We start from the raw sequence: 122,919 nt of genomic DNA on the forward strand, positions 1-122,919 counted from the left end.
TAAGTTTTTATACGTTGTATTGTCATCTTCATTTGTTTCCAGGAATTTTTTGGGTTTTTTTTTTTATTTCTTCTATGACCCACTCTTCATTCAGGAGCATGTTGTTTAGTCTCCATGTGTTTGTACATTTTCTAGAGATTCTTAGGTTGTTCATTTCCAGCTTCATTTCATTGTGGTCAGAAAAGATACATGGTATGGTTTCATTTTTTTTTAATTTTCTGAGACTAGCTTTATAGCCTAGTATATGTTCTATCCTAGAGAAAGTTATATGCACTGATGAGAAGAATGTGTAGGATGAAAGGTTCTGTAGCTATCTATTAGGTCCATTTGGTCCATAGTGTAGATTAGCTTTGTTGTTCTGTTGTTTCTTTGTTGATATTCTGTCTAGTTGATCTATTGATTAACGTGGGGTGTTGAAGTCCCCCATTACTATTGTATTGGAGTCTATATCTCCTTTAGATCCATTAGCATTTCTTTTAAATAGCCAAGATCCCTGGCATTGGGCACATATACGTTTATTATAGTCACATCTTCTGGTTTAATTGATCCCTTAATCATTATATAATACCTTTGTTTGTTCCTTTGAACAGTTCTTGTGTTAAAGTATATTTTGTCTGATATTTGCATGGCTACTCCTGCTTGTTTTTGCTTCTCGTTGGTATGGAATAGCTTTTTCCATCCTTTCACTTACAGTCTGTGAATATTGTTGTTGGGAAGGTGTGCTTACTGTAGGCAGCAAAGAGATGGGTCTTGTTTTTTAATCCATTCAGCCAGTCTGTGTCTTTTGATTGGGGAATTTAGGCCATTTACATTCAAGACAACTATTGATAAGTAATGACTTGGCCCTGCCATTTTTCATAAATATTGTTTGCTTTGGATTTCCTTTGTAGTTTTGCTAGGATATGTTCTGGTTTCACATTCTTTCATATTGATGACTATGCTTCTGTGTGTAGCACATCCATAAACATCATTTGTAATGCTGGACGAATGGTGACAAATTCTTTCAATTTCTGTTTGTTGTGGAAGGTCTTTATCTCACCTTCATTCGTAAGAGAGAACTTTGCAGGGAACAGTATTCTTGGTTGACAGTTTCTTTTTCTTTTAAGCCTTGGTCTATGTTTTTCTGTTCTCCCCTAGCCTGTAGGGTTTCTGAGGAGAAATTAACTGTCAGTCTAATTGGAGATCTTCTGAAAGTAATCTGGTGTCTCTTTCATGCACATTTTAGAATCTTTTATTTATGTTTTTTGTTGAAATTTTGACTACAGGGGCTGGTGCTGTGGTGTAGTAGGATAAGCCTCCACCTGCAGTGCCGGCATCCCATATGGGCACTGGTCCAATTCCTGGCTGCTCCTCTTCCACTATAGCTCTCTTCTAATAGCCTGGCAAAGCAGTGAAAGGTGACCCAAGCACTTGGGCCCCTTCATTCATGTGGGAGACCTGGAAGAAGCTCATGGAGCCTGGCTTTAGATCATCCTAGCTCTGGCCATTGTGGCCATTTCAGGATTGAACCAGTGGAAGGAAAACCTTTCTCTCTGTCTCCTCTCCCTCTCACTGTCTGTAACTCTATCTCTCAAATAAATAAATAAAATATTGAAGAAGAAGAAGAAGAAGAGCAGCAGCAGTGACAGCTGGGACTCAAATTGGTTCCCATATAGGATACTGGCTGGCATTGCAGACAGGGGCCTAACTCATTATACTACAATGCCAGAACCCTTTCTCTTGATTTTTAAGAATCTTTGTATATCAGGAATCTTTATTTTGATATATGTTGCAAGTTTTCTCTCAGTTTGTCACTTGGGATTTTTTAATTGTTCCTGATTCTCCTATTATGTAAAAGTTAATTTTATATTTATGTAGCAAAATTGATGAATATTTATTTTCTTGTATTTGGATTTTGGTTAGAATGCCTTTACTTATCTGTATGTTAATGTAACTTGCATGATTCCTTCTATTACTTACGTGGTATTATATATTGCCAAATATGGAATTAATAAGCTGACATCTAGGTCTGAGGAAATTCATAATGGAGTACAGGGAGACAACAGGATAGAAATATTAAAGTGAGCCTAAAGGACATGGGAGAGAGAGAATGAGCATGTCTGACATAAGAGTAATTAGGAAAAAAGGAAAAAAAGAGCAATTAGGATTCCAGAATAATATTACATAGGAAAAAAGGAAAGGTAGTATTGAGAGAGATAATGGCAGAGAATTTTCCAAAAAATTTCAAAAGTATTGAAAGATAGCATTTATCTTATCAAGTAATCCCAATGTATCCCAAGCAACATAAATTAAAATAAATCTGCACTTCCATATTGAAAGAGAAAATAACCAGAGAAGCTGAAAAGACAAAATAGAATCCTACAATGAAATTGAAATTAAACTACTGACTTCTCAGAAGTAATAATTCAAGTCAAGAGAAAATGAAATATCATTTTCCATGTACTGAGAGGAAACAATTGACAATCTGGAATTTATACACAACTGGTACTACCTTTCTATATTGAGAGTTAAACGGAGACATTTCAAATAAATTGAGAGAAAGTCTATCATCAATAGACTATCAACACAGAAAATTCAAAGTATTTAATCTTAGAAGGAAAGTAATCCCAGATGGAATATCTGAAATGCAAAAACAATGGTGAGCAAAGATATTGGTAAATACGTGAAAAAAATAGATAAAAATAAACATTGGCCATATAAAATAATAATAATAATATCTAGCAAACAACTAAAATACTAGATAAAGTAAAACATAAGTAGGAAATGATCAGAGTTAACATGTTCTAAGATTTTTATTTTGTTCTGGAGGAAGACAAATATATTGGTTAATTTTAGAAATTGTTATGTATTCTTAAATGAATATTCATACAGCTGTGCACAGAGAGATTAATACCTAAACATATAATGATTTATTATAATCTGAAAGTAAGAAGATAGCTGACTTTAACAGCTAGAATTAAGTTCAGCCCCATATAACAGAAAATCCAGCTTACGATTTTTTTAAAGACAGACACTTTTGAGTATTGTAAAATAAAACTCACACTCTCTTTTTTGGAATTTATTTATTTATTTTGAAAGTCTGTGTTAGAGAGAGAAAGAGAGGAAATTTTACATCTGCTGGTTCACTCCTTAGATGATCACAATGGCCAGGACTGGGCCAGGTCGAAGCCAGGAGCCAGGAACTTCAGCCTGGTTTCCTATGTGGGTGACAGGGTCCCAAACATCTTCTGCTGCTCTTCCCAGGCCATTAACAGGAAACTGTATTGGAAGTGTAGCAGCCAGGACATGAACCAGAGCCTATATGGAATGCCAGCCTTGCATGCAGCAGTTTTACCTGCTACATCACAATGTCAGTCCAGACTCTTGCTTAATCATACAAGCATGGGACTTCCATCTTTCAAGTCACTTTATGATCCAAATTGCTGCTGGAACTCCAATCATCATATCTGCCTAAAATTTAGGAAATATTAGGGACAGCAGTAAGGCAGAAGGCAAAAGGGGTAAGTCAGAGAAGCTAGCTTCTTTAAGGGACCTTACCCGAAGTCCCACACAACCCTCCCATTGTGTATTACTGTCCATATTAGTCACTTAACCATAATAAGCTGCAAGAAAGACTAGCTAAAATTTGGGATGCTAAAACAAAGAAAGAAGAGAATATGGATATTTGATAAGCAACTAGTATTCTCTGATACAAAGAAACACTAGAAAATGAACTAAGGCAATTTTCAGTCTTCTGAAAATTTCATTTTCTGCTAAATCATTGCAATCATTTCTGCTAAATGATTGAAAAACTTTGAAAAGATGCACAAGCACACCGACTGTCAGTAAAAATGCAAATTCTTAATGAGGCATTATTTTTGCCACATAAGAAAAATTAATGGGATCAATAATATGATTTTCTGGCATAGTTGTACAGAAAATGATATGTATTGCTGATAGGAATGTAAATTATGACTGTCTTTTGAAAAAAATTTGGAAACATTCATTAAAATTTACATATATATATATACACACACACCTTTATTCATGTACTCCACTCTTGGAAAACTAGCCAATCAAAACATTAGTACAAAATATAAGCATACATATATTTATATCAGCATCATTCACATTGGAAAATTACAAAATTGGAACTAAATGTTTATCAATAGAAGAATGAATGAATTATGATATACTCACCACCATCAAATACTATGTGTCCACATTAAAGAATGAAAAAAATTTCTTATCAGATGACTTGAGAAGGACTTTTAGGAAGTACTGAAAAGAAAGACACAGAAAACTATTTTTAATATTAACCCATTTTACATGAGTCTATGCTCACATACTAGTATATATATATAGCTATTTGCATATTATATAAGCATGAAGAAAGGCATGTAGAAATACACAGTATTGAGGCTGGCGCTGTGGTGCAGCGGGTTAACGCCCTGGCCTGAAGCGCCGGCTTCCCATAAGGGCGCCAGTTCAAGACCCGGATGCTCCACTTCGAATCCAGCTCTCTACTATGGCCTGGGAAAGAAGTCTAAGATGGCCCAAGTCCTTGGGCCCCTGCACCCATGTGGGAGACCTGGAAGAAGTTCCTGGCTCCTGGCTTCAGATCTGCCCAGTTCCAGACGTTGCAGCCAATTGGGGAGTGAACCATCGGATGAAAGACCTCTCTCTCTCTTTCTCTCTCTCTCTCTGCCTCTCCTCTCTCTGTGTAACTCTGACTTTAAAATAAATAAATAAATAAATAAATCTTTAAAAAGAAATACATAGTATTTTGTGACATGGATTCTCAGATGAGGAGCAATGTTGAGAAGAATAGGAGTGTGAAGCCAAAACATGCAAACAAATTTAAAAGATCACACTTGAAAAAGAAAAATTAGTATATTATCACATATAAGAGTACTTCAAGAAGTTTAAGGAAAATGGAATTAAAAGATAAGTTTATTTTGATACAAAAGCATTTTAATTCACATATACTTTTTTATTATATACATTTTCATGAACTTTTTAAAGACACCTCATATGCATGGATTTCAAATTTTTGCACCAAGATGAACTTATCTTTTGATTCCATTTCCTTGAACTTTTTGAAGAAATTTGTATATCTGTTTATTAAATAATAGTAAGTCTCACCATAGAAATCGTATCTTGAGATCAAATCTCCCTCTCCTTTGAGGTGGTTACTTGTTTCTATCTTATTAGGGAGGAAAAGGGGGATGAGTAAGTGTATATTTCCTTCCACCTGATGGCAACAAGTCACAGACTTAAGATAGGAGACCATGTACTACAGGTGGGATTCCAAATTAGAGCAGATTCAGCAAGCAGACTGTTGTAAAGATACACTTGAACTGTTTATTAAACTAGGTCATTATTAAATGAAATCTTCTGAAGAGCTTTTTAACATGAAATTTTTCACAATAATCCCAATTAAACTCTAGTTTGGGGCTTCTTTTGTTTGTTTGTTTGTTTGAAAAGCAGAGAGAGAGAGGAATCTTCCATCCAGTGGTTCACTCTACAAACGGCTGCAATGGTAGGGTGTAGGCCCAGTCCAAAGCCAGGAATCAGGAGCTCCATCCGGGTCTCCCAGATGAGTGCAGGGGCTCAAGGACTTGGGTCATCCTCTATTGCTTTCTCAGGCACACTAGCAGGGAGCTGTATCGGAAGTGGAGCAGCCAGGACTAGAACTGACACCTATATGGGATGCCGGCACAGGAGGCAGAGGCTCAACCCTCTATGCCACAGTGCCAGCCAGTTTGGGGCTTCTTAACTCATTCCTACCTGAGATTAGAATTGAACATACAGAGAAGGTTTCAGCTTTGTGTGTGAATCATGCGTTTTTAAAACAGATGTCTCGCTCCATCCCATTTTTTTTTTAATTTCTCTCTGCCTTCTTCAGGGCTGCTGCTATTTTCCCTCATGGTAGCAAGATGGTTGCAGCTTCCCTTCTCACAGGGAAGCTTCTCAAACAGGAAGAAAGAGGACTGGGGCACAATCTGGGAGGAACAGCTTTCCCAGATACTTCTAGCAGTTCCTCCCCCCATTCCCCCGTACCTCTGCCCCAGGTTTCTAGCCAGAGCTGGGTCACAAGACTGATCACCCAAGGAGGGAATGAAGCTAACTATATACTTGGGCCAGGAGGACATATAAACAAATGAAAACCTGGGAGTTAGCAACAAAGGGAAGGGGAACAGCTCTTAGATGGGCTATCAATAGTGCCTGCCATAAACAGAGGGGATACTTTCAAGAGCAAAAGAACAAGTCTGGTTGTTGTAATCAAGAAGGAATTTTTTGCAAAGAAAGTATAACGTGAGTCTAGAGGAAACAGGCAGGAAAGAAGAGAAAACACAATAATGCTTTTAGCCAGGACAGCCTGGTATGGATTTCTCATCACTGTGGAAGAATTCTGGTGCTTCGTTCAAGACTGTGTCACTCATTCGATTGAACTCTTGGCAGAAGTGCAGTAGTGGCTCCTGCTGGAATTCAGGCCTATGATCTGGATACCTTGAAGAAGCTGGACTGGGGAGGAGTATGGCCAGCAGCTGTTTCTCCCATGGGTCTTCACTGGGTACAGAGAGGCTATTCAGCCACTGGGTACATCTCCAGTGATATGGGCATGGACTGAGTTGGTGAAGCACAAAGGTGGTCTTAGATTGTGCAAGTTCTAATGTAATGAGGCCAAACCCCTGATTGCCCACACCACCATCAGAATCTCCAAGTGTCCAATCCCTCTCTGAACTGATTTACAGAGAGGAGAAGCAACTATTAATGACAGATTCTTTTTTTTCCAAAGAAATCTTTTGTTTAAGGAACACAAACTTCACGCATTTCATAAGTACAACTTTAGGAATATAGTGATTCTTTCAACGTGCTTGCCCTCCCACCCACACTCCCACTCCTCTTCTTCCACCCTCTTCTATTCCCAATCCTATTTGATACTAAGATCTATTTTTAATTAACTTTACACATAGAATATTAAGTCTATAGGAAGTAAAGAGTTCAACAATTTGTATGGAAAAAAAACTTTCTCAACATAAAAGACAAGGGCTTTTCTTCATTTTTAGCTTTTATTTAATGAATATAAATCTCCATAGTACAGCTTACGGATTACATCGGCTTCCCCCTCCCCATAACTTCCCTCCCACCCGCAACCCTCCCCTGTCCCGATCCCTCTCCCCTTCCATTCACATCAAGATTCATTTTCAATTTTCTATATATACAGAAGATCAGTTTAGTATTCATTAAGTAAAGATTTCAACAGTTTTCACCCACATAGAAACAAAAAGTGAAAAATACTATTTGAGTACTCATTATAGCATTAAATCTCAATGTACAGCACCTTAAGGACAGAGATCCTACATGAGGAGTAAGTGCACAGTGACTCCTGTTGTTGACTTAACAAATTGACACTCTTGTTTATGACATCAGTAAACACCCTAGGCTCTAGTCATGAGTTGCCAAAGCTATGGAAGCCTTTTGAGTTCACCGACTCTGATCATATTTAGGCAAGGCCATAGTCAGAGTGGAAGTTCTCTCCTCCCTTCAAAGAAAGGTACCTCCTTCTTTGATGACCTGTTCTTTCCACTGGGATCTCACTCGCGGAGATCTTTCATTTAGGTCATTTTTTTTGCCAGAGTGTCTTGGCTTTACATGCCTAAAATACTCTCATGGGCTCTTCAGCGGGATCTGAATGCCTTAAGGGCTGATTCTGAGGCTAGAGTGCTGTCTAGGACATCTGCCATTCTATGAGCCTGCTGTGTATCTCGCTTCCCATGTTGGATCGTTTTCTCGTTTTTTAGTCTATCAGTTAGTATTTGCAGACACTAGTCTTGTTTATGTGATCCCTTTGGCTCTTAGTCCTATCATTATGATCAATTGTGAACAGAAATTGATCACTAGGACTAGTGAGATGGCATTGGTACATGCCACCTTGATGGGATTGAATTGGAATCCCCTAAACGAGATACACAGCAGACTCATAGAATGGCGGATGTCCTAAACAGCACTCTGGCCTCAGAATCAGCCCTAAAGGCATTCGGATCCGGCTGAAAAGCCCATGAGAGTATTTCAGGCATGGAAACCAAGACACTCTGGGAAAAAAAAAAAAGGACCTAAATGTAAGATCTCCACGAGTGAGATCCCAGTGGAAAGAACAGGTCTTCAAAGAAGGAGGTACCTTTCTCTGAAGGGAGGAGAGAACTTCCACTTTGACCATGGCCTTGTCTAAATATGATCAGAGTCGGTGAACTCAAAAGGCTTCCATAGCCTTGGAAACTCATGACTGGAGCATAGGGAGATTACTGATGCCATAAACAAGAGTGTCAATTTGTTAAGTCAACAACAGGAGTCACTGTGCACTTACTCCTCATGTAGGATCTCTGTCCTTAATGTGCTGTACACTGAGATTTAATGCTATAACGAGTACTCAAACAGTATTTTTCACTTTTTGTTTCTATGTGGGTGAAAACTGTTGAAATCTTTACTTAATGAATACTAAACTGATCTTCTGTATATATAGAAAATTGAAAATGAATCTTGATGTGAATTGAAGGGGAGAGTTAGCGGGAAAGGGGAGGGTTGCAGGTGGGAGGGAAGTCATTGGAGGGGGAAGCCAATGTAATGCATAAGCTGTACTATGGAAATCTATATTCACTAAATAAAACTTAAAAAAAAAGATGCCATCTGGGAGTCCAGCACCATTTTGTAGCCAGTGAAGCTGCTGCCCACGATGCTGGCATCCCATGTAAGAGCGCTAGTTTGAGTCCTGGCTGCTCCACTTCCAATCCAGCTCCCTGCTAACGCTCCTGGGAAGGCAATGGATGATGGCCCAAGTGCTTGGGCCCCTGCACCCACGTGGGAGACCTGGATTAAGCTCCTGGCTCCGTTTCAGTCATTTAGGGAATAAACCTGTAGGTGGAAGATATCCCCCCCACCCCAGCTCTTTCAAATAAATCTTAAAACAAACAAAAAAGCTGCCAATTGGGATGCCAACGACTTGTATCAGAGTACCTGGGTTTGAGTCCTGGCTCTGTTGTTGATTCCAGCTTCCTGTTACTGCATGCCCTGGGGGGCAGCAGGTGACAACACAAGTAATTGATGGCTCAAGTAGTTGGGTCCCTGTCACCCACAAGGAAGACCTAGATTGAGTTTCTGGCTACTGGTTATTTTTTTTTACATTTTTCAATAGAAAACTTTAATAAATACAAATTTCAAAATTAAAAAAAAAATGAATTGGAATCCCCTGGTATGTTTCTAACTCTACCGTTTGGGGCAAGTCAGCTTGAGCATGTCCCAAATTGCACATCTCTTCCCTCTCTTACTCCCACTCTTATATTTAACAGCGATCACTTTTCAGTGAAGTTTCAACACTTATGAATAACTGTGTATTGATTATAGTATTCAACCAAAAGTATTAAGTAGAACAAACAAAAAAAATACTAACAGGGATAACATATTAAGTTGCTCATCAACAGTCAGGGTAAGGGCTGATCAAGTCATCATTTCTCATAGTGTTCATCTCATTTTAACAGGTTTCCTTTTTGCTGCTCATAGTTGTCACCAATCAGGGAAACATATGATATTTGTCCCTTTGGAACCGGCTTATTTCACTCAGCATAATGTTTGCCAAATTCCTAACAGGGATCACTTTTCAGTTAAAATTTAAACACCTAAGAATAATTGTGTGTTAATTACAGAGTTCAGCCAATAGTACTAGAACAACAACAAAAAAAAAACTAAAATGGATAAAGTATTACATTGTACATCAACAGTCAGGACAAGAACTGATCAGTCACTGTTTCTCATAGTGTCCATTTCACTTCAACAAGTTTCCCATTTGGTGCTCAGTTAGTTGTCACCGATCAGGGGGAACATACGATATTTGTCCCTTTGGGACTGGCTTAATTCACTCAGCATGATGTTTTCCAGATTCCTCCATCTTGTTGCAAATGACCAGGTTTCATTGTTTTTGACTGCTGCATAGTATTTTACAGAGTAGATGTCCCATAATTTCTTTATCCAGTCTACTGTTGATGGGCATTTGGGTTGATTCCAGGTCTTAGCTATTGTGAATTGAGCTGCAATAAACATTAATGTGCAGACTGCTTTTCTGTTTGCCAATTTAAATTCCTTTGGGTAAATTCCAAGGAGTGGGATGGCTGGGTCGAACGGCAGGGTTATCTTCAGGTTTCTGAGGAATCTCCAGACTGACTTCCATAGTGGCTGAACCAGTTTGCATTCCCACCAACACTGGATTAGTGTCCCTTTTTCCGCAACATCCTCGCCAGCATCTGTTGTTGGTGGATTTCTGAATGTGAGCCATTCTAACCGGGGTGAGGTGAAACCTCATTGTGGTTTTGATTTGCATTTCCCTGATTGCTAGTGACCTTGAACATTTTTTCATGTGCCTGTTGGCCATTTGGATTTCCTCTTTTGAAAAATGTCTATTAACGTCCTTGGCCCATCTCTTAAGTGGGTTGTTTGTTTTGATGTTGTGGAGTTTCTTGATTTCTTTGTAGATTCTGGTTGTCAACCCTTTATCTGTTGCATAGTTTGCAAATATTTTTTCCCATTCTGTCGGTTGCCTCTTCACTTTCCTGACTGTTTCTTTTGCAGTACAGAAACTTCTCAATTTGATGCAATCCCAATTGTTAATTTTGGCTTTGACTGCCTGTGCTTCTGGGGTGTTTTCCAAGAAGTCTTTGCCAGTACCTATATCTTGCAGGGTTTTTCCAATGCTCTCTAATAATTTGATGGTGTTGGTCATAGATTTAAGTCTTTAATCCATGTTGAGTGAATTTTTGAGTAAGGTGAAAGGTAGGGGTCTTGCTTCATGATTCTGCACGTGGAAATCCAATTTTCCCAGCACCATTTATTGAACAGACTGTCCTTACTCCAGGAATTGGTTTTACATCCTTGTTTAAATATATGTTGGCGGTAGATGTTTGGATTGATTTCTGGTGTTTCTATTCTATTCCATTGGTCTCTCCATCTGTTTATGTACCAGTACCATGCTGTTTTGATAACAACTGCCCTGTAGTATGTCCTGAAATCTGGTATTGTGATGCCTCCAGCTTTGTTTCTGTTGTACAAGATTGCTTTAGCTATACGAGGTCTCCTGTGCCTCCACCTGAATTTCAGCATCATTTTTTCCAGATCTGAGAAGAATGTCTTTGGTATTTTGATTGGTATTGCATTGAATCTATAAATCGCTTTTGGGAGAATGGACATTTTGATGATATTGATACTTCCAATTAATGAGCATGGAAGATTTTTCCATTTCTTGGTATCCTCTTCTATTTCTTTCTTTATGGTTTTGTAATTTTCATCGTAGAGATCTTTAACGTCCTTGGTTAAGTTTATTCCAAGGTATTTGATTGTTTTTGTAGCTATTGTGAATGGGATTGATCTTAGAAGTTCTTCCTCAGCCGTGGCATTGCCTGTGTATACAAAGGCTGTTGATTTTTGTGCATTGATTTTATACCCTGCTACTTTGCCAAAATCTTCTATGAGTTCCAACAGTCTCTTAGTAGAGTTCTTTGGGTCCCCTAAGTAAAGAATCATATCATCTGCAAAGAGGGATAGTTTGAGTTCTTCCTTCCCAATTTGTATCCCTTTAATTTCTTTTTCTTGCCTAATGGCTCTGGCTAAAACTTCCAGAACTATATTGAATAGCAGTGGTGAGAGTGGGCATCTCTGTCTGGTGCCAGATCTCAGTGGAAATGCTTCCAACTTTTCCCCATTCAATAGGATGCTGGCTGTGGGCTTTTCATAAATTGCTTTGATTATATTGAGGAATGTTCCTTTCATACCAAATACAACACCATGAAAGGGTGTTGTATTTTATCAAATGCTTTCTCGGCATCTATTGAGATAATCCTATGGTTTTTCTTCTGCAGTCTGTTAATGTGGTGTATCACATTGATTGATTTGCGAATGTTGAACCATCCCTGCATACCAGGGATAAATCTCACTTGGTCTGGGTGGATGATCTTTCTGATGTGTTGTTGCATTCTATTGGCCAGAATTTTATTGAGGATTTTTGCATCTATGTTCATCAGGGATATTGGTCTGTAATTCTCTTTCAATGCTGCATCTTTCTCTGGCTTAGGAATTAAGGTGATGCTGGCTTCATAGAAAGAATTTGTGAGGATTCCCTCTTTTTCGATTGTTCTGAATAGTTTGAGAAGAATTGGAGTTAGTTCTTCTTTAAATGTCTGGTAGAATTCAGCAGTGAATCCATCTGGTCCTGGGCTTTTCTTTGTTGGGAGGGCCTTTATTACTGTTTCAATTTCTGTCTCAGTTATGGGTCTGTTTAGGTTTTCTATGTCTTCCTGGTTCAATTTAGGTAGGTTGTATGTGTCCAGGAATCTATCCATTTCTGATAGGTTTCCCTGTTTGCTGGCATACAAGTCCTTGTAGTAATTTCTGAAGATTCAATTTATTTCTGTGGTGTCTGTTGTTACGTTTCCTTTTTCATCTCTGATTTTATTGATTTGGGTCTTTTATCCTCTTTTTTTAGTTAGTTGGGCCAATGGGGTGTCAATTTTGTTTATTTTTTCAAAAAACCAGCTCCTCGTTTGGCTGATTTTTTGTAATGTTTTTTTGGATTCAATCCTGTTGATTTCTTCTCTGATTTTAATTATTTCTCTTCTCCTACTAGATTTGGGTCTGGTTTGCTGTAGGTTTTCTAGATGCTTGAGGTGAATTGATAGCTCATCTATTTGGTGCCTTTCCAATTTCTTGATGTAGGCACCTATTGATATAAACTTTCCTCTTAACACTGCTTTTGCTGCGTCCCATAAGTTTTGGTATGTTGTGCTGTTACCCTCACTTACTTCCAGAAAATTTTTGATTTCTCTTTTAATTTCTTCTATGACCCATTGTTCATTCAGGAGCATGTTGTTCAATCTCCATGTGTTTGCGTATGCTCTAGGGATTCCTGAGTTGCTAATTTCCAACTTCATTCCTTTATGGTCTGAGAAGCTGTATGGTATGATTCTAATTCTTTTGAATTTGCTGCAACTTGCTTTATGGCCTAGTATGTGGTCAATCCTAGAGAAGGTTCCATGTACTGCTGAGAAGAATGTAAAATCTTTAGCTGTAGGATGAAAAGTTCTGTAGATATCTGTTAGATCCATTTGGGCTATAGTGTCGTTTAAATCTACTGTCTCCTAGTTGATCTTCTGTCCTGTTGATCTGTCTATTTCTGAGAGTGGAGTATTGAAGTCCCCCAGTACTATTGTATTGGGGTCTAAGTCTCCCTTTAAGTCCCTTAACAAATCTTTTAAATAAACCGGTGCCCTGTAATTACGTGCATATACATTGATAATCATTATATCTTCTTGTTGAATTGATCCCTTAATCATTATATAGTGCCCCTCTTTGTCTCACCTAACAGTTTTTGTGGTAAAGTTTATGTTGTCCGATATTAAGATGGCTATGCCCGCTCTTTTTTCATTTCTGTTGGCATGGTATATCTTTTTCCAGCCTTTCACTTTCAGGCTGTATGGATCTTTGTTGGAAAGATGTGTTTCTTGTAAGCAGCACATAGGTGGGTTTTGTTCCTTAACCCAATCAACCAATCGGTGTCTTTTAACTGGACAGTTCAGGCCATTAACGTTCAATGTGACTATTGATAAGTAGTAACTTTGCCCCGCCATTTGCCAAAGATATTTTCTAATATATGTTTTGAACTTCCTGTGATCTTCTGCTGTGAGGTTTCCTTCGTTTACCTTCTTTCATATTGATGACCGTGTTTTTGTGTTTCTGTGTGTAACATATCTTTAAGCATCTTTTGCAGGGCTGGACGAGTGGCGACAAATTCTTTCAATTTCTGTTTGCTGTGAAAGGTCTTTATTTCACCTTCATTCACAAATGAGAGCTTTGCAGGATATAATATTCTGGGCTGGCAGTTTTTCTCTCTTAGTACCTGGGCTATGTCTCGCCATTCCCTCCTAGCTTGTAGGGTTTCTGATGAGAAGTCAGCTGTGAGTCTGATTGGAGATCCTCTGAGAGTAATCTGATGTTTCTCTCTTGCACATTTTAGGATCTTTTCTTTATGCTTCACTGCGGTGACTTTAATTACAACGTGTCGTGGTGAGGATCTCTTTTGGTCATGTTTATTAGGGGTTCTATGAGCTTCCTGTACTAGGATGTCTCTGTCCTTCTCCAAACCTGGGAAATTTTCTGCTAATATCTCACTAAAAAGGCCTTCTAATCCTTTCTCCTTCTCCATGCCTTCAGGAACTCCTAGAACCCGAATGTTGGTTTTTTTAATAGTATCCTGTAGATTCCCCACAATATTTTTTAGATTTCTAATTTCCTCTTCTTTTCTTTGGTTTGACTGTATCCTTTCCTGTGCTCTATCTTCTAAGTCTGATATTCTCTCTTCTGCTTCACCCATTCTGTTTTTAAAGCTCTCTAATGTGTTTGTCATTTGATCTATTGAGCTCTTCATTTCATTTTGATTTCTCTTCACTATCACAGTTTCCTGTTCTACTAGTTGTTTCATTCCTCCTTAATATTTCATTTTCGCGAAAGAGATTTTCTATCTTGTCCATTAAGGATTTCTGTAGTTCAAGAATTTGTTTTTGAGAACTTCTTAATGTTCTTATCAATTTTTTGAGATCTGCTTCTTGCATTTCTTCTGTCTCATCAGCTTCATGATCTTGAATTGGGGTGTCTTTTTCATTTGGGGGCATCATAGTGTCTTCCTTGTTCTTGTCACCTTGGTTTCTGCATTTGTTGTTTGGCATATTGGAGATATTCTTTGGTTTTTTCAGTGTGGTGTTTTTTCTCGTTATACTGTGACTCTAGATTAAGTGGACTGTCTGCTTTTGATGGATCCTTAGAGGCTGTGATGGGTGTGGCCAGAGAGCTCTGTTTGGTTCTTCAGGGTAAAGGGTGTGCAAAAGGTGACTCACCCAGATTGTTCTCTTGCTCACTCGCTCTCTCTCTCTCTCTCTCTTTTTTTTTTTTTTACTCAATTGGGACTTAATTCCACACAGCTGAGTGTAATTGAGGGTAGTTGATGTATGATATCTGGCTCCTGTGGGTATTCATCTGCTTAACCCTGGGACCACACAAAGAGTTTATGCAGCCCTCAGTGTGGTCTCAAATTTCTCTGCAGTCTCTCACCAGGTTGCCCAGGTTACCGAGTTTGTGTACTTGGTGAGTTCTCTCGCTCCCCCTCAGATTTTCACAGTCTCAGTTCGTTAGCTCCACACTTTCACTAGGTCTTAACCTCCTGTTATTTCTCCCCACTAGAGTCAGGTTTTTCTGCTTGGCTAATGGCGGGCGCTGCTTTACATACGTAAAATGGCGCCTGCTCTTTGTCTTGCTCGGCTTTGTAAGGTGAGTGGAGAGAGAAGCTAATGTCCATGCCGGTTCCCCTTATTTATTCATTTTTTTCTCTCCTCCAGTCAGCCTGGTGAACTTTCCCCAGTGGGGCTTCAGGCCTCGTTCCCTCTAGGCTCTTTCTGCCTTTCTCCACCAATGTCTCGGGTTACCGGGGTTTTTGTCTCACCTCCCCTTCCAGCGCTGGCACGCAGACTCTGTGGCTCCGCTTCTGCGGCGGCTCGGCTCCCGCGGCTCGGCTTCCACACGGTGGGCGACCTTGCTCTCCCCGTAGGTCCTCCGTGTCTCATCCACTAGATCCGGAAGAGTTTCCTCTGCAATTTTTTCCTGAGTCTTTTCCTGAGGCTACAGTAACTCCACTTTTATTAAACTATCTTTTCCCAGACTATCGGTGCGCGCCCTCACTATTCCACCATCTTGGCTCTGCTCCACCAAAATTGTGCTCAAGACAAGGGCTTTTCAAAGTCATTGCATCTCCAGGTTAATTTCACTTCTTTTATTTTGAGAAATGTAATTAACTTTAAAGAATCACCCAAGAATGATACATCTTTTGTAAGCACTTAGACATAACTGTAGTTTATGAAAAACAAAGAATACCCTCCACTTAATACATTAAAAGAAAGTAAGTCTTTGGGAACAAGTTTTACTATTAATTAAAAGAAGCACCTAAGAAAACAAGCAGTGAATTTCGACAATTTGGCATAACTAAAACTTATGAGACATAAAAATTTCCTCCACTTAATACACTAAAATGGAATAAATCTTTGGAAACAGGTTTACTCTAACTCCCCTAGTACAACAGAGGTCCTACATGGTAAGCTAGTGCACAGTGACTCCTGTTGTTAATATTTGAAAAAATGAATTTAACAATTAACACTATTATGCATGATGTCAGTGACCATCCAAGTCTCTTGACATGAGCTGCCTAGGCTATGGAAGCCTTTTGAATCCACAAGCTCCGTCAGTATTTAGACATGGCCATAAGCAAAGTGGAAATTCTCTCCTCCCTTCAGAGAAAAGTACATCCTTCTTTGATGACCACTTCTTTCCACTGGGATCTGACCCATAGAGGCCCTTCATGTAGGACATTTTTTGTCACTATGTCTTGGCTTCAGAATTAATAACCAGGGGCCGGAGCTGTGGCGTAGCAGGTAAAGCCACCACCTGAAGTGCCGGCATCCCATATGGGCACTGGTTCGAGTCCCAGCTGTCCCACTTCTGATCCAGCTCTCTCCTACGGCCTGGGAAAGCAGTGGAAGATGGCCCAAGTCCTTGGGCCCCTGCACCCACGTGGAAGACCCAGAAGAAGCTCCTGGCTCCTGGCTTTAGATCAGCACAGCTCTGGCTGTTTCCACCAACTGGGGAGTGAACCAGTAGATGGAAGACCATTCTCTCTCTCTCTCTCTCTCTCTCCCTCCCCCCCCCCCCGTATAAGTCTGACTTTCAAGTAAATACATAAATCTTTTTTTAAAAAAAGGATTAATAACCAAAATATATAGAGATCAAGAAACTCAACAACAAAACAAACAACCCATTTAAGAGATGGGCCAAGGACCTAAATAGACATTTTTCAAAAGAGGAAGTTCAAATGGCCAACAGACAAATGAAAAAATGCTCAAGATCACTAGCCATCAGGGATATGCAAGTCAAAACCACAATGAGGTTTCACCTCACTCCCATTAAAATGGCTCTCATACAGAAATCAACAAACAACAAATTCTGGCAAAGATGTGGGGGAAAAGGTACTTAATCCACTGTTGGTGGGAATGTAAACTGGTAAATCCAATATGGAAGACAGTATGGAGTACCTCAGAAATCTTAATATAGGCCTACCATATGACCTAGCCATCCCACTCCTTGGAATTTACCCAAAGGAAATGAAATCAGCATATGAAAGAGTTATCTGTACCTCCACATTTATTGCAGCTAAATTCACAATAGCTAAGACATGAAATCAACCCAAATGCCCAAAAACTGAAGACTGGATAAAGAAATTATGGGATATGTAGACCATAGAATACTACAGCAGTAAAAACAAGCAAACAAAAATGAAATCAACTCATTCACAACAAAATGTAAGAAACTGGAAAACATCATACTTAGTGAAATAAGCCAGTCTCAAAGGGACAAATACCATATGTTCTCTGTGACCTGTGCTAACTAATAGAGCACCTAAAAGGCAATTTGTAGAAGTGAAATTGACATGTTGAGAAGCAATGACTCTGAACAACCCTTGTCTTGACTGTTGAGGAACAATTTTTTTCTTACTATTTGTTGAACTCTTTACTTATCATAGAGTTAATCATATGTGTATAAAGTTAATTGAACAAAAGACAGATTCTAGCACTTAAAAAATGTCTTTAGTTCTCAAACACAGTTTTATTCCCTTTATATTATTCTTCCCCTACTTGATAGTGCACTTGATAAGAGTAAATAAAGACTGGGAAAGGACAAGGAACATGACTGTGGCTAACTGTGCACAAATTCATTTATTTATTCAGCAAGTATTTATTAAGGGTCAACTATGGGATAAAAACTGATCTAGGCAGTAGCTGCATTCATCTTACACAATGATGAGAACACATGATAAGAATGCAATCGTAAGAAAGCAAGAGGATCTAGACATCATAAGGTAGTGACGAATGTCACATAACAAAGATTGATTGGAATCAAGACAGATGAATTCCTCAGTGCTTCAGATCTTTTTTCTTGAATATTACCAAAGCTAACCAAATGAAAATTCCAGAGCCTTATTTCCTTTCTCACTTCACAAAATATTTTCCCATAATTGTCACATCAATCTATACCATCTTCCTTCTTGCCACAGTAAAACTTAATTGATAGATTTTTGCATTATCTTATTTAAATTTTTAATTAATGCATAATATTTCTACATTTTTATGTGGTACAGTACAATATTTCAACAATACACAAAATGTAAACCAGTCAAACTAGACAACTAGTGTTTCCATTTCCTTATCTTTTATTTGTGTCTGGAGCCTACTAGCTCCTCACTTCCAGTTCTTTAAAAATATATATACGTTGTGAACTATAATCACCACACTGTGTTATGGAACACTGGAACTTATTATTTCTATCTGTATTTTGGTACCCATTACCCAACTTTCCTCTGTGTCCCTTTCCCAAACTCTAATAATCTATTTTCTAAGTTCAGATTGACTATGTTTTTTAACTTCCACATATGAAAGAGAATATATCATATTTCTGTGTCTGGCTATTTCATTTAATGCTCTTCAATTCCATTCATTTTGCTGCAAATGTCAGGATTTCTTTCTTTCTATGGATCAACATTCCATTGCATATCTATATCACTTTCTTTATTCATTCCTCAATTAATGGTCATCTAGGTTGATCCATATCTTGACTATTATGAATAGTGCTGCAATGAACATCAGAGTGCAAGTAGCTCTTTTATGTGCTGATTTTGTTTCTTTCAGCTATGTACCCAGAAATGGGATAGTTGAGTCATATGGTAAATCTATTTTTAGTTTTTTGAGGAATCTTCATACTGTTCTACATAATGGCTCTGCTAATTTGCATTCCCACCAACAGTGTGTAAGGGTTCCCTTTTCTCCACATCTTTGCCAGCATTTGTTATATTTTGTCTTTTTGATAATAGTCATTTTAACTGGAGTGAGATGATACTTCATTGTAATTTTGAGCTGAATTTCCCTCATGGCTAGTGATATTGAGCATTTTTTAATATATTTGTTGTCATCTGTATTTCTTCTTCTGAGAAATATCTACTAAGATCTTTTGACCATTTCTTAGCTGGACTATCTGCTGTTGTTGAGTTTTTTTGAGTTATTTATATACTCTGGATATTAATCCTTTGTCAGATGCATAGTTTGTAAATATTTTCCATTATTCAATCAGTTATCTCTTCACTCTGTGATCCTTTCCCTTGCTGTGCAAAATCTTAGTTTGATATAATCCTATTTTTCTAGTTCTACTTCTGTTGCCTGTGTTTTGGGGGCCTTATTGAAAAAACCTTGCCAACACCAATATGTTGGAGTATTTATACTGTTTTCTTCCAGAAATTTCATAGTTTCATGTCTTACATTTATATCTTTCATAAGTTTTGAGTTGATTTTTGTATTGATTAAGAGTTAGGGATTAAGCTTCAATCATTTGCATATGAATGTCCAGTTTTCCCAGTACCATTTAGTGAATACTGTCCTATCTCCTGCACGTGTCTTTGGTATCTTTATCAAAGACCAATTAGCTGCAGATGCATGTATTAACTTCTAGTATCTCTATTCCACTAGGCATTTTAGTAAATCCTTTGCTTTTGGAAAAGTTACATATTTATCTTCAAGATGTGATCATTTGAAAAGTCTAGTAGATAAAAATCTTTTTCTTATCAGTACAATTTTTCAGACCAAACAACATAAACTGGTAATGATACAAAATGTTCTGTTGGTGTAGCATTTTTCTCCAGAGAACTCCTAACTTTTTACATATTCTATTTCATTCAGGCTTACCCAAGTCCTTAGAGATGAGTACATTCATTCAAAGCCAATGGTAACTAAAACATTCATTCAAGGTCAATGGTAACTACAATATTTTTAAAATCAAACACTTACTGGATTGTGTTTCATAGCATAACTTCAAAATTGGCTGTCTATTTCTTTAAATGAAATCAATATGCACGTGGAAAATCAGATTGTCCACTTTATGTTCATTATCAAAATATCACAAATTCTCAGGGAAATTTCAAATTGCCTGTTACTCATTCTTAAGTTAATAGAGCTCACACTTACAATACTAAAGGACAGGGATGCTACAGACAGAACTAGGAAAGTTGATTTCAGCTATTTCAACAGGCAAACATTTATTAAGGAGGACAATCAAAAACTCCATAGGAAATGAATACAAGAAATACACACACACAGTACAAGGCCTCCCTCTTGTGGTTCAACAAATCCATTGTTGTACCCCGCCCCCCCCCTTTTTTTTTTGACAGAGTGGATAGTGAGAGAGACAGAGAGAAAGGTCTTCCTTTTGCCATTGGTTCACCCTCCAATGGCCGCCAAGGCTGGCGTGCTGCGGCCGGCGCACCGCGCTGATCCGAAGGCAGGAGCCAGGTGCTTCTCCTGGTCTCCCATGGGGTGCAGGGCCCAAGCACTTGGGCCATCCTCCACTGCCTTCCTGGGCCACAGCAGAGAGCTGGCCTGGAAGAGGGGCAACCGGGACAGAATCCAGCGCCCCGACAGGGACTAGAACCCGGTGTGCCGGCGCCGCTAGGTGGAGGATTAGCCTATTGAACCGTGGCGCCGGCCTGTTTTACCCTTTCACATAAAAAAATATAAAAATAGTATAAAGGGACACCAGAAACAACTGAAAAGCTAGAAATAAAATTCTTGCATTTTTGTTTCTTACATTTATTTGTCCAAGTGTTCCTTCCTCACCCTTTCTTTATTCTCTTCCCTTACCAAACTAATAGAAAAATGCAACATTTCTTCTTTTCTGTCTCAAATATTTTGCTTCTTCCTTTTTGAGTAGTGATGATTTTATTACCAATTTTAGTCATACAAGAAATGCATAAATATTTGTACATTGTAAAAGTAAATCGAAATAAAAATAGTATAAGAAAGTCTTCAGATGACAGAATAGTTCTGTATCTTGGTTATGGTGGCAGTCAAATCTACACATGTGATAAAATTTCATAGAACTACACATGCATAAATTAATATGCATAAAACTAGTGAAAGTTGAATAATCTCTGTGAATGGTACCAGTGTCAATTTCATGGTTTATTATTGTGCTAGAAACTGAGTGAAGGATACACAAGAACTCTTTATACTTTTTGGTAATTCCAACTACATATTTTAAAACTCTTAAAAAGGGACATTGAAAAATACAGAAATATATAGGGGAAAAAGTAAATACCCCTCTTCATCACAACCCAGCATTCAAAATAACTCTCCCTTTTCATAGATAACCACTTTAATGATTTGTCACCTAAGACAGGCATCTCTTCTTTGAGTTTGGGACTTTAAAGTCTTACAATATTTTGAAGGGATAAAGTGTCCATTTTCTGTCTGAAATGAGAAATCTTCATATGAAATATGACAACTTAGCTCAGCACAGTATATTTAAGCAAAATAAAGTACTAATGATAAGTTTAAAAGTAAGAGAGTTGGCATAGTATGGAGATGGAGCAAAAAGAACTGTCCCTCTGTCCTCTGTAGGGATCTGCACTGACCTGCTCTCGTAGACCCTCAAACATTTAGTCAGTTGCTAGCAGGTGGCTCAAAATAGAACCAGATATCAAAATAAATAAATTGCCAATAAAATACAATAGAAATATTATATCCTTTGATCAACTTCATAAGTCAGTCCATTTATGTGCCATACACTGTGCTAAGTACTCAGCATAGAGCAATGAGTAAGACACAAGTGAGTCCTGCACTCAACAAAATCATATTTAAATGAGTGATGAGCAATTATCATAAAGTGTAACACAATAAATAATAGAAGTATAGACTGTTCTATGGATCATTTCATTTAAGGTTCATATAAGATTTTTCATATAACTTTCTCAACTTAGTTTAACTACCAAATCCATACTGTCCCTTCCCATTGTGGTCAAACTTTTATACAAGATCAGCTAGCCTTATATAAAACTTTCTTTCTCCCGTCTTGTAGAGTGATGGAAGTAAGTTCTTACAAGTACCGGTTATTGTTGGAATTTAAAGTGACACTGGGTAATATGGAGAAGTAATGGCGGGGGAGCAGACAAAATCTGTAACTACTATAATTATGATCTCAGAATGATTCATTCTTTATTTCAACAGATATTTTTTGTCTATTATGACCTAGACATTGTCCTAGGCACTGTGGCTTCAGCAGTGAACAAAACAGATAAAATGTCCTGCTTTCTAAGAGAAACAATCAGTACATTGGTGATGTGACTAATTTTCTTAATAATTAAGATTCAGAAGTACAAAATCATGAAATAGCTCATTTTTCGCATTACTGCTTTCAAATATGCTGTGTGGAATAGTATAGAAGGCACTTTCTCTGTCCCATGTTACATACCCTCACCCTAACTGTGATTTCAATGGCACCCACTATGCATTTCCAATTTTTGGCCTCAGGGAATTTTCTGAAGTTATAAGATTTTTCTCAAACTATGCACAGGTAACCCATTAATATGAAGAAGTTAATACCTCATCCCTTAAACAGTGTAGAATCAGTCAGTCTTTTGGTATAGTCATTTCAAGGTGACTCAAATCCAGATGGTTTCACTGCTGTATTCATTTAAGGTGAGGGGGAAAATGTTCCTCTGCCAAATGATGGGAATGCAGTTCAATCAATTTCTGGCTTATTCTGCTTCATCTTTCTGTCACAGATTCTCTAATCATCCTTGCAGTAACAGAATTCTCTCGGGAATAAGCAGAAAGCAGTCTCAATGCTTAATTTTACCTCACATTTCTTGAAGGTGTAAGTAGGTTATCATAAGAATAATATCTGATCTCTCTGTCTCTTTATCTCCTCTGCTGAAGTGCAGACAACATCATGACCCATAATTCTGAAGTTCAATAAACATCTAGACAGGACAGTAGATGGCAGATTTCCCTTCTTCCTCAACTCTTCAGTATCTTCCAGGTACTCTCCAGGAGATCACCTCAGTTGGCTTGTGAAGGGAAGTACCTTTTCCCTCCTCAATCCCAGTTCTCCATAAAAAATCCTTTCTTGAATTATGTATTCATTTCAAATGATGAATTATCTCAATAGATTACTAATCATCTCTTACATTGTCTATATGGGAAATGACTGCTGCACCAGTTTAGATTTCTTTAATGGGTGTCATAGCACTCTTTTTAAGAATGCGTGGGCATGTTTCATTCATTCTTCTTAGTTTTGATGCCTTAGCCAAAACTTTGAGATGAGAAAAAAATTCCATTCCATATCATATTACAGTATTACTAAGGCTTTCCTAGACCAAGTAGGCTACACCTCCTTACTGCCCAAACATTTTAACCTCAAAGTAGACTATTTTAATATCTTCAAGGACAAAACATTACAATGGACAACTACAGAGTAATGAGAGATATAAGTTCAGATCTTGAATATAATCCTTGATGTACATACCTACCATAACATATTATTTATGTTATCATGAGGAAGTTATCTTTAGGGGATTAAGATTAAATATATTAAAAATTTATTTTATTTGTTTGAAAGGCAGAGTGACACAGAGGGAGAGACAGAGAGAAAGAGAATTTCTGTATGCTTGTTCACTCCCCAAATGGCCACAGCAGCTAGGGCCCAGCCATGCTGAACCCAAGAATCTGGAATTCCATCTGGGTCTTCACGTGGATTTAGGGGGCCAAGTGCATGGGCCATCTTCCACTGTCTTCCCAGGTGCATTAGCAGGGAGCTAGATCTGAAGTAGAAAAGCCAGGACTGAACCCGGTGCTCCCATATGGAATGTTGGAATCACAGGTAGCAGCTCAACCTGCTGTACCACAACTCCAACCTCAAGATTAAATCTAATAACCAAGTGTTTTTAAAGCTGTACCTATAATGTAATTATACCTAAAAATAACTAACAGTAATTCCTTAAAAATCAAATAATATCCAGTAGGCAGCATTTACATTTTCTTGGCTGTTCTATAAATGACTTTTCATTATAATTTGACTGTTATAATCAGCAAAGATAGATAAATGATCCAGGAAAGTTTACTTGGGCACCTATACCAATAAGGCTACACCACGCAAAACAGGAAGCATATGAATTACCCAAATTAGGATAATCTGAGGGAGGTTTATGTACTAAAGCACTATTTATAAAGGTATGTACTGTGTGATGGGAACACTAAAGAAATTGCAGCTACTTTAGTCAATCTCAAAAGGAAATATTAGAAAATATTTTGAATAGATGAAAATGAAAACAGAATATCCTAATTACAATGCAACTAAAACAGTGTTTAGAAGGATATGTATAGAATTAAATGTCTATGCTAGAAAAGAAGAAAGGTCTGGGGCCAGCATTGTGGCATGACATATTGGGCTGCCACCTACAATGCCAGCACCCCATATGGGTGCTGGTTCAAAAAGTCCTGGCTGTTCTGCTTCTGACCCAGCTCCCTGGTGGAGCACCTGGAAAAGCAGCAGCAGATGGCCTAAGTCCTTGGGCCCCTGCACCTATGTGGGAGACATGGAAGAAGCTCCTACTCCTGGCTTTAGCCTGGTCTGGCCCCAGCTGTTGCCACCATTTGGGGAATGAGCCAGCAGATGGAAGATCTCTCTCTCTCTCTCTCTCTCTCTCTCTCTGTAACTCTGCCTTTCAAATAAATAAAATAAATATTTTTAAAAAAGAAAAGAAAGGCCTCAAATATATAATAAGCTCCATCTCAAGAAACTAGAAAAAGAAGAGCAAAATAAATCCAATCAGGTAGAAGGAAGGAAATAATAAAAAGAAATTAATGAAATTGAAAACAGAAAAATCAATGAAACCAAAAGTTAGGTTTCTGGGGCCAGCACTGTGGCATAGCAGGTGAAGCTGCTGCTGGCAGTGCTGGCATCCCATGTGAGTGCCAGTTCAAGTCCCAGCTGCTCTACTTCTGATCTAGCTCTCTGCTACGGCCTGGGAAAGCAGTAGAAGATGGCCCAGTCCTTGGACCCCTATGCCTGCATGGGAGACCTAGAGGAAGCTCCTGGCCCTGACATTGGATTGGCCCAGCTCTTGCCATTGCGGCCATCTGGGGAGTGAACCAGTGGATGGAAGACCTCTCTCTCTCTCTCTCTCTCTCTCTGCCTCTCTGTAGCTCTGCCTTTCAAATAAATAAATAAATATTTGAAAACAAGTGCAAAAGCATTTCAAAAGAGAAAAAATTTTTACAACAAATAGTGTTGCTATAATTTGTAATGCATTTTGGTGTGGTTCAGATGGAAGCTTGTTTTCAGACTCCTGCTTGGGCTAGGCCTCATACCACGGCTAAGGCCACGGCTTGGCAAGTGCTGGTTCTAGAGCTAAGGTTGGATCTAGAGCTAAGGTTGGATTGGGTTGTGCTTGTGGTTGAATTAGAGTGGAGGATAGAGTCAAAGATTGAGGTTGGGGTTCTGAAGAAGATATGGATTGGAGCTCAGGATATGATTTGGGCTGAATTTTAAGGGTTAGGGGTTCAGGTTCAGGTTTAGCAATTATGGTTATGGTTTTTTTTTTTTTGACAGGCAGAGTGGACAGTGAGAGAGAGAGACAGAGAGAAAGGTTTTCCTTTTGCCGTTGGTTCACCCTCCAATGGCCGCCAAGGCTGGCACGCTGCGGCCGGCACACCGCACTGATCCGAAGGCAGGAGCCAGGTGCTTCTCCTGGTCTCCCATGGGGTGCAGGGCCCAAGCATTTGTGCCATCTTCCACTGCCTTCCCGGGCCACAGCAGAGAGCTGGCCTGGAAGGGGGGCAACCGGGAAAGAATCCAGCGCCCCAACCGGGACTAGAACCTGGTGTGCCGGTGCCGCTAGGTGGAGGATTAGCCTATTGAGCCGCGGCGCCAGCCATGGTTATGGTTTTAATGTTAATGTTGAGAATGGGCTTGGGGTTCCAGAAGTGGTGATATCAAAATTCAGTTTATTAAGGCTGGTACTGTGGCATAGTGGGTAAAGCTGCTGCCTTCAGTGCCAGCATTCCCATATGGGCACTGGTTTGAGACCCAGCTGCTCCACTTCTGATCCAGCTGTCTGCTATGCCCTGGGAAAGCAGTAGAAGATGGCCCAAGTCCTTGGGCCCCTGCACCCACATGGGAAGCCCCAGAGGAAGCTCCTGACTCCTGGCTTCAGATAGGCACAGTTCTGGCGATTGCGGCCAATTGGGGAGTGAACCAGCAGATGGAAGACCTCTCTCTTTCTCTCTCTGCCTCTCCGACTTTCAAATAAATAAATAAATAAATAAATCTTTTTTTAAAAAAATTTCAGTTTATTGTCTTATTCTCCAGCTCAGGCTCTGGTTGGGGCTTATCTTTAGAGTTTAGGGATGCAAGTTTTGGTTTGCATCCAGATTTTGAGATCAGGTTCAAGTTCAGTTTTAGGGTATATTATTTCGGTTAGTGTTGATGTTATGTTGGGATTTGGGTCATAGTTCATTTTGAAGATTTTACTGGGGTTAATGGGAGGGTTTGTACTAGGGATCTAAGTTTCAGTGTTTAGGAGTTCAAATTTGTATTAAGATTCATGTTCATTTTTAAAGTTGGTAGCATTAGGCAGAGGTAGAGACCCCAATCATGGGTAGCAGAGGGCAGAGTCAAGGTACTGCAGAGCTAAGGCCCACAGATCAGAGCTAACAATGCAGAAGATAGAGTCTCCAGCCACAGATAAATCTTCCTAAGTCTTGAAACTCAATGGAATTTATTTTACTGGGTTTTGAAATTGCTTGGTATTGATAAAGCCTCTTATCCTTCCATTTTCTGCTTTGAAACTATGTTTGCTCCAGCATTGTATTTTGGGAACAAATAATGGTTTTTCTGGTTCACAGGCCCATATATGAAGCATAATTTTGTCCACTATACTTGGAGTTTCATACACACCTCATATATCTTTGTCTACTCCAAACTTGTGAAGATATTGTTCTATCTTTTCTTCTAAAGTCTTTATATCTTAAGTATTATATTTAGGTCTATGATCTATCTCAGATTGATTTTAAATTAATTTATTTTAAAATTCTAGATTAATATTAAATACTCATACAATTTATGGAGTATAGTACAAACAATATTTCAACATATGTACACACTATGAACAAATTAGGTCAGATAATTATCCCTTATATTTCCTTTGAGGATAAAAACTTATAACATTTTAAAAATTTACTTATTTATTTGAAAGACAGAGCTACAGAGAGAGAGGGAGAGGCATAAAGAGAGATCTCCCATCTACTAGTTCACTCCCAAAATGGCCCCAACAGCTGGTCCTGGGCCAGGCTTAAGTGAGGAGCCAGTAGCTTCATTCAGGTCTCCCATGTGGGTGCAGGAGCCCAAGCACTTAGGCCATCCTCTGTTGCTTTCCCAGGGACATTAGAAGGGAGCTGGATTGAAAGTGGAGCATCTGGGATTCGAACCAGTGACCATATGGGATGCCGGTGATGCAGGCAGCAGCTTTACCAACTGTGCCACACCCTACAGGAGCCTTTTTTTCCATATGGATATCAAGGTTTCCAGAGTCATCTGTCAAGCAGATTTCATGTCCTCATTGAACAGACTTTGTGCTTTTGTTAAAAGAATCAATTGTAATCAAAACAGCATGGTACTGGTACATAAACAGATGGAGAGACCAATGGAACAGAATAGAAACTCCAGAAATCAATTCAAACATCTACAGCCAACTTACATTTGATCAAGGATCCAAAACCAATTCCTGGAGTAAGGACAGTCTATCCAACAAATGGTGCTGGGAAAACTGGACTTCCATGTGCAGAAGCATGAAGCAAGACCCCTACCTTACACCTTACACAAAAATCCACTCAACATGGATTAAAGACCTAAATCTGCAACCCGAAACCATCAAATTATTAGAGAACATCGGAGAAACCCTGCAAGATATAGGTACCGGCAATGACTTCTTGGAAAATACCCCGGAAGCACAGGCAGTCAAAGCCAAAATTAACATTTGGGATTGCATCAAGTAGAGAAGTTTCTGTACTTCAAAAGAAACAGTCAGGAAAGTGAAGAGGCAACCGACAGAATGGAAAAAATATTTGCAAACTATGCAACCGGTAAAGAATTAATAACAAGACTCTACAAAGAGATCAAGAAACTCCACAACAACAAAACAAACAACCCACTTAACAGATGGGCCAAGGACCTCAACAGACATTTTTCAAAAGAGGAAATCCAAATGGCCAACAGACACATGAAAAAATGTTCAGGATCACTAGCAATCAGGGAAATGCAAATCAAAACCACAATGAGGTTTCACCTCACCCCAGTTAGAATGGCTCACATTCAGAAATCTACCAACAACAGATGCTGGCAAGGATGTGGGGAAAAAGGGACACTAACCCACTGTTGGTGGGAATGCAAACTGGTTCAGCCACTATGGAAGTCAGTCTGGAGATTCCTCAGAAACCTGAATATAACCCTACCATACAACCCAGCCATCCCACTCCTTGGAATTTACCCAAAGAAAATTAAATTGGCAAACAAAAAAAGCTGTCTGCACCTTAATGTTTATTGCAGCTCAATTCACAATAGCTAAGACCTGGAATCAACCCAAATGCCCATCAACAGTAGACTGGATAAAGAAATTATGGGACATCTACTCTGTAAAATACTATACAGCAGTAAAAAAAAAATGAAACCCGGTCATTTGCAACAAGATGGAGGAATCTGGAAAACATCATGCTGAGTGAATTAAGCCAGGCCCAAAGAGACAAATATCATATGTTCTCCCTGATCAGTGACAACTAACCAAGCACCAAAAAGGAAACCTGTTGAAGTAAAAGGGACACTATGAGAAACAGTGACTTGATCAGTTCTTGTCTCAACTGTTGATGTACAATTTAATACTTTATCCCTTTTAGTATTTTTTTGTTCTACTTAATACTATTGGTTGAACTCTGTAATTAACACACAACTATTCTTAGGTGTTTAAATTTCACTGAAAAGTGATCTCTGTTAAATATAAGAGTGGGAATAAGAGAGGGAGGAGATGTACAATTTGGGACATGCTCAAGCTGACTTGCCCCAAATGGTGGAGTTAGAAATGTGCCAGGGGATCCAATACAATCCCATCAAGGTGGCATGTACCAATGCCATCTCACTAGTCCAAGTGATCAATTTCAGTTCACAATTGATCATACTGATACGTCTAAGTCCAAGGGATCACATAAACAAGACTAGTGTCTGCTAATACTACCTGATAGAATTAAAAAGGAGAGAACGATCCAACATGGGAAGCGGGATACACAGCAGGCTCATAGAATGGCAGATGTCCTAAACAGCACTCTGGCCTCAGAATCAGCCCTTAAGGCATTCGGATCTGGCTGAAGTACCCATGAGAGTATTTTAGGCGTGGAAAGCCAAGGCACCCTGAAAAAAAAAAGGAAAACCTAAATGGAAGATCTCTATGAGTGAGATCCCAGTGGAAAGAACAGGGCCATCAAAGAAGGAGGTACCTTTCTCTGAAGGGAGGAGAGAACTTCCACTTTGACTATGACCCTGTCAGAATAAGATCAAAGTCGGCGAACTCAAAAGGCTTCCATAGGCTTGGCAACTCATGACTAGAGCCTAGGGAGATTACTGACGCCATAAACAAGAGTGTCAAATTGTTAAGTCAACAACAGGAGTCACTGTGTAACTTACTTCTCATGTGGGATCTGTCCTTAGTGTGTTGTCCAATGTGAAGTAATGCTATAACTAGTACTGAAACAGTATTTTACACTTTGTGTTTTTGTGTGGGTGCAAACTGATGAAATCTTTACTTAATATATACTGAATTGATCTTCTGTATATAAAGATAATTGAAAATGAATCTTGATGTGAATGGAATGGGAGAGGGAGCGGGAGATGGGAGGGGTGTGAGTGGGAGGGAAATTATGGGGGGAGAAGCCATTGTAATCCATTAACTGTACTTTGAAAATTTATATTTACTAAATAAAAATAAATAAATAAAAAAGTCCAAAAAAGTGGGAGGTAAAATTTTTTAAATATCAAGGAATAAAAAAAAGAAATGCTTTGAAGACCTGTTCTTTCCACTGGGATCTCACTCACAGAGATCTTTTGCCAGAGTGTCTTGGCTTTCCATGCCTGAAATACTCTCATGGGCTTTTCAGCTAGATCCGAACAGGTCTTCAAAGAAGGAGGTACCTTTCTCTGAAGGGAGGAGAGAACCTCCACTTTGACTATGACCTTGTCTAAACAAGATAAGAGTCGGAGAACTCAGAGGGCTTCCATAGCCTTGGAAACTCATGACTGGAGCATAGGGAGATTACTGATGCCATAGACAGGAGTGTCAATTGGTAAAGTCAACAACAGGAGTCACTGTGCACTTACTCCTCATGTAGGATCTCTGTCCTTAATGTGCTGTACATTGGGATTTAATGCTATAATGAGTACTCAAACAATATATTTCACCTTGTGTTTCTATGGGGGTACAGACTGTTGAAATCTTTACTTAATGCATACTAAACTGATCCTCTGTAAAAAAAAAAAAAAAAAAAAAAAAAAAAAAAAAAAGAAATTATCAACTCCCAACTTGACTCTCACTGGGATTAAACATGACAATAGGTCTGATCTGATTTCATCATCATTTAAAAAAAATCATCTATTATTTTTCACTTTATGTTTCTGTGTGGGAGCAAACTGTTGAAATCCTTACTTAATGTATACTAAGCTGATCTTCTGTATATTAAGATAATCGAAAATGAATCTTGATGTGAATGGAAGGGGAGAGGGAGTGGGAAAGGGGAGGGTTGTGGGTGGGAGGGACGGTATGGGGGGGAAGCCATTGTAATCCATAAATCGTACTTTGGAAATTTATATTCATTAAATAAAAGTTAAAAAAAAAGAAATGCTTTGTGTATCAGTTTTATTGCAAATATAGTGTTTTGTGAAATTTTGTTTCACTCTTTGTCAAGCTAATTGTTAACAATCATGGTTGGCATTGTGGTACAGGAGGTTAATCCATGGCCCGCAATGTTGGCATCCCATATCAGCACCTCTTTGAGTCCCAGCTGCTTTACTTCTGATCCAGTTTCCTGATAATGTGCACACTGGGAGGCAGCAGTGATGGTCCAAGTACTTGGACCACTGCCACTCAGATGGGAGACCTGGATGGAGTTCCTGGCTCCTGGCTTAAGCCTGGCCCACCCCCAGCTGTTGCAGCTATTTGGGAAGTGAACCAGCGGATAGATCTCTCTCTGTCTCTCCCTCTCTGTAACTCTGCCTTTCAAATAAGTAAATTAATCTTTTTAAAAATAATTGTATAGTAGTATAGTTTTTTGATCTGTGACTTTTAAAATTTACTGGAAGAGCACATTTGGCACCATGGACTCTGCTTCCTTGGGTAGCCACTCTAATAAACTTATTGTCTCCTGCATCAAATCTCCCATCTCTCATGCGCAGAGGCTGCTTGAGGTGAGCTGACCCTGGAGCAGGGATTTCAGAAACAGCCCAAGAAGTTGTCAAGAATTTTTTTCTTCAGGATTCTCCCTTCTCTCCCTACTTTGGCATCAGCTCCCTATGAATGCTTGTTGGTACAGGGAAACAGTATTTGCAGGGGAGTCAACAGGCTGCAAGACTGAATATAGAAATGTTAGAATGCTATTGCTTTTCTTGCTGCTGTAGAATGGTGATGCATATGCAAGATAAAGCTGCACAAAGAGTGGCTGGTCCAAATGCTATCATGATGCAGAGGACTGCCGCAGCTAAACCTGGGACTAGGAAGTTTCTTAACAACTTCCTCTCCTCTAATCCTGAAAATACTCAACTTCATCTCTCAACAGCATGAGGCAGTCAGATGAGTTATTGCCGTGTCTCCAACAGAAGTGGAAGGTTATAATTGACAGTGGGGAATATGTCACCAGGTATAAAATAACATAAACAATTTTTACTACTTAATTGTAAAGCCAGGAAGCTGATGTTGCAGGGTCAGACTGTTGGCTTTCCACATGCTCAGGTCCGAAGGCACACATTGCCTTGCCCCTCATCTCAACTTCTTTTCCATAGCAGAGGAATCTGTTCAGGCTAGATCTAATCTCAGAACCTGTAGACCTCAATGAACAGGTGAGGAATGTATTGTCATCGATCTAGCGACAAGCCATGGCCAGAGACCTGCAGCTCATTTGTGATTTCACCATGCCAGCACCTCCTTCATTGTAAGCCCTTTATAAGCCCCCCAAAACATCTTCATCCCACATAATGGTCATCTTTGGACTTGGAAGTCTGTCAACAAATTAAATGCTATCTTTCCTTCACCCCTCCTCTCAAAAAGCACTGTATATAAGTGAAAACAAAAATGGAATCTTTAATGTTGCACCTAGCATAAGACCAGAAGTTTAGAAATGCAAATTTGTTTAGAGAAAGAGCCTGGGTTTCCCTGCCTGCCCAGGGTTGGCTTAGGATTTTGGCAAAGTGATCCAAAACCACTGCAGCTGTGGTTCCAGTGGGCTCAGGCACAATTTCTGCCAGTGGCAGACCTTAATAGTCTCTGCACAATGCTGGTTTTGGCAGTGTGCAGAATGCAGGAGTTATGAGATGAGTGGCTTCCACTGAGATTTCAAAGGAAGCCAGGAAAAAAAGGTGTGATATAGGTTTGGAGGCCCTACAGAGAACCTCTGGTGGGGCAATGACAAGTGGAGTTGTGGAAGTTGTTCCAAAGTGGAGGCTTGAGGAAGATAGAGGTAATAACATGTTAGCCAGCATATGGGCTGTGACCAACAAAGCCATAGAAGAAGGGCTATCCAGGCCTTTTGGATCCTATTCCCCACTGCAGTGTGCCCAGGATGCCCAATTTAGTGCTCTAAGATTTAATGTTTGCCCTGTTGGGTTTTGGCATTGCTTTGGGCTAATTCTGAATCCTTTCTATTAGCATTTCTTCACTTTATAATAGGAATGTTTATCCTAAACATTAGATGAAGAATGTTCTCCCTGTGTCTCTCTGGTTTCAGGATTGCAACATGATTGTCCCTCTACCATCCTTCAGCCTTACCAGATGCTTGAATCTATGGGGCATTTGCTGTTGGACTATGAATCTCCAAAATAAACCTTCCTCCCTAAGAAGCTCTTCTCAGGTTTTCGAGTCAAAGTAATGTAAAGCTAACTAATACATGGATGGAATGAATACATTTTGCATTTTGAAGTAGATATGAGTCCTTGATGGCCAGGAGTGGCATACTATGGTTTAAATATGGTTTATACGCCCCCAAGGCTTCACTGTGATTAAGGCCTTGCTATCCAGAGAGGCACTATTGGGATGTAGTGGAAACTTTGGGAGATAGGGCATATTGGAAGATCCTTAGATCTTTGCAGATATGTCTTCAGAATTGAAGTAGTAGTAGCCAAGCCTCTCTTATCTCTTGGTTCCTGTCTTAAAATGTTGTCATTTGCTTTCTCCCACACTTGCTATCCATGCCATTATGTGATGTAGCCAAAAGGGGGCCCTTGCTGAGCCTGTGCCATGTTTGGACTTTGAATCTCTTCTGTTTATAAATTACCTTCTTTCAAATATTTAATTATGGCAACAAAAAGTTAATATTCACTCCATCATCAAATGAAAGTGGTATATATGTGATTGAGCCTGAGCATGTCCTGAAAGCACAAGTTACATGAAGTGGCTCAAATAATCATTATGCTTACTTCTGCTGCACTACCTTCTCTCTCCCAACCTGTACCCATAGCTTCTTGCCTTCTGCTAATTTGGAGTTTGGTTTATTCCTGCTTTCCTAAGTCTTTGAGGTGCTCTGTTAGGCTGCTTACTTTAAATCTTTGATGTATGCACTCATTACCATAAACTTCCCTCTTAATACTATATTTGCAGGGCCAGTGCTGTGGCATAGCAGGTAAATCTGCTGCCTGCAGTACAGTGTCAGCATCCCATATGGGTGCCAATTCAAGTCCTGGCTGCTCCACTTCTGATCCAGTTCCCTGATTATGCACCTAAGAAAGCAGCAGAAAATGGCCCAAATACTTGGGCCCCTACATGCACATAGGAGATCTGAATGAAGCTCCTGTCTCCTGGCTTCCACCTAGCCCAGCCCTGGCCATTGCAGCTATTTGGGGAGTGAACCAGAAGATGGAAGACCTTTCTCTCTGCCTCTCCCCTCTCTCCATAACTCTGCCTTTCAAATAAATAAAACATCTATTTAAAAATATATGACATCCTTTCATAATTAAAAACTCTCAACGGAATTCTGAAGAAGGTGGCTGCCACTATGGTGGAGCAGCAGAAGAAAAATGGCCCCGAGTTGCCACTGGTTCCAGTCAAGCAGCAGCACCATGGGAGTGGCAGGGTTGGGCCCCAGAATAGATCAGTAGTAAGTGACTCTGAGAGTTTTGCTGCAAGTGGAGCATCTGAGGTGTTCCTCCCTTCAAGCCCCAATCTCCCCAGTAGATCTACCACAGCAGCTGCAGGATGTGACCAACTGACATTGTTGTGGAATGTCTATGGTGGCTGTGATAACCACACCACACTGAAGAGACACAGAGGAGTAGTGATGGAACATTATACACAGATTGTAGTATGCTCCTCAGAGATAAAACTGTGGCAGTGTGGGATAGTGAAATAGGCAAGAGAGTTAAAATGCTGAAGGCACATACTTCTTTGTGAATTCCTGTTATCTAGCCAGAAGAGGCTCCCAGTATATCTATACTGGCAATGATGGTGGTACAGTTAAGCTTTTAGATATACAGAAGAAAGCAGCCATCTAGACATTTCAGAACATGTATCAGATGTTAACTGTGACCTTCAATGACACAACTGATCAGATTATTCTTGGTGGGATAGACAAAAATATCAAAGTCTGGGACCTGCACCAAAACAAGCTAACTTACACAATCAGAGTTCATGCAGACTCAGTGACTGGACTGAATTTAAGTTCTGAAAGCTCTTATCTCTTGTCCAATTCGGCAGATAATACAGTGCAGATCTGGGATGTCTGGCCATTTGCCCCCAAAGAGAGGTATGTGAAAATATTTCAATGAAATGTGCACAACTTTGGAAAGAATCTTTTGAGATGTTCTCGGTCATCTGATGGAAGAAAAATAGCAGCTGGCTCAGTTGACAGGTTTGTGTATGTGTGGGATACCACAAGCAGAATATTGTATAAGCTGCCTGGCCATGCTGGCTCCATCAGTGAAGTAGCTTTACATCCCAATGTGCCCATCACTCCCTCAGCATTCAGTGACAAGAAACTGTATATGGGGGAGATCCAGTGAAGGTACAGAATGGAAGACTCCAAGGCTTCTTGACCTTGAGACCTCAGGCTATGTAAGTGGCACCAAACAGTGCCCAGATAGCATCCATCCTTCAGATGAACATTACTAGCAAGAAACAGAAGAGCTAGTGGCCATATTCCAACAACAACTTGTATCCCATGTCAACCAGAATGGTTGAGGATGTTGCTAGTGGCCTCCAAAACAACCTGCCAGTTTTTAGGAACTGATTGTTTTTCAATCATTTTACTTTCATTTTTAAAATAACGTTTCTTCAAATGGACAAATATTGGTTGGTTTGCAGTTCCCTGTTTTCTAATGCAGGCCAAAGATAGAGAATGTGACTAAAAATTGTTAACTGGATTTTGTTTTGTTTTAGTTCACAAACAGGTGTGTCTTATATTTTCTTACTGTGTTTCTCTGAGTCATTTTGTACTAAAAACCAAATATATGCCTTTTTACAAGAAAAAACTCTCAACAAATTAGGTATAGAAGGAACATACCACAAAATAATAAAGGTTATATATGACAGCATATAATCAATATCATACTAAATGGGGGAAGGGCTGAAAGTGTTTTTCCTTAGATTTGGTTTAATACTCTCACCACTCTTATTCAATTTGTTTTGGAAATCCTAGCAAGAGAAACTAGGCAAGAAAAATAAATAAAGGGCGTTCAAATTAGAAATGATGAAATAAGTTAAAAATATCTGTGTTTCAGATGACATGATTTTATACATGGGAAAATCTGAACACTCCACCAAAAAGTTGTTAAAACTGATAAAGAAATTCAGTAAAGTTGTAGAATATAAAAGTCAAAATACAAAAAAGTAGCATTTTAACATTTCAACAACAATGTTACTAAACGGGAAACAACAAAGCAATCTCATTCTTGATAGCTATGAAAATATATTTAGGACCAAATTTAACCAATGAAGTGAACAATTTCTATAATGAAAATTATAAAACACTGATGAAAAAATCATAGAGGACCCATGAAAATGGAAAGATATTCAATGTTCATGGATTGGAAGAATTAATATTGTTAAAATGTCCATTTTACCCAAACCAATCTATAGAAGCAAAGCAATGTCCATCAAAATACCAATGATATTCTTTACAGAAATGGAAAAAATCCTACTATTCATATGGAACCATAAAAGACTCAGCATAGCCAAAACTATCCTGAGCAAAAAGGCAAAACTAGAGATATACAGTAGTTGACTTGAAAGCATATTACAAAGCTACAGTGATTAAAACAGCATATCACAGGGGCTGGCATTTGGCTTAGTGGATTAAGCCACCACCTGAGATGCTAGCATCCCATATGGGCACTGGTTTGAGTTTCTGCTGCTCCAGTTCTGATCCAGCTCTCTGCTAATGCTCCTGGGGAAACAGCAGAGACAGCCCAAGTCCTTGGGCCTCTGTATTCATGTAGGAGACCTGGATGAAACTTCTTGCTCTTGGTTTCAGCCTGGCCCAGCCCTGGCCATTGTGGCCATTTGGGGAGTGAGCCAGTGGATGGAAGATCTCTCTCTCTCTCTCTCTCTCTCCCCCTATCCGTCTCTCTTTGTATCAAATAAATGGTTGTCTCCACATATTCATTCATTCATTCAAGCTGAAAGAGGTTTTTTCATCTTCAATATATGAAAAATATATGAAAAAATTTCAATATATGAAAAAAATTGTATTGGTTGTCTCCATTCCAATCCATTGAAAGGAATAACAAGTATAGATGAGTGTGCATGGAACATTTTTAAGTGTCATATTTGAAAGTGACACATATCATTGGTCAATATTCCATTGCCCAAAACTCGGTCGTATGTCTACTCCAAACTGGCTACTCCAGAAAGAAAGGCTTTTCAGTCTCGTTATGTGCCCAGAAAATATAATAGAATACAGATTATGGCACATAGCTATCAATCTCTGCCATGTGTTGAAAGTTGTGATAAAAAATGAGAAATAAAAGAGTTGCACAATATTCAAAATATGGAAGTAGGTATAACCACTGTAAAAATTCAACAAAGTAAAATTTTTAAGAAAGAATATTATTGATGACTCTGAAAATAATTGCCATGATTTGAATAGGATATGGCTCTCAAATTCATGCAGATGGCTAAGCCTCAAAGTCATGAAGTGATGATACTTAGAGGGTAAAGGCTTGATCCAATTATGGTGTCTAGGATATAGGCCTAGTGAGAGGTTCTTAGGTCATTGGGGAGAATGCTCTTAGAAGGTAGTTCTTATAAGAGGGTTAGCTATAAAAGCCTGATATCAGGCCCACTTTCTCTCTGCTTCCCAGCTCACTAAATCACTATGTGATTTTTCTTCCACGTATACTCGGTCGTTGCCATCTGACCTCACTAAACGGCTGAACCAAGGTGGGGGGTACTTGATCTTGGACTTTGAAACTACAAAACCATGAGTCAGAATAAACCTCTTTCCTTCACAAGCAGCTTGTCTTAGGTATTTCACTGAGTAGTAAAAAGATAATACAGAAAATTGGTACTGAGGAGTGGGGCCCTTACTATAACTACCTAAAAATATGGTGGCAGTTTTGGAGTTGGTTAAATGGAAGATGTCAGAAGAGTTTGGAGGATGAGGCCAGGAGAAGCTTAGAATGCCAAAAGTGGAGAATTACAGGTGATTCTGATTAGAGCTCAGAAGACAAGGAAACTAGGAAAGAGGTGGAAATGAAGAATCTATTGAGAATCATATTAAAGGACATCTTTGTTACACCATGGCATAGAACCTGCTTATTCATGTCCATGTCTTGAAGTGTTGTAGGAGGCTGAACTTAAATATGGCGGACTACTTGCTTGACAGAAGAAACTTCAAGGCAGCATTCAGCCTGCAGGTGTTATTGGTTACTGTTGGTGAGTTTTGCAGTGATAATCAAGAGCAAAAATGAGCAGAGCAGAGAGATTTCAAAAGAAAGCCTAGGACGCCAGTTAGAGTTCTGGAGCCCCTGCAGGGGCAATGCTTAGTGAAGCCATGGGAGTGAAGCCACAGTGGAGACCCCAGAAAGGTAGAGGTATTGGCAATGTGAGACATCCACCATGGAAGGCCACAAGTAGCGTGTCAGGCAAACCTGGGAAAGCAGCAAATATCAATGTGCAGCCTCAGTGAGCAGCCATGTAGGTAAAGACTAACAGAGCTTTGGAGGCATGGAAGCCTCCACCTAGACTTCAAAGAATGTCTTGGGCAACCTAAGGGCCCAGGCAGAGATGTGTCACAGTAGCAAAGCCACTTCAGAGAACCCCCAGTAGGCAATGCCAAGTGGAAATGTGGTATTGGAGCTGCTGCATACAAACCCCACCAGGATAATGTCCAGTGGAGCTGAAGAGGTAAGACTCCAAATTGTGAGAACTGAAGAATTCCCAGTGACCAGCAAAGCCACAGGGACAGGATTGTCTAAGTCCTTATGAACTCATCTTCTGCCACAGTGTGCCTCAGATATTGGACATAGAGCTCTAGGATTTAAACTCTGCCCTGCTGGATTTGGGTCTTGCTTTTGGCCAATTCCTCTTTCCTATCCCCCAGCCCCTTTCTTTTGGAATGGGAAGGTTTACCCCTGTGTCTGTTCCACCATTTTATCTTGGAAGTACCTAACTTATTTTTTATTCTACAAGGACTCAAAGCTAAGGGAGTTTGCTTAGGTCTCAAGTGAGACATTGGACTTTGGAATATTGAATTAATGTTGGATTGAGTTAAGACTTTGAAACTTTTAGATATAGAATGAATTATGCTGTATGTGAGAAGGACATGAGATTGGGGCAGCAGGAGCAGAATTCAATGGCCTGAATAGAACACAGCTCTTGAATTGCTGCAGAAGGTTAAGTCTCAAAGTCATGGATTAATAGTACAAACAGGATGGAGGTTTGATCCCATTGTGGTATCTAGAAGGTGGGCCCAATAGGAAGTCCTTAGGTCACTGGGAGAATGCACTTGGAAGGTCATTGTCATGAGTGTGTTGATTATAAATGTTTGAGTCAGTCCCAATTTCTTGGTTTTCTGGCTTATCATATGACTGTTCCTTTGCACACTGACACCACCACTGTGATCCTCCTGCCTCATCAGTTAGCCAGACCAGTGAGTCCATCCAGTCTTAGACTGTGAAACTTCAAAACTGTGAGCCAAAATAAACATCCTTGCTTCATAAGTAGCTTTTCCTAGGTATTTATAATATAATGTAATAATTCTAAGATATTGATGAAAATATTACCTATGAAAATGACAACAAAACTGATTTTAGGAGAAATAAATCTGGGTAGATCAAGAAACATGAAATAAATTTAGTTTATGGAAAATAAGGGTTTTTCAGGTAAATTATTACAAGCATCCATGGAATGGATATTATAATATTTTAATGGTTCCTGAACACTTAAACCAACAGATAACACCCTGATTTTCTATGAAATGAATACCAAAATTAAAATTAAAACATACATTTTATTATTTGAAAAGCAAAATACGGGAGAGACAAAATCTATCCACTCCCCAAATGCCTGCAACAGCCAGGCTCAAGTCAGCAGCCAGGAACTCCATTTGGGTCTCCCACATGAATGGCAGGGGCCCAAGTATTTGGGGTATCATCCACTGCCTTCCCAGGTGTGTTAGCAGGAACCTGGATCAGAACTGGAGTAGCTAGTTCTAACTGGCACTGTGATATGGGACATGGATGTCCCAAGCAGTGGTTTGGCCTGCTATACCACAATGTCCACTCCTAGACTAAAATCTTTTTTTTAAAATGCTAGCAGGGGTGGGCACTTAACCTAAGATGTCCATGTTACACACCAAAGTATCTAGGTCTGATACCTGGGTCTTTCCCAGATTCTAGCTTCCTGCCAATGCAGACCCTAGGAGGCAGCAGCAATGGCTCAAATAATTGGATTTCTACCACCCATGTGAGAGACCTGGATTGAGTTACTGGCTCCCAGCTTTGGCCTAGCCAATCCCAGTCATTGCATGCATGCATTTGGGGAGTGAACCAGAGGATGGGAGCTCCTTCTATCTGTATCTCTCTCTCTCTCTGTTTCTCTCAAATAAATAAATAAATAATATTTTTTAAAATTTAAATGTTAGCAAGCTAAATACAGCATAGCCCAGTAATTTTTATACCAGGAAAAATGATTCAATACTAGGAAATTTGTAACATAAATCATCACATTAATATGCTTAGAAATATTTCCCAATTGTAAAAGATGTCAAAAATTTATTTGATAAAAATGCATCATAATCAGTTTTTTTTAAAAAACTTGAGAAATTACACTAAAAGTATATTTCATTTTAGCATGATAAAGACTATTTGTAATTAGCACTAATTCTTAGAACCAAGACAAAGATGACCACTACCAATATGACAAGGGTTTAAAAGCGTTTTTTTTTTTTATTTAAAAAGGCAGAGCTACAGAGAGAGAGAGAGAGAGAGAGAGAGATCTTCCATCTGTTGGTTAATTCTCCAAATGGCCAGGGTTTGGCCAGGCCAAAGCCTGGAGCTTCTTCCAGGTCTCCTACATGAGCGAAAGGGGCTCAAACACTTGGGCCATCTTCTGCTGCTTTCCCAGGCACATTAGCAGGGAGCTGGATTGGAAGTGGAGCCATCGGGACACAAACTGGTGCCCAAATGGGATGCCAGCACTGCAGGCAATGGCCCCTAAAACTTCTTTTCAATGCAATAAAATAAGACAAAGAAATAAAGTTTACCAAATACTGTAAGAGGAAATATTTTTTTTAATTTTTTGACAGGCAGAGTGGATAGTGAGAGAGAGAGAGACAGAGAGAAAGGTCTTCCTTTTTCCATTGGTTCACCCTCCAATGGCCGCCACGGCTGGTGCGCTGTGGCCAGCACACTGCACTGAAGAGGAAATATTTTTATTTATAAAATTCACTGTTGTCTATTTGTATTTTGAAAATTTCAAAGAAGCTAACTGAAAAACTATTAGAAGTCACAAGAGTGTTTAGTAAAGTATTATAAACAAAATTTAAAATCTGTAGCTTTCCAATAAACAAACAATCACCATTTAGAACATTTGCTCAAAAAGTAGCTCCTTCAGAAACAAGACAATACAATGCAAAGCAAATAGCTGTACCATATTAGGAAATGTACAATAGTACCTTAAACCCTAGTGAAGACTGAATTTGTTCTCTTTGTATTAATACCACATTAACATGAAAAAATAATTTTAAATTTTTTTTCAAAATAATAAGATAAAACACAATTTAAGACATTTAAAAAAACTTACTGAGAGACTTTTTTTAAAAAAAAGATTTATTTATTTATTTGAAAGGCAGAGTTACAGAGAGGCAGAGCAGAGAGAGAGACAGAGGTCTTCCATCCACTGGTTTATTCCCCAGGTGGCTGCAACAGCTAGAGCTTTGCCAATCTGAAGCCAGGAGCCAGGAGCTTCCTCTGGGTCTCCCACGCAGGTGCAGGGGCCCAAGCACTTGAGCCATCTTCTACTGCTTTCCCAGGCCATAGCAGAGAGCTGGATCAGAAATGAAGCAGCTGGGACTCGAACCGGCGCCCATATGGGATGGCGACACTGCAGGCAGTGGCTTCACCCACTACACCACAGAGCCAGCCTGACGGACTTTTAATATTTGCATAAATGGACAAAAGTACTGTGTTCCTAAAAGAAGAAATGTCATAAGGTTTTAATGTCAAAGGTTTTTAATTCTCCCCAATTTAATTTTTAGGTTTAATACAGTTTCTATTTATATCCCAATGGGATTACTTGGAGGGAAGGACCTGATAAAATTATCCCTATATTTATATGTAAAACATGCACAAAATTAGCCAAGAGTATTTTGAGAAGAATACCAGGGGGTGATTTGCACTTTCAGATATTAAAACATCATAAAGCTATAATAATTAAAATACTTGTTGCCAGTGAAGGAATAAAAACAAAAAACAGAATGGAAGAAATAGGCACAGTTATATACAAATATTTGCTATATAATAAAATATATAATTTCAAACAAGATGAAAAAGAATGTTATTTAATAAACTATAGTAAAAAATTTGACCATTTCCTCGTAAGTGTATATCAAAATATATTAGATATATATATAAAAGTTAAACATTTTAAAAAATTAGGAAAAATATTGGAAACTAATTCTATATAAAGGTCTTTTACCCTAATAAACAAGGAAAAGGCAAAATTACATAAAATTTAAGATTTCTTTGAAATATTGTAACGAAACTAAAATATTAACAATACCCTAAATAGACATTTGTGCATACAGGATAAACGCATGCACAATTTCTCACAAATGCATAAGACAAACACCCCAATAAAAAATGAAGTAATCAAGAATGAAGAACAGCCAGCACCACGGCTCACTTGGCTAATCCTCTGCCTGCGGCGCCGGCACACCGGGTTCTAGTCCTGGTTGGGGTGCTGGATTCTGTCCCGGTTGCTCCTCTTCCAGTCCTGCTCTCTGCTGTGGCCCGGGAAGGCAGTGGAGGATGGCCCAAGTCCTTGGGCCCTGCACCTGCATGGGAGACCAGGAGGAGGCACCTGGCTCCTGACTTCAGATTGGCGCAGAGCGCCAGCCGCAGCGCGCTGGCCATAGCAGCCATTTGGGGGGTGAACCAATGGAAGGAAGACCTTTCTCTCTGTCTCTCTCTCTCTCACTGTCTAACTCTGCTTATCAAAAAAAAAAAAAGAAGAAGAAGAACAAGCAATTCAGCTGTAGTGAATATCTAGTGTTTTGTTTGTCTAGTACCACTGTCCTTCGCGTGAATCCAACTATGTGATTTGAATAGAACCTCCTGGATTTCTACATGATCCCACATCTCTAACAAAAATTTATTGTTCCACAGGTGAGCACCTTTCTTAAAGATCCCTGGCTTTTACTCCCAAAATCCACTCCATTCTGACCTTTGCGTATCCAAAGCTATCAATGAGGTCAGAAAAAATACCTTGTTTCATTTTTATTTAACAAGATCTATACTTCCTAGAAGGCAGTTGTAAATTACAATTTCCTTCCTTATAACTAAAAAGCTTTTTAAGGTTCAATATTGGAGTATAAAAATAGGGAAGTTGAGAAAACTGCCAAAGTTGCAGTGAGAGAGCTTACTTCCAGAGGGAGGAAGTTTTATAATTTACTGCTCTAACTTTAGGAGTATCTTCTCTGACTTGGTTTAAAATAAGTTTCAGGGAAAGCGTTGTGGCACAGCCAGTTAAGCTACTGCTTGGCACACCAATATCTTATATGGGAATGCCTGGAACTGAGTCCCATCTTTTCTTCTGATTCAGCTTCCTGCTAATGTGTACCCTGGGAGGCAGCAGATGATGGCTCAAGTATTTGGGTCTCTGCCATCCATATGGGAGATCCAGATGGAGCTCTTGGCTCCTGGCTTCGGGCTGGCTCAGTTGTTGCAGACATTTGGAGAGTGAACCAGCAGATGGAATCTCTCTCTCTCTCTCTCTCTCTCTCTCTATCCCTCTCCTCTTCAAACAAATAACATTTCAAAATAATATAACAAGTTTCAATAAACATATAGTTGTATTTAAAATAAATAACTCATACTTCTGGCACAGGTAGTGTTGAAAGTAAAATCAACGAAGCACAGAATCTCTGTGAAAGTAAGTTAACTTTAAAGTCAGTAGAATACAATATTATGTGTATTTTATTCTAAGACTTCTTCCTGGAAGGTTGAAGATAAAGCTTTGAATTGAGGAGGTGTCATAGTGGGTAAGAATGATAATCAGACTTCTAGTGATTTATAAGCTCTTCACCCTTGGGGTCATTACACCCCCTTCTACTTACCCACCACCTTGTAGCTGACACAGGTCTTGACTTTGGCCATTTTGAAGCAACCTAGATATAATATAGGCTCACAGGCCAACAATATAAAGAAGAAGCATAGGTATTCCAAAAGAAAATCTAGATTTCAGACTCTACTAGAAGCATAACTACTAAAATTAGGAATACCACGAATTTAAAATAAGCATAATAGATATACAATAACACGTAAGAGAGGATGTTAGCAATATGATACAAAAGTAATACAACATAAAAAGAACGAAATGAAAGATCGCATAAAAGATAAAGATTCCGGCAGGCATTTGGCACTGTTTGAGACACTTGGGTTTATCCCAGCTCCACTTATTCTAGCTTCCTGCTAATGCATAACATGGAAGATAGTAGATAATGGTACAAGTACTTAGGTCTTTCTCACTCAAGTTGGAAACCTGGTTTCAGTTCCAGGCTCCTAGTTTTGGCCTGGTCCAGCCCCCGCTGTTGGGGTATTTGGGAAGTAAACAAACTGATCAAATATCTCTCTTGGTCTCTTTATCTCTCTTTGTGTCTCTCTCCTTCTTTCTCTGCCTTTGAAATAATATGAAAATAATGAAGATCAAGATAAATGGGATAATGCAAACAACTAAAAAAAGTCAATCTGTGAATTGGAAGATAAGAATGAGGAATTCTCCTAGAATGCAAAAAAATAAAAAAAGGAGAGAGCGAGAGAGAGAGACCAAATACACATATATATAAAACCAAACCTGGGCCTGGTGCTGTGGCGCAGTGGGGTAATGCACTGGCCTGAAGTGCCAGCATCCCATATGGGCGTCGGTTCTAGTCCTGGCTGCTCCACTTCTGATCCAGCTCTCTGCTATGGCCTGGGAAAGCAGTGGAGGGATGGCCCAAGTCCTTGGGCCCCTGCACCCAAGTGGGAGACCCAGAAGAAGCTCCTGGCTCCTGGCTTTGGATTGGCGCAGCTCCAGCCTTTGTGCTCGATTGGGGAGTAAACCAGCGGATGGAAGACCCCTCTCTCTCTCTCTCGCTCTGCCTCTCCTCTCTCTGTGTAACTCTGACTTTCAAATAAATAAATAAATAAAATCTAAAGAAAACCTAAGAGATGTCAGCAATTGAATTTGATGTACCAATGTACTGATATCTAGACAATAGGAATCTTACAAAAAGAAAAAGAAATTAATAACAAAGGAAAGGAAGTACTGAGGAATAATGAAGATAAATATAACAGAAAAAAAGTATATTCCTTAGCCTGACAAAAGTGCTTCTACAAAAACCTGCAAGTAACACCACACTATTGAGCCACATGTATAAATCCCAGCCCAAATGCAGAAGATGAGCTAAGATGTCCCAAATGAAGCAGTGATACGGAAGGGGGGGGCAAATTCCTCCTCTTCCTCCTTTTGTTCTGTTCAGGTCCTCTCTCAATGGAGTAAATGATGCTCACTCACTTTACTGAGTCCACCAATTAAAATACTAATTTCATTCAGAAACATCTTTACAGACACACCCAAAATTGATGTTCAATGTAGGCACCCTGTAGCATAGTGAAGTTGACACAAAACCATCACAGCCACCATACAGGAACAGGCTTAAACATAGGGTATGTGATGGGGAAAGCAAAATTTGAAGCAGGAGAGGTAGAGAATGATTGTCGCTCCCCGTCTTCGTGGAGGAACGACACAGGACCCTGCGCTGTTCTTTCGTCTGCTCGGCCCTCCCCGGGTTTGCTGCTGGTTCTTCCCGGGTTGGCTACCGTCCCTTCCACCTCCGTGGAAGGGCGGTTCCCCCTGCCACATTCCCCACTTCTGCGGGGGAGCGGCACACCGCCGGCCGGCTCTCTCGGGGGCTGCACAGGTGTTCCTCAGGTGTTCCCCTTAGATGTTCCTGGTGCATGTTGTCTCTCTCCTCCTTTATAGTCCTCTTCCACCAATCCCAACTCTGCTACCCACACGCCGAGTACGCTGCTCTCCTCCAATCAGGAGCAGGTCCTGCAGCTTGTCAAGTTGGTGAGAGGCAGCTGGGTAGAAGCTGTTGCCTCCTCTCCCAGCGCCATATTGTGCGAGAGCAGATGCATAGAATAAGTCTTAATTCCAGTAACTTAGTCTAGTCCAAGATGCTCCCCACAATGATCAGATCATGAAAAGTCTTGAATGTCTTGTGAGCACCTTAGACTTTATCTTCTATATAATGAGGATCCAATGAAGATTTTAAGCAGGATTGCAAAGTGGTCAGATTTTGTCTTAGAGTAATCTAAAGTCATGAGGAACGGAAGTGGAGGTAAAGAATATGTAAAGGAGATACTATAGGTACAGAAATATTATTCCTGATTTCCAGTGCCCAATTTATTTTAGTCACAATTCTCTGAATGTACTTTAGTTCACCTATAATCTATCCAGAGGTGAACACAATAAACAAAATTTGGTATATATTGCATTTGTTAGAGCATAACAATGTACACAGTGCCTCATGACCAGTACATTTTCCAGTGCTTGGAAAAGTTCTGAGGAATCAAGTAAGGTAACATACACAAAACATTTCACAATTCCTCATTTTTTCCTTTTCTTTACATCTAAATTAAATAAAAGTAAATGTTAGCTGTCATTATGACCTAATGAAGACACAATGAAGGATAACTAATGACAAAAATAACACCTGCTCAATAAATTGTCACTGTCCCTGACTGCTTTATATACTCTGCCTTGCAATACTGATCATTAATCACTGTGCCAATCTTTGATACTACTATGATTCTCATTTTAAATTGAGAAAAACTGAAACTGACAAGTGAGAAAAGATATTTAAGAGACAAAATTAATATAGCTTAGGTCGGTGCCGCGGCTCACTTGGCTAATCCTCCGCCTGCGGCGCCAGCATCCCATATGGGTGCTGGGCTCTAGTCCTCTGCTGTGGCCCGGGAAGGCAGTGGAGGATGGCCCAAGTGCTTGGGCCCTGCACCTGCATGGGAGACCAGGAGGAAACACCTGGCTCCTGGCTTTGGATCAGCACAGGGTGCTGGCCGCAACACACCAGCCGTAGCGGCCATTTGGGGGGTGAACCAATAGAAGGAAGACCTTTCTCTCTGTCTCTCTCCCACTATCTAACTCTGCCTGTCAAAAACAAAACAAAACAAAAGAATTATTATGGCTTACTTATTGTTTAGATGTGAGCTTTGAGGGAGTAACAGCATTCAAGATGATACCCAGCTTTCCGGTGTGGGCACTGAAAGGATGCAGGTTAGGGAAAAAAAGAAAACAGGAATGTATTAGGTCAATTGGGGATTATATTAAGTTTTAGGTGCCTGAAAGAGATTCCCAGCTGCCATTAAATAGTTGACAGAGTTACAAGAGTGTTGTCTGGGCTTCCTTTATATGGGAATCATCACTATACAGATTATAACCAAAGCAATGGTAATGGTTAATACCATCAGGAAGAGTGTGAGAAGTGATAGAGTGTAGGGCACAGCCCTATGGAATGGGAACATTACAAAGGAAAATGAAGAGCTGCCATGGACGTGAGAGGAGAACCTAAAGATAGTGATGTCTTAGGAAAAGCTAAGAACCCAGGGGACTTCAAAACGGAGGAAATAATTATTTTTAAATGTTGGAGAGCAGAAGTATGGCAATGGCCACAAAGTATTTATCTTAGCAACACCACAAATAATTTTGGCAGGAATGGAGAGGTGGGAGAAAAGCCACTGGCTTAAGTCTGTGTGTGAGGAGGCTGAGGCTGTGGGACTGAGAGAAGTGACTGCGGACTGTTTCAGAAGAGAGAAAATATGCTAATAAAGAGCGAGTAAGCCTGGAGCCGCTGAGTCATGAGAAGGAAGGGTTCACCATTGAGAAGCTAGACTCTGACCTGGCAAGAAGGAATAGGGATGTAAGAGGGTGGTCTTAGATTAAATGAAGGTAGTTTATTATTGTTATTACAAAAGTAGGGGAAAGAGGATTGGTGACGGGTCTAAGAAAGTTAGAAAATTTCATGGCGAAAGTGGAGAGTTCTGTCAGATGACTTCTATTTTGTTTGTAAATTAATAGGCGATAATACTAACCTGCTGAGACAAAGCTGGGAGATGGCGGAGCAAGCTCGACAATTCATTTATCCTGCCCACACAGTTCTGGTATATTATTTTGTAGTCCTGTATCCTCTAGTTTTCCTGTATCCTTGTAAAGCATTTAACGTTATTTACAAGGAGAGTTGTTGACTGTGTCACAGACTCGGGATTACGCCAATCGGAACTACCACTCCCGAAATGCAGTTCGGTTCCTGGGAAGGGCCGGTGACTGGGAACGCAACAGGCCCCGCCCCACCGCCTGCGCCCATTGGAGGAGCACTCACACTCCCAGGAGGCCACGCTAGGCGGGGCGCTTTACGCGGAAGTAAGCGGCGTCTCGTCACAACCTTCTCTGGGAGCGGGCAATCGGCGACCCAACGCTGACCTGAGTCCCTTGGTCCTGAGCCCGTGCGCCCACAAAGGGTGCCCAGACAGGTAAATGGACCAGGGCTCGCTCTGAGGGAGGCGGGGAGACAACGGCGGAGGGAGCGCAGAGCTGTTGATGAAAAGGTGGTGGGGGGAGCGAGGAGGCAGTGCAAGGGTGACTTGGATTTCTCTGATGTTGACAGTTCGAATTGTTGGGCAGATCCAGTTTTGCCGGAATACCTTTTCTATCTCTGAAAAGGCCTCGAGTTACAGAGTATCACAGTGCGTCACTTAAGGTGACGTTAAAGTGGAGGAAAATGCTGACTTTTCCTCAGTACCCATTCTGCAAGACCTTTCTGTAGCTTTTGAATCCCCAGAGATCGCCTGAGACTTGACGCCCTTGGCCGATGACGTCATATTCTCCTTTGCTTCCTACTTCTGGCTGTTCATGCTCCTCTGGGGTTCTTAGCCCCCTGTGCATCTTTCTTCCACCAACCATTATTGACCTCTCCTTTCTCAGCTGGATAGGAGCTATTTCTCCGCTCACACCCATTTCCTCAGTATCAGAGCTGCAGATTACTGTTATTTTTATTAACAGCCAGTATTTACCAAACTCTGATCATACAGTATAGTCTTCCCTCTCCCATTACTCCCACAATCAATTGCCGAGTCATTTTCTTTCTGTCTAATTAATTGCTCCCAACCACTTGTACCTCCATTCGCCCATCTTTGATCCTAGAGAATATTGTCAGGTTTGGGACATTCTTTCCATTTGAATAGTTGTAACAGAACAAATCTAGTCATATGGGATTATTTAACAAATAGTTTTTGAACAGCTCATATATGCTAGACACACTTCTAAATACAGGAGTTATAGCTGCAAAGAAGACATAGGTCAGTAATTCCAAATATTTACATGCTTTGAGGGTGGGGGTAAGAAGACAATTAAGATGATGTTATATCTTGGTTAATGCAAAGTAAAGCAGGTGATTGACTTGACAGGATTAGATTGTATCCTAATAAAGTCAGAGGGATTGGATTGTGTCTTGGAATTCTCAAAAAGGATATTTGTAGTACCAACAAGAATAGTCTTGATCTAACTTTTTAAAACACCTTTTCCCTTGTCTATCATAGCAATCTTTGTTCTTTGTTTTCTGTTTCCTCCAATGTTATTACATTAAAATTTGTGGTTTATTTGTCGTTGGCTTTTTCCTCTTAAGACCAAGACAAAAGAGTTAAGGATTGCATTACTATCAGTTCAACTGCATTATCTGACTTAGGGAGATAATTTGGAAGTGAAATTATTCTTTCAAAGTACTCCTTAATATAAAGTTGTCCTCCATCTCAAAATATACTCATTTATTAAGCAAAAATTTGAGGCACTGGGCTGAGCACTAGGAAAGTGAGGGTAAAATAGACACTTTCACCTTTCTTCCATGGAGAAATAATCCTAAGAGTATACTAAGGAAATTCCTCATGATACATAGGAATTCCTTTCAGAAATCTCTTGAACAATTTGAGACATCTTTAGATTATTCATTCATCACACTCTATTGGATGTATATGTTTATGTCTGTCTGCCGCCATTGTACTATGGCTCCATTGAGTATAGAAGTCTCTTCTTCCGAAGCTTTGTATCTCCAGTGTGTACTACTTTGGCTGTCATACAGTAAACTTTCAGTACCTACATGTTGAACAGAAATAGAAAGACTATTTTGATAACATTCAAATGACCTAATTTATGCAAGGCCTTCTTTGTGTAAGGTCATCAGCCTTATCCCTTAACCTTCTCATTCACAGGTTGTGGAGCATTCCATTGTATCAGGCTAGTTTATTTACCTTCTTCAGTTGTTCTCACCCCTGTGCCTTCTCTTATTCCATATCCCCCTCCTAAAATGAGTTCCCATGTCTCCTGATCACCTTACACAACCTCTTTCTTTTATTTAATAAGCCAGTATGCTTATGATACTGGGGTGGAAACATTTTCCATTGTGTATTTCCTATGAAACAGTTCTTATGAACTGCTGCAATAATTAACGTAATAATATCCTTTAAGTAAGTAATGATACAGAATCTTTTAATTTTGCATCAACTATTACTATGTGCAATGAGTTAATTCTTTCACTTATTTGTACAGCATGTTATGCTATCATTTGATTTCCACTTGGTACAAACAGATCTTTGAGTATTATTTTCTTCTTAGCCTGAGATAATTTACATGTTAATGTTATTCTGCCACACTGTCATTTTCAGAATGGCAGATAGAAGTCTCAATTCTTCAGGTCTTAGTCCATGTAGATATTTTTCAATTGTAAATTGTTACTGTAAAAGACAAATTTTGTCTTTATAATAAATTAAAAACACAATAGGAATATAGCACTGTCATTTTAGAGACTTTCTTGGCATTTATGCGTTCCTAAACATGAATGTAAATACATCACTGACTTGTGTACTTTTGCTCATTTATAAGATATTCATGCAAATTATCTAGAATATTCTTTATATACTTTAGTGTTTTCAAAATAAAAATATGGAATTTAAAAATTTCTCAGAACACATGGATTTGAATATGAGGAACATTGACTTGGCCTTTCCCTATACTCAGTTCCCTAAAACTGTCTTCAACCTGTACTTGAAGATGCTTCCACTGAGAAAAACATTTGTGCCCTTGTTATTTTGATACTAAATTGTTCTATACTTGCAGTCTCTTACTGCTAAGGTTGGGATATATTTTGAGTGTCCTCCAAGGCTTCATGTGTTGAAATTCAGTCCCCATTGTGAAGTATTAAGAGACTGGAAACTTAATCCAACTATGTTGTTTAGAGATGGGGCCTTTGGGAAGTGATTAGGATTAGATAAGATCATTAGATTGGAGCTGCCATGATTATAAGCAGAGGAAGAAACATGAAAACATGAACACTCTCTGTCTCTTCTCATGTTATGCTTTGTACTACCTCAAGACTACCAGTAAAAAGGTCATCACCAGATGAAGCCCCCCCTAGACTTTATACTTCTAGAACTGTGAGCCAAAACAAACCTTTTTCTTTATAAAACAGCATGCCTTTGGTATTTTGTTATTGAAAAAATGGACTAATACAGTTACTTACAAATGAGCATATTCTCAAAGTTCTTTTGTGAGCTTATTGTTTGGAAATCTGTATGCATTTTTCTCTATCAATTATGTTATCCATGACATCAACATTATTATGTCAACCAGTAGCACATTATTAATCTTTTAATTTGGTGGATTTCAAAGCCTTCTCCACAATTTATAATAACTTTTTTTAAGATTTATTTATTTATTTGAAAGGCAGAGTTACAGACAGAGAGAGGTAGAGACACAGAGAGAAGTCTTCCATCTTCTGATTCACTCGCCAAATGGCCGCAATGGCTATAGCTGGGCCAATCTGAAGCCAGGAGCCAGGAGGTTCTTCCAGGTCTCCCACGTGGGTACAGGGGCCCAAGCACTTGGGCTATCTTCTACTGCATTCCCAGGCCATAAACAGGGAGCTGGATCAGAAGAGCAGCAGCTGGGACTCGAACTGGCAGGATGTCAGCTCTGCAGGTAGAGATTTAATCTACAATGCCACAGTGCCAGCCCCTATAATAACTCTTTTATTTAAAAAAAAAAAAAACCTACATCTAGAATTCTCATTTGGATTCCTCCAGTAGCCTTTAAAACAATCCTAGTTTGTGGGGAAAAAAAATCCTTTTTCTTGGAACCTTAACACAGTAGAAACAGGCTTTTCTAACTCCAAACTATTGTAGATTGCCATTTTGGCCCATATTTCTAAGGACCTTCCTCTAATATTAGTGAAAACAAAGATAGGATAGATGTTTTGGAGAGAGAGGAAGGCAAGTTGGGGTGATGTATATGGAAAGGAGAAAATAGGATTGAGTAAGGAGGAATAGTAAATTTCTAAAGCAGGAGTTTGTTGTATATTACATTATGCCCTCCATGAAGCTGTGTTTAAGTCCTGCCCCCAGTACCTGAAAATGGGACTTTATTTGGAAATAGACTCTTTGCAGATGTAAGCTGAAATGAGGTCATGCTGAAAGAGTGGGCTCTTGCTTCAGTATGACTGGTGTCTTTATAAAAAGAGAAGAGATAGACAAAATGCTATGTGAAGACACAAATACAGAGAGAACACGATGGGACACCAGAGGCAGAATTTGAAGTGCTGCTGCTGCAAGCCAAAAGAACACAAAATATTGCCAGCAAAATACCAGAAACTAGAAAGAAGGAAAAAAAAACAAAAAAGGATGTTCCCTTATAGGTTTCAGAGGGAGTGTGGCCCTGCCAACACCTTAATTTTGGATTTATGGCCTTCAGAGCTATGAGATCGTAAATTTCTATTTTTCAAGCCACCCAGTTTTTAGTACTTAGTTATTGCAGCCACAGAAAACTTATACCAGATTTTTTAAAGTTTATTTTTATTTATTTGAAAGGTAGAGAGACAGAGAGAAAGAGATTTCACTCTTAAATCCACTGGTTCATTCCCCAAAGGCCTGCAACAGTTGAGGCTGGGCCAGGCTGAAGCCAGGAGCCATGAACTCCATCCAGGTCTCCCACATTAATGAAAAGAACACAAGTACGTGAGATATTATCAGCTGCCTCCCAGATTGCCCAGTAGTAGGAAGCTGGATCAGAAGCAGAGATGGAACTCAATCTCAGGCCCCCCAATATGAAATGCAGTGCCACAAGTGACATTTGAACCTACTGCACCACCACGCCTACCCCCAATTCTTTTCTTGAATATTATGTTTATTTAGCATATTATGGGATTCACATACTGCTAATCTTTGAGCCAGATCTTTACAATGTTCTTTCTGCTGCTACAGTTGTCTCTGTTATCGCAATGCCCATTAAAATGTTATAGATTATATTGCTAAAGAATTACAGTAGGGACAGGTGACACTCTATTACAGGTGAGATATTTAGCAAAATAGGAGAGAAGAATTCAAAAGACAAATACCATGTTTTCTCTGATAGGTGGTAGTTAATATAGAATACAAAAAAATGTATAGGAATGAGGGGCCAGCACTGTGGCATAGCAGGTGAGGCCACTGCCTGTGGTGCCAGCATCCCATAAGGGCGCCGGATTGAGGCCTGGCTGCTCCACTTCCGATCCAGCTCTCTGTTGTGGCTTGGGAAAGCAGTGGAGGAGGGCCCAAGTCCTTGGGCCCCTGCACACATATGGGAAGACCTGGAGGAAGCTCCTGGCTCCTGGCTTCGGATCAGTGCGGCTCCGGCTGTTGCAGCCAATTGGGGACTGAACCAGAGGATGGAAGACCTCTCTCTCTCTGCCTCTCCTTTTCTCTCTGTGTAACTCTGATGTTCAAATAAGTAAATTAATCTTTAAAGAAATGTACAGGAATTAAACAGACATCTTCTGATTTGTTTTTAGCTCTTGTTTATTCTGTGGAACTGTGGTCTTTCTACTTTTTACTTGTTGAATATTATGGCTAGTGGTGCATTAAGCCTGTGACTATAGAGTGGATAGAAATTATGTTTTTTGCAAAAATTAAAAAAAGGAAGGGGGGATATGATCATCTTCTTAGAATTGTACCTATGCAATACATGAAATGTATTATCTTTATATTCATAAAAATTAACAAATAGTTCCTGTTAGTGACATCTAGAAGAAAAGTAAAGGTTTTGTTGTTATGTGAATAATGTTTACCAGTCATTTTTTAATTGAGAACTGCTTTCATTGAACAAAAACACTGCTTCCCTATAACTTGTAGCCATTGATTATAGTTATATTTTCATTAATGTGCTACCTGTTCCAGGCAACTATACCTTATATAAATTTTAAAACTATTGTCATGTTCCTTCTAGGTCTTTTTATGTCAAATATCTCTAGTTCCTGCAGCCATTCTTCAGGTGACACAATCTCCTGATCTTTCACCCATACTGTTCTCTGTCCAGTCTTGAAGTGTTATGCTCAGAGTTGCATTCAATATTACATATATGTTCTAACCAGCATAGAATATAATAACAATAGTACTAAAAGAAGTTGAGACAGCCTATTTTAAAAAGATTTATTTATTTATTTATTTGAGAGAGACAGAGAAAAAGAGAGCTCTTCCATCTGCTGGTTTGCTCCCCAAATGGCCACAACAGCCAGGGCTGAACCAGACCAAAGCCAAGAGCCAGAAACTCCATCCAAGTCTCCCGTGTACATGGCAGGAGCCCAAGTATTGATGCTGCTTTCCCAGGCATGTTAGCAGGGAGCTGGAACAGAAGCAGAGCAGCTGGGACTCAAACCAGTGCTCAAATGACATGCTGATATCCTAAGCAGTGACTTAACCTGCAGCACAATACTGACCCCAAGATACTCCATTAATATAATTTAAGATTATGTAAGAATTTTAAGGGATTACCCCAAGTGGTTGGTTCATAATGAATTTACAGTCCACTAGAACAGCTAGATCTTTTTATGCTAATTGTTGCCAAGTTCAGTTTTCTTCTTAAGCTTGGCAGGGGCTGAGGTTGCTACTTTTTCATCTGTTCAAGAGACCATATTTCTTATCTGTTCCTCTTTGTATTTTTGTTTCACTCCACTGTATGTCTCTGACCTTAAGCAGTGACCTACTTACTTATAAAATTTCAGTTATTGTTTTTACAGTCTTCATTCTCTGTGTGAGTGACCACATCTAGGAGCTGACATCTGTCCTTTGTTGAGGCGTTTTTCCCTTTGGTTTTTGGGCTCCCACACTCTTCTGACTTTTCTCACTTTCCCAGTTGGTTTTCCTCAGTCATCTTTGTGGGTCCCTATTCATCTGTCTTTCCTTCAACTTTTGGTTATGACTTGTGTTTTATATCTAACAGTATTCTTTTTTCTGTATGCAGTGTGTCTTCAAATAAATCATGTTTAAAATGGCAGGTTTAGTGAACTCATCTGAGGATAAAAGGGTGCAGAATCAATTCCCGAGGGAGGTCAGGTAGTAAAAGAAGAATCAGCAAAGACAAAATGCAGCTAGAGACATAGGAGTATTTCAAGAAGGAGGATTTGTCAGTGATGTTGATTATTCCTGAGAGGTCAACTAAGGTGAGAATAGAGAAGTGACTGCTGCATTTTGTAGCACAGGCTGTTGATGGTCTCAGAAACCATAGTTTTCTGGAGTGTTAAAGGTGAAAGCCAGATTATAGTAAGTTGAAGAGTTAAAAGGAGGAAGAGCAGCAGACATAGTGTGTAGACAATTATTTTAAGAAATAGAACAATTTTTGAAGTATGTTACATAATCAAGGGAGATAAAGTATAAGGCAGTAATTTGGAAACTAGAATTTGCAACATATGTGTAAGGAGAATTCTAAAAAGAGATTGACTGAAGACATCACCCTGGGGAGCAACCTCATTTCTAGAGCAAGAATGAACAAAAGACTGCAAGAGGAGTTGAGCCCAAGAAACAGATGACTTCCCTCTGTTGTGTGTGCTGTCCTTTGGTGCTGGGATTCCAATCAGAACTCAGTAGGTTCCCTGATCTTAAGCACTTTAGAGTCTGCTGCTGTGTTTCACACAAAATATAGTTGTGTGAATCACTTGCATCCAGACAATCTTGTTTTAAATACAGGTTTCAGGGGCCAGCGCTGTGTTGCAGCAGGTTAAGCTGCCAACTGTAGCTCCAGCACCCCATATGGGCACCAGTTCCATTCCCTGCTGTTCCACTTCTGACCCAGCTCCCTGATAATGTGTATGGGAAACCAGCAGAATATGGCCCAAGTGCTTGTGCCCCTGCCGCCCACATAGAGGACCCGCACGGAGTTCCAGACTCCTGGTTTCAGCCTGTCCCAGCTCCAGCTGTTATGGCCATTTGGGAAGTGAACCAGCGAATGGAAGATTGATCTCTCTCTCTCTCTCTCTCTCTCTCTTGCTTTGACTCTGCCTTTCAAATAAAAAATAAATAAACCTTTAAATAGAGATTCCAGAGCACCACCTCAGGCCTACAGAATCAGAATTTTAGAGGATGATGCCAAGAATTTGAACTTTTAGCAACTATCATTCTGCTATCTAAGATTCATATTCTTAGTCCAGTTTGAGAACCAGTGGTCTATTGAATAAAGCTAAACATATAACATTAAGTTGAAGAGTTAATTGAAGATAAATAAGGTGTTTTTCATCTCTTTTTTTATGTTTATGCCCTCAAATGGGAGAAACTGTGCCAATGTGTAGGAAAAAACAGCACATATTCATAGCTAAACATAAGGAAAATATCTTAAACTCCTATCATGCCGTTTCAATAATATTTTGTTTAGGAAATATCTTACTATAAATTTGCAAAACCATGCTTCTCTTGAAAGGTTTGGATTATTTTCATTTTCTATGATGGATAATTCCTTCATACTAAAGACACTGTACTGTTTAGAGATAAGATTGTTTTGAGAATCATATTTGCTTGGTTTAAATCACAACTCTATCACTAATTCTATAATTTTGGACAAATTACTTAAGTTATCTATACTTCAGTTTCTACATGTATAATAGGAGTATCAAAATAATGTATAATTAGGGCTGGCGCTGTGGCGTAGCAGGTAAAGCTGCCTGCAGTACTGGCATCCCATATAGGTGACGGTTCTAGTCCCAACTGCTCCACTTCCAATCCAGCTCTCTGCTATGGCCTGGGAAAACAGTAGAAGATAGTCCAAGTCCTTGGGCCCCTGCACCCGCATAGGAGACCCGGAAGAAGCTCCTGGCTCCTGACTTCGTATCAGCCCAGCTCCAGCCGATGTGGCCAATTGGAGACTGAACCAGCAGATGGAAGACCTCTCTCTCTCTCTCTCTCTCTCTCTGCCTCTCCTTCTCCCTTGGTGTAACTCTGATTTTCAAAAAAATAAATAAATAAATATTTTTAAAAGTGTATGATCTCATTGAGTTGTGAGGATTAAATGAACTAATAATTGCAAAATACTTAAAATGGTGCCTGGTACATAGTAAGCACTTAATATGGGCTATTACTGTTAATAACTATTTTGTATATGTACAGTCTAATTTCTGTTGACCTATTTCTCTAGGATAATTTTTCAGGATGGGATTATTACATTCAATGATTATTGTATCTTTATGTCCATTTGCTATCTATGGTCATTGCTTTTCAGTTTGTGATGAATAATTTTTAAATGCACCTATTAATGATGTATGTGTGTACTTTGTATGTCTCTTTATATGTAAGCATGTAGAAGACTATGACTTTGTTAAGTTTACTATCTCCAGGTAGATGTTGATAAGTGATAGTAAGCTTATTTTGATAGATCATGTCAGGGAAATACTCTAAATCTGTATCTTTTTTTTCCTTTTGATAGATTGAAGCCATGGCCATTCTTTTTGCTGTTGTTGCCAGGGGAACCACTATCCTTGCCAAACATGCTTGGTGTGGAGGAAACTTCCTTGAGGTTACGGAGCAGATTCTGGCCAAGATACCTTCTGAAAATAACAAACTAACTTACTCACATGGCAAGTGAGTTCTACTCTGCCTGTAGTAGAGGGTGAAAGAAAAGGATTCTCTTATTGTAATCAGAATTGTGGAAAGCTAGAAAATAAGTTTCTACATGGATACTTTGAATAAGATGACAGAACAGTAACCTTCAGCAACTTAGAAAATATCTGGTTTTATTACTTATAAATTACTTATATTTTATTCTATGATTTGTTTTAAATTGTTTTATTCTATTATTGAAGTGATCTTGTTTTATTTTTAAGATATGGAAATGTTAGATAGAAAAATGACTGTTATGGGGCTCTGTGAAATGATACAGCTAAGATACATAATATTCCTTTGTTCATTCTTTCAGTAAATATTTACTGAATACTTAATTATTGCCGGGCACTTTGGTGCTGGGGATACAATATTTTCCCTCATAGAGGTTATAGTTTAATGAGGGAGACAGTCTCATCCTTAGATAATTATAGTAGAGGAGGGAAGGTAGTAGGTAAGGGGATGATGTTCCAGTTAGAAGAAACAGCAGGTAGGGAAATATGAAAACGTGAAACCATAGGGCATTTTTAGATAACTGTAGGTTCCTAAGAAGTTAGATGTTACCCTATGAGCAATAGGAGGCCTTGGAGGTTTTCAGCCATGGTTTGACATGTCAGGTTTTGCTTTAGAAAGATCACTTTGGTGGCTTAAGGGAGATAACATAGGTGGGAAATCGGAATAATCAGATAAAAAGGGCCTCAACCTTCCTCATGAGTACTTTTACCACTTAACTCATATCTATTTCCGTAATTCTCTTTTTTAAAAGATTTTATTTATTTATTTGAGAGGTAGAGTTACAGACAGTGAGAGGGAGAGACAGAGAGAAAGGTCTTCCTTCTGTTGATTCATTCTCCAGATGGCCGCAACGGCTGGAGCTGGGCTGATCTGAAGCCAGGAGCCAGGTGCTTCCTCCTGGTCTCCCATGTGGGTGCAGGGGCCCAAGGACTTGGGCCATCTTCTACTGCTTTCCCAGGCCATAGCAGGGAGCTGAATTGGAAGAGGAACAGCTAGGACTAGAACCCAGCGCCCATGTGGGATGCTGGTGCCGCAAGCAGAGGACTAACCTACTATGCCATGGCACCGGACCCTCCTTAATTCTTGTCTCAAAAGAAGGTCTTTATCATTTTCCAGGGCTTATCTTGTATACAGTTTAGGATCTAGTCTAAACCACTGGGAGAGAGAGAGACTCCAAGATGTAATGTGAATTAAAATGAGATAGTCCAGGCCGGCACCGTGGCTCAATAGGCTAATCCTCCGCCTAGCGGCGCTGGCACACCAGGTTCTAGTCCCAGTCGGGGCACCAGATCCTGTCCCGGTTGCCCCTCTTCCAAGCCAGCTCTCTGCTGTGGCCAGGGAGTGCAGTGGAGGATGGCCCAAGTGCTTGGGCCCTGCACCCCATGGGAGGCCAGGATAAGTACCTGGCTCCTGCCATCAGATCAGCGCGGTGCGCCGGCCACAGCGCACCGGCTGCGGCGGCCATTGGAGGGTGAACCAACGACAAAGGAAGACCTTTCTCTCTGTCTCTCTCTCTCTCTCACTGTCTACTCTGCCTGTTAAAAAAATAAAATAAAATAAAATAAAATAAAATAAAATGAGATAGTCCAAAGATGAGCAGTTTGTGGGTGATGAGGTGGTTTGGCCAAGTACCTTCCACCTCTGGCCAAAGTAATAGCTGAGTTCTTGCCCAGTATTTCCAGAACATGTCATCTCTGGCTGTTCAGTCATAGACTCAGCTATAACTCTGTTGCCATAGAGAAAATTATAGGATATCAGGAGATGACTTGCAGTATTCCATTTTACTGTCTGGCCACTGAAATATATGAATATACTCTTCTTTCCAACAAAGAACATGCTTCTACCCTGAGGAAAGTAGCTCTGTATCTAGCTAAGTCTAAGTCCAGAGTGTATGGGTAATAGATAGTCCTCTCCATTTGGCTTAGGAGTGGCTTTTGGACTCACTGACTATCAATTAAAAAATAAACCATATGTTTCCCCTGCTTCCCCAGCCCACTTCAATAGGTAATGGTGGAATAAGAATAGGATCACCAAAGTGAGAGTTGAAAACACCTATTTGGAAAAGGAAAGATTAAAAATGTAGAGGTCACTGCTTCCTAGCAGTGATCAAGTAACTAAATCACGCCAATTTCAGAGACTGCCTGCTCTGGGTAAGGCGTGGTTAGGGAACTGCTTCTTGGAGAAACTACCTCTTTTCTCCATGACTCATGACTGTGCTTTCCAGGAGATTCTTCCTGGCCCATTATCCATTCTGGCCACATCTAAAATGGGTGTCAAGGAGTATGTCATTTTAGAACTGTAAATATTTTGTAGTCTGCTTCCTGCCAGTAGGTTTGGGAGCCCAGAGATTGCTATTGGGTTAAATAATCTCAGCCTCATAGAAGTATGACTTTGCAGTTTCTTCAAAAATTTATTAAGCTTATAATATATGTGTTTCTGGTCAGTTCCCAGGAAAATGTCCAGGGAAGGGAAATACAATCCCTTTTGGGCAAGACGGGGAAATAGGACATATATCTTCTCACATTTTATGAGCCAGAATTTAGTAACGTAGCCATATCTAGCTACAAGGGAGGTTAGAACATGTAATCTAATTAAAATATGTTTGTAGGAGGAGATGTTGTCTGTCCACTGTGTCTCCCTTACCTGTGTCCTGATGTAGTCATCTGTGTCTTCTAGGGTGAAGTTACATTACTGAGATTTCTTTTTAACCTGCTGCCTTACTTTCTTTCCTACAATGATATTCCATCATCCCAGTAAACATTTTATTACTATACACCAAAAAGAACAAAAAATAAATTTTACCGTATGTTAAACACTTCACCTAAAATCTGTTCTTCGTGTTATTCCTTTCTTCTTTAAAGGCATCACCAAACACTCAGTTGGCTAAACCTGAAACTTCAGAATCACATTTGATTTCTTCTTCAGATTCTTGCCATCTTCTTACAAGAAGTATTTCAATCCATTCCTTCTCTGCTGTCCCCCACTATCACAGTGTAGTTCAGGCCTTCATTGTTTCTCATTTCTAATACCTTCCTCCTAGGTCCCCGGTAAACTTTTGCTCATTTTGCAGGTCTCAAATGAAATACTTTGCTTAATTTTTATTTTAATTCCTCTAAAAGGACATTTCTGATCATGTCCCTCCCTTCAGCAAGTACTCGCCTGCTCTCAGGGTAAAATTCTTCAATATGATTTAGAAGATTCTTCATGATCACACCCTGTTCCCTTCTCTGGTCCCATCTCTCATTTACTTTTGCCCTCAGTTTTGTTTTCTAGCCACACTTAGCTATTTAGACTTCAGTGCTGGATTCTTTTTCTCTTCTTAATCTTTGCAATAGCTGTGACCTTTTAATGGAAATATTTATCATACTTATTTAAAAAATCTGATTCTGTCTTCCTGAATTTAGATGTGTCCTCTTCTGAAAATCTCTGAACTTCGAAACAGGTCAGGTACTTCCTTTTTGTGTTTCTATATAGCATCTAATGCTCATTCATATTATCACTCATCACACTATATTATAATTGCAATCCTGAGTTTTTGTCTCTGTCCCCTGACCAAAGGCTCCTTGATATGGGGATTATACTGTGTTATCTTTTGTGGCCTGAAAACATACAGAGAAAGTGATTATTTCCATTTTTGACATTGTGTTTAAGTTCTCTATAGTAAGTCTAGTTGGATATATCAAGTAAACAGTACTGTATGTAGGCTTGGAACTCAGGAGATACTGGATTTGGTAATCGTCACCTTAATTGTGATAGCTGAAAACAGACATCAACAACAAAATATGAGAATGGATATTACTCTTCAGGGAGAGTGTGTGAGAAAAGCAGGGGACTGAGGATGCTAAAAAACATTAAGTATAGAAAGATACTGTAATAAAAACCAGATATATTAGTCGTCTTGGGCTGCTATAATAATACCATAGACGGTGGCTTAAACAACAGGCATTTATTTCTCATAGTTCTGGAAACTGGGCAAGGTGCCAGCCAATTTAATTCCTGGAGAGGGCCCTTTTCCTGGCTTGCAAATGGCTGCCTTCTTGCTGTGTTCTCACATGGCAGAAAAATAATTATCTCTCTCTTTTTTAAAGATTTATTTATTTATTTGAAAGTCAGAGTTACAGAGAAGGAGAGGCAGAGAGAGACAGAGAGAGAAAGAGATCTTCCATTCACTGATTCACTCCCCAGTCAGGGCTGGGCCAGGCCAAAGCCAGTTGGTAGGTGCCAGGAGCTTCTTCTTGGTCTCCCAAATGGGTTCAGGGGCCCAAGGACTTGGACCATCCTCTGCTGCTTTCCCAGGCACATTGGCAGGGAACTGGATTAGAAATGGAGCAGCCGGAACTCAAACCTGTGCCCATATGGGATGCCGGCACTGCAGGCAGTGGCCTCACCCACTACGCCACATTGCTGCCCCCAGATCTCTCTCTTTGAAGCAGTTCTTCTATCATGAGATCCCCATCCTCATAATCTAACCCTCATTTAACTCCCAAAAGCCCCATCTCTGAATACCAGCACACTGGATGTAATGGCTTCAACATAGGAATTTTGGAATGGCACAGTTTAGTTCAGAGTACCAGGCAAACCTGGTGTCAAGAATTCTAGTAGAGAGAAAACACTTTCTAGAATAAGGAAGTGATCTTCACTGAGAGCCACTGGATATGGTAGTGTGGAAGTCATTGAGATGGGATTGATATGAACAGTTTCAGATTTGTGGAGAAAGTTATTTTCCCATACTTCTGTATAATTCTTATCAGGCCTCTGTGTGAGCATTAATAATATAATTCAATAGGTACTCCTGTCTACCCACTTGCCCAAGGTTGAAATTTGGGAGGCAAAATTTAGTTATCTTTCTGTCTCATCCCAAGTCGCCAGTCACCAAGTTCTGTAAATGTTGCCTCCTCTCTCTCTTTACTCTCCATTCTTCTTCATTACCCATACTACTTTCATTTCCTTTATCATTTCTTACCTGGTTAGGTGCTCCTTTGAGTCACTTCTTTTTTAAGAGTTTATTTATTTATTTAAGAGGTAGAGTTATATAGACAGAGAGGGAGAGACATAGAGAGGTCTTTCATCCGCTGATTCACTCCCCAAATGGCCTCAGTAGCTGGAGCTGGATCCATCCAAAGCCAGGAGCCAAGAGTTTCTTCCAGGTCTCCCATGCTGGTGCAGGGACCCAAGGACTTGGGCCATCTTCCCAGGCCATCAGCAGGGAGCTGGATCAGAAGTGGAGCAGCTGGGACACAAATCAGGACCCATATGGGATGCCAGTGCTGCAGGCAGAGGCTTAGCCTACTGCTACACATTGCTGGCCCCTGAGTCAGTTCTTCACATTCTGGCCAAAGCATCCTTGTTTTGTTTTGTTTTGTTTTATTTTTTTTTACTTATATAAAATAAAGAAATTTCATATGTACAGATTTGAGCATAATGATACTTCTCATCCTATCCTCCCTACCACCCACACTCCCACCCTCCCTCAGCCTTCCATTCTTATTTTTCTCTTGATTTTTACGATGATATACTTTAGTTTATTTTACAATAACAAGCTTAACCCTCCACCAAATAAAGAATTAAGCAAGTAGTAAGTAGAAAAACCACTGTTCCTTAAGAATATAGACAAAGGCTGTAAACAATAATCAAATCTCAAAATGTCAATTTTGCTCATATACATTACATGTTTTTGTGTTTTGTATATTAATTGCCACATATCAGTGAAAACATATGGCATTTGTCTTTTGAGGACTGGCTTATTTCACTTAGCGTAATGCTTTCCAGTTGCATCCACGTTGTTGCAAGACAGAATTTCATTCTTTTTTAATAGCTGAGTAATATCCCATAGTGTATATATACCACATTTTCTTTATACAGTCATCAGTTGATGGACATCTGGGTTGATTCCATATCTTAGCTGTTGGGAATTGAGCTGCCATAAATGTAGGGGTACAGATCACTCTTTCATATGATGATTTCATTTCCTTTGGGTAAATTCACAGCAGGGACAAAGCATCCTTTTTAAAGTGCAAATGTGATCACATTCTTCCATCTTTTGATACTTGTTCATTGTCCTTAGGTTTTATGAATAGTATGGTTTATAAAGTCTTGCAAAACCTTGTATTTGTTACTTATTCAGCCTCATTTTTCCAACCAGTTTGTTTTTTTCCCTTACATTCTATCCAGTTTTACTTTCCTATATCCAATATGTGCCCTTTTTATCTCCAGGCTCTTAATACTTATTGGTTCCTCACTCTAAGATACCCTTTGCTAATTTTTTTTTTTTTTGGACAGGCAAAGTGGACAGTGAGAGAGAGAGACAGAGAGAAAGGTCTTCCTTTGCCGTTGGTTCACCCTCCAATGGCCGGCGCGGCCGGCGCACCGCGCTGATCCAATGGCAGGAGCCAGGTACTTATCCTGGTCTCCCATGGGGTGCACGGCCCAAGTACTTGGGCCATCCTCCACTGCACTCCCTGGTCACAGCAGAGAGCTGGCCTGGAAGAGGGGCAACCGGGACAGGATCTGGTACCCCGACCGGGACTAGAACCTGGGGTGCCGGCGCTGCAAGGTGGAGGATTAGCCTAGTGAGCCGCGGCGCTGGCCCCCTTTGCTAACTTTTTGAATTTCCATCTCTTCATATTCTTTGAGTCCCAAATCAGACATTGATTTTTTCAGGAATTCTTTCCTGTTACACTTTGGCAAGTCTCTTATGGCCTCCTCTTTGTCCGCAGAGTACCATGTACTGCCTTTAATTTCTTCATCATCCTAATTGCCATGCTGCACTGTAATTCCCTGCACTTTGATCCCCATGAAGGCAGGGACTGATAGCTTTGTTTCCGTGTAACTCAGCATCCAGCACAGTAACGGGCTCAATGTAGATATGCAAACATGTTAGTGTAGAATACTTGGTAGAAAGCACATTTGCTTTGAGATCTTCAGAAAAAGCAAGGAAGAATATATGGACCCATTGGGATTTAATCTTAATTGTGTATCCCTCCTAAGATGTCATCTCTTATTCAGGCCTTAAGAGCCCAGTTATGTATTTGCAGCTATCATTCTAATAGGTAATAAACATACTGTTGCACTGTGTCACCGGAGTAGAGAGTTCTTTTAATTTCTTATGTACTCCTTTTAGTTTGACATGAGAGAAACAGATGTATGGAGCAAGGAGGCAGAGAGAGAAAGAATAGACTTATCTCTAAATAATAGGGTGATATTGACAGTACTAAACTTACTTATACTTAGAAGGTAGAGATGAAAGAGATGTTATTTATAACTAGTTTTATATCTTTTATTCTACAGTTATTTGTTTCATTACATCTGCCAAGACAGGATTGTGTATCTTTGTATCACTGATGATGTAAGTAACTTGAAGACATAATGCTATTTATGTACATTGTTAACACAGTTTTTAATTATCTGTACCTATGGTAAGTAAAGATGATGGGAACTTTCTTAGAAATGTTCTGAAACTTTGCATTTGTCATATAGAGCAACACATGACAGGAAAACACAATACCTGGTTGGTTTTGGTAAAGTATTAACTTATTGCTACTTCTATGTTTGTCCTATTGTGTGGTGAGAATTGGTGATCATAATTATGATTCTTTGGTATCAAATCCTCCCAAAAATTGTTTAACTAGAATGTTAAATAGATTATTTCATTTCTCTAATAAATACTTTCTGAATTTTAGATGTACATACTTTGGAAAAACAGTGTCATAGCATATTACAATCAAGTGTGTAATAGTTTATATTGGTTAAGTTGGTTTTGTTTTGTTTTGCTTTTTAATATTTATAGACTCTAGGCCCAAAACATTGAATAAGTTAATGATATCATCACAATCCTTTCTCTCCTCTGCTTTCCTCCGTGTTGACTTCTTCCTGGACAGGTTCCCCCCATGGCTACATGGAGCAACATACTTATTTATTCATGTACAAAAGAGATGGACTACCTTTTTGATTTTCTTGTTGTACTAATGAAGACATTTTTACCAGAGCATACCTTCTCCCCCCTCATTTTCAAAGTGAACTTCATTTATTGCAGGATGGGGAACGTCTGGCCCACAGGCCACATGAGGCTTGCAAATTCATTTGGTCTGGCCCTGCCAAGCCAGCTGCAGGTGGGACTGGAAATTCAATAAATTTATAGCAGGCTAATTTTTAAGTTAATAATTTTGTGTAGCCTGTGAATGATTTTTTAAATATCCAAATGGCCCTTGGCAGAAAAAGATTTCTGGGCTGTATGCTTGTTTCTAAATTGCTCACTGGCAGGAGACATGGAACTGGCATGATGGCCATAGATGAGGGTTCCTAATTTTTATTGTGTCACAGACCTCTTTGTCACCCTTGAGCTCCTCTCACTGTTTAAATGTACAAAATAATATGCACATGATTCTAAACATAACAAATAATGCTGAAATACATATAAAGATTAAAAGATGTTTAATATATTAAGGTATGTGCTTCCTTTTGAACCCATTAACAAGATCTAGTCATGGGTCTAATTTATAATTCTGAACTTAATGCTATTTCAAGATATTTATAACTGATGGCATATGAAACAGAAATATATTAGTCAGAAAATTACAGATGCTGTTTGATACTATTCTGGTTTATTATCTATATTCACAATTGAAATTTAAATTAAAGATTGGTGAAAGTAGCAATATAATTTATTTCCTAAATACAAGTGCTTCTTGACTTTTTACCATTGATCCCAATATAAAAATCTTTGTCTTAGATTAAACATCTTGGATACAGGTGGAAATGGCTGTGAGTGGCATTGATCATCACAATGATTTTCATCCTTGATTTCGGAGTATTTTCTAAAATTAGAAAAAAATCCAGCTGTGTCATGAAGTGACTGATAATGAAAGAGCTGGGAATAGGTGAAAAATATGAAATCTGGAATGGAGAATTGAACCTTATATTTCTTGAGCTGTAATTTGAAACGCACACACTTACACACATAAACACATACACATACTTTTTGACTGTCTTGGACTAGACAAGGTATGTCACTTGATCTTTTCAAATGTACCACCATTCTTGAAAAACAAAGTTTATGTGAGTAGCATTATTTTTATGTGTGGAAGATTATTATTATTATAGATTTATTGAACATCTTTGTGTCTGAAACTTTTGGTAGATCCTATGAAAAATATAGAAGTAAAACCCAATTCTTGATCTCAGGAAGTTGATAACATACTGTTCTTCAGTTGGCAATAACCAGATATATCTGGATTTAACTCTCAGCTCTTTAATTTACTACTTGTTTGATCTTTGACAAGTTAATTACCTTTTCAAGACCTTTGTTTCCTTCTCTGTAAATTGGAAACAGTGCTGGTTCCTCCTCATAGAGTCAATGCCCAGTAAATTTTAGCTGTTTTTAATATTATTGTTAGTTATCCACATCATATTTTTTTTACTTTCTAAGAGTGAACTCTGCCTTGTTCTCTTTTCAGGATTTTGAACGGTCCCGAGCCTTTAATTTTCTGAATGAGGTAAAGAAGAGATTTCAAACTACTTATGGTTCAAGAGCACAGACAGCCCTTCCATATGCCATGAATAGCGAGTTCTCAAGTGTCTTGGCTGCACAACTGGTAAGATCTTTCTGAGGATGAAGTGTTGTGAGTCATACCTTGTTCTTTATTACCTTAAACCACCATGCATATAGGAAGCTCTGACCTGCAATACACTTTCTGGCTTGAATTACTATAATCCAATGTAGTAAAAGTTCATATTAAAAAGTGGTGGGGCATGTTAAGGTAGAAAGCTCATAATTGGAATTAATAGTGGTCAGAGTATCAGGATTGGGAATAACATTGGAGGTCATCTAGTTCAACTACTCTTCTAAGGCTTACATCCACTCAATATACCAAATGACCTTTTAACATGTACGTAAACTTTCCTACCTTCCCATGAGTCAAATTTCATTTTTGAGCAACTCAAATTAATCATTTGAAAGTCTATTCATCTGTATGAATCCCTAATTGTTAACTTAATGAAGTTTTACATATATACCAGGAGCCTTCAAAAAATTAACAGAAATATATATAGATTTCAGAATTTTTTGGTACCAAAATAAACATCTTTTAATTCCATGTTCTGCAGACTTTTTGAATTCCTTTTTTATGTTCCTTTGAAGTACTCCTATAGTCAAGACAGAAAGCATTTCCATCACTCCATAATTTTTCTCATGTCCTTTCCTAGTCAGTTCCCTCCCCAATAATCTGCCCCAGGCAACCACTGCTCTTGTTTTCTGTCATTATCATTTTATTTGTCTTTTCTAGAATTGCCTATAAATGAAATCATGCGGCATATACTCTGTTGTGTCTTGCTTGTTTTACTCAGTGTAAATCATTTTTGATACTCATCTGTGTTGTGCAAATCAATAGTTTGTTTCCTTTTTTTTGTTTAGTTGTACTATATTCCTGTGCTATAATTTATTTATCCATTGCCCTGTTGCTAGATATTTGGGTTGCTTCCAGTGTTCAGCTATTATGAATAAAGCTACTATGAACCACCACATACAAGTCTTTGTGTGGATATGTTTTTATTTCTCTTTGGTAAATACCTAGGAATGAAATTGCTGGGTCATATGGTAAGTGATATGTAATGTTTTTATTTTTTTTTGACAGGCAGAGTTGGTGAGAGAGAAAGAGAGATATGTAATGTTTTTTAAAAATCACTTTTTCCAAAGTAATTTACCATTTTACATTCTTACCCAAGTTTCAATGTTTTTCGCATCCTTATCAACACTTATTCTTTAATTTAGCCATTCTAGTGGGTATGGAGTGGCACCTCATTGTGGTTTTCATGTATATTTTCATAATGACTAGAGATGCTTACCTTTTATCCATGAAACTATTTGAGTGCAAAGACATAAGCTCTAGATATGATTTTGTTGTAGATGATGAAACAGATAGATGCACTAAAATTGAATATGAAGGGTCTTCAAAAAAGTTCATGGAATATATGTGTTATGAAAAATTATGTGTGGATTTTAAAATTTTTGCACCATAATAAATTTATTTTTGAATTCCATTTTCCACATTTTGAAGTCTCCTTATGCTTTTCATTTCTCCTGTAAATATTCTTTATAGCACTTTTTTAGTATTATACTTCTAGATATATATGTACATATATATGCATGTATGTATGTACATATGTAGATATGTGTGTATATTCCTCTGGGAATGAAGTTACTTCAAGTTAGTTGTCGCTCCCCCTCTTCGTGGAGGAACGACACAGGACCCTGCGCTGTTCTTTCTGTCTGCTTGGCCCTCCCCGGGTTTGCTGCTGGTTCTTCCCGGGTTGGCTACTATCCCTTCCACCTCCGTGGAAGGGCAGTTCCCCCTGGCCACATTCCCCACTTCCGTGGGGGAGCAGCACACCGCCGGCCGGTTCTCTCGGGGGCTGCACAGGTGTTCCTTCAGCTAGATGTTCCCCTTAGATGTTCCTGGTGCATGCCGTCTCTCTCCTCCTTTATAGTCCTCCTCCGCCAATCCTAACTCGGCTGCCCACACGCCGAGTACGCTGCTCTCCAATCAGGAGCCAGTCCTACAGTTTATTGGTTGAACTGGAGGCAGCTGTGCGGAAGCTGTTTACTTCTCTCCCAACGCCATATTGTGGGAGAGCAGATGCATAGAATAAGTCTTAATTCCAGTAACTCAGTCTAGTCCGGTTTGCTCCCCACAGTTAGTTACCTTTAAACTTTTGTTGTGCAAATGTTTCATTTTATATTCCTCACTAGAAAATGTCATATATGTGAAACTCTACAAAACCTCACCAACCAAAAAATATACCAATATACAATTAAAAAGTACATAGGGTCAGGGCCGGCGCTGTGACACAGCAGGTAAAGCCGCCGCCTGTGGTGCCACCATCCCATATGGGTGCTGATTCAAGTCCTGGCCGCTCCATTTCTGATCCAGCTCTCTCCTATGTCCTGGGAAAGCAATATAAGATGGCCCAAGTCGTTGGGCCCTTGCACCTACGTGGGAGACCTGGAAGAAGTTCCTGGCTCCTGACTTCGGATCGGCACATCTCCGGCCATTGCAGCCAGTTGGGAGTGAACCAGTGGATGGAAGACCTCTCTGTCTGTCTGTCTGTCTCTCTCTCTCTCTCTGCTTCTTCTCTCTGTGTAACTGATTTCCAAATTAAAAAATTAATTAATTTTTAAAAAGTACATAGGGTCAACTGGCAGCAAAATATTCAAATCAGATTGTCTGTTGTTAGCTTCAGATCTGTGTATGACTGAGCAAATCTGCACTGGTTTCTTCATCTATAAATGGAGATAATAATAGCATCTTTATCACAGAATTTTTAGGTGGATTAAATAATATCCCCTGTTTGAAACATGTAGCACAGTGAAGTAACCAAAATATTGTGTACTAAGCAACTGGAATGTTGTGATGACTCCATATTGTTATATATATATAATTTCAAAATATATATTACCATCAATGTCCTAGATTCTAGATTCCAAATGAAGCCCATAAAAAAAATCTTCCCATATTTTCCCTTAGGTGTAATAACATTTTTCCAGTGAAGTGGCATTATTTTTTATATCAGTAGAGATATAATTCTGTAGCATTTTCAGAGTAAATTGTCATTCCTCTTGTTGTTGTTTTCATATTTTAAATAATGTCTAGGTACCATAAATTAAAATTTTTTTTCTTATAGAAACATCACTCTGAGAATAAGGGCCTAGACAAAGTGATGGAGACTCAAGCCCAAGTGGATGAACTGAAAGGAATCATGGTCAGAAACATAGGTAAGTTTCAGTGATATAATTTCATGCATGTGGGCAAAAATTTTAACGGATTATTTACTTGGGTTCAAATTATTCCAGAGAGGCTGAAATAGCACTTACTTATTCTTACTGTTGGAAGTTAATTGTCAGCAGATATACAATATGGAGGTTACCTTCCTATGATATTGATTATATGAATGGTTTCTTAATATTTATGATCATTCTTCCCTCTAAATTTGTTAGTTTGCTTAAAATGACAAATTCCTAGAACTTTATGATAGTTTAGCAATTTAGAATAATTTGGTTAGTTTGGGCTAGATATAACCAGATAGATGATATTATCCATAGATCATTAAAATATAACTGACCTCTTTAGACAGTCTCTGGTTTTTAATTGAGAGAATCTCTTAGAGAGATTTTGAGGAGTCTTTCACAAGGGTAGCTATGGATTTTTTTTAATCTGACAGACAGTGAGAGAGAGAGAGAGACAGAGAGAAAGGTCTTCCTTCCGTTGCTTCACCCCAAAATGGCTGCTACAGCCGGCACTGCGCCGATCCGAAGCCAGGAGCCAAGTGCTTCCTCCTGGTCTCCCATGCGGGTGCAGGCACCCAAGCACTTGGACCATCCTCCACTGCTTTCCCAGGCCGCAGCAGAGAGCTGGACTGGAAGAGGAGCAGCCAGGAATAGAACCCGGTGCCCATTGGGATGCCGGCAGAAGATTAGCCAAGTGAGCCACGGCACCGGCCCAAGCTATGGATTTTTCTTAAATGCCCTTTATCAGGCTGAGAAAGTTCTCTTCTATTTCCTGATTGCTAAGTGATTTTATCATTAAAATGGTTTTATCATTTTGCCATCTTTTGAAATGATCATGTGATTTTTGTATTTTTGTTCTTTATTAATATGATAATTTATTTTCAGAAAGTAAACCAACCTTGCTTTTGGAATAAATCCCACTTTATCCTAGTGTATAATCCTTTTTTTATATTTCTAGAAACATCCTGCTAGTATTTTACTGAGGATTTGTTAATGTCTTTGTTCATAAAAGATATTGATCTATGTTTTCTTGTGATTTGTGCTTTTGGTTTTGATACTAGGATAATACTGACCTCATAGAAAGAGTTGAAAAGTGTTCCCATTTCTTCCATTTATGGAAGGGTTTGTGATTTTTTATTTCCACATATTTGTGAATTTCCTGAATTTCTTTTTGTTATAGATTTCTAATTGTATCTCATTATGGTTGGGGAGAATAATCTTTACAATTTCATTCCTTTTAAATTTATTGACACTTGTTTTATGACCAAGTATATTGTTTATCAGAATATTCTATGTACACTTGTGAAGAATATTTGTTCTAGTATTGCTGGTGGAATGTTCTAGATACCTTTTAGGATCTGGTTGATTTAAGGATTTGTTTAAGTTGTCTGTTTATCTTCTATCTAGTTCTACACTTTATTGATATTTTATTGAAGCTTCCAACTATTGTTGAATTGTCTATTTCTATTTTTACTTTTAGTTTTTTGCTTCATATCTATTTTTTAAGATTTTTATTTATTTGAAAGGCAGAGAGACAGAGATGGACAGATATTCTGATTCATCCCCAATGCCTACAACATCCAAGGCTGAGCTAGACCAAAGCCAGGAGCTCAGGACTCCATCTGGGTCTCCCACATGAGTGGCAGGTGCACAAATGCTTGAGCCATTATCTACTGCTTCCCAAGGTGTACATTAACAGATAGCTAGATTGAAAGCAGAGGCAAGACTCAAACCCAGGTATCCCAAGCAGTGTCCTAAACCCTATGCCAAACACTCACCCCAGCTTCATATATTTTGAAGCACATTTTTAGGTGCATTTGTGTATGATTGGCTGTAGGATTCTTGATGGACCTTTTTATGTTTACAAAATGTCCATTTTCACCTCTGACTTCTTTTAAGTTTTTAATTCTATTTTGTCTGCTATTGTTAGGCCTATTCCAGTTCTCTTGTGTTCTTTGCTTTCTTCTGGTTTCTTTTCTTTTGCTTTTGAATCTAAAACATATCTCCTATAACAAACGTATGAGAGGAGAGCCAGCACTGTGACATGGTATTCCGAGCCTCTGCCTGGGGCGCTGGCATCCCATATGGGCACTGGTTCATGTCTCGGGTTCTCCTCTTCCGATCCAGCTCTCTGCTGTGGCCTGGAAAAGCAGTAGAAGATGACCCAAGTCCTTGGGCCCCTGCAGCCATGTGAGAGACTCAAAAGAAACTCCAGACTCCTGGCTTTGGCCTGGCACACACCAGCGTTGAGGCCATCTGGGGAGTGAACCAGCAGATGAACACCTTTCTGTCTCTTCCTCTCTCTGTAACTCTCTCTCAGATAAATAAATAAAATCATTTTAAAAAACCATATGAAAGTACTTCAAAAAGATCATGGAGGTGCTGGCATTATGGCACATTGAGTTAAGCTGATGCCTGCAATACCAGTATCCCATATGGGTGCCAATTTAAGTCCTGGCTGCTCTACTTCTGATCCAGCTCTCTAATGTGGCCTGAGAAAACAGTAGAAGATGGCCCAAGTCCTTGGGCCCCTGCACCTGCATGGGAAGACCCAGAAGAAGCTCCTGGCTCCTGGCTTCAGATCAGTGTGACTCCAGCTGTTGCAATCAATTGGGGAGTGAACTAGCGGATGGAAGATCTCTTTCTCTCTCTCTCTGCCTCTCCTTCTCTCTCTGTGTAACTCTACCTTTCAAATAAACAAGTAAATCTTTAAAATAAAAAAAGATATTTGGGAGCAAAAACATTTAGAGATCCATAATTTTCATCATAATGCATCTTCTGTGAACTTTTTGAAAACCTCATATGTAGTCATATTTTACTTTTATCCAGTCTGACAAGCTCCATCTTTATTAGATTGCTTATTGTATTCATTTTTAATGTTATATCAATACAGTTTAATTTATATCTGCTGTTTTGCTATTTTCTATATAGTTTATACCTATTTAATTCCTGTTTCTCCTCTACTAGATTCTTTTGCAGTCAGTGACCATTTTTCTAGAGGAACATTTTTAAGTCTTTTAATGATTTTTTACTATGTACTTTTTACTCATTTACCCAGTGGTTTCCCCAGGCTTCTAGCATGCATCTTCACTTATCATAATCTATTTCACATTTATATGGACTTCATTCCAGTGATTATAGAAATATTACTCCTCTGTAGCTCTATTCACTCTTCCTCATTTTTGTGCTATTATTCCTATACATAATTTATCTATAAGTGTTAAAAAACCAACAAATTGGCTATAGTAGCTTTCTTACCATTTCTATTTGTTTTTGTGGTTTCCAATTATCATCTAGTATTGTTTTCTTACACTAGTACAGGTTTGTAAACATCTATCTCCTTTATGCTATTATTGTAAATTTTATTACATCTCTATATATTGTATGACCAAGAATAAAATTAGATACTGTTTTCTACAATTGCTTTTTAAATGAATTAGGAGAAAAAAGGAATATGAATTTTAAACTGCCTTTTGTAACTACATAACTACCTTTACCAACACTGTATACACACACACATGCATATAAATTCGAATTTCAATCTGGTTTCTTTCATATTTCTCACAAGGAGGGTCTGCTAGCAATGAATTATCAGTTCTTGTTCATCTGGGAAAGTCTTCCTTTCATCTTCATTCTTTAAGGATAGTTTTTTGGTGGTATATGATTCTTGGTTGAAAGAATTTTTTCTTTCAGCACTTAGAATATGTCATCTCACCATCTTCTGGCTGCCATTGTTTGTGATAAGTGACCTTTTTAAAAAATTTTATTCAGTGAATACAGATTTCATGCATTTCATAGTACAAATTTGGGAACATGGTGATTCTTCCACCTTACCTCCTTCCCACCCATACTCCCACCCTTCTTCCTCCTCCCTCTCCCATTCCCATTCTTATTTTTTACAAAGATCTATTTTCAGTTAATTTTATTCTCATAAGATTAACCCTACACTAAGTAGAGAGTTCACCAAATAGTATGAAGAAAAAAGCACCTTTATTTAAGAATAAGTTTTTACAAATTTTAACTGACACATAGAAATTGTACATATTTATGAGGTACCATGTAAATTTTCAATTGGGTAGCATGGACACTTTACTGATTCTTCCAATCCATGAACATGGGATGTCTTTCCATTTATTTGTATCATCTCTTCAATTTCTTTCATCAGTGCTTTTATAATTTTCATTGCAGAGATCTTCCACCTCTGTGTTTTAATTTATTCTTAAGTATATTTGTAGCTGTTGGAAATAAGATTAATTTCCTGGTTTCTTTTTCAGATAATTCACTTTTATTGTATAATAACAGTACTGATTTTGAATATTGACTTTGTATCCTACCACTTTGATAAATTTGGTTCTAATACTTTTATTGGAATTTTTTGGGTTTTCTGTATAACAGATTATGACACCCGCAGAGTGACAATATGACTTCTCCCATTCCAATTTGGATACACTTCATTTCTTTGTCTTTCTAATTGATCTGACTAGGATTTCCAGTAGTATGGTGAATAAAAGTGGTAAAAGTTGGCATCCTTGTCATGTCCTAGTCTTAGAAACCATTCTACTTTTCCCCATTCAGTATAATGTCAGCTGTTGACTTGCTATATATGACCTTTATTATGTTGACATATGTTCCTTCTCTATTTAGATTGTGAAGTTTTAGTATAAAGGGATGTTGGATTGTATCAAATGCCCTTTCTGCATCTATTGAAATGATACAACTGTTTTCCTTCATTCTGTTTGCTATGGTGTATCATGTTTATTGATTCCCATATGTTAAACCATTCTTGTATCCCTGGAATGATTCCTATTTGTCCTGGTGAATAATCTCTTTAATGTGTTGTTGAGTTTGCTTTGCTAGTATTTTGTTGAGGATTTTTGCATCTATATTCAGCAAGGATATTGGCCTTCAGCTTCCTTTTTTTGTCATGCCCTTTCTGGTTTTGGTATCAAGGTAACTGGCCTCCTAGAATGAGTTTGGAAGAATTCCCCCTTCTTCTGTTTTTTTGAAGTAGTTTAATTCTTCTTTAAATGGTAGAACTCAACAGTGAAGCATTTTCATCCTGGGTTTTTAGAAGTTTAATTACTGATTCAATATCACTACTCATTATTGGCCTGTTGAGTATTCTGTGTTTTTATAAGTCAGTATTGGCAAGGTGTTTGTGTGTCCAGAATTTTGTCCATTTCTTCTGGTTTTTCAAGTTTGTTGCCATGTAATTGTTCATAATAATCTCTAATAGTCATTTGTATTTCTGTGATGTCAACTGTAATGTCTCCCTTTTCATCTCTGATTTTGTTTATTTGAATTTTCTCTTTTTTCTTAGTCTAGCTAAGGATTTGTGAATTTTATCAAAAAACTCTAGCTCTTTTTTTCATTGATAGGTTTTACATTTTTTAATTCTCTGTGACAGCTTTGTACCAAAATTTATTATTTCTTTCTCTACTAATTTAGGGTTTGATGTATTCTTGTTTTGAATTCCTTAAAGTGAAGTTGTAGGCATTGATTGCTATAAACTTCCCTCTTAGAATTATTTTGGTGTAGCCGGCGCCGTGGCTCATTAGGCTAATCCTCCGCCTTGCGGCGCCGGCACACCGGGTTCTAGTCCTGGTCAGGGTGCCGGATTCTGTCCCGGTTGCCCCCCTTCCAGGCCAGCTCTCTGCTATGGCCCAGGAAGGCAGTGGAGGATGGCCCAAGTGCTTGGGCCCTGCACCCCATGGGAGACCAGGAGAAGCACCTGGCTCCTGCCTTCGGATCAGCATGGTGCGCCGGCTGCAGCGCACCAGCCTTGGCGGCCATTGGAAGGTGAACCAACGGCAAAGGAAGACCTTTCTCTCTGCCTCTCTCTCACTGTCCACTCTGCCTGTCAAAAATTAAAAAAAAAAGGAATTATTTTGGTGTATCCCATGGGGTTTTTTTTTTTAAAGATTTATTTATTTTTTGAAAGGCAGAATTACACAGAGAGAGAAGGAGAGGCAGAGAGAGAGAGAGAGAGAGAGAGGTCTTCCATCCACTGGTTCACTCCCCAGTTGGCCGTAACTGCAGGAGCTGTGCCGATCCAAAGCCAGGAGCCAGGAGCTTCCTCTGGGTCTTCCCACATGGGTGCAGAGACCCTAGCACTTGGGCTATCTTCCACTGCTTTCCTAGGCCATAGCAGAGAGCTGGATTGGAAGTGGAGCAGACATGAACTGGCACCCATATGGGATGCCGGCACTGCAGGCACAGCTTTTACCTGCTACAACACAGTGCCAGCCCCTCCCATAGGTTTTGATGTGGAGTGTTTCCATTTTTGTTCATTTCAAGAAATTTGAAAAATTTCTGTATTAGTATCTTCCTTGATACATTGGTTGTTCAGGAATAAGTTTTCTAATCTCCATTTATGTAATTTCCAAAGTTTTTGTGGTTATTGATTTCTATATTCATTGCATTATGGTCAGAAAGATATTTAATGCAACTTCCATTTTTAAATTTGTTGATACCTGTTTTGAGATCTACCATATGATCTATCCTGGAGAGTGTTCCATGTACTGTTAAAAGAATGCAGCTATTGGATGGAACATTCTATAGATGTCTGTTAGGTTCAGTTTATCTAGGGTGTAATTTAACTTTGCTCTTTGTTGATTTTCTGTCTAGACAGTATTTCTGAGAGTGAGTTGTTAGTCTCCTACTATTAATGTGTTTGGTTTATGCAGACAACTCTTTCCTTTTGTTAATAATTATACTAAAACCAAGCACTGTGGTCTCACCTGACCTTCAAAGCTTGTGAGGGTGATTTGGTGCATGATTAGCTGTTAAAATTTTCCCCTCTGGGAAAAATATCAGAGCCAGTGCTCTGGAGTTGTTAGTATTGACAGTGGACTATTTCTCTTGAAGTGATGCCCTTGCTTTAACAGTGAGGTTCTGGGTAACCTTATTGTTCTTAACCTGGCTCTCCCAGCATGCGAACTCTACTGTATGCATGAGTTGAGGCAGGAGCAATCAGGGCCTGCTATTCCTGGCCTTCCAACTGAGGTAGAGGTTCTGTTCTGTAAATGGGGACTGAGTGGAAGAAGGAAACACCAAACCTATCAGATTCTGCTACACAGAGCTGTGAGGTGGAATGAGAAAAGCTGATGACTACCCAGAGTGTCAAGAGTAGAACTTCAGGGCTGGCACCGTGGCATAGTAGGTAAAACTGCCTCCTGCAGTGCCAGCATACCTATGAGCACCAGTTCGATCCAACTCTTTGCTATGGCCTGGGAAAAGCAGTAGAAGATGCCCATGTAGGTGTCCCTCTGCACCTACATGGGAGACGCAGAAGAAGCTCCTGTCTCCTGGCTTCAGATCCGCACAGCTCCAGCCATTGCAGCCATCTGAGGGAGTGAACCAGTGGGTGGAAGACCTCTCTCTCTCTCTCTCTGGCTGTGCCTCTCTGTAACTCTGCCTTCAAATAAATAAATCTTTTTTAAAAAAGAGTAGAGTTTCCATCTCACTGAACTGAATCTCACAGTTCTTATAATGAGTTTATTTTTTTGTATACATGTTTCTCCATTTACTGTATGCCCTTTGGAAATACACATTTTCTACAGACTTTAAATGGTTGTTTGGTGGTTGGTTGCTTGTGGGGAATATCTGAGGAGCTTCTCGTGCTGCAATTCTGCAAGTGTCTGACTCTCACTCATTTTGTAATTCAATTTTTTTACTCTCAAATCACACTCTTAATTCAGGGGTTTTTGCAAACTATTACCCTTGAGTCAAGTCTGGCCAGCTGCCTGTTTTTCTTCATAAAGTTTCATTGGAACACAACCATTGCCCATTCATTTACATGTTCTCTATATTTGACAGAGTTGAGTACTTGCACCAGAGACTGTATGGCCCACAAAGCCTAAAATGTTTAGTATCTGCCCCTTTACGTAAAAGACGGCTACTCTCTACTTTAGTTGATAAGGCTTTACCTGGAACCTTGTATTTTTTAAAAGTTAAACTTTTTGTAATAAATATGAGCTGTCAGGAATAATAATTATAATTAATTTTTAAGATTTTCATTAAGACAAAGATAAAAACAGCAAATTTTTAATATAAAACATAATCTTTCCTGTTTTTCCTATGCAGATCTAGTAGCTCAGCGAGGAGAAAGATTGGAATTATTGATAGACAAAACAGAAAATCTTGTGGATTCAGTAAGTATGGAATATTATAATTTTACATGATATAAAGTAGAGAGACTACAAATAAATGATGACTAACAATAAGGAAATGCCTTAAATTCAATACTTTGAGTTTTTTTTCCCTCTTGTCTCCAGTATGTGATTACATTACATTGTGATATTGAGGGTAGCAATGAAGCATAGGAGAAAAAGCCATTAAGGAGACTTTCGTTTGGAAAACATACTATACAAAAATAATCTTCTGAAGCTTTGAATTGATGCCAACATAATTTACCACCCCAGCTGCATGTACTAGTCTGTTCTCTACACATTTATAAAAAATGAAACAAATATGCAGACTAGTTGTGACCCATTATGAATCCTGAAAACTGGGCAGTTTACTTTCTTATTTACGGTGATAGCTTGAGCTTTCCTTGTATCAAGCAAGAGGCATGGATTGTGAAGGACCAGTAAACATTAAAGGAGATCTTGTGTCCCTGTGAGCCAATTATGGTCGTTATGTTTCTTTACATTTTCCATGTGGTTAAGTGGATGAAGGTTTAGAGAAAGGATAGGAGAACAGAAGGAGGGCAGAGATCAGTTGCAATTTGGATCTCTATAATTCCAAACTTAAAAGTAGAGTAGAAGTTTATACCTTGAAATAGGTCAGTGATTGATCATGTTCACTGTTATTGGCAACAAGATTGTAATGGTTAAGAGTACAATCTAGTGTCAGGCTGCCTGGGTTTGAATCTGACCTCTGCCATTTACTAGTTCTAGGACCTTAGGCAAGTTACTTATTAACCTCTCTGTACCTCAGTTGTCATCATCTGTAAAGTGAAGATATACCTACCTAGCATTTTGAGGATTCAAACCGATAATGCATACAGAGTACCTAACATAGAATCTGGTACCTAGTTAGCGGTATTTAAATGTTTGTTGTTAATTTTATAGACACATCTAGTAACAGCAGGTCTTAGGAGGACTATTTCCATCCACTGGTTCACTCTCCAAACAGTCTCAATGGCTGGGGTTAACCCAAGCCAAAGCCAGCAGCACAGGAACTCCATCCAAGTCCCCCATATGGGTGGCAGGACCCCAAACACTTGGCCGATCTTCCACTACTTTACCAGGCACGTTAGCAGAGAGCTGGATCAGAAGCAGAGCAGCTGATACTGAAACCAGTGCTTGTATGGGATGCTAGTGTCTTAAGTGATAGCTTAACCTGCCATCGTACCACAACACCAGCCCCAAATTCTATTCATTTTTGAATGTTAAACCAACTTTGCATTCCTATAAAATCATTACATTTTTGTATAACACTATTGGATTTGCTTTTTTTTGGATTTGCTTTTGTTTGTTCAGGAGTTTTGCGTGTGTGCTCGTAAGGGATATTGGTCTGCAATCTATTTTTCTTTTAACATTTCAGTATCAGAGATATGCTGGGCTCTTCAAACAAGTTGGAAGCATTGTCTTTTTATTCTCTGAAAGAGTTTAGTTACTTCTGGTATTACCTATTCTTTAGATATATAGAAAATATATGCCAATGAAGCAATCTGGGCTTAGAGTTTTCTGTGTAGGAAGATTATAAATATATCATATTGCATTTGTTTTCTGTTTTTCCCATCTGTTCTTCATTCCCTTCTCTATCTTTTTCTTGTTTTCATTGGATTGATACTTTTTTGTTCCATTTTACCTCTTGTTAGTTTATTAGGTATAATTCTTTGTTTTGTTATTCTCTGATTGCTTTAGGGTTTATAGTTAAAGAGTTATACTATATCATAATCTATATATATCTATATATATATACTATATCATAATCTACCATCAAGTGGTATTATTCCCCTTCATGAATTAAGAACCTTAGAAGTATACTTTAACTTTTTGCTTCCTGACCTTTATGCTATTGTTTTAAACACATATTTAAACATAGTTGTTATTAATAACCTCACAATATATTGTTACTATTTATGTTTAAATGACTGCCTTTTAAGGATTTTAAATAATATGAAAAAAGTCATGTAGTTACCATTTAGATGTTCTTCATTCTTTTTTGTAGATCTGAATTTCCAGCTAGTGTCATTTTTCTTTGCGTATAGGACTTCCTTTCATATTTACTTAGTGCAGGTCTGCTGGAAATGAATTCTTTCACCTTTTGTTTGTCTAAAAAGTCTTTATTTTACTTACTTCATTGGAAGATATTTTTGCCAAGTATAGACTCCAAGTCAGTAGTTTTTCCTTTTGTTTTTCAGATCTTCAGTAATTTTTTTCTTTAAATTAAAAAAAAAGTTTTTCTTTCAGTGCTTTAAAGGTGTTTCATCGCTGTGTATTACATTGTTTCTGGTAAGAATTTTGCTGTCATCCTTACATACATGAGTACTTTAAAAAAATTCATAGGAAAATGGAATTAAAAGATAAATATTTTGGTGCAAATTTTAAAATCCATGCTTAATGAGGGATCTTTGAAAAGTTCATGAAAATGTGTATTATAAAAAACTGCAGTGATTTTCAAAAATTTTTTGCACCAAAATAGATGTATATGATGTGTCCTTTTTTTCCCTTCAGATGTTTTAAGATTTTCTCTTTATCATTGGTTTTAAGAAAGTTGATTATGATGTGCCTTGAGTAGTCTTCTTAATGTTTCCTAAGTTATAGGTTTGTTGAATTTTGGATTTATACTTTTCATCAAATTATGAAAATATTCAACTCCTTGTAGAACTCTAGTTACATGTTTATTAAGCCACTTGAAGTTTTCACTTTTTGGACTCTATTTCATTTAGAATAGTTTGTATTACTCTGTTTTTTTTTTAACTTTTATTTAATGAATATAAATTTCCAAAGTACGATTTATGGATTACAATGGCTTCCCCCCCATAACGTCCCTCCCACCCACAACCCTCCCCTTTCCCATTCCCTCTCCCCTTCCATTCACATGAGGATTCATTTTCAATTCTCTTTATATACAGAAGATCAGTTTAGCATACATTAAGTAAAGATTTCAACAGTTTGCTCCCACACAGAAACATAAAGTGAAAAATAATAGATGATTTTTTAAATGATGATGAAATCAGATCAGACCTATTGTCATGTTTAATCCCAGCGAGAGTCAAGTTGGGAATTGCTAATTTCTTCTTCTTCTTTTTTTTTTAACAGAAGATCAGTTTAGTATACATTAAGTAAAGATTTCAACAGTTTGCACCCCCATAGAAACACAAAGTGAAATATACTGTTTGAGTACTCGTTATAGCATTAAGCCTCAATGTACAGCACATTAAGGACAGAGATCCTACATGAGGAGTAAGTGCACAGTGACTCCTGTTGTTGACTTTACAAATTGACACTCCTGTATTACTCTGTTTTCAAGTTTATTTATATTCTGTAACTTGAAATTTGCTGTTAATCTCACCTTGTGTATTTTTCATCTCTCCAAGTTTGGTTTAGACATTTTTATATTCCATGTATCTCCTTAATATGTACATGCTTTCCTGAATATATGAAATATACTTATATTTGAAGTGTGTGTTTCACTTACATGTAATGTAAATATTGATAGAGTTAGGTTTAAGTAAACCATTTTGCTCTTTGTTTTTTTATTGCATGCTTTTTTGTCTTTTTAAAATTTTGATTGCTCAAGTATTTTTAAATTGTTTCATTTATCTCTATTTTTTAAACACTTTTATTGAAAATAATTCACACTCTCTCTCTTTCTCTCCTGATCTCTGTGTCTCTCTGTCTCTCTCTCTTATGCTCTCCTTCTGCCTACTTTCCTTCTTTGCCCCTTCCCTCCAGTCTGTTGGGTTTCCCCCAATAAACTCTTTCCCTTAAAAAAAAAAAAAAGGAATTCACAGACCATACAAATCAACTGTTTAAAGCATACAGATTGGTGGATTTTGGTATGTTACATTATTTTTAGATCATGGAAACAATATAGATAGCATAAATTTTGCCACTTTAAGTTTTTAAGTGGTATTAATTACCTCCATAGTGTTATGCAACCATCACTACTACCTATTTCGTTTTTTTTTTATTTAATGAACATAAATTTCCAAAGTACAGCTTATGGATTACAATAGCTCCCCCCCCATAACTTCCCTCCCACCCACAACACTCCCCTTTCCCACTCCCTCTCCCCTTCCATTCACATCAAGATTCATTTTCAATTATCTTTATATACAGAAGATCAGTTTAGCATATATTAAGTAAAGATTTCAACAGTTTGCACCCACACAGAAACACAAAGTGTAAAATACTATTTGAGTACTAGTTATAGCATTAATTAAACACCTAAGAGTAATTGTGTATTAATTACAGAGTTCAACCAATAGTTTTAAGTAGAACATAAAAAATACTAAAAGGGTAAAGTATTAAGTTCTTTTTTTTCCTTTTTTTTGTTTGTTATATAGTTTTTTTTTATTTAATAAATGTGAATTTACAAAGTGCAACTTTTGTATTGTTGTGGCTTCCCCCCCAACCTCCCTCCCTCCCTCCCGTGTCCCTCCCCTCTCCCACTCCCTCTCCTATCCCGCCCTTCATCGAGTTTCATTTTCAATTACCTTCATATACTGAAGATCAACTTAGTATATACTAAGCAAGGATTTCAACAGGCTGCCCTCACACAACCGCACAAGGTATAGGGTATTGTTCGACTAGTAGTGTTTTTTTTTTTTTTTGACAGCCAGAGTGGACAGTGAGAGAGAGAGAGAGACAGAGAAAAAGGTCTTCCTTTTGCCGTTGGCTCACCCTCCAATAGCCGCCAAGGCTGGCGCGCTGCGGCTGGCGCACCATGCTGATCCGATGGCAGGAGCCAGGTGCTTCTCCTGGTCTCCCATGGGGTGCAGGGCCCAAGCACTTGGGCCATCCTCCACTGTACTCCTGGGCCACAGCAGAGAGCTGGCCTGGAAGAGGGGCGACCAGGACAGAATCCGGCACCCTGACCAGGACTAGAACCCGGTGTGCCGGCGCCACAAGGCGGAGGATTAGCCTATTGAGCCACGGCGCCGGCCCGTTGTTTTTAAGTTTCATAGTAAAACACATTAAGGACAGAGATCCTACGTGGGGAGCATGTACCCAGTGACTCCCATTGTTGATTTAACAATTGGCACTCTTATTTATGACGTCAGCAATCACCGGAGACTCTTGCTATGAGCTGTCTAGGCTGTGGAAGCCCCTTGAGTTCACCAACTCTGAACTTGTTTAGTCAAGGCCGTATCACGGTGGAGGTTCCTTCCTCCCTTCAGAGAAAGGTGCTTCTCTCCTTGATGGCTTGTTCCTTCTGCTGGGGTCTTGTTCACCAGGATCTTTCGTTTAGATTGTTTTTTGCCACCGTGTCATGGCTTTCCATGCCTGTGAGACTCTCATGGACCTTTTAGCCAGATCCGAATGTCCCAAGGGTTGATTCTGAGGCAGGAGTGCTGCCATTCTATGAGTCTGCTGTGTGTCCTGTTTCCCCCGCAGGATCATTCTCTCCCTGTTAATTCTATCCTTCATTATTTGCTTACACTGGACTTATTTGTGAAATCTCATCGACACATACCCTATCTTTTTGATTGGTTGTGTATTTATACTTACCACTTTACCAAGTGCGCTGGCATTGGTACCTGCCTCCTTGGTAAGATTGAGTTGAAATCCCCTGGCACATTTCTAGTTCCACCATTGGAGGTAAGTCCAAGTGAGCCTGTGCCAACCTATATATCTCCTCCCTCTCTTATTCCCACTCCTATGTTTAACAGAGATCACTTTTCTGTTAATTTTAAACGCCTGAGAATGATTGTGCATTGATTACAGAGTTCAACCAGTGGTCTATGTAGAACAAACAGAGCAACAACAACAACAAAAATACTAAAAGGAATAAAATAGTAAGTTGTTCCTCAACAGTCTATACAAGGGCTGATCATGTCATTGACTACTACCTATTTCAAAAACTTTTATCACAGAAACTCTGTAACCATTAAGCAATAACTTCTCATTCCCCTCATCCTGAACCCCTGGTAACCTTGAATCTACTTTTGTCTCTATGAATTTGTTCTAGATATTGCATATAAGTAGAATCATACACCATTTACCCTTTTGTGTCTGGCTTGCTTCATTAACTGTAATGTTTTCAAGGTTCATTCATGTTGTAGCTTGTGTCAGAACCTTATTTCTTCCTATGGCTGAATAATATTCCACTGTATGTATATATCACATTTTGTTTGTCCAGTCATCTGTTGATAGACCCTTGAGTAGTTTCCACCTTTCAGCTATTGTGAATGATACTAAAAACGAACATTTATGAATAGTATCTGTTTAAGCCCCTATTTTCAGTTCCTTTGGGTCTATACCTAAGCATAGAATTTCTGAGTCATAAAGGAATTCTATGTTTAGCTTTTTGAGGAACTATCAAATTCTTTTCCATAAGCAGCTCTACCAGTTTGCATTTCTGCCAACAATGTACAAGGTTGCCAGTTTCTCCACATTTTTGCTAACACTTCTTTTCCATTTTTTATTATAGCTGTTCTGATGGATATAAAGTAGTACCTCATTATGGTTTTGATTTGTATTTCCCTAATGACTAATGTCCTAAGAATATACATGTTGGATGTGGTATATGGTAAAGTTGATAGAGCACAGAAGGAGATGAGAATGAGTCTTGGAAGGAAGAAATTTATTATCTTTACAAGTCCCAGAGAAAGGGTCTCCACATGCCACACCATGGTCATAGGAGAAAACAGGGTGGTCAGGGACAGAAGGGTCAAGAGAAAATGAAGGCTGAGACTAGAGACTTGATTGGGGTTTCTGTAAGAAAGACAAGACAGAGCAGAGTGAAATAGTTTAGGGTTGGTTAGTTCGAATAATTTCAATGGGCTGTAATCTATAGGATTGGTCTCTAATTGCCTGGTACCTGGCCCTGGTATAAGGCAGAGAAGTATTTGTTTCCTTTTGCAGATTTATGGGCCAAATGAGTTAGGTACAGCTGTGAATTGCTTAATTTACATATCAGAGGAATACTCCCTCCGAGCCCTTTGCTGTCTAAAAATTAGCTGGTCTTGAAGCTGGCACAGCAGGTTAATTGCTGCCTACCATGCTGACATTCCCTATAGGAGCACTTGTTCAAGTCCCATGTACTTTGCTTCTGATACAGCTCCCTGCTAATGAGCCTAAGAAAGCAAGTACTTGGGTCACTGCCACCCACATGGGATACCTGGATGGAGTTCCAGGCTCCTGGCTTCAGCTTGGCCCAGCCCTAGCTCTTGCAGCCATTTTGAAGTAAACCAGGGGATGGAAGATAGCTCTGTCTCTCCCTCTTTCTCAGTCTGCCTTTCAGATAAGTAAATCTTTTTTTTTTTTTAAAAAAAAAAAGAATTGGCTGGTCCTTGGACTGGTAGTCTCTCCCTAGCCAACATAGGGTGTGTGTGTGTGTGTGTGAGAGAGAGAGAGAGAGAGAGAGAGATTGTGATTTTTATCTACTTTTTAAAAACACCAGGAAAAAATTTATTAATAATTTTATAGATTTATGGGGTTCAGGTGACATTTCAATACATATATACACTGTGTACTGATCAAATCAGGGCTATCAAAATTTCCCCCTCCTAGTCATTACTTTTACATTAGAGCCTTATAGTTCCTCTCTTCTATTTTCTTATAAAATATATACTAGTTTATTGTTAACTACAGTCTTCTGTGCTATGTAATACTAAAAATTTATTCCTGCTAACTAACTACAATTTGGTACCTGTTATCCAAACTCCCTCTATTTCACCTTACCTCCCCCCAGCCTCTAGGATGCACTATTCTTTGTTCAGATTGAAGGTTTTTTCTTAAATTTCACATATGATGAAAAGAATATATAGTATTTGTCTTTCTGTGTCTGGCTTATTTCACTTAGCATAATGTCTAGTAATTCCATCAATTTTGTTGCAAATGCCAGGATTTCATTATTTTTTTTGGCTGAATAATATTATATTGTGTTTATATACCACATTTTCCTTATCCATTCATTTTTTGATGTATACTAGTTGATTCCATTTTACATTCCTGCTACTAATGCATAAGTAAAAGTTCCCCTTTTACCAAATCATTGCCAGCTCTTTTTGATAATAGCCATTTGTATGTCTTTGATGGCTAGTGATATTGAGTATATTCTCTTATATTTGTTGGTCATATCTCCCCTTTTGAGAAATGTCTATTTGTGTTCTTTGCCCGTTTCTTAACTGCATTGACTGTTTTATTTTTGTTATTGGCATTTTTGAGTTTCTTATATATTCTGGATATTAATCTCTTCTTGGATAAATAGCTTACAGCTATTTTCTCAGATTCTTTCATTTGTCTCTTCACTCTGTTGATTGCTTACTTTGTTGTAGAAGCATCTTAGTTTGACATACTACTGTACATGGATTAATTCCTGGGTTCTCTGTTCTGTTCCATTGATGTGCATGTCAGCTTTTATGCTAGTACCATGCTGTTTTAATTACTGTAGGCTTGTAGTATACTTTGAATTTGCTATTTTGGGTCTTCTGTGGTTCTATATACATTTTATGATTATTTTTCTACTATTATAAAGAATGTTATTATTATCTTGGTAAAGATTATGTCGAATCTGTAGACTGATTTGAGAATCATGGACATTTTAACAATATTAACTTAATATTTAATATCTTTTGTGTCCTTTATGATTTCTTTCATCAGTCTTTTACCATTTTCATTATAGAAACGTTTTATTTCTTCAATTTAAGTTTGTTCCAATATTTTTTTTGACAGGCAGAGTTAGACAGTGAGAGAGAGAGAGACAGAGAGAAAGGTCTTCCTTTCTGTTGGTTCACTCCCCAAATGGCCGCTACAGCCAGCGCACCGCACCAATCCAAAGCCAGGAGCCAGGTGCTTCCTTCTGGTCTCCCATGCGGGTGCAGGGCCCAAGCACTTGGACCATCCACTGCCTTCCCGGGCCACAGCAGAGAGCTGGACTGGAAGAGGAGCAACCGGGACAGAATCCGGTGCCCCAACTGGGACTAGAACCTGGTGTGCTGGCGCCGCAGGCAGAGGATTAGCCAAGTGAGCTGCAGCGCCGGCCTGTTCCTAAATATTTTTTTCACAGAATTGTGAATAGGATTGCTTTCTTGACTTCCCTTTCAGCAAGATTATTACTGATGTGTAAAAATGCTAACTTTTGTAGTCTGGTTTTTGTATTCTGCAACTTTACTAAATTGTTTTTGTCAGTTTTAATAGCTTTTTGGTGGAGTATTTAAGCTTTTCCATGTACAACGTCATGTCATCTGGAAACATGGGTATTTTGACTTCTTCCTTTCCAATTTGGATGCTCTTTATTTTTCTCTTTCCTAATTGTTCTTGCTAATACTTCCAGTACTATACTGAATAAGAGTTGGTGAAAATGTACATCCTTGTCTTGTTGCATGTCTTGGGGGAAACACTTTAGGTTTTTCCCATTCAGATTGATGTTGGCTGTGGTTTTGTTCTGTTCCTAAGTTGTTGACAGTTTTTATCATAAAGGAATGTTTAACCTTAAATGCTTTTTCTGCAATACTGAGATGATAATAAGGTTTTTATTATTCATTCTTATATTATTTATTGCATTCATTGATTTGCAACTGTTGAACCATCCTTGCATCTTTGAGATAAATCCCACTTGTTTATCATGTGTGATCTTTTTGATGTAGTGTTGGGTTTGGTTTGTTAATATTTTGTTCAGAAGTTTTACATATAGCTCATTAAAGATATTGGTCTGTAGTTTTCTTTTTGTATTGTCTATTTGGCTTTGATATCAGAGTAATGCTGGCCTTATAAAGAGTGTGACAGAGTTCCATCCTTTCTGATTTCTTGGAATAATTTTAGAAGTATTGGTATTAGTTCTTTTAATATTTTGTACAATTTACTGTAAAGTCATCAGTTCTTGCACTTTTCTTTGATAGGAGATTTTTAATTATTGCTGTAATCTTATTACTTGTTACTGGTCTGTTTAAATTTTCTATATCCTTTTGCTTTAATATTGGTAACTTTGATGTGTCCAGAAGCATATCTGTGTCTTCAGGATTTCCCAATTTGTTAGTATGTAGTTGTTCATAATTGTTTTTTATGACCCTTTATATATCTCTGATATTAGTTAAAGTATCTCCTTTTCCATTTCCAATTGTATATATTTGGATTATTCCCATTTTTCTTTGTTACTCTGGCTTAAAGGTTTTTCTGATTTTTAAAAGCCAGCTTTTCATTTTGTTGATCTTTTGTATTTTTTAAATTTTCAATTTCAATAATTTCTTCTCTGGTTCTTATTTCTTGTCCTGCTAACAGGTTTGGTTTGCTTGCTTTTTTAAATCCTTAAGGTGAATTGTTAGACTGCTTATTTGAAGTCTTTGAATTTCTTTGATGTGTGCACTTATTGTTATAAACTTCCCTGTTAATACAGATTTTTATGTATCCCACATATTTTTATGTGTTTGTTTTTCAGTTTCATTTGTTTCAGGAAATTTTTTATTTACTTTTTAATTTCTTCAATTATCCATTGATCATTCAGGAGCATGTTCAATTTCCATATATATTTTTAATTTTCTATTATTCCTTTTGTTGATTTCTAGTTTTATTTCATTGAGATCTGAGAAGATACATGGTATTATTTCAAATTTTTAAAATTTGTTGAGACTTAAAATGTAGCCTAATACATGGTCTATCCTGGAAAATGTTCCATGTGCTAATAAGAAGAATGTATAATTCTTAGCTGTTGAATGAAATGTTCTGTAAATGTCTCTCAGATCCATTTCGCAATAGTACAGCTCAATTCTGACTTGTCTTTGTTTATTGTCTATCTTGATGATCAGTCCATTGATGACAGTGGGGTATCCCCAGCTATTATTGCATTGGAGTCTATCCCTTAGATCCAATAATATTTGCTGTATGTATTTGTGTGATTTGGTATTGGGTGTGTGTATATTTACGTTGGTATGTCGTCTTTTTGAAATCTTGCTGTTTTATCTGATATGAGTATAGCTTTTCCTGGTGTCTTGCTTTCCATTTGCATGGTTTATCTTTTTCCAACGCTTCACTTTCAGCCTATGTCTTTATCTGTGAAATACATTTCTTGTAGGCATCATATACTTGTGTCTTGTTTGTTTTATCCATTTGGCCAACCTATATGCCAAGAAACTGGATAACCTAAATGATAAATTCCTAGCAACATACAACCTACCAAGACTGAATCATGAAGAAATACAAAACCTGAATAGACTAATATGGAATAAGGAGATTGAATCAGTAGTCAAAAAATTCTAAGAAAGAAAAGCCCAAGACCAGATGGATTCATTGACGAGTTTTACTAAAAAATTTAAAGAATTAGCACCAGCCCTTCTATATATTTATATATGTTTATACCATTTTAGGAACATAATGGCACTTCCCCCCACTCCTACCCACTATCCATCCCTTCCTCTCCCTCCCTCTTAATTTTTACAATGATCTACTTTCAGTACACTTAATGATCGTATAGTTAACCTTGCCCTAAGTAAAACACAAGTCCTTCTTAAGCTCTCCCAAACAAATTAAAAAGTAAACATTGCCAAACTCATTTTTTGAGGCTAACATCACCAAAGTTAGACAAAGATACTACAAGAAAACTGTAGACCAGTATTTCAGATGAATATAGATGCACAAATCCTCCAATAAAGTACAATCAAGCCTAATGCAACAGTGCATTAAAAGATTCATACATCTTGACCAAGTGGGAATTATCCCAGAAATGAGAGGAAGCAAGGTTGATTCATTATGCACAAATCAGTTAATGTAACATACTATATTAACATAATGAAGGATAAAAATTATATTATAATATGAATAGATGGAGAGAACATTTAAAATGTCAGCACCCCTTCATGATAAAAATTCTCAACAAACTAGGAATAGAATTATCTCAACATAATAAAGACAACATTATGAAAAACCTATAGCTAGCATCACACTGAACAGTGAAAAGTTGAAAAGTTTTCCTCTAAGATCGGAAACAAGGCAAAGATGCCATCTGTTGCCACATCTATTCAACATAGTACTAAAGTACTAGTCATGACAAGTAGGCAAGAAAAAGTAATAAAACATTGAAAAAGAAGAGGTAAAAGTATCTTGTTTTCAGATGACTCAATCATTTATGTAGAAAACATACATATAACCACAAAAAAAAAAAAAAAAACCCTGAGAAATAATAAATGAATTCAGTAAAGTGGCGAAGTATATAATCAACATACAAAAATCAATAGCAGGGCCAACATTGTGGGACAGTGGGTTAAGCCACCATCCACATATGAGTGCTTGCTCAAGTCCCAACTGCTCCACTCCAATCCAGCTTCCTGCTAATGCTCCTGGGAAAGCAGCAGAAGATGACCCAAGTATTTGGGCCCCTGCACTGGCATTGGAGACCTGGAAGGAGTCCCAGGCTCCTTCCTTCAGCCTGGCCCAGCCCCAGCTGTTGTGCCCATTTGGGAAGTGAACCAGTGGATGGAAGATTCATTCTCTCTCCCCCTCTCTCTCCCCCATCTCTCTCCCCCCATCTCTCCCTCCCTCCCCCTCTCCCTCCCTCTCCCTCTCTCCCTCTCCCTCCCTCTCCCTTACAAAATTTTCCTTACAATGGTACCAAGAAAACCCACATAAAAAAGCCCTTTAGGAATAAATTGAACTAAGGAGGTGAAAAACCTATGCACAGAAAATGACTAACATTTCCAAAAGAAGTCTCTGCCAGAGCAATTAGGCAAAAGGAAGCTATAAAGGGAATCTGAATTGGAAAGGAGGAAGTCAAATTATCCCCATTTGCAGACAATATGATCTTATATATAAAAACCCTAAAGATTACACACACACACACACACACACACAGTGTTAGAGCTAATTAAAAAAATCAGTCAAGTTGTACAAAATCACCAACTTGCAAATCAGTATGTGTTTCTATGAGGGAACTTTCAAAAGTTCATGGAAAATGTAATTAAAAGATAAGTTTAGGGGCCAGTACTGTGGCACAGCAGGTTAAGCCCTGGCCTACAGTGCCGACATCTAAGGGAGCTGGTTCGAGTTCCAGCTGCTCTACTTCGAATCCAGCTCCCTGCTAATAAGCCTGGGAAAGCAGCAGAAGATGGCCCAAGTCCCTGGACCCCTGTACCTACGTGTGAGACCCATAAGAAGTTCCTGGCTTCACCTGACACAGCCCTAACCATTTTGACCACTTGGGGATTGAACTAGCAGATGGAAGATCTCTGTATCTGTCTCTCTGAAATTCTGCCTCTCAAATAAATAAATCTTTTTTTAAAAAAATGTTTATTTTTCTTTGCAAGAAAATTTAAGATCCATGCCAATAGTGAGTATACGCCAATAGTGAACTATCAGAAAAAAATCAAGAAAACAATTGTAATTACAATAATCATGAAATGAAATATCTCTGAATAAACTTAATCAAAGAGGGGAAGATCTCTATAATGAAAACTATAAAATATTAATGAAAGAAATTGAAGATGACACAAATGGAAAGATATCCTGTGTTCATGGATTAGAGCAATCAGTATTGTGAAAATATCCATATGAAGCAAACTATTAATTCAATGCAGTCCCTATCAAAATTCCAATGACATTTTCCACAGGCTAGAGAAAACAGTAAAACTGATTTGGACCAACAAAGACCCCAAATAGCCAAAATAATTTGATAAAGAAAAAAAAAGTTGGAATCATCACACTTTTATTTCAAGTTATATTACAAAGCCTAATTAAAGCAATATGGTAATATGGTACTGGCATAAAAATGGAGACATAGGGGTCGACACTGTGGTGTAGTAGATTAAGCCTTGACCTGCTATGCTGGCATCCCATATGGGCACCGGTTTCTGTCCCAGCTGCTATCTTCTGATCCAGCTCCCTGCTGATGGCCTGGGAAAGCAGTGGAAGATGGCCCAAGTGCTTGGGCCCCTGTACCCATGTGGAAGACCTGGAAGAAGCTCCTGGCTCCTCTCAGATCAGCCCAGCTCTGGCCTTTGCAGCCATTTGAGGAGTGAACCCAGCAGATGGAAGACCTCTCTCTGTCTTTCCCTCTCTCTCTAACCTTGCCTCTCAAATAAATAATCTAAAAAAAAAAATGGAGACATAATGAATGTTACAGATTAGAGAGCCTAGAAATAAACCCAGGCATATATAATAAAATAATCTTTGACAGGATGCCAAGAACATGCAATAGAGAAAGAATGGTCTCTGCAATAAATGATTTGGGGAAAACTGTATATCCATATGCAAAGAAATAAAATTAGACCCTTACACAATATACAAAAATCTACTCAGAATAGATTAAAGATTAAACATAAGACTTGAAACTATAAAATCCTAGAAGAAAACATAGGGGAAAATCTGTTTTTTGTTTTTAATTTTTAAATTATTTTAAGCTGAACAAATTTTATTTATTTCATATAACCAGATTTAGGAACATAGTGATTCTTCCAATCCCACGCCCCCACCCTTCTTCTGCCTCCCTCTCCCATTCCCATTCTTACTTTTTACAAAGATCTATTTTCTGTTTAATTTTATATTCATAAGATTACCCTTCTACCAAGAGTTCAACAAATAGTATAAAGGAAACAAACACTGTTTCCCATCAGTAGAAACAGAGGCTGTAAACAATCATCAGATCTCCAAATGTCAATTTCACTCTAATACTTTACATTTTAGGTACTGTATTAGTTACCATGAATCAGGGAAACCATATGGTATCTGTCATTTTGGGACTGACTTATTTCACTAAGTATAATGGTTTCCAGTTGCATCCATTTTGTTACTACAGATAGGATTTTATTCTTTTTTGAGGCTGGATAGTATTCCATATTCATTCTCATTGTCTCTCTCTCTCATATATATATTATATATATATATTAATATATATATAATAATTCCTTTGCCCAGTCATCAGGTGATGAACTTCTGAGTTAACTCCATATCTTAGCTGTTGTGAGTTGAGCTGCAATAAATATGGGAATACAGATAACTCTTTCATATGCTGAAGTAATTTTGGGTAAATTCCCTGGAGTGAGATGGCTGGGTCATATGGTATATCTACTTTCAGCTTTCTGAGGTATCACCATATTGTCTTCCACAATGGCTGTACTAGTTTACATGGGCACCAAGAGTAGATTAGGCTACCTTTTTCCCCACATCCTTGCCAGCATTTATTGTTTGTTGATTTATGTATGAGAGCCATTCTAATTGGGGAGAGGTGAAACCTCATTGTGGTTTGATTTGCATTTCCCTGTCCATTTGAATTTTCTCTTTTGAAAAATGCCTGTTCAAGTCCTTTGCCCATTTCTTAACTGGATTGTGTGTTTTGTTGTTGTTTAGTTTCTTGAGCTCTTTACAGATTCTGCATATTAACCCTTTATCAGTTGCATAGTTTGCAAATGTTTTTCCCCATTCTATCAATTGCCTCTTCACTTTGCTGAGTGTTTCATTTGCAGTACAGAGGCTTCTCAGCTTGATGTAATCTCATTTGTCTATTGTGACTTTGATTGCCTGTTTTTCTGGGGTTTTTCCAAGAAGTCTTTGCCTATGCCAATGTCTTACAAAGTTTCCCCAATATTCTCCTCTAGTAATTTTGATATCAGATCATAGATTTAGATCCTTAATCATTTAGAGTTGACTTTTTATGCTTCATACTTATGCCTGTGAATATCAAATTTTCCCAGCATCATTTGTTGAAGAGACTGTCCTTTCTCCAGGGATTGATTTTAGCTCCTTTGTGAAAGATTAGTTGGTTGTAGAGGCATAGATTGATTTCTGGGGTTTCTTTTCTGTTCCATAGGTCTGCATTTCAATTTTTGTGCCAGTACCAGGCTGTTTTGATTATAACTGCCCTGTAGTATGTCTCCAAGTCTGGTCTTGGTATGCCTCCAGCTTTGTTTTTGTTGTATAAGATTGCTTTAGCTATGCAGGGTCTCTTGTGTTTCCATATGAATTGTATCATTGATTTTTCTAGATCTGAGAACAATATTGTTGGTATTTTTTGATGGTGATTGCGTGGAATCTATAAATTGCTTTTGATAATATGAACATTTTGATGATATTAATTCTCCTAATCCACAAATGTGAAAGATTTTTCCATTTTTTTGTGCCTTCTATTTCTTTATGTAATGTTTTGTAATTTTCATCATAGAAATGTTTCACTTCCTTGGTTAAGTTTATTCTAAGTTATTTAAATTTCTTTGTAGCTATTGAGAATAAGACTGATCTTAGAAGTTCTTTCTCAGCCATGGCATTGCCTGTCGTTGATGTTTATACATTCATATTATATCCTGCAACTTTACCAAACTCTCTTAAGAGTTCTAGAGGTCTCTCAGTGTGGTCTTTTGGTCCCCCTATATATAGAATCATGTCATCTGCAGATAATTTGACTTCCTCATTTCTAATTTGTGTACCTTTGATTTCTTTTTCTTGCCTGATGGCTCTGGCTAAAACTTACAGGATTATAGTGAATAGCAATGCTGAAAGTAGGCATCCTTATCTGATTCTGGATCTTAGTGGACATGCTTCCAACTTTTCCCCACTCAGTATGATGCTGACTGTGGGGTTGTCATAAATTGCTTTGATTGTGTATGTGAATATTCTTTCTGTACCCAATTTGCTTAAAGTTTTCATCATGAAAGGGTGTTGTGTTTTTTTTTTGACAGGCAGAGTTAGAGAGTGAGAGAGAGAGAGAGACAGAGAGAAAGGTCTTCCTTTTCCATTGGTTCACCCTCCCAAATGGCCGCCACGGCCAGTGCACCGTGCCTATCCGAAGCCAGGAGCCAGGTGCTTCCTCCTGGTCTCCCATGCGGGTGCAGGGCCCAAGCACTTGGGCCATCCTTCACTGCCTTCCTGGGCCACAGCAGAGAGCTAGACTGGAAGAGGAGCAACCAGGACAGAATCTGGCACCCCAACTGGGACTAGAACCCAGGGTGCCGGTGCCGCAGGCAGAGGATTAGCCTAGTGAGCCGCGGTGCCGGCCAGGGTGTTGTATTTTATCATATACTTTCTCTGCATCTATTGAAATAATCATATGGTTTTTATTCTTTGGTTTGTTAATGTGATATATCACATTTATTGATTTGCATATATTGAACCATCTCTGCATACCAAGGATAAATCATACCTGGTCCAGGTGAAAGATCTTTCTAATGTGCTGTTGAGAATTTTTACATCTATTTTTTTGTAGGGATATTGGCCTGTAGTTCTCTTTCTTTGTTGTATCTTTTTTTTTTTTTTTTTTTGACAGGCAGAGTTAGACAGTGAGAGAGAGAGACACAGAGAGAAAGGTCTTCCTTCCATTGGTTCACTCCCCAAATGGCCGCTATGGCCGGCGAGCTGTGCCAATCCGAAGCCAGGAGCCAGGTGCTTCCTCCTGGTCTCCCATGCAGGTGCAGGGCCCAAGCACTTGGGCCATCCTCCACTGCCTTCTCGGGCCACAGCAGAGAGCTGGACTGGAAGAGGAGCAACTGGGACAGAATCTGGCACCCCAACCTGGACTAGAACCCGGGGTGCCAGCACCACAGGTAGCCAAGTGAGCTGGGACGCCGGCCATGTTGTATCTTTTTTTCTGATTTTGGAATTAAGGTGATGCTGGCCTCATAGAAAGAGCTTGGGGGGACCGGCACTGTGGCACAGTAGGTTAAAGCCCCAGCCTGCAGCACCGAGCATCCCATATGGGTGCCATTTTGAGTCTCAGCTGCTCCACTTCCTATCTGGCTCTCTGCTATGACCTAGGAAAGCAGTGGAAGATGGTTAAAGTCCTTGGGTCCATGCACCCACATGGCAGACCTAGAAGAAGCTCCTGGCTTCTGGCTTAGGATCAGGTCAGCTCTGGCCATTGTGGTCATCTGGGGAGTGAACCATAAAATGAAAGACCTCTCTCTCTCTCTCTCTGTAACTCTGTAACTCTGTATTTCAAATAAATAAAAAAAGAGCTTGGGAGGATTGCCTCCCTATCAGTTGTTTTGATTAACTTGAGAAGAATTGGAATTAGTTCCTCTTTAAAGGCTTGGTATAATTCAGTGGTGAAGCCATCCAGTCCCAGGCTTTTCTTTGTTGGGAGTGTCTTTATTACTGATTCAATCTCCATCTTGGTTATTTATTGGTCTGTTTAGGTTTTGCATGTCTTCATTACTCAAGTTTGATACATTGCATGTGTCTAGGAATCTATCCATTTCTCCTGGACTTTCCTACTTGTTGGCCTGTAGCTATAGTATTTCTTGATGATTCTTTTCATTTCTGTGGTATCCATTGTTACATCTCCTTTTTCATCTCTGATTTTATTAATTTAGGTCTTCTCCCTCTTTTTTGGTTAGTTGGACGAATGTGTATCAACTTTGTTTATTTTTTTTTCAAAAAAAAAAAAACACACAGCTCTGTATTTCACTGTTCTTTAGTATTTTTGTTTCAATTCTGTCTATTTCTTCTCTAATTTTAATTATCTTTCCTCCTATTAACTTTGGGTTTGTTTTGTTGCTGTTTTTCTAGGTCCTTAAGGTGCATTGATAGCTCATTTATTTGATCCCTTTCCAATTTCTTGATGTAGGCACTAATTGCTATGAACTTCCCTCTTAGCACTGCTTTTCCTGTATCTCTTAAGTTTGATATGTTGTATTTTCATCTTCATTCATTTCCAGGAATTTTTTTTTGTTCCTCTTCTGATTTCTTCCATGACCCACTGTTCATTCAGGAGCATGCTGTTCAGTCTCTGTGTGTTTGCATATTTTCTAGAGATTCTTAGGTTGTTAATTTCCAGCTTCATTCCATTGTGGTCAGAAAAGATACATGGTTTGATTTCATTTTTTTTGCATTTGCTGAGACTAGCTTTATGGCCTAGCATATGGTCTGCCCTAGAGAAAGTTACATGCACTGATGAAAAGAATGTGTTTTGTTTAGCTGTGGGATGAAATGTTCTGTATATATCAATTAGGTCTATTTGATCCATAGTTTAGATTAGTTCTGTTGATTTTCTGTGTGGTTGATCTGCCCATTGGTGAAAGTGGGATGTTAAGGGCCTGTGCTGTGGCTCACTAGGTTACTCCTCCACCTGCTGCGCCAGGATCCCATACGGGCACCGGGTTCTAGTCCTGGTTGCTCCTCTTCCAGTCCAGCTCTCTGCTGTAGCCCAGGAGGGCAATGGAGAATGGCCCAAGTCCTTGGGCCCCTGCACCCATATGGGAGACCAGGAGGAAGCACCTGGCGCCTGGCTTCAGATCGGCATAGCTCCAGCTGTGGCAGCCATTTGGGGGGTGAACCAATGGAAGGAAGACCTTTCTCTCTCTCTCTCTCTCTCTCTCACTGTCTATCTGTCAAATAAAAAAAAATGAAAGCCAGATTGAAGACCCCTATTACCATTATATTGGAGTCTATGTCTCCATTAGATCCATTAACATTTGCTTTAAATAGCCAGCCATCCTGACATTGAGTGCATATACATTTATTATAGTCACATTGTCCTGTTGCATTAATGCCCTTTTCTGTCTCTTTTAACAGTTTTTATGTTAAAGTCTATTTTTTCTGATATTAGGATGGCTACACCTGCGCATTTTTGCTTTCTGTTAGCATGGAATATTTTTTCTATCCTTTCACTTTCAGTCTGTATGTATCTTTGTTGATGAGATGTGTTTCTTGTAGGCAGCAAATAGATGGGTCTTGTTTTTTAATCCATTCAGCCAGTCTATATCTTTTAATTGGAGAATTTACTCCATTTACATTCATGGTTATTGTTGATAAGTAATGATTGGCTCTGCAATTTTTTCATAAATATTCCTATTGCCTGCATTGATTTTCTTTGTACTTTTACTAGGAGATTTTTTTGCCTTCACATTCTTTGTATGTAGCACATCTTTAAGTATCTTTTGTTATGATGGACAAGTGGTGACAAAAATCTCTCAATTTCTGTTTGTTAAGGAAGGCCTTTACTTCACCTTCACTCATAAATGAGAGCTTTGCCAGGGTATGGCATTCTGGGTTGACAATTTAAAAAAAAACTGGGCTGTGTCTCTCCATTTTCTCCTAGCCTATAGGGTTTCTGATGAGAAATCAGCTGAGAGTATAATTGGAGATCCTCTAAAAAAATCTGGCATTTCTCTCATGAACACTTTAGAATCTTTTCTTTAGATTTTTCTGTTGAAATTTTTACTTCAATGTGTTATGGTGAAGGTCTTTTCTGGTCATGTCTATTAGGAGTTCTGTGTACTTCCTGTACTTGATGTCCCTTTCTCCAAATTAGGGAAGTTTTCTGTTACTATTTCACTGAAAAGGCCTTCTGATCCAGTCTCTCCTTCCACACCTTCAACCTGTATGTTGGGTCATTTGATAGTATCTCATAAATCTCAAACACTGTTTTTACTTTTTCTAACTCCTTCTCCTTTTTTTGTTGGTCTGACTGAGATATTTCCAAAGATTTGTCTTCTAGGTTGAATGTTGTTTCTTCTGCCTCACCAATTCTGTTGTTAAGGCTTTCCCCTGTATTTTTATTTGACATATTAGATTCTTCATTTCTAATATTTCAGTTTGATTTCTCTTCAGAGTCTCAATCTCATGGGAAAATTTTTCATCCATATCATGTACAGATTTTTTAACTCAGGAATTTGCTTCTCGTTGCTTCTGAGTAATCCTATCATCATTCTGTTGAATTCCTTTTTGGGCATTTCATCAATCCCTTCATCTTCACAATTTAATATAGAAGTATTGTTGTGTTCCGTTGGGGGAGTCATGTTGTCTTCTTTATTGTTGTTTATTGAATTTTTCCATTTATTTTTAGACATTTGTGGAAATACTTGGTGGTTTTCTCCTCTAATGGATTTCATCTTTGAACTGTGTCTCTGTGGCTTAGTGGAGTGTCTGCTCTTTCAGTGACTACCCAGAGGCATGTGCTGGGTATGGCCAGGAGCACTGGTCAGTTCTCCAGAGTGGGGTGAGAATCCAGGGTGACACCCAAGTTGGGCATGGTAGATCTCTATTGTTAGCAGGAGAGAGGATATGATCACGCCTGTTGACATAATCATAACCTCATCTCCTCTCTTCCAAGGTGATCAGTAACTGGGGTTAGTCCACAATGGGTACAACCTCCATCCATGCTGAACAAAGGGTCAATGTACATCTCAGTGAGAGCCAGGAACCCTCTGCAGTGACAAACCCCAGCCCATGAGATCTCTGAGCCTCTGATGCCAGCTGCAGTGATTGCCCAGAAATCTAGCTGTACCCCATGCCCTATTGTCCAGTCACAGAATCCCTACTGTCACAGCACCCAAGGCTCTCATAGTCATGGGGTGCAGAAGATCTACTCCACCCTAAGAGCCTGCCTCATCCATGGAGAGCAGAGGCATTCCCAGAACCAACTGCCTGTTGGTGCTCTACCTTGGCAGTTTGAGCCCCAGAGCCTATATGTTGAGGTAGAGGCACTTCACAGTCCTAAGTGGGTGCCCAGTTCCCTGTCAACCCTCCCAGCCAGACTCAAAATCAGTGGGAAACATGGATTTTTCCCTCTGGCAAAATCTCCTGGTAATAGGAATGAGCAAGAGCCTCCACAGCCTATACTGGTGTCAAAATGGTGCCTTCTCCCCACCAATTGCTGGATGCTCTTGTGGAGGGATGGGAGAAAGAAACATGCTTTTCTTTCACTGGATTAGGCAGGTACCCTGCTCTCTGTTAGAGCTCCAGGCTGGACTTAAAGAAAATGTGGTCCACAAGGCTCTCCCTCAGGCAGTATCACCACATCCTGCCACAGTCTGTTTTTTACCTTGCTCTCCAAAGCTGGCATTTCCTCTAGCTCCCTTCTGTGAGGGTCATGTGTGATCTCTGTGCTCACTGCTATATGTCCACACCTTCCACGCTGCCCCACGGAATCTCTCTTTCCTCTGTAGAGTTTCTACTGCAAGCTTCTCTCCAGCTCTCCCCTGGGAATGTACTTCCTCAGCTTTTCTTTTGCTATTTTCCCCTTCCTTACCAAAACCAGAATGTCTTCCCTGTTCAGCCATCTTGAAATCTGGGAAAATCTTTTTGACATTGTTCTGGGCATTAATTTTTTTTTTAGGTATGACACTAAAAGCTCAGACTACAGCAGCAAAAAAACAACAAAAAAAAAACAACAACAACAAAAAACAAATGGGACTACATGGACTATGTATTTTGATTTCATAGCTTTCTGTTTTCTCATTTAACCACTGCTTCTCATGTATCCTAGTTGATGTAGTATATTCTATTCAATGTATGTATTTAGGGCTAGGTGCAATCAGTTTTGGTGTTTAGTGTCTAGTCACTTACAGCTGGGTCTTTGCCAACTTTGTACTAAAATGAAACCCAGAGGTTGGTGCCTTTGTCAGCTGCTATACCAGAGATACTTTGTGAAGTACTTGGCTGGAGGTGAATGTAAGGATTAAGGGAGTAGGCTTTTAAAAACCAGTTTATTTGGGGCCGGCACTGTGGCACAGCGGGTTAATGCCCTGGCCTGAAGCATCAGCATCCCATATGGGTGCTGGTTCAAGACCCGGCTGCTCCACTTCCAATTCAGCTCTCTGCTATGGAAGATGCAGTGGAAGATGGCTCAAGTCCTTGGATCCCTGTACCCACGTGGAAGACCTAGAGGAAGCTCCTGGCCCCTGGCTTTGGATCAGCGCAGCTCCAGCCATTGCGGCTAATTAGGGACTGAACCAGCAGTTGGAAGACCTCTCTCTCTCTCTCTTCCTCTTTTCTCTCTCTGTGTGCAACTCTGACTTTCAAATAAATAAATAAATCTCTTTAAAAAACCAATTTATTGAAGTATAACTTACATATGGAAAATTCTATGAACTGTTAAGGGTACAGCTTGTTGTGTTTTCACAAAGTGAACACACCTGTGGAACCAACTCCCAGATTAAGAACTAGAGCATAACTAGCATCTCGGAAGCCCCTTTCTTGCCTTCTTCTACTCTTCTATTTACTACTCCCCTCTATAGATGATCACTGTCCCAACTTCTCTGCATAGATTAATGAAATACAGTATTTACTCCATGTCAGATTTCTTTTCTTCCAAATTATGTTTATGAGGTTGATCGATCCCATATAGATTGTTAATTGTCATTGGTTTATTACATTCCATTGTGTGCCCCTACCGTAATGTATTTATGCATTGTACAGTTGATGGACATTTGGGTAGTTTCCAGTTTGAGGTATGAAAGGTAGTGGCATTAGAAATGTCAGTATATACGTCTCTCAGTGAATTTGTGCATACATCTTTGTTGGGAATATACCTAGGAGTAGAATTATTGGGTCATTCAGGAGTTCTGTTGTTTGTTTCAAACTGTTTGTGTCTTGTTTGGAATGGTTCCATAGAAATTGGGAAACTAATGATGCAGAAATGAATGGATAACTGAAGGGATGGAGTTCTATGAGTTTTGGCAAGTAAATGCAGATAATCCTATGGAAAAATTAATTTTTATGTCTCAAAATCCCAGGATTATAATGGGCAGAATAGGTAAATGTACTTTCATCCAACTGGCCTAGAAAGAGCCTTTCATAATGGAAACATAAAGAGGAAATGTTTTTGTAATACTAGAAAGAAACACTTCAAGCGCTTAATATCATGTACTTTGCTACAGTAGAGAAGAAAAACAAGGTAAGCCTTTCCAGTGGGTAGGACCCTGCTTTGGGAACTAGTGATTATGAATGGCTAGTCTCTACTTGTAAAGAGAGGGAAGGGGTAAAGAACATTGGTACTTAAACAGAATTGTTGAAAGTAAAATTTTGTAGATTGTTATAAGTCATTCATGTAGTCACTGGCAGAGATTAAACAATTACTACTTTTTTCGTAGTCTGTCACCTTCAAAACTACCAGCAGAAATCTTGCCCGAGCCATGTGTATGAAGAATCTCAAGCTTACTATCATCATCATCATTGTGTCAATTGTAAGTTTTTGTCTTCTAGTGTATGATTCTTTTTTTCAGTCTGTAAGAAAGTAGTTGCTGGGATTTTTTCTCAGTGATTAAGAATCTAAAATGTGCTATGTATGTCTTTTATTGATTAAACACATGACCAAGCAATTACTTTCCTATGAAGTCACTATGAAATATTATCTTGGGGCTAGTGTTGTGGCATAGAGGGCTAAGTTGCCACCTACAATACCAGCATCCCATATGGGTACCAGATCATATCCTGGCTGCTCCAGTTCTTTATCCAGCTACCTGCTAATGTGCACACTGGGAGATAGCAGATGATGGCTCAAGTACTTGGGTCCCTGCAACCCATGTGAGAGACCTGGGTTGAGTTCCTGGCTCCTGCTTCAGCCTGCCCCAGCCCTGGCTGTTACAGCCATTTGGGAAATGAATCAACAGATGAAAGATCTCTCTCTCTCTCTCTCTGTCTCTCTCTCTCCCCCCCCTCAACTCTGCCTTTCAAACAAATAATTAAAATCTTTAAAAAAAATATATATTATCTCCACTTAAACCCCTCCTCCCTATTGAGAATTTTATATCTAATTAAATATACAAAACTAAATTCATAGAAAGATATTTTAATAAAAATATAATTTTCATCTTAATACATTTATTATTTTTAAACTAAATATATTTTTATTTTATTTATTTTGGAAAGGAACCATACTCTGGTTCACTCCCAAATGCCTGCAAGGGCTAGGGCTGGTCCAGGCCTAAGCCAGGATCCTGGAACTCACTCCAGGTCTCCTACATGAGTGGCAGGGACTTAAGTACTTTTCCATCGCCAGCTGCCTCACAGGATTTCCATTAATGGGAAGCTGAATCAGAAGCAGAGCCGAGACTCAAATCCAGGGACTCCGATATGGGATTCAGGCATCTCAAGCAATGACTTAACCACTGTACCAAATGTCTACTTCATATATGTATTTTTCAAGTTTTAATTTCTTTTTTTTTTTAAAAAAAGATTTATTTATTTGAAAGAGTTACAGAGAGAGTGGGAGATAGAGACAGAGAGATCTTCCATCCACTGGTTCATTCCCCAGATGGTCACAATGGCCAAGGCTGGGCCTGGTCAAGCCAGGAGCCAACTTCCTCCAGGTCTTCCACATGGGTGGTAGGGACCATCTTCCTCTGGTTTTCCCAGACCATTAACAGGGAGGTGGATTGGAAGTGGAGCATCTGGGACTTAAACTGGTACCCACACATAATGCTGGTGTCACAGGTGGCAGCTTTACCTGCTATTCCACAATACCAGCCCCAAGTTTTAATTTCTAATATGGCAAATTGTTGATGTTTATAATCAACCTAAATAACAGTTATTTGAGTTCTCATTAATTTTTAAGAGTATAATGAGGTCCTGAACCCATTTTGTAGTTTGACAATAGTTTGGCAGCTACTGCTAAAGGTGAGGGAGTGCTTTATCCTGAGGTATTTCATGGCTGGTTAAAGCTGCCTTTCCTCTCTGTCCTCCAGTCATTTGCAGAAGCCCCAAATATCTCCAAGTTCTTCTACACTTCTCTACGACCTCTGCTTGAGGCTTCTCCACTTTAAATAGCTGAACCTATCTAACAGAAGACAAGCAATCATAGCTCTGTAAATTTTATAATGGAAATAGTTGCCATGAACTTGAGTGCTTCCTTGCTCAGGTTCATCAAGTCACATAGTCAAGACTCCTGAGCCTGACTTCTTTCTTACTCTTCGGTTTGGAAATCTCAGTTGATGTCTGTGACTGAACTATTGTTAAACTTGGATTATATTTATAAATTACCTATATTACATGCAGAGTATTGCTCTAAATGTGGTATCAATCTTTGTAAAAAGGTATTGTCACCTAACATACTGTACTGTAGCTTGGCAAATTCCTATATTACAGCTATGGCAAACAGTCAACTTTATATCAAGTTAGTAACTTTGCATTTGGGGAATATATGTATGTATGAGTTATTGTTTATGTGTGAATATGGTGTGATTACTTTAACCTATTTATTAACAACCTACCCCCTGCTCCTGCAGTATTTGTAGGGAAAACAAAACACTTTGCTAGTTAGGGGGGTTGTGGGCATGTAACTCATTAAAGCATTTTTTGCAAGCATGTGAGTAAGTAAATAAATTACTTTGATATCTCAAAGTTGTTACTTAAAGCCAATAAGGTGACTACTTTAATGAAGTAAACCTAATGTTTAAATCTATTTCTTAAGATTTTATTTATTTATTTGAGAGAGAGAGTTACAGACAGTGAGAGGGAGAGACAGAGAAAAGTCTTCCGTCTGCTGGTTCACTCCCCAAGTGGCCACAATGGCCGGAGCTGCGCCGATCCGAAGCCAAAAGCCAGGAGCTTCTTCCGATCTCCCACACAGGTGCAGGGGCCCAAGGACTTGAGCCATCTTCTTCTGCTTTCCCAAGCCACAGCAGAGAGCTGGATTGGAAGAGGAGCAGCTGGTACTAGAACCGGCGGCCATATGGGATGCTGGTGCCACAGGCAGAGGATTAACGTACTGCACCACAATCTATTTTTTGAAATATAATAGCATGAACAATTGCCTAGTGTTTTTAGAAAATATCTTAATTTAAAATTATAGTACTAGAATTAAAAATATAACACATCTATAATACAATTGGCATTTTTATAGTTTTATTTACACCATCATCTTTTTATTTGGTAATCATGTTTGTGCCATCTAAACAGTTTATATCAACATTCTTGCTCATAGTTTATATAGATGTGGAATCTTTTCTCATACTTTTTTCATATATTCTCATCCTAATAATGAAAAATGACATCTATATATAAAATAAAAAATATAGTTAATGACAGAATCAGATTTCAAGAGAATTATGATTATTTGTGATCTTTATGACTTGTTAACGATGCATCAGTAAGAGCTGCTTTTAGTACTAATTCAGCCTAGTTAGTAGTGATGATCAGGAACCCCACTGCTTTCTGTCCCATGGAAGAAAACATGGTGGAATTCAAATAGACTAGAGTTATATGAGAAAGGAAATTTTTAATTCCATTGATGCCTTTGAAAATATTTGACAGTGTGATGAGTTTGTGTAGAAGTGTTACTGTAATGGAATCATAATTACTTAATACAGATTTATTTTCCTTTATATATTATTTAGGAGTGTATCATAGATTCAAGAAAATAAAATTACCTTCTTCCTCTCCCAGGTGTTCATCTATATCATTGTGTCAACTCTCTGTGGTGGATTTACTTGGCCAAACTGTGTGAAGAAATAAGAAAGAACAAATTACCAGTAACCAAGGATGTGTGAGAACAAGAAGTTAAAAGCAATCCATGTAACTCAAGCCTTTCACTACTGACAGATGGTATCTGCCAGTCTCTTCAACCCTCTTTTCACTTTTTTTAAAATCTTGTTCTATTCCTCCAGATTTATCTTTGTTCTATCAACTAATTTATTCCAATGAACTTCAGATTGAATCATTCATTGCAGCAGTAGCCTTAAAAAGGCTTTTTTGTGCTGCTTTTGTTTGTTAACTAGTGTCATCTACTTAGAGAAATATTTTTGTTTGTAATTGCACAAAGCTATCACCAAGGTGGAAACCACCAGTCTTAAGAACTGTCTAATAGAATTATGAAGGAACTTTATATGTGTACTCAAAAGCATTTAAGACATAGTATTGCTAATATCTCATCTTAATGTCTTGTGATACTGAAGAGTTTTAGGTGCTTCAAAACAATGTAATGGAGAATAGTTGTTATTTGGGGATCATAATTAAATTGTTGGTGCTGCTTATTTCTAGGAGCCCAGACAGGTAAAGTATTAAACATTTTCCTTTCAGTCAGATGAGGAATATTTTGCTAGCCCATTAGTGGCACAGAGAATTATCCTTGTCCTTCTCGTATTCACTTTCAGGAATAAAGTTAAGTGTGCTGATCATTCACAATACAATGGATAGCTTGATATTCTCTGCTTCCCTATTGCAGTTGATTTGAGAATTGCTGAAGGTTGTGAGGGGTGTGTGTGTGTGTGTGTGTGTGTGTATCTTTTACTTCTGTGGATATTTAGAGTAATTGTGTTGTTATTCGAAGGCATAGAGAGAGTAGGGAAGGAAATTCCTCAGATTCACCAAAGAAACAGAAGGGAACCCAGTGGATATGCTAGCATTTTAGCAGTCAAAAGGAGGTAGCATGGGAAAAGCCCAAACTGAATACAGTCAGCAATCAACTCCAGAGTTTGTGTTTGACTCCTGTTGCATAGTTTGAGCATCCTCTACGGTTTAATAAATTTTTTAATCTGCCTAAATTTTGAAGAGTTATTTTGTGAAACCTGAAAGAAAATAGACAGTATGATGTATATAAACATATAAAACAGTTTAGCATCCATTCTACTTCAGTGTAAGAAAATTTGACCATGGTCATACTGCTTAGCTACTCTGGCATCTGTTATCTAGTAGTTGGTGTGTATCTGAAAGGAAGACATTTGCTGCCCTGAATCTGATTGCATTTATCTATCAATAAGTGCCATTAAATGGAAATTATATTATAAGTTACTCTTATCCCAATGAGAGAACCAGTAAGTCTATATAACCTAGCCACCTGTTTAGCCTAGTCATGTGCCTTGAATATATATGTGTCCCATAATCTGGTTCATGGTTCCTGTTTTTCCATCTTAACCTTTAAATTCATGCTTCCTTATTCATTTTTGACACTTTTTTTTACATCCACAGGAACTCTTTCCTTGTGGATCTTGCATAGCACAAGTATTTTCCCATCCTTATTAACACTAATGCCTTTTAACTCCATCAACATTTTCCTTGTGGAAAATACATCTGTTCTAGAAAGGCATTTGGCATTCCTAAGTAATAATTTCCAAATATTTTTAGTCTAAAGACAAAGGCTTAAAGGTTATTGCCCTTTCTTATACACACCTGAACAAAATTGAAGTGCATGTTTTAAGAGTCAATTACTTAACTGTTCCTTGGTCTATTTATGTATAATAATGCTTTTTAAAGCACATGTCTTGTTGTAAATGATGCACAAACTGAAAACATTAATAAAATTGAAGAGTAATACAATGAGTTTCTTGTTCTACAAGTTCTTTCTATAATCTAATTTCTTCTGATGACATTTTGCCAAAGTATATAGAATAAAAGAATTTTACTTATGCTGGAAACATACCAAGAAGTGTTTCCTGGATCCTTTCAGTGAAGATTTATAACATAGTCTGAGCTGTGTGGAATTTCTTCAAAACCAAAAGACAGAAGGACTGTCTGAATTCCCATGCCAAAACCAATGAAAGATCCTGAAATGACCACACAGCCTCCACAGCTATCATCCTCAACCCATTGTTTAATCAGAACAGAAAAAAAAAAAAAAACTCTACGGATTGTCATCCAATTTATCAGAATTCTGAAAAAAATCTTCCTCTCTAAAATTTGAATTATTCTGAAGGATATGGCTCAAAAGAAGGCAAAATGGAAGAGAATGTTCATTGCAGCAGACAAGGTTAACTAAGCAGAAAAAGAACAAAGAGGAAATATACAAAAAGCAAGGGCACAACAAAACATTATTAGTCACTTGTTGACCTCTGATACTAAGCGACTTAAGTATTGAAGAATGTTTTTATACAGGCTTGAGTAACAAAAACAGCCTATTTAAGTTCTCCCCAGGCCTTATCCAGATTTCAACTGAAGTATATACTTGCTAACCAGTCCAAAAAGGACTTCTATCTCAGATCAAATAGTGGCACAACCTAGACCTTTCTATAAGAATGGTTGGATGGGGGCTGGTGCTGTGGCATAGAGGTTAAGCCACTCCTGCACTCACAACCAGATTCAAGCATGTTGGAAAGCTTCATGATTCAGAGTATTTGGTAGAATACCCCAGAAGAGACCTCAAGAAGTTATGGGGGGGGGGGGGAGCCATTGTAATCCATAAGCTGTACTTTGGAAATTTATATTCATTAAATAAAAGTTAAAAAATAAATAGCCATACCGCAGCGCACCAGCCACAGCAGCCATTGGAGGGTGAACCAACAGTAAAGGAAGACCTTTCTCTCTCTCTCTCTCTCACTGTCCACTCTGCCTGTCAAAAATAAATAAATAAATAGCCATAGACCAGGGTTTCCCAATCTTGACACTGTCAGCATTTTGAACCAGATATTCTTTACCATTTTGGGCTGTCCTATGCATTGTAGGACCTTACCAGCATCCCTGGCCTTAGCCTGCTACATTGTCAGAATCCTCTCCCCAGTTCTGACCACCAAAAATGTTCCAAATTTTCCCACTAAGTTGATGGTACAAAATCACCCCTAGTTGAGACTTGAAAAATCTTGCTAGCAAGACCTGAGAGGAACAAAATGTTTCCAGGTAACTCCATTCTACAACAAACCTCAACAATATATGATACTACAAACACAGCACACAGCTAAGTAAAATTAATTATGTCAGGCATCAAATCAAAAATGATCAGATGGGGCGAGCGCTGTGGCATAGTGAGTAAAGCCACTGCCTGCAGTGTCAGCATCCCATATGAGTGCCAGTTAGAGTCCCAGCTGCTCCACTTCTGATCCAGCTCTCTGCTATGGCCTGGGAAAACAAGATGGCCTAAATTCTTGGGGCCCTGCACCCATGTGGGAGACCCAGGGGAAGCTCCTGGCTCCAGGCTTTGGATCGGCACAGCTCTGGCCATTGCAGCCATCTGCAAAGTGAACCAGTGGATGGAAGACCTCTCTCTCTCTCTCTCTCTCTCTAACCCTAACTTTCAAGTAAATAAATAAATCTTTTTAAAAAAGAAATGAGAAAATGAATGAGTGACATGAATGAAAATATTACAAAAGGACATAGAACTCACTAAGAAGAATGAAATAAGAGTTTTTGAGATGGAATCTTCAATCAGTGAAATAAAAAAATTTGAGAGCTTTAACAAAATAGGCCAAGTAAAGGAAAGAATTTCTGAACTCCAGGAAAACACTTTTGAAATAACCCAATCAGGCAAAAATAAAAAGAATGAAGAAATTCTGCATAAAATATGGAATATGATTAAATGACTAAATATTTGTATTATAGGTATTCCTGAAGGAGAAGAAAAGAAATATGGCATTGAGAACCTACAAAATGAAATAGTAGTTGCAAATTTCCCAGGTCTTGAAAGAGACATGGGCATCCAAATACAAGAAACTCAAAGAACCCCAAGCAGACTCAACCAAAAAAAGTCTTCTCTAAGGCATATTGTCATCAAATTGTCAAAAGTTAAAGACAAGGAGAGAATCCTAAAGAAAGTAAGATAAAAGCATCAAGTTACATATAAAGACCTACCATATGGGGGCTGGCGCTGTGGCACAGCAGGTTAATACCCTGGCCTGAAGCACTGACATCCCATATGGGCTCTGGTTTGAGACCTGGCTGCTCCAGTTCTGATCCAGCTCTCTGCTATGGCCTGGGAAAGCAATATAAGATGGTCCAAGTCCTTGGACCCCTGCACCTGCATGGGAGACCTGAAAGAAGCTCCTGGCTCCAGGCTTAAGATCAGCACAGCTCCGACCATTGCAGCCATTTGGGGAGTGAACCATCAGATGGAAGACCCCTCTCCCTCTCCCTCTCCCTCTCCCTCTCCCTCTCCCTCTCCCTCTCCCTCTCCCTCTCCTCTCTCTATGTAACTCTGACTTTCAAATAAATAAATAAATCTTAAAAAAAAAAAAAAAGACCTACCACATGATCCAGCCATCCCACTCCTGGAAATTTACCCAAACCAAAAGAAATCAGCATCTGAAAGAGTTATCTGTACCCCCATGTTTATTGTAGCACAATTCACAATAGCTAAGATATGGTATCAACACAGATGTCCATCAATTGTTGACTGGATAAAGAAATTTTGGTATATATACACTATGGAGTACTACTTAGCTGTAAAAAAAATGAAATCCTGTCATTTGCAACAAAATGAATGCAACTAGAAACCATTATGCTTAGTGAAATAAGCTGGTCCAAAAAGACAAATACCATATTTTAAAGATTTATTTATTTGAAAGGCAGAGTTACAGAGAGGCAGAGGCAGAGAGAGAGAGAGGTCTTCCAACCACTGGTTCACTCCCCAAGTGGCCGCAACAGCTGGAGCTGGCCCATCCAAAGCCAGGAGCCAGGAGCTTCTTCCAAGTCTCCCACGTGGGTGCAGGGCCCCAAGGACTTGGGCTGTCTTCTGCTCCTTTCCCAGGTTATAGCATAGAACTGGATCAGAAGTGGAACAGCCTGGACTCGAACCAGCACCCATATTGGATGTCGGCACTGCAGGCAGTGGCTTCGCCCACTGCGCCACAGCGCTGGCCCCCATGTTTTTCCTGATCTGCAGTAACTAACAGAGTACTAAAATGTAATGTATTTGAGTGAAATGGATATTTTGAGATTCAATGATTGTTTACAGTTCTTGTCTTCTCCATTGAGGAACAGTTTTTTTTTTCTTCACATTATTTGTTGAACTCTTTTACTTAGTTTAGGGTTAATTTTATAATTATTAAATAAACTGAAAATAGATCTTTGTAAAAATTAATAGTGGAAATGGGAGAGGAAGGAAGAAGGGTTGCAACATGGGCAGGAGGGAGGATAGTGTGGGAAGTATCACTATGTTCCTAAATCTGTATATATGAAATACTTGAAACTTGCATAACTTAAAGAAAAATATTTGTAAAGTTACATATAAAGGAAAACCAATTAGATTAGCATCAGACTTCTCAGCTGAAACCCTACAGGCCAGAAGAGAGTGGGCTGATATATTCAAAGTCTTAAAAGAAAAGACTTCTGGGAGAGCTTCCAAGATGGCAGAGTAAGGAAGGAACTTACTGCTCTAGTCTAGGAGAAGATAGTTTTTAAAAAGTGGAGAAAGCAGTCTCAGGGAAAATTTAGGAATAAAATAGCAGAGGAAACTCTATATGAATTAGAAGGAACAGTGGACCTAAATGGAGGGCATGGACACCCACAACTCAGGACTCCAGCAGCTAAGAGCCTACACACCAGCACTGGAGAGTGAGGTGAGACCAGACTGCAGCAGCCCAAGCCACTGGCAGTAAAGCTGCAGGAAGAGCCTAGAGGGAACCCAGCTTGGAGCCCCATGGGGGATAGTGTACTTCCCAAACTAGAGGAGAAAAAAAGGAGGGACATGCTTCTCTCTTTCTCCAATCACCTTACAACAGCACCCTGTAACAAGCTGATATAGCGAGCACCATTTTGGACATATGGAACAGCTGTGCCAGCTTGTTTCCACACCCAGAAACCAGCAAAGTGGAGACTCCTGACTCTGGTGGGGAGATCTAACAGGGGGATGGCTGGGTGCTCATGACTGTGGGAGGCTTGTATACCGTGACTGTGAAAAAGAAACTAAGGCTGTGTGGAAGGGCTCATGGTGTGGCTGGGACTTTGGGCAGTCACTGAGGGAGGCTCCACATACTCAAGGCTTCCTGATTATCTGGTGGGGGGCACTGCTGGGGAACCTGAGCTTATACTGAGGACTGCACAGGACCTTTGTGTGGTCCTTGGGGCAGAGTGGATGAATATTATACCCACTGGGGCTAGCATTCAGGGACTGGTCTCCTTTGAGGAGAGGAGCTCAGCTGAGCAGAATAAACCTCCCTTCTGAAAAAAAGAAGGAACAGTGGACCAAACCTGGGTGTGTCACCTTAGACATGCCCTTCACCCTGGAGAACTGAACAGAGCTCCCTGGCCACACCCACCACACCCCTTTAGATATTCACTGAAAGCAGACACTCCATTTATCTACAGAGGCATATTACAAAGATAAAAGCTTTAACAGCAAAAAAAAAAATCCAAAGAAACCAATGAGTATCTCCACAAATGCCAAATAACAAATGCACCAATTCCAGAAACAAGAATAATGAAGACAATATGACACCCCCAAAAGAACACAATACTTCAATACTAGATTGTGAAGATGATGAGATTGAAGAAATGCCAGAAATGGAATTCAAAAAATTGATCACAAGATTACATAGAAGTAATCAGAAGCAAATGCACGAACTTCTGAAATCCATACAGGATATGAAAGAAAATTTCTCCCATGAAACTGAGATCTTAAAGAAAAATCTAAGTGAAATGAAGAATTCAATAGAACAAATAAAAAAATTCAGTGGAAAGCCTTAACAACAGAATTGGTGAAGCAGAAGAAAGAATATCCAACTTAGAAGATAAAGCACAAGAAGTTATACAGTCAAACCAAAGACAAGAAGAGGAAATTAGAAAACTAAAAAACACTTTTGGGAATCTACAGGATACTATCAAAGGACCCAACATACAGGTTCTAGGAGTTCCTGAAGGTGCAGAAAGAGAGAATGGATTAGAAGGCCTTTTTAGTGAAATAATAACAGAAAACTTTCCTAATTTGGAGAAAGAAAGGGACATCCAAGTATAGGAAGCACATAGAACTCCCAAAAGACATGACCAGAAAAGATCTTCACTGTGACACATTGTAATCAAACTCTCCACAGTAAAACATAAAGAAAATATTCTAAAATGTCCACAAGAGAAATGCCAGATTACTTTCAGAGGCTCTCCAGCTAGATTCACAGTGGACTTCTCATCAGAAACCCTGCAGACTAGGAGAGAATGGCATGATGTAGTACAAGTCTTAAGAAAAAAAACTGCCATCCCAGAATACTATACCCTGCAAAGCTCTCATGTATGAATGAAGGTGAAATAAAGACCTTTCCATAACAAACAGAAATTGAAATAATTTTCCACCACCCATCCAATGCTAAAAAAGATGCCCAAGGACGTGCAACACAGAGAAACATAGAAACATGGCCATCACTACAAAAGAAGGTAAAGGAAGAAATCTCCCAGTAAAAGTTCAAAGGAAATTCCACGTAAAAAATTGGAATATTTTTGGGAAAATGGCAGGGCAAAGTCGTTACTTATCAATAGTCACCTTGAATGTAAATGGACCCAACCCTCCAGTTAAAAGACACAGATTGGCTGAATAGATTAAAAAACAAAAACCATCTATTTGCTGCCTACAGGAAACACATCTCACCAACAAAGACACATGCAGACTGAAAGTGAAAGGGTGGAATTCCCTGCAAACAGAAACCAAAAAATTATATTCCATGTCAAAGAAACCAAAAAAGAGCTAATGTAGCCATTCTAATATCAGACAAAATAGATGTTAACACAAAACTGTTAAAAGAGACAAAGAAGGGCACTATGTAATGATTAAGGGATCAATTCAACAGGAAGATGTAACTATTATTTTATTGTTTTAAAAGATTTATTTATTCATCTGAAAGAGTTACACAGAAAGAAAAGGAGAGACAGAAACAGAGAGAGAGAGAGGGCTTCCATCCACTGGCCCACTCCCCAACTGTCCACAATGGCCAGAGTGCGAACTGATCCAAAGCCAGGAGCCAGGAGCTCCCTCCAGGTCTCCCACATGGGTGCAGGGACCCAAGCACTTGGGCCATCTTCTACTGCTCTCCCAGGCCATGGCAAAGAACTGGATCAGAAGTGGAGCAGCCGGGACTCGAACTGGTGCCCATTTGGAATGCCAGCACTGCAGGCTGTGGCTTCACCTGCTACACCACAGTGCCAGTCCCCATGATGTAACTATAACATACATGCAACTAATTACAGGGCACCTGGCTATTTAAAAGAAATGTTAAGGAATCTAAAGGGAGACATAGACTCCAATACAGTAGTAATGGGGACTTCAATACCCCACTTTCAACAATGGACAAATCAATCAGACAGAAAATTAGCAAGGAAATAGCAGAGTTAATAAAACTATAGACCAAATGGGCCTGCGCTGCAGCTCACTAGGCTAATCCTCCGCCTGTGGCGCCGGCACACCGGGTTCTAGTCCCGGTCGGAGCACCGGATTCTGTCCCGGTTGCTCCTCTTCCAGGACAGCTCTCTGCTGTGACCAGGGAGTGCAGTGGAGGATGGCCCAAGTACTTGGGCCCTGCACCCCATGGGAGACCAGGAGAATTACCTGGCTCCTGTCATCGGATCAGCGCGGTGTGCTGGCCACAGCGGCCATTGGAGGGTGAACCAACGGCAAAGGAAGACCTTTCTCTCTGTCTCTCTCTCTCACTGTCCACTCTGCCTGTCAAAAAAAAAAAAAAAACTATAGACCAAATGGACCTAGCGGATATCAACCGTGGGGAGCAACTCGGACTAGACTGTTACTGGAATTAAGACTTATTCTATGCATCTGCTCTCCCACAATATGGCGCTGGGAGAGGAGGAAACAGCTTCTACTCAGCTGCCTCCAGTTCAACCAATAAACAGCAGGACCTGCTCCTGATTGGAGGAGAGCAGCGTACTCGGCGTGTGGGTAGCAGAGTTGGGATTGGTGGAAGAGGACTATAAAGGAGGAGAGAGACAACATGCACCAGGAACATCTATCTGAAGGAACACCTGTGCAGCCCCCGAGAGAGCTGGCCGGCGGTGTGCCGCTCCCCCGCGGAAGTGGGGAAAGTGGCAGGGGGAACCGCCCTTCCACGGAGGTGGAAGGGACGGTAGCTAACCCAGGAAGAACCAGCAGCAAACCCGGGGAGGGCCAAGCAGACGAAAGAACAGCGCAGGGTCCTGTGTCGTTCCTCCACGAAGACGGGGAGCGACAATCAACAGAACTTTTCATTCTACAGTTGCAAAATACACATTCTCACCATTGCATGGAACTTTTTCTAGGATTCACCATGTGCTAAGCCATAAAGCAAGTCTCAGCAAATTCAAAAAAATCGAAACCATACCATGTATCTTAGACAATGGAATGAAGCTGGAAATCAGCAACTCAGGAATCTATGGAATATATACAAACACATGGAGACTGAACAACACGCTCCTGAATTAACAGTGGGTCACAGAAGAAATCAAAAGAGAAATCAAAAAATTTCTGGAAACAAATGAAGACAACAATACAGTGTATCAAAACTTATGGGAGGGGGCCAGTGCCATGGCTCACTTGGTTAATCCTCCGCCTGTGGCACAGGCATCCCATATGGATGCCAGGTTCTAGTCCTGGTTGCTCCTCTTCCAGTCCAGCTCTCTGCTGTGGCCCAGGAAGGCAGTGGAGGATGGCGCAAGTGCTTTGGCCCCTGCACCCACATGGGAGACCAGGAGGAAGCACCTGGCTCCTGGCTTTGGATCGGCGCAGTGCCGGCCATGGCGGCCATTTGGGGGGTGAACCGATGGAAGGAAGACCTTTCTCTCTCTCTCACTAACTCTATCTCTCAAATAAAAAAAAGTTAATTGAGGATGGATCTCAGTAAAAAAAATAAGAGTGGGAATAAGAGAGGGAGGAGGAATTTTGTAACTGTAAAACTGTATAGGTCTAGATATATTCCTATGGACTTACTTCTAAGGGTACAGTTTAAAAACTTGTCAAGGGACCCCAAATCCCATTAGACTGGGTGGTAAAAAAAAGTCAGTTAAGTGTTAAAGTGATCATATTAAGTGTCAAAGTGAATATATAGATGGGATTAAGTGTTAAAGTGATCATATAAATAAGATCAAGTGTCTGGTAATAATAATAGGTAGAATTAAAAAGTAGAGAATGTCCCAACATGGCAAGCAGTCCACAAAGCAGACTCAGAATGACAATTGCTGTAAGTGACATTCTGACCTCAGAATAAGCCCTTAAGGTGTCCTGGTCTGGCTAAAAAGTCCATGAGAGCATTTTAGGCATGGAAAGCCAAGATACTGTGGCAAAAAATGTTCCACATGAAGGATCTCTGTGAGTGAGACCCCAATGGAAAGAAGTAGCCATCAAAGAAGGATGTACTTTTCTCCTAATGGAAGAGAGAACTTCCACTTTGCTTATGGCCCTGTGAAAATATTGACGGAGTTTGTGGATTCAAAAGGCTTCCATAGCCTAGGCAGCTCATATCAAGAGCCTTGGGTGGTCATTGATGTCATACATAAGAGTGTTAATTGTTAAATTAACAATAGGAGTCACTGTGCACTAACTTCCCATGCAGGACCTTTGTCCTCAATGAGTTGTATTATGAGAGTTAATTGTAAAACTAGTTCTTAATCAGTTTTTCTGTGTATGTGCATGTGTGTGCAAATTGTTGAAATCTTTATTTACTATAGAGTTGGTCTTCTGTGTACAAATTCAATTGAAAATTAATCTAGGCCGGTGCCGCTGCTCAATAGACTAATCCTCCACCTAGTGGCACCGGCACACCAGGTTCTAGTCCTGGTCGGGGCGCTGGATGCTCTCTGCTGTGGCCCGGGAAGGCAGTGGAGGATGGCCCAAGTGCTAGGGCCCTGCAGCCCATGGGAGACCAGGAGAAGCACCTGGCTCCTGCCTTCAGATCAGCGTGGTGCACCAGCCTTGGCGGCCATTGGAGGGTGAACCAACGGCAAAAGGAAGACCTTTCTCTCTGTCTCTCTCTCTCACTATCCACTCTGCCTGTCCAAAAAAAAAAAAGCGATGTGTCAAGGTGGTTCTACTTCAAGGAAGGTCCCACAGATTTTGATATGTTTTTTAAGGAAAAATTTCTTTTCGCATAAACCCCAAATAAAGTGACTGGAAAATAAAGGTGTAATTCAGTAGTAAGCTTATGCATTTACTTTTAATGACCTTGTTTCCCAAAGGATTTATGAAGACTTCTAAAGGATTTAAAGATTTTTTTCAAGTTAATTTGGAATTAAGTGTATTAGTAATCAAACACTTAGAATCATGTAAGAGTTTATTCACTGTAAGACTCTGGTATGTGCCAGAATAATGGATTGCTGAATTCAAGGTCTTTAGACACAGAGAGACATGGTGTAACTTTGGTGAAGAAACCTGTTGTCATCGAATAGGTCTATCAACCATTTAAATGAAGACAAAGTTGAGGTATCTTTGCTACTGTTGTAAGCAAAAAAAAAAAAAATGTTAATCCCATGTAATGGTTAACCACATAATACTAGGGAAAATATTCACTGATTCATGCCTTCAAGTTATATATATAATCTTAATGGCTTAAGTAACTGTGTTCCTGCTTCCCACGTGGGAGATGTGTATTGAGTTCCGGGGTCTGAATTTTGGCCAGGCATAGCCCTGGATGTTGGGACCATAATATGGGAGTGATCCAGAAGATTACATTCATTTTCTCTCTCTCTCTGTCCCAAATAAATATTGTATTTAAACTGTGAGTATCTCAATTTTGTCAAAAGAAAAATCCAGTGAGCACTGTCTTAAAGCATCAAATAAAAACTTTGAGTTGAAAAGCAATTTGACAGAGATTTATGAATTTATTGTGGAAAGGAAACTCAATATCATTTTCTGATAGCCTTTGGCATCAAAATATTATGAAGTAGGGGCCGGCACCATGGTGCACTAGGTTAATCCTCCACCTGCGGTGCTGGCATCCCATATGGGCTCTGGTTCTAGTCCCGGTTGCTCCTCTTCCAGTTCAGCTCTCTGCTATGGACTGGGAAAGCAGTGGAGTGGCCCAAGTGCTTGGGCCCCTGCACGCACATGGAAGACCAGGAGGAGGCTCCTGGCTCCTGGCTTTGGATCAGCGCAGCTCCAGCCATTGCGGCCATTTGGGGAGTGAACCAATGGAAGAAAGAACTTTCTCTCTGTCTCTCTCTCTCTCACTGTCTGTAACTCTGCCTGTCAAATAAATAAATAAAATCTTAAAAAAAATTATGAAGTAGACTCAGAGATTGCTAAAAGCTATATAATGCTTAGTTTGTTGTTACACTTCATGTACCCCAGTGACAATTTCTTTTCCCTAGAAAATGGTTTAAATACAAGTCAATAGATAAACAAATAAGTTTGCAATCCATGCCTTGGATTGAGAAATGTAATAAGCTTCGACTACCAGCTGTACTACAAATATAATTTTAAATAAATTATACATCATTCTTTGAACATTAAACAGCTTGAATTTAAAAAAAAAAAACCTGTGGGATTCAGCAAAGGCAGTATTAAGAGGGAAGTTTGTAGCATTAAGTGCTTATTTTAAAAAGAATGTCTCAAAGATCTAATGATGCATCTTGAAGACTTAAAAAAAAGCAATTGCCAAACCCCAAATCAGCAGAGCATGAAAAATAATAAGAATCAGAGCAGAAATAAATGAAATTGAAACTTAAAATAATACAAAAGATGGACAAAACAAAAAGTTGGTTTTTGTTTTGTTTTTACCTGTCTTCGGCACAGCTCCACCTGCCTCAAAAAGTTGGTTTTTAAGAAGATAAACAGAATAGATAAATCTCTAGCCAGACAAACAAGGAAAAAAAGAGATAAAACTCAAATAAAATTTATTTAATGAACACAGATGCATAGATTCTCTACAAAATACTAGCAAATTGAATTCAAAACTGCATAAAAATTCACATATCCTGATCAAGTGGGATTTTTCCCAGAAATGCAAAGGTGGTTCAGCATTCACAAATCAAAAATATCATAAATCACAGCAATAGAATGAAGAGCAAAAACTACATGGCCATTTCAAAAGATGCTTAGAAAGCTTTTGGTAAGATTTAATACCCCTTCATGATTAAAAAAAGAACTCCACAAATTGGGTATAGAATGATTATATCTCAAAATTATAAAGGCTATATATGAAAAACCAACACCCCCAAAGAAAACCAACACCCAATATCATATGGAATGGAGAAAGGCTGAAAGTATGTTCCCCTCAGATGTGGACCACGACAAGGGTGTCCACTTTCGCTGGCCTTATTGAATATAGATAGTACTGAAAATTTTATCAAGAGCAATTAGGGAGAAGAAGGAAATAAAGGCATCAAAATTGAAGAGAGGAAATCAAATTACCCATGTTTGCAGATGACATGGTGTTGTAAACCTAAACACTCCACCAAAAAGCTGTTAAAATTGATAAACCAACTCAGTAAAGGTTACAAACTAAACATACAAAAAAGTAGCTGTTTTATATGCTAATAATGAACTCACTGAAACAGGAATCAAGAAAAAAATACCGGGGCTGGTGCCATGGCTCACTTGATTAATCCTCCGCCTGCAGCGCCGGCATCCCATATGGGCACTGGGTTCTAGTCCCGGTTGCTCCTCTTCCAGTCCAGCTCTCTGCTGTGGCCCGGGAAGGCAGTGGAAGAAGGCCCAGGTGCTTGGGCCCTGCACCCGCATGGGAGACTCGGAGGAAGCACCTGGCTCCTGGCTTTGGATCGGCGCAGTGCCGGCCATGGCGGCCATTTGGGGGTGAATCGATGGAAGGAAGACCTTTCTCTCTCTCTCTCTCTCTCTCTGTCTATAACTATACCTGTCAAATAAATAATAAAAAATTTTAAAAAAAGAAAAAATACCATTCACAATAGCCACAAAATAATCAAATATTTAGGAGTAAATTTAAGCAAAGAAGTGAAATATCTCTATAATGAAAATTATCAAACATGGATGAAAGAAATCATCAAGGACACTAAGAAATGGAAAGATATTCCTTGATCACGGATTGGAAGAATCAATATCACTAAAATATATACACTGTTGTAAGCAATCTACAGATTCAGTGCAATCCCTATCAAAATGCCAATGATATTCTTTACAAAATTATATGATGAATATGAATCCTAATATTAATATGAATCCTAAAATTCGTATGGAATCAAAAAAGATCCAGAATAACCAAAGCAATCCTTTGCAATAAAAATCGAGCTGGAGGAAACACAATACCAGACTTCAAGGCATACTACAAATCTATAGTATTAAAACAGCATGTTACTGGCATAAACACTAATACATAGATCAGTATAACAGAATAGAAAGCCTACAAAGTAATCCACAGACATACAGTCAACTGATTTTTTTAAAAAGTGCTCGTACCATTCAATGGCTAGGGCTAAGGCTCAGGGCTTTGGATCAGCGTCAGGGTTTTCTTTACCATTGTCCTTCTTTCAGTCGATGTCATCTGTTCTAGGCTTAGAAACCATTTACAGAAGTTTGATTGGGATTGCACTGAATCTACATGTCAAGTTTGAAAGAAAGGTCATCTTAACAATATTGAGTCTTCCAATACTGAACAGGGAATATCTCAGCATTTGTTTACATGGATTCATTTCTTTAAACTGTTTCAAGAATTTCTGAATGCACATTTGTACCTTTTTTAGATTTATACTTAAGGACTGCAATTTTAGGCTGTGCAATTGTAAATGATATTGCTTTAGAAAAAATACTTATTTCAGTTTTAAATTTACAAATTGTATACATTATCACTGACATACAGGAACTCAACTGCAAATCTGCTTTGCCTCTCCTTGTTTCCATGCATTCCAATCAAGACCTGGAAAATCAGAGCGGTGACTTTCAGGTTTACCAGGACTGCCGCCAGGGGGCGCCCGGCCTCTGCGCACAGAGCGCACCCCCCCCCCCGGAAGTGCCCTCTGTCTTCCTGACCCACGTCCTTGGACCCCCATGCACCCCAAATCCGCATGGGGCTGTCGCCGTCCCCACAGCGAGGGGCGGAGCTTCATTCTCTCGGGGCCACCTCCAGCGAGATGTCTCCGTCTAGGGTCTCCTTCTCCTTGGGACTGACCCAGGGAGAGGCCTTCGTGGCCCGGGCTGACGGGGTCAACCTGAGGAAGAGCAAGGAAAGCTGAGGAAGAGCGAGGAAAGGTGAGGAAACCGTGCGGGAGTGAGGTGGAGGTGCGAGGAGGCCCCTGGGCCCGCACTGAGCGCCGAGGGAGCCCGCAGACCTTCCCTCCCGGGGGAGCAGCCCGGGGTCTCTGCTGGGCTCAGCCGCCGCTGCCATAGCCTGCCGAGGCTTTCGCACGGGTCCCAGGTCTGCTTCCAGGGGATCCTGGCGCAGAGAAACAGGGAGGAGAAACGCGGAGCTCCGCTTCTGGAGTCCCTGGTAAGGTCAGGTGGCGGGGCGGCGGCAGGCGGAGTCGCCCCTGAGCCCCAGCCATGGGCAAGGGCCTGTGCACGCCCCGCACACCTGCACTCACTCGCGGATCGCACAGTGTTAAAGGAGCGGAAAGTAATGAGAAGTAGATTATTAAAACTTAGAACAGGACAGTAAGTGTAAACACTGTCTTTTTGTGTGTTATAGAACTCGAGTCTACAATGAGAAACCGGCTCCTGGGGCCTCCCTGTGAGTTTCTGCGGGCGAAGCAGATGAGACTCCGCCCTGCCAGCTGTTGGTGATTGTCCGAAGCTGGTTTTTATATTTTCAAAAATTCAGGAGAGACGCCTCCAAATTAAGTTTTGCTTTCTGTCGTGCTAACGGCAGATTCAGTATTTTCGTTGCTGTTTTTCAGAACGTCAGTCTAATCTCCACCATGAGTATTTGTGACAGGTGCAAAGCTAGTGCACCTCTTACCGCTGCTGGCGTCTTAGACTGGGTGAACCCAGTTGGCTCTCTTGGGCTCACTGAACTGCGAGGTGAACTGAGCTGCCTTCCCACCTAGGCGTCGGCTCTGTAGAATGAAACTGGGTTGAGATCAGCCAGCGCTGGACTACGGGCCCGTCTGCTGCTGGGTCTATTCCAGAGGGAGATCTTTAAGCACAATTCCAGGCTTTTCTCTACTAGTTGGTCTACTTAACTGCCTTATTTCAATATTAGAAATCAGTTAATGCTTAAGCAGATGTTTAGAAAACTCTGTTTTATAATGAAGTGTCAATTTTCGGTTTGTTTTTGTTTGCTACAGAAATAATGCAGAGAATGTATTGATATCCCATGTAGCCCCAACATAGTTTCCTGTTACTAACTGTATCATTTGTATCAAGTGACTTAACATCTTACATCATTTATCAACAAAGATCAAATGTTGCTCTGCTATTAAACAGAGCCCACAACTTGTTTTCATTCTATTCTTTCTAACTTTCCTGACTCAGGATCCCACACATTTAGTCGTCAGGTCTCCTAGGCTCTTTCTGGCTGTCCAGACTTTGCTTGTTCTGATGACACTGACAGTGTTGTGGAATCTGATCAGGCATTTTCTGGAATGTCCCCTATTAGGGTTTATTTGGTGTTTTTCCTAATGATACTGGGGTTGCAATTTTGGTGAAGCATGTCAGAGGTGAAGTGTTGTTCTCACTTTATGCTCTCAAGGTGAATGATCAGGTTAATGCTAACTAGGATCACCTCGCCAAGGGAGGGTTTTCAGGTTTATTAACAGGATGTACCTTTTCCTCATGTCCATATTGTGTCCTTTTGAATGAAGTCACTAGGCAATGCCCACACGTAAGGAGTGGGGAGTTAATTCTATCTCCTAGATGGCTGCGTGTCTATATCAGGTATTTGGAATTCTTCTCCA

General features: G+C 39.2%; 1 protein-coding gene, 2 long non-coding RNA genes and 1 pseudogene across 7 annotated transcripts; 2 read left to right on the forward strand and 2 right to left on the reverse strand.

Moving 5' to 3' along the window:
* Positions 1-3,047: 3,047 nt before the first annotated feature.
* On the reverse strand, positions 3,048-48,247 carry LOC103345407 (uncharacterized). Of its 2 annotated transcripts, XR_007915614.2 has the most exons (4): positions 48,055-48,247; positions 47,156-47,225; positions 4,180-4,260; positions 3,048-3,450 (listed from the first exon to the last, which is right to left on the reverse strand). It is a non-coding gene; the product is annotated as an uncharacterized lncRNA (long non-coding RNA). The 2 variants fall into 2 exon arrangements; XR_515324.4 differs by lacking the exons at positions 3,048-3,450; positions 4,180-4,260 and adding an exon at positions 46,126-46,256 and having other exon boundaries at positions 48,055-48,233.
* Positions 34,239-35,241, forward strand: LOC100340799 (U5 small nuclear ribonucleoprotein 40 kDa protein pseudogene; annotated as a pseudogene).
* On the reverse strand, positions 41,491-42,734 carry LOC138847698 (uncharacterized). The gene is made up of 2 exons (XR_011385648.1): positions 42,584-42,734; positions 41,491-41,869 (listed from the first exon to the last, which is right to left on the reverse strand). It is a non-coding gene; the product is annotated as an uncharacterized lncRNA (long non-coding RNA).
* Positions 48,248-48,324: 77 nt separating the features above from the next.
* Positions 48,325-107,763, forward strand: VAMP7 (vesicle associated membrane protein 7). Of its 4 annotated transcripts, XM_002722201.5 has the most exons (8): positions 48,325-48,492; positions 57,728-57,882; positions 65,203-65,260; positions 67,368-67,505; positions 70,591-70,681; positions 78,779-78,846; positions 102,603-102,695; positions 105,895-107,763. In XM_002722201.5, exons 2-8 carry the CDS (start codon positions 57,737-57,739, stop codon positions 105,961-105,963), a joined length of 663 nt encoding a protein of 220 aa, XP_002722247.1. In that variant the 5' UTR covers positions 48,325-48,492; positions 57,728-57,736; the 3' UTR covers positions 105,964-107,763. The 4 variants fall into 4 exon arrangements, with proteins under 4 accessions (XP_002722247.1, XP_017193638.1, XP_069922608.1 ...); XM_017338149.3 differs by lacking the exon at positions 78,779-78,846 and having other exon boundaries at positions 48,339-48,492; XM_070066507.1 differs by lacking the exons at positions 102,603-102,695; positions 105,895-107,763 and adding an exon at positions 80,243-82,411 and having other exon boundaries at positions 48,339-48,492.
* Positions 107,764-122,919: the final 15,156 nt, after the last annotated feature.

The sequence above is a fragment of the Oryctolagus cuniculus genome, chromosome X, assembly GCF_964237555.1.
Source record: "Oryctolagus cuniculus chromosome X, mOryCun1.1, whole genome shotgun sequence".
In the NCBI taxonomy this organism is placed as follows: Eukaryota; Metazoa; Chordata; class Mammalia; order Lagomorpha; family Leporidae; genus Oryctolagus; species Oryctolagus cuniculus.

Excerpts from the sequence above, each read along its gene's own strand:
- VAMP7 (XM_002722201.5), top strand. The coding sequence starts at position 57,737 with ATGGCCATTCTTTTTGCTGTTGTTGCCAGGGGAACCACTATCCTTGCC. Across the intron at positions 57,883-65,202 it reads CTAACTTACTCACATGGCAA|TTATTTGTTTCATTACATCT; the intron begins GTGAGTTCTACT and ends TTTATTCTACAG. Across the intron at positions 65,261-67,367 it reads ATCTTTGTATCACTGATGAT|GATTTTGAACGGTCCCGAGC; the intron begins GTAAGTAACTTG and ends TTCTCTTTTCAG.